Source organism: Rosa chinensis, chromosome 3 (assembly GCF_002994745.2).
Source record: "Rosa chinensis cultivar Old Blush chromosome 3, RchiOBHm-V2, whole genome shotgun sequence".
NCBI lineage: Eukaryota > Viridiplantae > Streptophyta > Magnoliopsida > Rosales > Rosaceae > Rosa > Rosa chinensis.
Window position 1 is genome coordinate 11,730,080 of NC_037090.1, and position 120,261 is coordinate 11,850,340.

At 38.5% G+C, this 120,261-nt stretch overlaps 8 protein-coding genes, 3 long non-coding RNA genes, 1 other non-coding gene and 1 pseudogene across 23 annotated transcripts in view; 6 read left to right on the forward strand and 7 right to left on the reverse strand.

Moving 5' to 3' along the window:
• The window catches only part of LOC112193696, a 3,061-nt gene extending 664 nt beyond the window's left edge, over window positions 1-2,397 (reverse strand). The window contains exons 1-6 of one of the 3 annotated variants that reach the window (XR_002933970.2): window positions 1,960-2,397; window positions 1,496-1,565; window positions 1,291-1,332; window positions 813-887; window positions 240-369; window positions 103-145 (exon numbers count right to left, since the gene is read on the reverse strand). This is a non-coding gene — a long non-coding RNA (uncharacterized LOC112193696). Of the gene's footprint in view, window positions 1-102; window positions 146-239; window positions 370-812; window positions 888-1,290; window positions 1,333-1,495; window positions 1,570-1,959 lie in introns of all 3 variants that reach the window. The other 2 variants (XR_002933969.2, XR_002933971.2) reach the window with 2 other exon arrangements.
• Window positions 2,398-6,199: 3,802 nt separating this feature from the next.
• TRNAG-GCC lies at window positions 6,200-6,270 on the reverse strand. Its single transcript has one exon. It is a non-coding gene; the product is annotated as a tRNA-Gly (tRNA).
• A 342-nt stretch (window positions 6,271-6,612) lies between these two features.
• Window positions 6,613-8,025, forward strand: LOC112192772 (putative DEAD-box ATP-dependent RNA helicase 33). The gene has a single exon (XM_024332640.2). It carries the CDS (start codon window positions 6,717-6,719, stop codon window positions 7,332-7,334), a length of 618 nt encoding a protein of 205 aa, XP_024188408.1. The 5' UTR covers window positions 6,613-6,716; the 3' UTR covers window positions 7,335-8,025.
• Window positions 8,026-18,825: 10,800 nt separating this feature from the next.
• On the forward strand, window positions 18,826-26,282 carry LOC112193467 (protein NRT1/ PTR FAMILY 5.6). 8 transcript variants are annotated; one of them, XM_040516782.1, is made up of 7 exons: window positions 19,594-20,439; window positions 20,919-20,989; window positions 21,343-21,454; window positions 21,593-21,699; window positions 23,573-23,790; window positions 24,102-24,646; window positions 25,282-26,255. In XM_040516782.1, the coding sequence occupies exons 5-7, from the start codon at window positions 23,704-23,706 to the stop codon at window positions 26,144-26,146; spliced, it is 1,497 nt and encodes a 498-aa protein (XP_040372716.1). In that variant the 5' UTR covers window positions 19,594-20,439; window positions 20,919-20,989; window positions 21,343-21,454; window positions 21,593-21,699; window positions 23,573-23,703; the 3' UTR covers window positions 26,147-26,255. The 8 variants fall into 8 exon arrangements, 7 of the variants coding, with proteins under 7 accessions (XP_024189388.1, XP_024189392.1, XP_024189390.1 ...); XM_024333624.2 differs by lacking the exons at window positions 21,343-21,454; window positions 21,593-21,699 and having other exon boundaries at window positions 19,590-19,815; window positions 20,338-20,414; XM_024333622.2 differs by lacking the exons at window positions 21,343-21,454; window positions 21,593-21,699 and having other exon boundaries at window positions 19,591-19,815; window positions 20,338-20,439.
• A 726-nt stretch (window positions 26,283-27,008) lies between these two features.
• Window positions 27,009-28,931, reverse strand: LOC112195120 (aldehyde oxidase GLOX). The gene has a single exon (XM_024335478.2). It carries the CDS (start codon window positions 28,733-28,735, stop codon window positions 27,134-27,136), a length of 1,602 nt encoding a protein of 533 aa, XP_024191246.1. The 5' UTR covers window positions 28,736-28,931; the 3' UTR covers window positions 27,009-27,133.
• A 3,079-nt stretch (window positions 28,932-32,010) lies between these two features.
• On the forward strand, window positions 32,011-57,258 carry LOC112191911. The gene is made up of 4 exons (XR_002933229.2): window positions 32,011-32,151; window positions 55,972-56,097; window positions 56,652-56,698; window positions 56,985-57,258. It is a non-coding gene; the product is annotated as an uncharacterized LOC112191911 (long non-coding RNA).
• LOC112191910 lies at window positions 32,162-55,134 on the forward strand. The gene is made up of 6 exons (XR_005808171.1): window positions 32,162-32,928; window positions 34,429-34,506; window positions 53,635-53,742; window positions 54,389-54,467; window positions 54,572-54,739; window positions 55,000-55,134. It is a non-coding gene; the product is annotated as an uncharacterized LOC112191910 (long non-coding RNA).
• A 22,357-nt stretch (window positions 57,259-79,615) lies between the features above and the next one.
• Window positions 79,616-83,334, forward strand: LOC112195033 (BEL1-like homeodomain protein 9). Its single transcript, XM_024335344.2, has 4 exons — window positions 79,616-80,852; window positions 81,804-82,189; window positions 82,294-82,354; window positions 82,467-83,334. The coding sequence occupies exons 1-4, from the start codon at window positions 80,037-80,039 to the stop codon at window positions 83,028-83,030; spliced, it is 1,827 nt and encodes a 608-aa protein (XP_024191112.1). The 5' UTR covers window positions 79,616-80,036; the 3' UTR covers window positions 83,031-83,334.
• A 2,109-nt stretch (window positions 83,335-85,443) lies between these two features.
• On the forward strand, window positions 85,444-88,808 carry LOC112193844 (mitochondrial substrate carrier family protein B). Its single transcript, XM_024334085.2, has 7 exons — window positions 85,444-85,922; window positions 86,676-86,852; window positions 86,959-87,105; window positions 87,276-87,377; window positions 87,460-87,530; window positions 87,648-87,715; window positions 88,101-88,808. Exons 1-7 carry the CDS (start codon window positions 85,731-85,733, stop codon window positions 88,340-88,342), a joined length of 999 nt encoding a protein of 332 aa, XP_024189853.1. The 5' UTR covers window positions 85,444-85,730; the 3' UTR covers window positions 88,343-88,808.
• Window positions 88,809-92,247: 3,439 nt separating this feature from the next.
• Window positions 92,248-93,899, reverse strand: LOC112193816 (dynein light chain LC6, flagellar outer arm). Its single transcript, XM_024334064.2, has 2 exons — window positions 93,653-93,899; window positions 92,248-92,767 (listed from the first exon to the last, which is right to left on the reverse strand). Exons 1-2 carry the CDS (start codon window positions 93,788-93,790, stop codon window positions 92,567-92,569), a joined length of 339 nt encoding a protein of 112 aa, XP_024189832.1. The 5' UTR covers window positions 93,791-93,899; the 3' UTR covers window positions 92,248-92,566.
• A 544-nt stretch (window positions 93,900-94,443) lies between these two features.
• Window positions 94,444-95,700, reverse strand: LOC112191354 (annotated as a pseudogene).
• A 17,269-nt stretch (window positions 95,701-112,969) lies between these two features.
• On the reverse strand, window positions 112,970-115,515 carry LOC112195150 (protein NRT1/ PTR FAMILY 2.8). Of its 2 annotated transcripts, none has more exons than XM_024335504.2 (4): window positions 115,381-115,515; window positions 115,015-115,218; window positions 114,653-114,870; window positions 112,970-114,566 (listed from the first exon to the last, which is right to left on the reverse strand). In XM_024335504.2, exons 2-4 carry the CDS (start codon window positions 115,124-115,126, stop codon window positions 113,169-113,171), a joined length of 1,728 nt encoding a protein of 575 aa, XP_024191272.1. In that variant the 5' UTR covers window positions 115,127-115,218; window positions 115,381-115,515; the 3' UTR covers window positions 112,970-113,168. The 2 variants fall into 2 exon arrangements, with proteins under 2 accessions (XP_024191272.1, XP_024191271.1); XM_024335503.2 differs by having other exon boundaries at window positions 115,356-115,466.
• An 11-nt stretch (window positions 115,516-115,526) lies between these two features.
• LOC112195151 (protein RETICULATA, chloroplastic) lies at window positions 115,527-118,694 on the reverse strand. 2 transcript variants are annotated; one of them, XM_040517123.1, is made up of 8 exons: window positions 118,443-118,694; window positions 117,522-118,281; window positions 117,327-117,425; window positions 116,667-116,887; window positions 116,452-116,521; window positions 116,289-116,368; window positions 116,106-116,170; window positions 115,527-115,973 (listed from the first exon to the last, which is right to left on the reverse strand). In XM_040517123.1, the coding sequence occupies exons 2-8, from the start codon at window positions 118,140-118,142 to the stop codon at window positions 115,780-115,782; spliced, it is 1,350 nt and encodes a 449-aa protein (XP_040373057.1). In that variant the 5' UTR covers window positions 118,143-118,281; window positions 118,443-118,694; the 3' UTR covers window positions 115,527-115,779. The 2 variants fall into 2 exon arrangements, with proteins under 2 accessions (XP_040373057.1, XP_024191275.1); XM_024335507.2 differs by having other exon boundaries at window positions 117,522-118,231; window positions 118,443-118,693.
• Between the last annotated feature and the right edge of the window lie 1,567 nt (window positions 118,695-120,261).

Here is a 120,261-nt window from a genome sequence, read left to right on the forward strand (position 1 = left end):
CAATTTCTCTGAATCATTCTTTTTATATATAAAATTGAACATTCAAAACCAATTCCTAAGAAACACTAAACATTAGTACAAGCGAATAACTCTAAGACTCACACTTTGCATATGGGCAGTTCATCATTCCCTTCTCCAAATCCAACTGCAGAAAGTGAACAAAAACAATTATATATCCAATACAGAAAATTTGAACAAGGTGTAGCTTATACATGAAGCAATGAGCACTAAACACTCACCTTATTCTAGATAGAGAAATTGATAAAGTTGGTATCTACCGAAACCTGGTAAGGTGGCCCCAAAGCATTGTTCAGAGAACAACCCCATAGAAACATCTGGCCTAAATACAATTTTTGTATTCATATTTTCCTAAACATCAGAAACATGGTCGTTAGCTATATATGCTCCAGAAAAACCATCATTCACATGGAAATACAATTTCAAGCATTTTTTAGATATTAATCAACCCAATTCATTAGACAAAACTTACCAGTGATAAAAACGGTAACTAAACCAACCCAACACATCACAGACAAAAATTCATAAAACACATTGAAATAGAAAGGCAGTTTAATAAGACATATGATTCTTACTTTGAGCTTTCTGTTATTTTTAGTCTCAGTGTACATTTGAATCTCAATTGCATAAACTTTCAAATGTTGACTTCCTTTCTTTTGATCATCTGTACCATTTTCTTTTTGACAAGACTTACGGAGTTTCTTAAGAATCTAATAGTGCAACACAGGTTACTCTCAGCTTTTCAAGATTACAAATTCACAACCATCATAGGTAATAAGATAAACAAATATTACCTAACTCATTCTCCCATATTCGCCCATATCAAACCAAATTTTGTAAAGCTTAAATTTTGTCTTCAACCAAAACCTCTGCACAACAAGACGAAAAGAAACAAGGAAATTAGATGATTTGGCCCAGTGGTACTGATTCTTCTTATTAACCTAAAATTCATAGCCTCAAGGCGATTGTGATGCATTAGAAACCAGAACCAGAAGAATACATGACAAATCAATCTTCTTATATCACCAAACAATTGACAAAACCAGAGATTCCATTGATCTAACAACTATTTGTTCCCCATATCTATTGTTTAATGGCATTAGTAATAAACTGAAAGCTGAAGCATGTGTACCAAGCATATCATAAACTCATAAGCCTTTTCAGAGCACAGATTAAACTCAATTTTCCAATACAAATTGGCATCAAACAGAACAGAGTAAGCATCAAAACAAAAGTCAACATCAGGAGCTCAATTGCAACAGCAACACTCACCAGCTGAATCACAACCTATTTCACGCGTCTGAATATTCATACCTACAACAACAAAAAGATCAATAATTTAAGCACCTCCATGAAAGAACAAAATACTGTGCAACTAAAAAAGCCTCGTCTCTCTAGGAAAGAACAAAATACTGCAAGTTGAGCAACTAAAAAAACCGCCATTCTCTGCAAAAGAACAAAATGGTGGGACTACTACCTTCAAAAGAAGGCAATTGCTTATCTTCTCTTTGATTGTTTTCTCCATTAGTTGCAGCATGGTGGGACTACTACCTTCAAAAGAAGCTAAGTATTATCTTCTCTTTTATTGTTTTCTAGAGTAGTTGCAGCAGAAGCAAATTATTACAACCACTGAGCTCCAATATCCAAAAGAGAGACATTTTATATTTGACAAGTTGGGAAAACAAAGTGACTTTCAAGTTTGGCCCTTAAATTCACCACTTTAGATAATGTATATGCTGATGCTATAGTGATATTCATGACATGGGGTCAACAGAGTAAATTAGATAGCATGAGATATGCATAAGCATAAATTAATCAAACATGCATAAATCGTTCCTGGATCCATACACATATTTGAGCATTGATAAATGAGATTTGTGGAGAAATTTGAAGAAGCTAGAAGAATTTTTAAAAAAATAAAAATTAAGGTGAAATTCTCACAGTCTTGAGATGAGTGCTCGTTTAAGGCGGCGCGTCCTGCGCAGTCCAACATGAAGAAGTCAGAGGAGGGTGTCGAATGCACCGAATCGAAGCCCCAACAGCATCTGATAGTTGATCGATGTCGAAACCCCCGGCAGAGCGTATCAGATCTCGAATTCCTTGATCTCCTCCTTGAAGGCTACATATAGATATAGAGGAGAAGATGAAGCAATCCCAGGTGAGCGAAGGTTACAGAGGCCAAACACGGACGACGTCTCTGAGAAGATTCACCCTTCCATCTCGTTTCGAGAGAGCTAGGTCATATATAAATTTTGGTCAAGTGATCGAGAGAACAAAGAATGCACTGTTGGTGTGTGGGTTAGAGAGAGAGAGAGAGAGAGAGAGAGAGATGGATCTAGATGAGCTTGAGAGAGTGAGAGATCTAGGGTTAAACTAGAAAGTGCGAGGCTAGAAGAACTAAAGAAAAAGATCTGACGGGGAGAGAGGGAGCTTTTTGATCTGACGGTTACCATTGAATATCAAAAAGGGAGAAACCCCCAATTTGATGGACACCAGTATTCATAAAATATCACAAAAATTCAGCCCAATTCAAATTTCTTCATCCGTCAGCTCCGCAAATAGTTTGACAGTGGAAAGAGGAGCCCACTTGCATGCACTTTTGGACTATTTGGCCTACCTAATACGCACTGATAACGGATGCTCCCCAATAAAATATTTATATAGGTGATTTACCCAACTTAATACACACTGATAACGGTGGAAGGTAAAAAAGTCCCACTGATATTTTAAATCAGTGTGATACTGTTCTCTTTTCACACTGATGATTTTTAGTGGCTAAAAAAGAGGTGCTATTGGGGAAATTTCTAGTAGTGTGTCCACCTACAAATTAAGCAGAAGATGCCTCATGTCTATGAATATGTGACAAAACATGCATCTCAAAGATTTTGAGAGACACTGCATGTGTTGTGAATGGTTGCATAGAACATAACCACATGCTAAAAATGTGGTTGCTGTGTTTAAACATTCGCCTATGGAGCTCCGAAATCTGAATTCTGAAACTACGAAGGTAACAAAATGACAAGGTTAGATCATATATATGCGCGCGAGTTTGCATATATATCATGATCCTCGAATATATATATATATATATATATATATATATATATATATAGTAGCTAGTTGACATATCATCTTATATGGGATCTTTCCAGGGAATTGGCCATGACCATTGAGTCATTGACAACAACCTGGAATCTATAACCTATGCATTAGGGGAGTGTTTGGGAAATCAGAGACATGGGCCACATGGCACAGCTTCACCATATTTTAAGCTAACTAGCAACTACTTCTGCACCTATTACTGTGTAGCTTCTGCTGCAATCTTTTATTTTCTAGTGAAATAGAATAGAGGGAGATATAGGGAGAGATGCCGATCATGCAGGAAACAATAATAGGTAGTTTTGGACACTTCGAGAGAGAAGAGACTAGAGCATTAGCACGGTGTCAATTACTGTCTTTATATGCATATCATGTATGTATGGGTTTGTGATTGCATTCAATGGGTTGCTGCTTTAATTTTTTTATAAGCAGGAATTGTTTACAAGAATCGGCTGGAGATACTGTGCCAGCAAATCGATCGATAGTTAAACCCAGTAGGGAAGAATAGATTAGCAGATTGCACATGCGCAGAGGCTCTTTCCTCACTGTCAAGAACACCCTCCCAACCTCCCAGCGGTGAACCGGTCTAAAATTTCTTAGTCTCACGATTATATCTCCTGACCCTAAGCCAGACACTGTTGTATGTCTTAGTTAGCTGCTGCTTCTTCTGCCACAAGCTACTTCTGGTTCAACTTTCTGTTTGAATCTGCAGCCTCTTGGTTTCTATAAAGCACTGAACTTTTACTGTAGATACTAGATGTCTATATATATACAATTCCTAGCTTGTACTTTTAGCTAAAAAGAGTGAACTACTGTTTCAATTTGTGGTGTTGAGAGAGAATGATTTAAAGTTCATCAAATGTAGTGGTGGTGATCATTGAAACATCATGAAATCTATAACCTATAACTTATGGTAGTGTTTGGGAAATCAGAGACATGGGGCACCTGGCACAGTGTTCAGCATATTTAAGCTCACAGTCTAATACCTACGTCTATGCTTTTATCTGTTGAGTTTGAACACTGAAACTGTGCATGTAAACAAAATGGCAGATTACATAAAGGAAGCTACATAACGCGTAATTTATGTTTTTGACTTTTTCATAGAGCTAAAGTAAAAGTTAATTTGGATTTCATATCAATCAATGAGTCACGCATGTATGGATGACGGCTTATCCAAAAGACGTACAATCGCTGTACAAGTTTTGTATGCATTGTTACTGATGCACATTAATAAATATATCCTTCTGAAGCAAGTTTCGTATGCATAGGTATCACATGAAACTCTCAAGATTCTTGGTATGAAAACTATAGAGGGGGTTATCTGACATAAATTATGGGAATTTATTATTGGCAATGGGAATAGATCGAATTAGTTTACTCCAAACAAAAAAAGGGAATAGAATTAGTGGAGTATGATAATCTTCCATTATAAATTGTTTTTGAGATGTTGGAGAAAACTAAAGGCATAAGGATAATTAATATGTTGCATGGTACTAGTAAGAACCAATTAATCATAGTCCTAAACAAATAATAAATAAACTAACAAAAGTAGCTAGTAAAAAATATCAAAGCTAATTAACTATAAGAAGTGGAATTGGAAATCACTTTGTTGAATTGTTGTTGTTTGATCTAGGTTTTGTAACACAGATTTGAAGGTGATCGAATCTCTATGAAAGAATAGAAAATGTATTGTAAAGTGAATTGTAAATAAGTGATTTGTTCTTATTTGATACGGATTTTGTACTTAAACGTGAACTTAAATTTTTAATTTGATTTGTCCGCTCTATTAAAAATAAGGGAGAGAAGTTGTATTTCGGATAATATCATCAAATCCCTATATTAAGGTTGAATAGTTTCTTATATCCCAAGAGGTTAAACGCCAAAGCTCCACTTCGATCATAGTTACTGTAAAAAATCAACTCTAATTACACTTTTTTTTAACACTAATTACACTGTGGGACTTAAATTGTGCTTTCAATATGAATAACAACAATAATATATTTCTGATAAGATGTTTCATTAAGAAAGTATGCACAGGGTAGCAAAACTAGTTTGAGATGTAACAACCATTTGATTTATTTGTATTAGTCCAGTTTGCAAAATTTGATCGAAATTCATCCTTCCTCACACAAGTTATTAGTCTATCAAACAATCAAATGATTTATATTTGGAATGTTCTCCTAAATTGTTGTCTGTGTCAATCAACTGACCGGCCAATAATATCAGATTTTAAAAAATGGCTTGTGTTCATGATCATTTCAGAAAACAACTCAAAAATCTAACTAAAACTTTGTTAAGATCGAACACTTCCATGTATAGAGCATAAACGACTTGGATCATATATAGGAATTTACATATCATGATCCTAGAATATGTGTATGTGAGTATGTCTGAACGTATATAGCCCAGTTTGATATGTAAAAGGTATATCGATCCTTCCATGGAGTATAACCCATATCTTATGGTACTGTTTTGGAAATCAGAGACAAGGGTCACATGGCAGAGGGCCGGGTTCATATTTTAGGCTAATTAACAAGGAACTCCTCCTGCATGCATTACTGTATCTTTCATTTCTTCTTTCGAATACAGAGCAATTGTTTAGTGGAATAGAATAGATGAAAATATAGAGAAGCCCTATTATGTAGCTAGGAGAGAATAGGTGTTTTGGAGTCGTAGAGAAAGAAGAAATCGACAGAGCACGAGCAGGGTGTCTCATTTGGATTACAAATTAAGGTTTCTCTGTCAGTTACTGTCTCTAGGCATTTACATCATACATGGGTTTGGGATTTCATTCATTGGGTTGCTGCTTCATTTTATAAGCAGGGATTGTTAATTTAGAAGAATTAGCTGGAGATACTGTGCCAGCAAATTGGTTAATAGTCAAACCCAGCGAGGAAAATAGATTAGCAGTATGCACGTACGTGCGGCGCCGAGGCTCCTCGCTTACTGTAAGTAACACCCCAGCAAGCACGAGACCAGACCAGCGCCAGCCAGCAGTGGCAGATCTAAAATTTTGGCTATATCAGAAGTCCAAAATCAAGCAGTGTGTGAAGAAAAAAACAGAAGGAAAAAAAAAATGGAATGCACCAGCCGGGAATCGAACCCGGGTCTGTACCGTGGCAGGGTACTATTCTACCACTAGACCACTGGTGCTTGTTGATGTAGTATTTAAGATTTTTCTTATTAGTAATCTTAGTAGTAAGTACTATGTTTTTTTTTTTTTATAATCGAGATCACACAATTTCTAAAAGTCTTGTTATTAATCCGTGCGGCGATCATGTTAAAACGTTTCCTTCTCTCATGTTAAGATTTAACTTCAATCAGCGTTTCGGAGCTGTTTCGGACATGAGATATCGGAAACGTTTCCTCCTCTCATGTTAAACGAATCCGAATATAAAAATTTTACATCTGGAGACTCTTACCAATTGGTGACAGGTAAAACTGTAAAACTAAATTAAACCCCATCTAAGCTAAGAAGCTAACAGCCACAAAACTCAGAAAATCCAGACCTCTGGGCCTTAAACCCCAATTCGCTTCTGTTCAGTTGTTCAAGATTTCTGAGTCACATTGAAGGCTTGAACTGAATCTTCCTTTAAAAAATGTCAATCCTCCACACCTCTCTCACACACCAATCCCTCTCCTTCTCCAAATCCCTGACCTCCCCAACCCCTCTCTTCCTCCACACAAACCTCTCCCTTAAACCCTTAACCCCAAAGCCCACATTCATCCGAATGGGCGGCGGGCCCAGGACCTTCCCCGGCGGCGTATCCAAGTGGCAGTGGAAGCGCATGCAGGCCAAGAAAGCCAAGCAGCTCCTCAAGGCCCGCCTCTGCCGCGAGCGCCAAATCTACGAGATGCGAAAGCGGGCGGAGCTCAAGGCCGCCGTGTCGGAGCTCGAGCGCCCCTGGGAGACCGTCGAGAAGCCTCCCAATTTGTTCTCCGTCAGCGCCGATGAGCAGGTGAAGGTCTTGGCCGATCGGTTCCAGAGGCCGGGAGGGTTTGACCTGTGGACCGAGAGGGATGGGCCGGAGCTGTTCCGGACCATGGAGGACCTGCCGTCGGCAAGGTTTTTTCCCAAGGGGGTAGTGCATAGTGTGAGGCCGTACAGGAGGATTGGGGCTGAGGAATTGGGGGAGGAGGAAGATGAGGGTTTTGGAGGAGTCAAGGGATTGGTTGAGGGCTTAAGGGTGCAGAGAGGTCAAATGGGGAGGGTTTGAATTCGAAAAGTTGTTCGGAGTCGGTGAATTTTCGAAATGGGAGGATGTATAATGGTAAACTGAGGAGGAAGGGGAAGGGGAAAGGGAATAGGGGAAATGCTGAAGCTTCAAGTGATGTTGATAGGAAACAGAGAGGACAGAGTCCTGTAATGCGCAGTGGCGAAAATGGGAATTCTAGGAGAAGTGGTGGATTGAAGTTGAATGGTCATGGTGTTGATAGGAGGTCTTCGCGTGGGTATAATTCGAGAGAAGGTGGTGTTGATAGGAGACAGAGAGGACAGGGTCACATAATCCACAGTGGGGAAGATACGCGTGATACAAGGAAAGGTGCATTGAAATCGAAAGGTTCAGAGTCTGAAGTTTTTGATATGAGGTTGCGACAAGATGGGAGCTATGAATTTCATTAGTTCAGTGGCGAGATCCTAAGAACTAGGATAATGGCATGCTCAATGAACAATGAAAATGCCAGGTGGATGATCCTGAGAACGCAGGATGACAATGAAGAGCCAATCGTTGTAATGCTCAGCTCAGAACAATTAGCCACATGACTCGGGAAAAGGTCAGGCAAAGAGCTAGCATTCTCCCAAATTGTATGTAAATATTTATATTTTGTGGTTATTATATGCTGAAATAGTTGAATGAAAAATATTACTCCAATCAAAGTATATCTAACAATAATTTTATGGACTAATTGATGATTCTGTGATATACATCTGTCGCATGAATATTGCTGCATGTTCTGCGTGTGCTACATTTGAGTACTGATATGCAAAACACTTGACTTCAAACCCCAAAACAAAATCGGACACTTATTCCAGAATCACTCTATCCTACAGGACACCACAGTAGAGATGAAAGATGATGTTTAATATGAACTTCATGACTTGATGTGGGTACTCCATTCACATACTTGGCAAATCCACCAACCGCACACGTGCACACGCATATACGTACCAACTATAGAAGCTAAATGAGCAGCTTACTCAAAACTGCAGTTCAAATATCAGATTTTAACAAAAATTAACCATTTTGCTGTGCTGTTTAGAAAAGCAAAATTAGTAACAATTTAAGTATGAGGTTTCATAAACCACAGATGCAATAGATGTTAGCAGTTCCTTTTCTTGCTTTTTATCGAATCTGTAGCAAGCATACATCTTCACCATAGATTGAAACATTTACACAACACACACACAAAGTGAAAGGGAAGAAGTGTACACCAAAATGGAGTATAACCCTGAACCAGTCAATTTCAATCCACCATTTAGCTAAATAGAGTATCACTTTTGCAGTTGCTACCCATTTTTTAAGTAGCTAAAGTTAGTGCAAGAGCAAAAGTGAAGTGCCAGAACTAGTCCCCTAAACTAAACCTTAACTCACTTGTATCTTATACAATGAATTTCTAATCAGAGAAGATAGATTATGTTTAACATCTACTTTAAGGGTTGGTGTGGTACTCCATTTACATACTTGGCAAATGTATTAACTACACACCCACACGCGTATACTTAAACTCACTGTGCGGCTTAATTGTAACTACAGTTCAAATGTTAGATTTTTAGTATATTAAACCTTTGATGTGCTCATGAGGAAAAAAGTTAAAAGCTCGAGTGGATGACGATTGATGAGCCATAGAATCTGTAGATATTAGCAGTTCCCTTTCTTGCTTTTCATGGTCTGAAGCAACCCAGCTTGGATCATTTACATTACCAAAAAAAAAATTAAAATAAAAAATCTGCATCAGTTCAACCAAAATGAAAATGTTATCTGTTGGTATGCAATACCATGTATTGCACACTAAGGTGTTTCAATAAGCACTGACACCTTGATGATCTTACTGTAAAGTATTCTTTTTGAGCTGCATTGCTGGAAAGTAGTGATTTTATGCGCACCTGTTCACTTCAGTCGGGGGCAGGAAAAGATTTCAGATGGATTTTAATAGGCGTCTCATGCTTTAGGGCCATCTCATTTCCTTTTGCCTAATGTTGTTTGTTTACCGACTGACTTTGAGAAATGTAGTGGATAAATGTTGATTTGATCAATTACTTTAGATGATAGACTTTGAGAAATGTAGTGGATAAATGTTGATTTGATCAATTACTTTAGATGATAGAGCCATTTTGGAATTGATTATCTGCAGGGAGCTGATGTTGGTTCTTTAGTGGAACTGAGTTGGTCCTGGTGGGTAGTACAGGTAGGTATTTCATAAATGATGTAGAAATTGCTGACTCACTCTTTTTTTCCATTTGAGTTCATGTATTTCATCTACCTTTCAGCTCATAAAGCCTGAAACACTTTGCATATTAGCCACCTTATGACTGGATTTATTTGAGGTCTTATGTGATATATATGGTAGTTGACTAAACTATTTGTCCTTTTTAGCCAAATTGATCTGTATGTAAATGTAGTTGTAATGTTGTATAGATGCATAGATCCTGTTCTTGGCTGAACTGCACACCTCATCTGTTGCACCTCATACTTCAATTATTAGGAAGACCATCCTTATCCATCTTGATCTCTACATTCTACATCTGTTGCACCTCATACTTCAATTATTAGGAAGATCATCCTTATCCATCTTGATCTCTACATTCTACATCTGTTGCAAGGCCTATTTTTGTGGAATTTTAGGCTTTTCTCCACTCTAAATCTGATGCTTTCTTATCTCTTCTGTGCGGTTTTGAAGATTTGAGATCTTTTTTTATCATCCAGGCCCCCAATCATGTCCGGAAGCACTATAAGCTCTTTAGGACAGTCCCACTATTAGTCTATCAGTTTGACTGTCAAAGTTTGTAAAGTTGATCACCTCCACATAATTGTAAATTGTAAAGGACAATATTAGGTTTAGTGGGGTGTTGCAGTCATTCTTCTTACCACTCAAATCAAATCAATTTTAGTGGATTCTATCTTTAGTTCTGAATTTTCTCTAATGAATTGAGGGCTAGCTCGCTGACTTTTGATGTGTAGTTTGTACTTTTAGTAGATAAGACGTTGATTTGACTGAGATTAAGTACTGATTACGTGTGCTCTTGTCCCTTGACCACAACTTTCCACCAGACATTTTGTTCCGATGAATTTCAAACGAAATTGACATTATCCAACATGAACTATTGAAATGCTTGTTTTACCATTGGAATATGAGCAAAGCGCCATTGATTGATGATTGTTTAGGGCTTTTTTCCAGCATTTCCCATATGTTTGGTATCAGATTATAATAATACATGAAATGGTATCGCACATCAGATAGTGTGGATTGGATGGTCAGGTTTTTCTGGTTTAAAAATTCCCAACTAAGATGGTTCTGTAAATTTCACTTCACTGTTGGATAGTTGGTGCTGTTGGAAGTTTAATGAGGATTAAGAAGTGAGAAAAGGTGTGAAAAAGTTCTTGTTATCGACACGCCATTGGTGTATCGAAACATTATGCTTGAAGCATTCCCAGAAATTTGAATTGGAAGGCGATTATGACTGATTGACCAATTGCTTTACGAATCTACAGGCACGTTTAGATTAAACGATACTAAATTTGGGTGATTATAGCCAAATGCAGAACTAGAAGAAGCATTCACATATCTTATAGTACTGGCCTGCTAAAATATGCCGATGGTGCTACTAATATTTTTAGCTTTGTCCGTTTTCATCGTGCCTCAACTAAACTATACTTTTAGTTTTAGCTTAGATGCTCTTGGGTTTCAATTGTTTTATGACATTCCCCCTCACAGTTGCAGATGTCTACTAATTTTCGCCTTTTGGGGGGTGCAAGTGGTAGAATACATGGCAAAGTGGGGGTGCCAAAAATCCAACATCATCACTTTGTACATTATAATCATTGGTGGACTTGAGTTGGAGAAAAAAGTATGTGGAGAAGACCTCGAGATAAAGTAGATGTGGATCACGGCAAGGTAGCAAGTTGAAAGACGATAATACAGCTCCAGTTGAACAAAAAAGTCGGAAATACTTGACGATATGAGGAAAACTGGAAAGCGGTGACCGTAAAAAGGCATCGGAGCTAAATGCTTTAGTTAATGAAGCAAAATAAAAATAAAAATAAAAAGAAAACTATTGAAAGTTCCGAAGGCGGCCAGGTTTTTATCCCCTAATTAAATGCTTTGCACTTGTAAAGGAGAACTACATGGCCATTGATGGTCACAGACTCACAGTTCCTCACCTGAAGGGACTTTCAGAAAGAAATGCATCCACTATTCGACTTTGGTCATTTCGATCACAAAAATTTGATTCATAGAGGTATACTATTTAAACTTTAAATCACGTTTTACATTTACCAAATTTTGGTTCTTGTATCCTAGCCTGAACGTGTTCTAGTTTCTGTAGCTCCAATGGTAAATTTACTCAAGAATCCTACTTGTACTCGAAGACTCGTCTCTATCATTCTTCAGGACATCAAATGTGAACGTGTAAATGTGCTTAAGTCACATAGCACCTGATAATCCATTTAAAATGTGTGGTACAGTTCACAGAGGGAGCATAATCACCTGTACATCAGTTGGGAAAAGAACGGGGAACCTCACAAACAAATCTAACAATAAGTTTCAAGACAATATAGTGCATATGATTCATGTGCTAACATTTTTATTTTGTAAGGACCATCGAATATTCGAATATATCCCTGGAAAGTTTACACATTACTTAAATTCCTCAAGTCCCTTTAGTAGAAACATGTAAAACAAGCAAAAACAATGACGGCATCTTAAAACAACGGCTCCGACTAAATGATGATCATCTCTTCGTTGAAATATTTTCGGCTGAATGAATGTCTGATGGAGAGTAGTGGAGGGATAAAGGCCTTATACGAAGGCAGCTAAATGAGCCAAATTCTCAGAAGCCTCAAATTTACCCACTTTTTTTGGTAACGTACATGAAAGGTCCAGGAGGAATATATTTTTAGGGTTCATCTCAAGCTCCGGAAATCTCAAATACTGCCGCACTGACAAATTGAGCAATGTTCATTTGACAGCTGCGGAAAAAAGAAATTAAAGATACGGAGTACAAAAACAAATAATGAAACACATGGTGCATTGATTTTTTTTTTTTTTTATCAAATATTTCATACGGAGCAAATTAAAAGCGGTATGAATACTACGATCAAGGTCACCAACTGACCACTTATAACAAGGTCAAATCAGAAGGCTTAAACACCACTTCCAAATGGAGCTACTAGATCTCCGGTAAATCATGAGGCAAGGAAAATGGTCATATCGACCAAAGAGACTCAAAATCCGATGAAGTGCACATCGTTGGTAGTGAAGTGTCGACATACCAACTCGGTAGTGGCTCTAAATCTATGAAGAAATAACAAATGCTCGAGTCAACTGCGCCTCCTGACTAGTGAATACTCGTGATAAATGCAGATGAACAACATCATCACTCGATATGGTGCGTTGCACTTGAAACAAAGTATTACTTACCATCATGAAAGTTCTTAATGCAAGTAATTGTCTCCCACTAATATGCACAAAGATAAATATTACTATATACCATTGCTGCATTGGTTTGTGCCAAAATGAACCTACATATTAAAACTATACATTCATAATATAAACTAGGTTTATTGTTTAATTCTGGTGTGTAAAACAATAATGAAATGGAAGCTGGCAACCATTTGAGTTTTGAATTAATCCCATCTGATTACTAGAATAATGTACTAATTGCCGTTGACTTCAACCACAAACGAATTAAATCGCTTTACTTAATCACATTGTGGTTTGAGTCTGATTAAAGATTTAATGATTGTTTGAATGCTAAACATCGACCACTCCTTTCAAATCAGTAGAACGTGGGAAGGCAAGTTTCACACCACAATTTCATTAGTCAGTACTTCACACCTTCAGTTTCTTTTTATTACATTTCATGAGTGAGAAAAAATGTGATTAATTATTAGTATGACATGTTTTGCATATGATATACTAATTCGATGATCTACCAAATCTTTCAAAAAGTAATCTTCTTCTTTACTTTTCTTTTTCCAAAGAGATGATTTCATTTTATGAAGGTAGGTTAAGACTTCCAAGCGCAAAACCTTACACAAGGAAACTAAGGAAAATCAGCAGTAACCGGATCTGGGCTTCTGGCAGCCAACCAGAAAAGTAAGTAATTGAGATATCTTTAGTATAGATTAATGATGTTTTCCATTAATTCCACGTATACACATAAGATATTTCTTTCTGATCTGGATAAGAAGGCTCAGTTATGTAGATGGATTCTTATACCAATTGGACAGATTAGAAAAATTCGAATATTTCTGTTAACCAATTACTGGAGCATTTCCAGAAATAAATTTACTCTTGCTGTATAGTATGTCGAAATCAATAAATTCTTTCATTGACAATAATGTCAACCTAACTGAGAAGATCATAGATGCCAGTTGTGTGATGAATATTGATGGTCAATTTTATTATGTGATGAATATTTAAAGCTAGAAAATTCGAATTCAAAACATCGTTCAACCATACATTATTTAGTACAAACTCACTATTTAAGTAGATGTGGTTTAGCTTAATCCGGAAATGCTACCCCTTCTACACTATGCGAGCATTTCACTTTCACAAAAAAGATTCTTACTGGATAGTCACTACTTGATACTTACATCAGGTACAATGAAGGGGCCAAATTAAATTGAGTTCATGTATTATGCTTGAGACTTTCCAAAAGTTGTGATGTGAAGAGGTTCAAAGTCACGCAGCAATATATCGATGACCACATGTCATTTCTCCCTCAAGGTGGCATAAGCTGTCTATCCACCTATATGATCGATCAATATTGAATCGTATTGCCACGAATACATATACATACATGCGGGTCTTTATTACTACTATATATGTTATACTATTTTAATCTTATTCTCATCCACATATAGTTACATGCTCGAATTTAATCTATTTCCTCACTGATGCATATTCAACTCTTTTTGGTTATCCACATATCAGTTTTCAGAATTTTGTTTCATAAGTAATATAAACCATATTAGACCTCCTTCTGACAAATAAAAATTAAATTTCTAGGCTCTCTTAGTTCAAATGAGCTCAGAGATGCGCCAGTAAAAATTGTGTGGTAAGGTCAGAGTGAGCCTTGAAAAATTCAAGAATTTAAGATGAAATAATGCATAGTGCTCCAAACCTTCTAGTACATTGAGAAACTCAATCGTAGAAAATCCAAATTCACAAGATACATTAAACACTAAATCATGTAGGAATAAACTTTAAAGTTCAATGTTAATTAAGAAAGAAGAGAAAAGAATTGAAGAAGTCGTTTGATTTCAACCATCACACTACGAGTAGGCGTGTGTGCTGCTTTGTTGGGTAAGTTTAAGTATATATGCAAATACCAGAGTACTGTTCATACAGTCATCTATGGCTTTTGTGGTGACATGCCCTTAAATTTAATATCAACAGTTACGATTAAAAAAAATGAATTTTAAGTGTTTTAATTTTAATCATAAAAATTAAATCTAAGGGTCGTGACCACTTACCAAATTTGAGTCTAAAAATTATCTACTTGCTCTATTAAGAGTTTTTTTTTAATCTTATTCACTCAATTTAAACATCAATAACAGTTTTGCCCTCATTTTAATTAACAAACTACTCCCCTCAAACTCCTCTCAGAGTGACTCTCTCTCTCTCTCTCTCTCTCTCTCTCTCTCTCTCTCTCTCTCTCTCTCTCTCTCATCACCGCGCCTCACCTCCACCACCACGGCGTCCACCAATCTTTGGCGACTCAAAACCGGCCTTTATCACGTACGGCGACGCCCCGGAAGCAGATTCACGCACTGACAAGCTTGACGTTCTGGGTTCATGTTTGAAGAGAGAGAAACAAGATCTCAGTTTTTCTCTCTCCTTGGTCTAGAGACTTCGATCACTTTTTATGAATCACCACTGCCTTAATCGTGCTCACACTCCTCAAACAAGCAAAACTCATTCTCCATATCGTCCGGCAATGGCCAGAAATAAAATCACGCGCCAACGCGTCGTCGCTGGCGCCATTTGATTAGTTCCAGTGACAATCACCAGCACCATCCCTTCGATTTGATAATTTGAGATAAATACCCACCATTAATTTGGGCACCCGAGTCCTCCCTTGATACCCATGCCTCACTTCCCTGGTAACCATTTCTTGGCACCATTCTTCCTCTCGGCAACTTCTCACCATTAACCTCATCATCTCTGGCAGCTGCATCCCAGCAGCTCTCTCTCTCTCTCTCTCTCTCTCTCTCTCATTTGAAGAGCCCACACACATGGATTGATCTGGGCACCCATTCCCATCTCTCGGTAGCGACAGCGACAGGCACTAGGTCTCGGTGTTGGAGTATTGCAACTCTCCCGGTATCGCAACAATCTCCATCAAAAGAGCCAGAGAGTGAGACTTGTCACTAATTATTAAAACAAGTAACTTGATCATGCACTTATAACATTTTTAATCTGAAAGTGAGAGAGCCAGATTTGTCACTCACTGAGAAAAATGACATTTTCCCTTCTTTTTTTTATAATTTGGTTGGCACTAATAAGATTATTGGGAGGCAATAATAATATTACTGAGGGGCAATAAATGTTTATTATGGCAATAATAAAATTATTTATTTGGATAAACCTACTAAAACATTCAAAATTAAAAACATCTTCATTTTTCATTAATTATTGATCCCCAATGAACTTATTATTGGGGGCAATAATATGGTTACTGGGTATTATTATGGGGCAATAAATTCAGACGCCGGAATCCAGTCACTTGTCCGGTAGCCGGATTCCGGATTATGGTGATCGGTCGCCGGAGTCCCCGGCCGGCCACTGGTCACCGGAGTCGAGCAATGTCTCCAATGACTTCTTTCTCTAAGTGACAAAGAAGGAGAGAGCAAAATTGTCCAAAAAATAAATAAATAAAAACTTAATTGGATAATAGGGAAATGATCTCTTAGAGTGTTTGGGTAAGTGGGGTTAATTAACCCTAAAATTGAGTAAATAATCATTTTCCCTTAAATCTAAGAGTGAATGATCACAAAATTTTTGATCATCTAGTGACCGTGTAATCATCTCCTATCAAAGACCATTGCCCAATTCTTTTTTGTTTTCTTTTAACAATTAGATTACGAGTAGTTCTATATACACAACCCTTTTTTCTAAATACACATCCCTATGTCTCTCAATTTTTTTTGAAAAATTAAATTCCTTTAAGACCCTTACAATAACTGGAAAAAAAAAAATGATGTTGTGTTGACGATGACGGAGGAACCCTGGCCAACAAGGATGCATATTTTCTTTTTCCACTAAACCCTATCTTAGATATTTAGATTATTTTGTTAAACTTCTGTCATTATTCTAGGTCTTCTTCCTTACCCACCTTAAACGTTAAGGCTTCTTTATCAAATACATACATTGTTAGTTCTGTTATACATATATAAGAACAACCCAACCCAGTCGTGAACAAAAACCACTGCATGTTGATTTCGGTTCCAGGTGGTAGAAATTTGCAAGCATCCAATATAATCTATAGATAAGACAGAAGACACATATACAGAGAGCCCATTCTTGATAAGCCATTAAACCCTTGGAACCTGGAAGATTGATCCATTCAATCTATTGCAATTTCATCACATTTCACATTATTCAATCTGAGGCAGAGATCTAGGATGACCTTGCCTTCGCTCCAATGGATGCATCTCTTTTCAGCAAGGCAGTTTAGGCTTGTTTATCAATATTGTACCTTAATTTCTTATTATTGGATTTGGTAGTTTGTGACTAAATTTTTCTTTTCCTGAGGTGGGATTTGTCACCGACAATTAGTGGCTATTCAAGTATAGTGGTGATGAAGTGTGGTGGTAATGGTGGAGCGATGATAGAAATAGATGAAGGTCGTTGGTATGGAGATGTATAGTTAACAGGGGTAAAAGAGGAAGTTTGTGGCACAATAATAATAATAAATTATTGGGGGTGTGTATTAAGTACATAGGGCTGTGTATATAAAATTTCTCTTAGATTACTAATACCATTATCCTTGATCCCTGGATGGCTTGTAGGTAAGACAAATTAAGATACTTAGCTACAATAACTTATTAAGCTGTTTTCACGATAAGCAAATTCAATGAATGGGGATTGAAATCCAGCAACTCCTCTATTTGTTTTAAAAGGTTTAATCACGAGGCTAATTCCAATTGGTTCAGTAATAGGGTATGTTTAGACTAGTTAAATAACGGAAAGTGGTCCATTAATCCTTCTCTTATCATGATTTCAGCTTTCTGATGAAATCCATTAGCTTTGAATAATGACTTGATTAAATTAACAATGTGGATCAATATTTATAGTCGATCCCCTTAAACTATATCCTGTGCTTACCCTAGCTAGTCGTAGCCCATATAATGTGGAAATGACCTCATCATGACGTTATATTCAGAATGGGTTACAAACCATGTTTTCAGAATGGGTTACCTCATATGCATGCATGTTAGAAACCATCTTAATCTAAAAATATTTTATCCTCTTCAAAAATGACCAATTTGGACAATAATTTTTAGAAAAGTACAATAGTGAAATAGGGAAAAGCCTTCAATAAAGTTTATAATTGATATTCCCAATTTCACTTCATCAAAAGTTTGGTACAAGTGAACAAGGCAGACTAGTGCAATTTCTGTAACATTATCCTATTCCGATAACTAGATTTTTATTCTTCTTCTTCTAACTGCAGCTCTTGTTGATCCAGCCAGGGTTTATTATATTTTTAGGGCCATTATATTTTAATGTTTATTTAATCTCCTACATACTATTCTTATTTTTAACATATTACAACAAACTGCTTCAAAATTTTAACAATTTGTATTTCCATGACTCCTACAGTTTGGCTTTCCGAAACCAATAGGCATGAAATTTGTACTCACAAAAAATTGCATGAGCACATTCTAGGTCGTTGTAGACTCGGAAAGAAAAGATATTATAGGTGGCTAAAGTAACTTTGATTTCACAATGTAGATAATAAAATTATATATTAAATTTTATCACAATTATAATTATTGAAATGGACATCCGCAACAAGAACTAACTAACCTTACTCTTAAAATTAGTATAGATAACAAGTAATAATAAGAACAAAAAAAAAACTTGAATGCTATCTGTCAACAATTTTTTGGTCGGTAAATAAATGAAGTTTTGTAATTAGTAAGCAACATATGCGGTATGCTAAAAGACCACTTTTTTGACTATGGAACTTTGGTCCCATAATTCATGTAGATGCCATTCCTATATATGGGACTAATAAACGTAGCGATCAAGTCCTATTTGGAATGGATTGGATGAACATTTTTCTCTTTCAAAATTTGGATCGCTAAAATGTTTTTTCTTTCTTTCACAGTGTGGTTCGTAGAGGCTGACACTTCTCTAGATCTCGGCCCTACCTTGGAAGGTTTCAACAGCGAATCTGAAAAAAGTGACCTGCAAATTTGAACATCCTCCAATATATCCTCTCTATATAAAGACCACCAAAGTAAAAGCTTTTCTCACCTCCAAGTCTCCAACCCACTTCTCTGATATATTCTGTCTTACAGGAAAATCACTAGCTGGCAAAGCTTTTCTCACCCTGCAATATCCGTCCACTTTTGTGATCAATATTCTCTCTCACTAGCATTGCTTCCGAGTGATCGATCGAAAATGGAAGAGAGAAAGGGATCAGCAAAATCGAACAAGGTGGCAGCTGAAAATCAGGAGAAATGGGTTTATGATTCTTCTGTGGATCATAAAGGAAATGTTCCTCTCCGAGCTTCAACTGGTGTTTGGAAAGCCTCTCTCTTTATTGTTGGTAAGGAGTAAAAACAACCTGGTTATGTCCTCGTGCTCCTTTTGGTTGCTGAGAAACACTACTAGCAAAACGGGCAACTCACACAGATTTTAATCACACAGATATTCTATAGCTACGGATATCCGTGTGAAAGATAATTACATACAGATATCCGTGTGAAATTAGTTGAGTTGGACCCGCATGAGTTTCTATCATACCAATAGCAACAGACATCCGTGTGAAATAACAATTCACACAGATATCGGTGTGAAAGCTAAGATACTTTCACACGGTTGTCCGTGGGGAAATCAGTTCACACAGATTTCAGTGTGAATCAGGTATTTCATTATTTAAACATGAATTTTTTATATTCTTATATGTATTATACAACGACGGTCTTCAGTAACTAATACAATTTCATACAGATGTCCGTGTGAAATGAGCATCACACATATATCAGTGTATAATGAACATACTGATATCCGTGTGAGAATATAATTTTCATACGGACTTACGTGTGAAAATTAGAATGACAATATTCAAACCCTAGCTAATTGATAAACTCCCACATTAAGTTCTTTTAACCGCCTCCTTCGCGTTCCCGACCTCAGCTTGTTCTCCAGCCTGACCCGCGCCCTCGACCTCAGCTCGGAGAGCCGCCTGGAGCTCATTCTCCGACCTAACCACGAGCTTTTTCTCTGACCGCCGTCAGCGTATGTCCTCTCTCTCTCTCTCTCTCTCTCCTCTGCAACAACCCTTTCACCTGACCAGCACCCGACCTCCTCTTCCTTCTTCGCCTCCGATAGGCAGCCGCCTCCTTCTCCGGCCGGCACTTGACCGCACCAGTGTTTGATTTTCTGTCCGCCATACCCTAAAACCTAACCCGTTCACGCTCTTATATTAATACCAAAACCCAGTCAGGTGCCTCCAAAAGCTTGTTTCTAGGTCTCAGCGGCACAGGAAGAAGAAGAAAACAGAGATCTAGATTCAACCATGGTGGCTGTGAAGAAAACCAAGAAGACCCATGAGTCTATCAACAACAGGCTCGCTCTTGTCATGAAGAGTGGCAAGTACACTCTGGGTTACAAGATCGTCATCGACACTCTTCGTAGCTCCAAAGATAGCATCTCTCTCTGATTCTTTGACCCAAATTTTCAATCTTTGTCATTTATGTGATTTGGGTTTTGAATCTTCGATGTGGGATTTGATTTTTTTTTTTTGCGGGTGAATTGCAGGGAAGCTGATTATAATCTCGAACAATGGCCCTCCTCTGAGAAAGTCGGGGATCGAGTACTACGCGATGCTTGCCAAGGTTAGAGTTCACCACTATAATGGAAGTAAGTGTTTTTATTACTTGAATATTCTGGGTCCGCAAGTTTGTATTTTTTGTTTTGGTTTGATTGCATTTTAATTTGATGAAGTGAGATGTGTGGATGTATAGAATACCAGTTTGTTTTTCCAAGTTATGGTGATTTAGAATGGTGTATTTTAGTTGAATCTGAATGGTGAATTATCCACAAGGTTAGTGACTTGATTTCTGCTGCATCTGTTAGAAATTTCTAGTGCATTTGTTATGAACCAGAGTTTCGATCACTTTCTTCACCGAGTGAGGATTGAACTATTTGATTCCGTATTAGGTTCTCCCACCTATATATGTATGCAACAATCTGCCTCCTTCATTTTTTATTTTTTATTTTAACCTTGGTCTGAATCAAATTGAATCGATTTACATGAAACCATTTTTAGTGAAAGATGAGTAAATTAATGTGATTCTTTACCGTTTATCTTGTTAAGTTCTCATGGCTTTGCTGTGCAGGGATGTTGGAAGCTTTATTCAGCCAGAGCGTATCAGGCAAATGTGGATCAGACCCTTTTCTTCTGAGACTGGTGTGCTACTTCTCCCTTGTGTTTAACTGACTTATAGTCATAGTTGTTTGTATGTACTTGGGCACTTTTTTGGGGCATTTTTTGTGTTTAAAGTTGTAGCACTAGAGTTGATGCGGTTGTCATTAAGATTTTCTTTTCATTTTTCTTGAATATATAGTCAGATTTGTTAATCAAGCAATCTTTGATAGTTTAAGTTCATGATAAGTGTGCACCTAAAATAGCAATTTTGCCCTTCTACTCTATTTTTCATATAAAGACTATGCTCTGACATAAACCAGTAGTCTTTTGCGAGTGTAGATTGTGAGAAATTTCTATAGATGTCTTATTCTTAATTTTCTGTTGAACTGTGAAAGTGCAAGATTTCAAACATAAAATCGCTCAAACACAGAGACATAGACACACACGTGCGTGGGTGTGCACACACACATAGTTTAACTTTGGTGAGCTTATTGAAGAGAGAAACTGGTATGTCATTTTGTAGTTCATGGCACGGTTTTGTTTTTATTATTGAAATAGTTGTAGACTTGTTAATTTGGTGTCTTGGAAGTTTTATTGTTGTTGCTCAAGAAATTAATGTATTAATCTCACAAGTTGTGTTCCTAGATGACAACTTACTCATGCGTGATGAGTGACACTCTTGAGACATTATGGAGGTAGTAGACCCGTGATCCCAACCCCAGCCATCACTGATAGTGTATATCGCAGCAGAAGTAAGCTAGTTAGTTTTACCTTATGTAGATGTTATTTCCTGACTTTGATGGTTTTGTTTTTGTCTACTTTGAGTTAATCCTCAAAGCTCCATCAAAACTATATTCTTGGCCAAGGATTTTGTTGTTAAAAGGGGGGAAATCTTAGTCATGTTCCCCCTTGAACAACACTGTATTCTAGAAAACATCCTTGTTTTTTGTACGCCAAGAATTTGTTTAAGGTATGAAGTATATGTCCTTTTTGTATGCCAAGAAATGTAAAAACAAGATCTTGCTGGCATGGCTAGTTTGTATATATTGGTCACTTTCTCAATGATATATAGCTTAAAACAATGATGACCGGTTGGGAATGTAAAGTTTACTTTATTGTGAGTTACTGTGGATGAGTTTATTTTTGTGGGGAAAAATTAAATGCAATTGTATATATTTGTATTTGTTAATTAACAGTTTTTTTTTTAAATGGTATTCATATTTTCACACAGATATCTGTGTGAGTTAAGAAGCTATTTCACACAGATATCTGTGTGTTAAGAAGGTATTTCACACTGAACAAGATATTAAAATATTATTTTTATCTCACACGGATTACATAAAATTCTACTATGCATGCTGGAAGACAAGTGGGACCCACTTAAAATTTCACACGGACTTCCAAAACCGTGTGAATAGAGCATTAGCGCCCCCTCCGAAGGCAACCGAAAATAATTCCGTGCTTGCACGGTAGGTAAAGCCTTTTACACACTGACATCCGTGTGAAATGGTAGTATCTCACACAGATTTAAATCTGTGTGAGTTGCCCGTTTTGCTAGTAGTGAAAGCTAGCTAAATAATTTCATGCTGCTCTTCTTGAGCCTATATAGTCATGCAGTTGAAGCATACATATTATTGGAGGGTGGAGTTGTTCATCATGTTCATGCAGCATTCATTTCCTCATCAACTATACCTCGTGGATTAGATGAACTCTAACTATATGCATGCAAGCTCTTATCATCTTTCTCAGTATGTATGCATGAGATTGATATATAGTTCTAAATAGTACATATCATGGGAAAAGAATCAGTGGCTCCTCTGTAAGCAGGTTCACATGGGAGGGTCCTCTCCAGCACTAATTAGCATATGAGATGTTGCTTTATGTCGATCAATGCTATATTCTGGCCACCCCAAACCCCATTAACAGAACCAACAAAGCTCACTCTACCTAGTGCTATATATTGTTCATGCTAGCTATAATTTGTGTGTGTGTGTGTGTTGGAAAATATTCAATTATTCATTGTTCTTAGGACTGTCGATCCAATACTTGTAAAATGATAACATAATATGTCAAATTATTTGAATAAAGTTAAGTGCCCCACCGCCATTTTAGGTGGATAAGAGGCATTTACTGTTGTATCAAACGGAAGAAAGAATGCTTGGGTCAACTAAAGGGACTTGAGCTGTGTTTTTATTTTCTTCTTTTCTGGTAACCATGCATGTATGAAATTTGGTGGGGGAAGCAGATCAGACAGGACGATTGTTGAAGGGCCATGATTTAGACCAAGCGAGCTAGGTCATATAATTGATTCCTAATTTTGTAATGGCTAGTTCTGTGACATCAGTTTTCATAGTTGTACTTTATGGTATGCGATTCCGAAGTAATTATAATCGTTGCAGTACAAAACATGATAGTGATCGATCATATATTATGTACAACTATCACAGGTAAAGCACAATTAATATGCACTATCTTTCTTCATTTCCAGCTGTGTTTCATTGGTTGGATTTATGCAGCCGAAAAGATTGAATGACATGCCCACCTGGTTTTGCCTTTTAAATTATATAGTACTGATCTTCAACAGTTTTTAACCTTAACTGATCTTTGATCTTATAATTTGTGCAGCAATTGAGTTCAGTGAGAGGCTGAGTTACTTTGGAATAGCAACCAGTTTAATTATTTACCTGACCAAAGTAATTCATGAAGACCTCAAGAGTGCAGCAAAGAGTGTCAACTATTGGTCTGGTGTTACCACAATGATTCCATTCTTTGGAGGCTTCATAGCTGATGCTTATTTGGGTCGCTTCTCAACTGTTCTGGTCTCATCCATCATTTACCTTCTGGTAATAACTAAATTCATTTTCCATTTTAAGACAAATGAACATGCATCTAGGGCATTACTTATTTCACGAAGATAATTACAATCTCAAGCTGGGAAATTTATGGAATTATATGTGCGAACTTTATACAAAGCATCTTTCTAGTGTTCCGCACTATTCACTTCATATACAATTGTTTCTATAAAGAACAAAGCGAGATAAGAATTTGAAGTTATCAACTTGAGCTCAAACAAAATATGTTAACACTTGTAAGGATTCAATAAATACTAGAATATCATTATTATGATCGGTTATTGATCTCTTATGAAATACAGGGTTTGATTCTTCTATCCATGTCCTGGTTTGTACCAACCCTAAGGCCTTGTGACACACATCCATGTCTTGAACCAAGAAAAATCCATGAAGTGGTGTTCTTCCTAGCCATATACATGATCTCCATAGGAACTGGAGGCCATAAACCCTCTTTGGAGAGCTTTGGAGCTGACCAATTTGATGATGATCACACTGAAGAAAGAAAGCAAAAGATGTCCTACTTCAATTGGTGGAACTTTGGGCTTTGCTGTGGTCTTTTGCTTGGGGTGACTGTGGTTGTCTACGTACAAGACCATGTAAGTTGGGGTGTCGCAGATATAGTTCTCATGGCAGTCATGGGTACCTCGCTGGTTATCTTCATTGTTGGGAGGCCGTTTTACCGCTATCGAAGACCTACAGGAAGCCCCCTGACACCAATGCTGCAGGTTCTTGTAGCGGCCATTGCGAAGAGAAAGCTGCCATATCCTTCTGATCCTGCTCAATTGTATGAAATTTCCCAGTCGGAGAAGGTCCGTGGGAGGCTTTTGTGCCACACCAACAAGCTCAAGTAAGTGAAATCTCTTTCTTACAAGGTTGTTCCCCCTAAATCACAACCTATTACTTATCTCAGCTATAAGATACTCTAAAAAAATCTGAATATTGAACTTTTATCAAATATTTTTGTTGTACGGATAAATTACTTGGTAAGCATCTTTTCATATAAGTTAAGCTGTGTCAAATTGACTGTAAATAAAAAAAGATTTTTTACAGCCTAATAACCATCGTCTGGTTTTAAAAATGAATGACTATTTTTTTTAATCAAGGCAGAAGCCAATATATTAATCACAAACCAGAATAACAATTACATACCCCTCTTGCTACCAATTAGGGGTAGGCAAGAAGTTGTGCTAGTACCCATAATGGTACGTAGAAACTATAGCACTCATTTGACATTAAAGATGAATGGCTATATTGAATACCAATAGTGTTTTAATATAAATGCAAGTGAAAGCTGTTTCTAAGAAAGTTCTTTGTAACTTCTAAATTGGGTCTTATTTTACATTGAATCCGCAACTCTAATTCGATTCATAGAAATAATAGCTTGACACATATTTTCATATTATTCGGTGAGAGAACTTTCATATATATATATATAACGAGAGTAGTTTGATTATTAACTTTCTCTAATGTTATGTGAATTAGATTTCTTGACAAGGCAGCCATCATAAGCACAGAAAATTCAGCTGAGAAGCAAAATCCTTGGACTCTTGCAACAGTAACAAAGGTCGAGGAGATGAAACTAGTCCTCAACATTATCCCCATTTGGCTAGCCACCCTACCATTTGGAATGTGTGTAGCACAAACCTCTACGTTCTTCATCAAACAAGGTGTCTCCATGAACCGAAGCATCGCCAACGGTTTCGAGATCCCCCCTGCCTCAATCTACTCTCTCGCAGCCATCGGAATGATCATATCCGTCACGTTCTACGAGAAAATCCTAGTCCCCGTCATGCGAAGAACAACTGGAAACGAAAGGGGAATCAACATCCTCCAGAGAATCGGAATTGGAATGCTCTTCTTAATCGGCACAATGGTAGCAGCTGCCTTGGTGGAGAAGAAAAGACTAGGGATTGTTGAGAAAGACCCTTTAAAGAGTTCACATTCCATGAGTGTGTTCTGGTTAGCACCCCAATTTGTGATAATTGGATTTGGAGATGGGTTTACTCTTGTAGGTCTACAGGAGTATTTCTACGACCAAGTTCCGGACTCCATGAGGAGCTTGGGAATTGCGTTTTACCTTGGTGTAATTGGAGCTGGAAATTTTCTCAGTAGCCTCTTGATCACGGCCATTGATCACATCACAGAGCAAAGGGGGAAAAGTTGGTTTGGTAAGGATTTGAATAGTAGTCGTTTGGACAAGTTTTACTGGCTATTGGCTTGTATGGCTGCAGCAAATTTGTGTGTTTATGTGTTTTTGGCTCGGCGTTACTCTTACAAGAATGTGCAGAAGGTAGCTGTGGTCGACTGCTATGAAGGTGAAGAGGAAAAGGGCGGTTCATTGGCATAATTAGTTATAAACTTATAATGTAGGTATGATATATGTAATGTGTCTAAACTCTAAAGAATAATGCAACTGTTCAATTTGAGTTGAGAATAATCCAGTTTCTTAAAGAATGCAATATATAATGCACCTTACTGACCTATAACAGTTTCAAATATCGAAATCGTTACACAATCTAAACTTCTTCTTGATATTTTATTTTTTTCAACTCTTTTTACATAAATAAATTGTATTTGACAGTTTCATTAATCAAGACTTGAGGGCAGCCGCACCAGCCATTTATTCAAACAAATAAATAAATTTTATATAGATCCCACAAATACTATTACATGATCAATTGTATCGAGTTGGTTGATTCTAAAGTCATTTACCTTGATTTTAGTTTTAGTTTATATAACACAGTTATACTCCCATGGGACTTCCCAAATTGATTATAGTCCGATAGTGATACCTTCTTTTGTTTTGTCTTCTTACTATTTCATGAAGGGTCCGATACCAAGTTGTTAATTAGGTAAATTCTAAAGTGACAACATCATGATACTGTTGATACAACAAGTCCATAAATGATGTATAGCATTAGAGTGACAAAATTTGATGCCTTCTTTACAACGATTGAATATAGAACTCGATGCTCTCTCTACGAGAGCAACAAATGAATTTGAAAGCACTATAAAAAGTGTTCTTCCCCACTTTCTCTTTGAATTCTATATTGATTAAACTCATTCAAGAATAAATCGACCAAAACAAATCTTGATGTTCGAATTGGTCCATTTCCTCATTCTCTCTTTCAAAAGTTACATTCTATGATAAAGTCTGCGTTCTGTTTAGACTTGATGTCTTGATTGTTGCTACTTAGACATGAAATGAGTGCAACAAACGCACCAAACAATTATCATCTATCACCACCATTTCAATTTCATATTCCATATCCACAAATTCTTTTCTAAATTTTCAAAGAAATTAGTGAATATACATACAACATATACAAATTCCTCATGACACCAAATGTATCCAACGAGCCACACTTGGCACACCTTGATTGACCGCAAATGCCATGTAATAGCCCGGCGGAGCCACCATTCCATTCGGCGGCGCCACACAACTAATTCTGTATCGGGTGCCGCCGTCCGGGACTGAAGGTGTAACGGCCAATTTGACCAGACGTTGACCCTGCGAAAACGAATGCGTGGCAAAAGGTGCACTGCCCAAATTAACCTCCACAATTCCCACCACAGATAGAGGCACCGACACCAGTACCTCAAAACGCTCGCCGTAACGCACCGTTTCCGGAACTCCCTCGATCACGGGTCGGAGATTGGCCCGGTCCGGACCCAAATACTCGGGCGAAAACGCTTCGATTCGCAACTCGGTGGGAAATTCAGCCTTGAATTTGTAGAAGAAATGCGGATTACTTCCCGCAACCAACACCCGCCCGTCCGGTAACAAGTTCGCGGTGGAGTGGTACAATCTCGGCACTGTTCCCGGGTTCAACGTCATGAACCGCAACCCGACTGGCTGCTCGGGTCGGTAAAGAAGCGGGTACAAACACGGGTTTGAAGCCAGTTCAAACCCCTGCGTCCCAGCTTGAGCTCCATTGATCACCAAAACCTCGCCGGTCGGAAGCATGACCATGTCCCCCATGATCCGCCCGAACGGCATGTCCTCCATTTCCCAAACCGGGTCGGGCGAAGTCGCCACGATCCGGCCGCAGCTGCCGTGCGCGGGAGTGTCCGTGCTCTTCTGGATAAACGCGCCGTACTGGGCCCCACCGCAGACGACGATGACGGCGGTGGAGTAGTCACCTTCGAGTGCCAGCATTGCGGACGACCCGGCTGAGGGGTAGTTACGCGGCCCGCCATCCAACGGTGGATATTCTCTGGCGACTTTGTTGGTCTGGTGATCGTACAGCACCGCCCTGTTGTTAGCGAAGATGAAGAGGTGGCCGTCAGGGAGGAGATGCAGGTAAGGGTACAAGTTGTCCATCTGAGTATCCTTCACATCAGCGAGAAACTTCAGCTCGACGGCGCCGTTTCGCGGCGGGTAATACTCCACCGTGTTGGCGGCGCTGCCTCCGACTATAATCACCGACCCGTCGGGGAGAATCTGGTTGGTGGCGTACCACCTGCCGTCGGCCAACTCCACGTCATCAAGCTCGACCCAGTCGCACGACCCGGCGGCCTCGCACGGTTCGAACTTGCGGATTTTTCTGTGGCCGTCAAGGTCGCCGCCGGTTTGGAGCAGAGTGCCGTCCGGGAGGAACTGGCCGGACGAGCACCACGTGTCGGTGAGGATCATGAGGGGGCGGATTTGGTTGGTCTGGGGGTCGAATTGGACGGAGTGAGCGTAGCAGTCGCGCTTCAGAACGGCGTCGCTGGGGTCGTTCCGGCAGTGGCCCCTGGGGAGCATTTTGCGGGAGGGGCCGATGTTGGTGCGGTCGAGGAGGACGACGGTGTTGAAGCGGGTGACGGCGGTGTGCATGGAGGAGATGCCGGCGTTGGCGACGAGGAGCTCCCACGTACCGGGGAGGTCGGCACGCGTAAAGATAGCTGCACAGTTGAGTAGAGCGAGTGTGAGAATGGCGCATACGCAGGCCATCGTGGAGGACAGTGAGGAAGTGAGAGTGTTAAGCTAGTTACTGTGGGAGAGTGAGGTCGAAGCTTCTACTTAAAGCAATTGAAGGAGGGATCATTTACTAGAGGTAACCAAAAACTCCAGAAGAAGACGAGTTAACAAGTCCGGTAATGTGATCATTTTGATCCGGGTTCCGACTTGTAGCGGGTCCTCCGAAACTAGTAAGAGCTAGTTTATATCAACCACTCCTATTATAAAAGTTTTAATTTCATTAGCCTGATGGGGGTTTTGTTTTGGCATCGATCCTAAATGTTATGTCATGTAAATACATATTTAAATTATCTTCTCAAATTATAATTTTACAACACCAATTTTATCTTTTTATATATATTTTTTTTAATTTTAGAGGGTGAATCAATAACATTGTGTAAGGATGATTAGTTGTTTTCCATTAATTTTATTAAATTATTTACAAATAAATTTTTGCACCACAACACTAACTATATATATAATATAGACGAAATGTCTATATATATAGTTAGTGTGTGTCTGTGTGCCTGTGAATATGAATATGAATGTATATTTTTCATATTATATTTTCATAATTTACAAAAATCCAACAAACTTCAAATTCATATACATGTGTTATATAAATTTATTAATCAAATGTATGTGCAAGTCTATTGATTGACTTACATGGAATATTGTTTATTCTTGATTGAAGAAAAAAAAAGTGTTGTTTAAATCTCAGCATGGTGTATAGAAAAGAAAACCAAAATAATTTAGAGTCATTAGATTTTATAAGAATAAGAGTGTCTTTTTATTTAGATATTACATGACATGATTTAACAAATAAGTGATGTGTGTAGATGACTTGATATGACACTAAAAAATGAAGCCACAAATCTTAAGTCTCATTGAAACCAACAGTCATTTTCCTAATTAATATTCGAGAACACTGTAGAATACGTCGGTTGCTCCGAAACAAAGCTTGTAAATATTAATTTTGTACTAATCAATCAGAAACATTGAAACTTACTCGGAACTTGTAAGTTAATTACTAATTGTAATGTGACTAGGGATGGCAATGGGGCGGGTTGGGGATGGGGATCACAATACCATCCCCATCCCCGGGGTAATTCTCCACCCCCATCCCCGCCCCAATCTCCAATAAAAATATATTGGGGATTCCCCATCTCCATCCCCAGTGGGGATGAAGCCTCCATACCCACCCCAAATCCCCTATAAGAATTTAAAAAATAAAATAAATCTTTTCTCATATTGCCTTTTTTAAAATCAAAATTTATAACAAGTAAAATTAAAACATGATTTAATTCATAAATCATAATTCAGTGAGTGCAAAAGTCAAACACTATTAAAGTAAAAGTGGAGTCATTAAAGTAAAGTAGTAAATGTATATATTTGTGATTTATATTATAATATATATATATATATATATAAATTAAATATATGTAAATATCATTTGGGCGGGTTTGGGGATGGAGATCATAATATCATCCCCGCCCTATCCGCGATCTTAGATAGCGGGGATTGGGGATTCCCATCACCATTCCCCATTTGTCCCTGAATTCTCCCCCCATTAGGGGCGGGTATCCAATGGAGCTCCGCCCCGCTGGAGATTTTTGTCATCCCTAAATGTGACTCATGCAATAAACTAATTTAACGATTGTCGACTCGTTGAAATAATACTCGAGAATACGACACGTAAGCAATTAACAACACGCTCGGGGTGATGAAAGAACAATTTCTAGATGGCCCCTGCAGGGACCACCACGTGGCAAGCGTTTTGCCTTAATCTGCCTGCTTTTGTTTCTAGTCGTTTAAGTTGTTTGCATCTTCTGTTGTCGTGTGACGATGACCCTTTGTGATGTTAACAGGGAATATAAGAATAGTAATTAGCAAACGCGATTAAGCAGTAAACACACTGTTATTAATTTCATATTTCGTTCCATTTGGATTTGCAGTGCCAAAGACGCAATTATTAACTGATGCATAATGTTTTAACTTTTAATGGAGAGGGACCTATCAGCAGACGGATGGATGAGCTTTGCTGGGCATAGAACTATACATATCTTGGTGGACCGATCGACACATGAATTATGATGTGTTTGGCATAGGGTAGTTAATTTACATAAGTTTGCACAGATTAAGACAATTTGAGGGGTCATATAAATTGAGGTATCCGATTGATTTGTTTTTAAAACTTTAGGTATCATTTTGATCACTTTTGAAAATTTGGTGTCAAGTTGATTTGTTTTTAAAAATTTAGGTATCATTTTGATCACTTTTAAAAATTTAGGTGTCATTTTAATCACTTTTGAAACTTAGGTATCATTTTGTCCGGTGCAAGAAAGTTTTGACCCTAATGGTGAGTTTTACTCTATATATTTCTATAATTAGCTAGATGATCGAAAATGTCATGTATTATCCATTTCTCCGGTGAGAGGATGGGAATTGCTTAAGACTTAGGTGATAAGATCCTTAGGCGCCATATAACAATTGCATCCAAGTCCCACCAAATTTTGATAAATCCTACTCATTTATGTGCAGTTGAAAGTATGCATGTTTTAGGATGTCATTTTCAGTATATTAATATAACAATGCATATTCCAGTGTAATAGTATACTAATTTTTTAGAGTAATAGAATACTAATTTCGTCTACCATTATCGTAGGCTCGTCTACCACACAATAATCTAATTTACTATTGATGTACCAATGTTTTTTTTTTTTTTGGTTCAAATATACCAATACATTTACTGTATTGAAGACTGTTCTCATGTTTTTTTTTTTTATCAGATAAATAACTCAAATGCTACAATTAGTCTTTCGTGAGTCGAACTCACAACCTCTCACTTACGAAAGGGAGACTATGCTACTAAACCAAAATGGTATTGGGTGACTGTTCTCATGTTTTAGTTATATTTTTGTGTATTCTTTTTTGTTTAAAAAAGATGGACAAAGTCAAAATCTCTCTGGTAATATCTGTACGGATTAATATATTCTACAACATTTTTTGTAACAAATCTACTTGAAGGAAAGTAATCGAGATTGTTTTAACTCTAGTCAAATGATATAAGATACGATGTGTATTATATAAAAGGGAGTGAAATTTGCACTCCCCAAATTGCAAACCACACTCCCCTATATTATTTTAATAATATTTCATCTCACATTTCTTTACACTGCCTAAAATACCCCAAGTCATATTTCTTTTCTTTTTTTTAGTCTTTTTCTTTTCTCTCTCTTTCTCCTCTTTTCTCTCTCTCTCTCTCTCTCTCTCTCTCTCTCTCTCTCTCTCCTCCAAACCACGACAGATTCTATTTTCTCTCTTTCTCCTCCAAACGACATACTCTCTCTGTCCCTTCCATTGAAGCTTTCTGGTTCCACAAATATCAACCCAGACGAAGTCCAAACCAGGTCAAAGTCCCAAATCCTCTCATTATTATCTCACATATCTACTCTAATTTCATGTCCAATTTTGCTTTTCTCTTCTGTAATTCAATTTTGTTGTTATTGTTCCTTATCTTTTGGCAAAAACCCTAAATTGCACAAGTTTCTTTCTTTATGATTTGTGGGTACACTACTAGAAATTTCCCCAATAGCACCTGCTTAGCCACTGTTTGTTGGCCACCAAAAATCATCAGTGGGTGTTTGGAATAGTATCACACCATTGCAATTTATCAGTGGGATATTTTTGTTGTCTCACTGTTAACGGTGGCTGTGAAGCACAATACATATCTCTTTTGTATATTTAATTCATTAAACCTACTGAAACAGTGTGAATATTAATATTAAATAATAAACTCATGGGTCCCGTTTTGATATAGTATTATTATCGATCATAATAAAATCAGTGTTTTTTATTTTATTTTTCCATTAAAAATGATACTATATATGTTCCTCACTTACTCGTCGGGGTGGTTAGGGGGAGAGAGAGAAAGAGAGAGAGAGAGAGAGAGAGGCGTATTACAGAAACGAAGAGAAAAAAGAAAAGAAAAGAGAAGAGGCGATCTGATAGATCCAGAGCCTATCCCGCAGATCCATAAACTAGCAGCTCTAAGCAGACAAGATCGGTGGAGATCAGCTGAGAGCTCGTCGTTTATGGATCGGTGGAGATGGCGGTGGCAGTGCGGAAAGATGATTGGTCGAAAGCAAATCTGTTCAAGTCCTGCACAGGCTCTTCGTCTTCCACTGGTATGCAAATTAGTTAGGGTTTAGCTTATGTTTTTAAAGCTTCAGTCTTTAAGCTTGCATGTTCCAGATCTTGAATTTTTAACTCTGATGAAATTTTATTTATGCATTTTTGAGAAACCTGGGTGTTGTATGATCTGGGAATAGGGCAAATTGAAGTTTTGATTTACTTGATTTTGGAGGAGAAAGCAGCATCGATCGGATTGTAATGTTTGCTTCTATTTTCTTTTAAGTAGTGTTTTTCCAAACCAATTATTGTTTCTAGACCACTCGTACTGCTAGTTTGGTCTTTTGGGAGGACTCTATTTGGTCTCAGGTCATCAAGTTTTGTGTTGTGTTTGTATGTTGCTCATCCTTACTAATGGGTACAAAGTGAAATATTACTTCATTTGATTTATTGGATTTCTCTGCTAGTGCAAAGAATGCACTTGTAGCTCGTGTGAATATCACCCTCCCATGTTGATCATGTCATTTAAACATAATTAGAGATGATATTTTTGGTTAATTTTACTTCTTTTTCTTATAGTTGGAGTTTTGTTAGAAAAGACTAAAGAGGGGAGGGCAAGGAAGACTGTAATTTGAAATTCAGTTATGAAGGGGTGCATGATAGCATATCAGAAACATCTACATGCAAACCATTTCATGGGTAGACATATGGCACAATTCCAATGTTGGAGAGAGTCAAAATATATTCAATATTGTTGGTGTCGAAAAATTCCGTTAAGGAGTTTGACTCACCAATTAATTTGGACTGGAGCGGGAGCTGACCGGGAACAATCGAGAATCTTCCTTCGAGCGTTGACCTGAAGTTTGACCGTCGGCTCGAGGAAAAGGGGGGGGGGGTACCTGCAGAAAACTCTCTGATGCCAAAGTCAGTGCGTTTCTCAGTAGAGGAGTAGAGAGAGTCGGAATCAGATGCATTACCTGGATGTCAAGCCTCCTTTATATAGGCGATGACTTACTTCGGGAACAAGCCACCATTATTTCTGCTTTGATTGCTGCATTTATTTACACACTTATAATGATAGTTATTGCTGCACTAATAACAGTTAATCATTGCGTACTTACGACTATCATTCATTGCGTATTTATGATAGTCATTCATTGCGCACTTATAATCATAATCATTGTGCGTAGTTATTGTCGTAATAATCGCCGCATTCATGACTAAAATTTAACGTCATACTAACTGCGGAGTTAATCGTCTTAATTGCAGGCCCAGCCGAATTTGCTCACTCCCACAAATATCAAATTATAGACTAAATTATCTTTGCACTTTCTGTAAATAACTGTAAATTTCCATGCTCTTTCCAGGAAAGTGACAACCATCAAATGCTAAAGAAGTAGGTTTGGTTGGGGGGACTCTCTATTTCAGCCTTAATTTTTCCACACTGTGTCAGAATTAATTACATACTTAAAAAATAATGTAGAGCAGCAAGTCACAACCACATAATGATTTATCTTGGGAAACCTTGACTCACAAAGTCTTCTCTTCCTATGCAGCACCAGTATTGGTCATTTGGTCTTGGCCTTAATCTTTGGGGTAGCCTTGATTGCTTAAAACCAGTTTGCTTCAAGAGGGTAATCACTCAAACTCAATCCTTTCTAGTATCTATTCTTATTTTTTTTCTATGTTTGGCAAGATAGAGAAGCAAATTTCCATGATTACAATATATCTGTTTTCTTGTTTTTAAGTAAACTAAAACTTTCCTAAGCTGATCAAAATCATTTTCTGGCTCAGCCTCTGAGCTAGGAATGTTGGCAAATCAAAGCTAATTTGACCATTTCTCAAAAATTTACCAGGCATTTTGGTCATCCCACTATAATTGTTCTTTTCTTTTTCTATATTTGTTAAACTTCTTTCTGTTGTAGTAAATAGGTAAAATGTCTATATCATGGAGTATGCACTTAAGAAGTGGAGAATGTGTGGTTTGTATGGAATGCACATTGAGAGGTAGAGAAATTGTGTAGCAAATATACTAATGTATGTAGGGCAAATTTACACTACTTTGTAACCCTATATAAACCCCCTCAATATGAGAAGAAGACTCACCAATTCACTCTTCAGTTTCTCTGAAACACGTTATCAGCACGAAATCGCTCTAGAATTAGAATCGAAATCGATTAGAGTAGTGAAAGTTCTTGATCCGAACTAGGTCATTTTACCAACCTTACAAGAAACCCCCAAATCCTATCACATATCAAAGCCCTTGATCCCAGAAGCTCAGAACCGGTTTCAGAACCCCCAGAACCGGCCGGAAACCTGCCGAACCGGCTGCCGGAAGTTCTGAACCGCTGTCAGTGTGCTGCCGAGCCCCTGCCGAGTGCTGCCGAGTGACGCGCTTTTGGGAAGCGCATAATTTAACCCTGAAATATCGTTAGTAGTATAAGCAAATAGGGATCGTTCTATCCGGGGATTGAGGGTACACTTGTAATTGTGAAACAAATAAAGAAAAGTATTATTTACAAAAATAAAATAAAGAATATAAATATATACAATTGTATAAACAAATAAAGAATTAAAATAATAAAGTATTATTTACAAAAATAAAATAAAGAATAAATATATACAAGTAAACACAAATAAGGGGGGGATTAGGATTCTTAAAATTAAAATTAAAATAAATAAAATAAAGAAAATGTAAAAACATATATACAAGGGTGGAACGCAAGGAACAAAGATCAAAACCACATCCATATGCAAGAAATCCAATTACAATTCCTATAGTTGATTTTAAATGTCATGAGAGAGGAGTTGATCATGTGAAACATTCGAAAGCAAATGATTTCCCATATTTTACTTTTCAATGCTAATTAACCTAAGCGAAAGCACTTAGATTAATCCTATCAAACATGCAATCAAGCCCTAGAAAGCTAGTCAATCATGACATGTTCAACGCATTAGACATAGAGAAAGGCTATCAACTCAAGTGTACAACTTAGTATGGAAAAGTCCACCTAATTGCAATCATCTTTAATTAAATTCGGTCTTTGCACAAAACCTTTACTACTTTGATTCAAGTTTACACAAAACGAAAAGTCGATTTCATGTTCTTAAACCTAGCACCAATTATATCAAAACCCTAAGTGTTTGCAACCACATAAGATTAAAATACAAAAGTTTTCTATCATGCAAATTTAATTAAACAAACCCACATAAGCAACATAAAAATCAACATATAGAAATCACAACTTTATCTCAAAACATATAAACGGGCTTTAAACTTTGCCCTTAACATTATTTGTTAACTAGAATTCATAGTTTTACAAAATCAAACAAAGAAAACAAGAGAAAGGATATAATACACCTTGAAAGATGAATGATAGAGCCTTGAGACGAAGAACTTGAAGATCCTTGAAAGCAAGCAATCTTCTAGGGACGACACAAGGGTGGATGGCGGTTAGGAAATTGATGTATTGCATGGCTTCTCTTTCTCTTGGCTTGAAAATGAAGAACAAGAAAACTAGAGAATGGAAAAGAAATATGGAGAGGAAATGGAGAGACAAGGAGATGGAATGGATGAAGGAATTGGTTTGGGAAAATGGAAAGGAAATGGAGAGACAAAGAAGATGAGATGGATGAAGGAATCTGTTAACTAAGGAAAATGGAGAGGAAATGGTGAGACAAGAAGATGAAATGGATGAAGGAATTGGTTTTTAAGAGTGAGAGGAGAAGTGTATTTATAGCCCAAAAAATGATGAATGGAGGGTGGAGATGAACATAAATGAAGGGCTAGATATGTTAGACAAATTTGTAAAAAATATCTTCCCATTTGTTTATCACTTGTTCAACTTGAATTGATTTTCCTCCTCAAGATTTTCCACTTGGTTGCAACTTTGATTTTCCTCCTCAAGATTTTCCACTTGCTTGCAACTTTGATTTTCCTCCTCAAGATTTTCCACTCGGTTGCAACTTTGATTTTCCTCCTCAAGATTTTCCACTTTGTTGCAACTTTGATTCTCCTCCTCAAGATTTTCCACTTGGTTGCAACTTTGATTTTCCTCCTCTAGATTTCCACTTGGTTGCAACTTTGATTTTCCTCCTCAAGATTTTCCACTTGCTTGGAGGTCCTAAAAATAGAAACTAATAAAAAAAATAGAAACTTTCCTAAAATGAAAAATGGCAACTTACTAAAAATGATAAATAGAAACTACAAAAATATAAACTTTCTACAAATAGGAACTTTCCCAATCAAAGAATGGAAACTTTCCTAAACAGGGTTTTAATAAGGAAATAACGTAAGAAATGTAGGGAAATGCAGTTAAAACGTCGCATTAAAATGCTCCTATCAAATTCCCCCACACTTATCTTTTGCTAGTCCCTTAGCAAAATCACACTAAGACACACACTAACACTCAACAAAAATTAAAGACTCTACAAAAACAATGACTCTATTGCCCTTCAACTTTTTGTCTCAGAAATCTCCTACTTTCACAACATCAAGATTAGCACTCAACCAAGAATCAATATGTAGATATTCAAGAGTTAATTAAAACATATAATCCACACATACACAAGTAGGACTTGGTTGTGACAATGGTGATGGTTTCTGTTAAGCATGCTTCGAACAAGTATGATTCATATCCTCACAAGGTATATCCACTCTTTCTTCTCTCAGAATTCAAGACAATGCTTAAAAGCTTATAATCACTCAATTATATGTGAGAGAAAATATTTTGAGGCAATCAAATAGCTCACATATATAAGAAACGAAAAGCACTTTGTGAATATAATTTTTTTTTTTGAAAAGATCTCATGAAGGATATCAATTACTTGCACGGATGGACCCAAGCCATAGGTTCAACTCTTGTAACTCATCTCCACAAATCAAAGGCTGTCCCATCTTAAGGATCAAGAAGGTCTTATTTAGGTTGTAATGGGGCCAAGGCTCAAGGTTTTAAGAAACAAAAGGTAAGGAATTTCACAAAGTGTCCTAAAAACCTAGCAGAGCTCATGTAGATGTAGAGACTTCTAGAAATCCACCAAGATATATCAAAACGTCACATCCCATAGAGGTTTTATGAAAGGGCCAAATGTCTTCATGTTAGGCCCAATCTTCACTCTAAACTTCCCTCGAACTAGTGAATTGGACAAAGACGAAATTTTCCAATAGTGGGTCTTCAATTCAAAACAAACTCCAAACTCACCAAGTATGGAGGACTAAAATCCATATACATTTTTTCTTTTCTTTCTTTTAATTTTCTAGCCGTACACATTTTTTTTTTCTTTTTCATTTCTTTTTCACGGCTTTCACATATTTTTTTCTTTATGGACAAGTCTACCCCCACACTTGAACTTTCACCTCTTCTCAGTTTTCATCCTTAGCACCAAACCCACGTAGTATGTCTTAAAAGATAGCTCCACTAAGTTCTTAGAACAACGGGTAGGGTTGTAACTATACTAAGCTTCATGGTTAAGGGTTTTAAGGGTGATGAATGAAAAGGCATAATGTAGGCTCAAAGGGGCTTATCTAGGGGGGTCCCACGACGGGCACAAATAGGGACACATGCTTATTTGGCAATGGTGGTAATTCCTAGGTTGCCTCTATCCCTTCCAGAATCAGGGCCATGTATTGACAAAAGTCTCAACAAGCATAAGAGCGAATTCTAGCATTCTCTAGTCCATCAAACTTAATCTATGGCAAGCAATCAATCAAATGAAAGAATAATGAGATCATCAAAACATCGCCAAGAAATTAAGAATATATTTTTCAATTATCACTCCAAGAAAAAGGGACATGGCTCAAATATCTCACATGGGCTTTTATGAATCAAAACTTATCCTAACATGCTCATATTCTGTACCAAGGTTACGAAATCCATATCCACTACACATGCATGCATTTTTCATATATCTCAATTAACCAAAGAATACCATTTTAAAAATCATCTCAATTTTATGATCCTCTTTTAATCATGATTTCAGAGATATAGAATCATCCTAGACAGTTGAAAGGGCATTCTAAGACTCAAAAACAAAAACAAAAGTAACCAAATTTTTTTTTTTTTTTTCAACAATTTAATTTAATTTCAACACTTAGGTACGGGAACAGGGAGTCTCGATGTGCAATGGGACTGAAACAGCTACCCTTTTTCAAGACTATGTTTAATCCAATATACCTTAGTGTATCACAACATCAATTAAAAACACAAAAAACACAATCCAACATCAACTATTTTTTTTTTCTTTATATACTAACTACTAAAAACACAATAAAGCAATAACCCTTCCCCCATACTTAATTCATGCATTGTCCTCAATGTATAAACAAATATAAATCATGCAAAGCATAAATCAAGCATAGAAGAGAAAATTAACACAACGAAACCTAAAACAACTTAAAATTCATGAAAATAAAATAGAAGGAAGAGTTTAAGAAAGCAAATCTGCGTTTGATGGCTCCTCCACAGATACGGTTGAAATGGGTTGCCTCCCATGCAGCGCTTAATGTTTAAAGTCTTTCAGCCTAGACTTGTACCTCCATTTACTCCTTTGGAGGAGCGGTATGCTGGCGAGTGGCAGCCCTTTTGCTGGTTTCAGCCTCCGGAGGAGAGTTCTCATGTTGTGATGCAGTAGCGTCCTTGCGAGGAAACCCAGGAGGATAACTCTGCAAGTTATTGACTTCCTGAGCAAGCTTGTTTATTGCAGTGTGACACCGGATCAAAGAGCAGTTCATCTCAGAGATGTAATCGATCATGCAATTGACTCTCCAATCTGTCACCATAATACCATCGCGGAGAGAGGAGCGCAAATCATCAATCGAATCCGACAAGCTTTCCAGGGTGGCCATAGGCCGAGGAGCACGAGTAGCTGGTGAGGAAGAAGACTCTCCGGGATGCAGTCTGGGAGAGCGACGAGGCAGAGGAGGGGGACTGCGGGTACGCTCACGGATAGGACGATGGTCCCATGGACGAGTAAGCCCAGCTCTAGTGGCCGCTTGACGACCTTCTTCTTCCAAAGAGAGAACACGGAGTTGATTGACGCCCCTGCGAGGGGTAACCTTGGTTCGAGCCATGAGGAAGTAGAAAGAATTTGAAACTGCACGCTTAGACAAACCTTAGTAAAATCTGGAGGAGACAAAAAAGGATGTATATGTAAAGCACAAAATAGGGTAGAAATCTCAACAAGCACAGGGTTTTAACAAAGCTTCTCCGGGAAGGAGAAGAGTTATGACAGTTCACGGCCCAAGAAACTCCCCCACGTGTAAATATTCCTTTCTTTTCCTGGATTTATGGCATGCTTTCGGCTATAGCTTGTCTGTCACGGATCCTCGAGATTCGTTTGATTCCCCCACGCGTCCTTTCTTTTCCTTGATTCACGGCAATTAAACCTGCTTTCTGCTGTAGCTTATCTATCACAGCTCCTCGAGATTCGTTTGGTTCCCCCACGTGTCTTCCACGCACCAACAGCTTTTCCGTGTTTTCGGGTGACTTTAATCCAACGCGTAGATTTAATCTCAGAGATCGTCCATCCAACGGTGGAGATCCGCTCACTCGTTCTATAAATAGGTGCATTCTGAGGGAGCGACTATTCACTCCAAAAGAAAATTCTTCCGAGTTCCAGCCTTTCTCTCTCAACCCTTCAGCCTTTCTTTCGAAACTCAAATCCTTTCTTCATCAACATGGAACCACGAACTCTGCAACTAATGGAGTTACAAACCCAGCAACAAATGGAATTACAAGCCCAGCAACCAACCGAGGAGGGAGGAAGCATCCAAGCAGCCGGGAGTAGTAACCGGTGGGCTCCCACACCGCCTCAACTAAGAATCCTCAAGGGCCTTTACTATGATAAGGGTTTTAAGTACCCAACTCCAGAGCAGATTCAAGAGATCTGCCTCCATCTGAAACAGTATGGGCAGATCGAGGACAAAAACGTCTTCTTTTGGTTCCAGAACCTCAAGGCTCGTGAGAGGCAGAAGTTGAAGGAATTTCGGAACGTTCCGGTTGGTGGCTCTCTCGATCTCAATTTTGGATCCACTAGTTCTGCTGATGATGGTAGGTCCATTGATCTAAACTTTGGGTCAAGTGTCGGCTATGGTGCTGATGGATCGATCATGGAACAACGAGGAGAATATCACCAGGAGATTGAAACCCTTCCACTATTCCCCATGCATGGTGAGGACATCTTGGGCAACATGAAGACTACTTCGAAGGGAGGTGGCGGTTATGGCGGTGGCTCTCACATTTCCCTTGAGCTCAGTCTCAACTCCTACAGAGATGCAGACATGGCTTAATATTATTATTATTATTATTATTATTATTATATATATATATTTTTTTTAATTTTTTTTTTTGTTGTAAATAGCTGAATTTAATAAGACTGAATGAATGCAAATTTTTTTATTTTATTTTATTTTTTATTTTTTTTATTTTTTTTATATAAAGGACTCAAAAATAAAAGACAAATATAAATATATATTGGACTCAAAATGAAAGACAAAAATATAAATCTCTTCCCCCACACTTAAATATTGCATTATCTTCAATGTAATCAATTAAAAGCATGCAATGTAATAAGTAAGCATAGATAGAAGACATTTACGAAAACAAATCCTAAAATAAAAACTAAAGAGAAAAATTGAAAAATAAAAAGAAATAGGGAAAGAGAAAGCAAATCTGATTTGCATGGGTTGCCTCCCAAGTAGCGCTTGTATTTTACGTCTTGCAGCCAGACGGTACCTACATTAAATAAAGTTAGTAACTATAATTAACAAAGAAATACAAAATAAAAACAAGTATAACTATTAATTACAAACTACAAGTATAATTAACAAGTATATTGTACATAAGACACAAGTTAAGTATACAAGTGAGTATAAAACGTGAAAAATATTTTTACAAGTTTAAAGTGTGAAACAACAAAATAATTTACACGTATAGAGTATTCACAAGTATTTCTTTTATTATAAACATTATTGATATCGAATCAAATTCCAAGCGGTAAATCAAGTGGACGTGCGGCCCAAGTATAGTCGCCTAGACACAAACTCCCTTTCAAATCGTTTGGGCAACCTTACTGAAATGGCCAGGTGGGGGAGGGCGAACACGAGAGGAAAAATCCATTTTGGCATGAGCTACTCCCACATAGTGGTTTATGCCCATTTGCAAGCACTTCTGGATTCAAAAACCCGTCATGAACGTTGTCCCCTTCCTAGACACCATTCCACATAGGCTATACTTACTAAGATGAAAAAGTTCATAAGTGTGAAGACAGTTCAACAAGTGTTAATAAAGGCCGCCCTCAACCTTAAGGGACCTGAGCTAGGTACCAATAAGGGGTTTAGGCCAATATTAACAAAAGAGACTTCACCTATTCCTCTCAATTTACAACCTACAATTAAAATTCGTGTTCAATAATATAAATAATATTTAAACTAAGTTTGAAACAATTTATATACAACAAATATATACAATAAATGACACAATTTAGCAAGTGATTTTTCAATCCCCGGCAACGGCGCCAAAAATTGACGCGCTTTTGGGAAGCGCATAATTTAACCCTGAAATATCGTTAGTAGTATAAGCAAATAGGGATCGTTCTATCCGGGGATTGAGGGTACACTTGTAATTGTGAAACAAATAAAGAAAAGTATTATTTACAAAAATAAAATAAAGAATATAAATATATACAATTGTATAAACAAATAAAGAATTAAAATAATAAAGTATTATTTACAAAAATAAAATAAAGAATAAATATATACAAGTAAACACAAATAAGGGGGGGATTAGGATTCTTAAAATTAAAATTAAAATAAATAAAATAAAGAAAATGTAAAAACATATATACAAGGGTGGAACGCAAGGAACAAAGATCAAAACCACATCCATATGCAAGAAATCCAATTACAATTCCTATAGTTGATTTTAAATGTCATGAGAGAGGAGTTGATCATGTGAAACATTCGAAAGCAAATGATTTCCCATATTTTACTTTTCAATGCTAATTAACCTAAGCGAAAGCACTTAGATTAATCCTATCAAACATGCAATCAAGCCCTAGAAAGCTAGTCAATCATGACATGTTCAACGCATTAGACATAGAGAAAGGCTATCAACTCAAGTGTACAACTTAGTATGGAAAAGTCCACCTAATTGCAATCATCTTTAATTAAATTCGGTCTTTGCACAAAACCTTTACTACTTTGATTCAAGTTTACACAAAACGAAAAGTCGATTTCATGTTCTTAAACCTAGCACCAATTATATCAAAACCCTAAGTGTTTGCAACCACATAAGATTAAAATACAAAAGTTTTCTATCATGCAAATTTAATTAAACAAACCCACATAAGCAACATAAAAATCAACATATAGAAATCACAACTTTATCTCAAAACATATAAACGGGCTTTAAACTTTGCCCTTAACATTATTTGTTAACTAGAATTCATAGTTTTACAAAATCAAACAAAGAAAACAAGAGAAAGGATATAATACACCTTGAAAGATGAATGATAGAGCCTTGAGACGAAGAACTTGAAGATCCTTGAAAGCAAGCAATCTTCTAGGGACGACACAAGGGTGGATGGCGGTTAGGAAATTGATGTATTGCATGGCTTCTCTTTCTCTTGGCTTGAAAATGAAGAACAAGAAAACTAGAGAATGGAAAAGAAATATGGAGAGGAAATGGAGAGACAAGGAGATGGAATGGATGAAGGAATTGGTTTGGGAAAATGGAAAGGAAATGGAGAGACAAAGAAGATGAGATGGATGAAGGAATCTGTTAACTAAGGAAAATGGAGAGGAAATGGTGAGACAAGAAGATGAAATGGATGAAGGAATTGGTTTTTAAGAGTGAGAGGAGAAGTGTATTTATAGCCCAAAAAATGATGAATGGAGGGTGGAGATGAACATAAATGAAGGGCTAGATATGTTAGACAAATTTGTAAAAAAATATCTTCCCATTTGTTTATCACTTGTTCAACTTGAATTGATTTTCCTCCTCAAGATTTTCCACTCGGTTGCAACTTTGATTTTCCTCCTCAAGATTTTCCACTTTGTTGCAACTTTGATTCTCCTCCTCAAGATTTTCCACTTGGTTGCAACTTTGATTTTCCTCCTCTAGATTTCCACTTGGTTGCAACTTTGATTTTCCTCCTCAAGATTTTCCACTTGCTTGGAGGTCCTAAAAATAGAAACTAATAAAAAAAATAGAAACTTTCCTAAAATGAAAAATGGCAACTTACTAAAAATGATAAATAGAAACTACAAAAATATAAACTTTCTACAAATAGGAACTTTCCCAATCAAAGAATGGAAACTTTCCTAAACAGGGTTTTAATAAGGAAATAACGTAAGAAATGTAGGGAAATGCAGTTAAAACGTCGCATTAAAATGCTCCTATCACCGAGCCCCTGCCGAAGTGCTGCCGAGCCCCTGCCGAAGTGCTGCCGACAGCCCCTGCCTACCCCCTGCAGACCCCCTGCGCAGCAGCTGCCGAGCCCCTGCCTACCCCCTGCCTACCCCCTGCACAGCAGCTGCCGAGCATCTGCCGAGGCCCTGCGCAGCAGCTGCCGAGCACCTGCCAAGCCATCTGCCGAGCACCTGCCGAGCAGCCTGCCTAGCACCTGCGCAGCAGCTGCCGAGCTGCTGCCGAGCAGCTGTCGACACATCTGTCGAGCGACTTTCCGACAACTTTCCGGCGACTTTTCCGGCGACTTCCGGACACTTTTCCGGCGACTTTCCGGACACTTTTCCGGCGACTTTCCGGACACTTTTCCGGCGACTTTCCGGACACTTTTCCGGCGACTTTCCGGACACTTTTCCGGCGACTTTTCGGACACTTTTCCGGCGACTTTCGGGACACTTTTCCGGCGACTTTCCGGACACTTTTCCGGCGACTTTCGGACACTTTTCCGGCGACTTTCCGGACACTTTTTCCGGTCAATTCTTAAGGTAAACTTTTCTAAAAGTTCCCGTTTTTGAAGTTTTTATTACTTTTCTCTTCTTTTCACGGGGACTTCCAACATCCCTTATTCTACCCCCCTTTCTTCTTCATAGGGGAGACCAAAAAGGCCGAACTGTGGGGGTTCGTGCTCACTCCAAGCTTGGAGCTTGTAGAGTCCTCCAAACTTAGAATTTGTTGAGAAGAAAACAATCGACCACATACATCATTGTTTCGATTTAATCCAAAACCCCTCTTGGAATCAAGATTTTCTTGGAAGCGACTACGCTCAGAAAATCCCTAATTTCTTGAAAGCGATTACGCTCAGAAAGTTTATAGTTTTTCGTGGTAGCCTTTTTCGCTCCGAAACTAACCCTATTTTCTTGTTGTTCTTCAGGATGAGTAACCTGAACAAGTTGAGCTTCAACCCACTAGGGACAACAGGCGCAGGATACCACAGGTGGATCCGTGATATGCGCCAGCATCTTAAGGCTGATGGGATCCTGAGTACGATCCAAGAGCCAAGTCAGGACGTGCTTACTCCTCAACAAGCTCTTGCTTTTGAAGCAAATAGAGCAAAGAGAGAGGCTAATGAAGCAAAAGCCATCATTCTCATGACAAGGCACATGAATGACGCGCTCCAAAATGAGTACCTCAATGAGGAAGACCCAAGAAAGCTATGGGTAGAACTCGAGCAGCGTTTTGGCAACGTCCGTGATTCCCTGCTTCCCGACTTAGAAGAGAGATGGCAAAGCCTCCGCTTCTGTGATTTCAAGACAGTTCTTGACTACAATTCGGAAGCACTTCGTATCAAGTCTATGATGGAATTCTGTGGACATCAAATCACTGATACGATGTTGATCGAGAAAACTCTCTCTACCTTCCCTGTCTCTGCATTAATGATAGCTAAAAACTATCGAATTGATATTAATGCTAGACGCATCACAAGATTTCATGAGCTAATTGGTGTCATGAACGTAGCTGAAAAGCACGACAACATACTTGTGAAGAACTATAACTCTAGACCCGTGGGAACCAAGTCAATTCCGGAGTCTAATTATAGTCGCACCTCCAAGGGAGGACGCAAGGAGCGAAACCCTAAAAGAAGGGATAATTATGGACGTTCAGGTCCATATTCTCGCCCTAAAGAGGAAGGAAACCGCCAAGATAGGCGTGCACGGAACCGTGGTGGTAAACGTGTGAAGAGAGAGCGAGGCCAAGCCTCCGGTTATGGTGGTAACACCACCAATGGAAACAACCGTTTTCAAAGTGCTCCTAAAGCACCTCGATCAAGGGAACCTGACCATAATGATGCTTGTCTCCGATGTGGACTACCTGGACATTGGGCAAGGGCATGTAAAGCATCCCAGAATGTTGCAAACGCGTACAAAATGTATCGTGAAGCAAGGGAGGCAAATTACATGGAACAAGAAGATCAAGATGGCAATCTCGATCTAAGGGTGGAAGACGAAAAAAATCAAAACCCAGAAACTGGCGATTTTGATTAAGTCTTTTCATTTTCCAAGAGATGTAGGCAATCGCCACATTATCCTATAGTAGATGCCAATGGGATTAATCTTTCTTCAAAAGTAGGCGTACTCAATGTAATTGTGATGTCTAGGAAGGTTTTGAGATAATTGGTACTTAAGCGAGCCTTTGCTCCACCAACATCTCTCTACTCACCTGGTCACTTTTGCATTGGAATTACCGAAAGAAGTTAGACGACTACCATTGCTTTGCATTAACTAAGTTTATTGGATTACGCTTTCTTTGATGAAATAAATGATGATGTAATTCCGTTTGGCTTATTAATAAAAGTTGAGTTCTTTCCTTTATGACTCCTTTTTAATTACGAGCTTTTCTCTTAAGGAATGGATGAACTACAATGTCTCGCTGATAGTGCGACTACGCACACCATTCTACGACATAGGCAATTATTCTTGGAGATGTTGCCTACATATTCCACTATGACTACGATGGCTGGGCCATCAGGTTTAGTTCAAGGACATGGAATGGCCCAATTCCTATTGCCAAATGGCACCTTGATTAAAGTCACTGAAGCTCTCTATGCTCCTAAGGCAAATCGAACCTTATTGAGCTTTAAAGATTTAAGAGCCAACGGATTCCATGCGGAAACGCATACTGAGAACGGAAAAGAGTTCCTTTGCATTACCTCTAATGATTGCGGACGAAAGCGCATCTTAGAGAAACTTATGTGTCAATCTAGTGGACTTTATGTCACTACAATTCGACCAATTGAATCTAATAATGTCATAAGAGAAGATCTCTTGGATTCTGACACATATTGGCTTTGGCATGACCGACTAGGGCACCCTGGTCGTGATATGATGCTCCGTATACTAAAGACTTCACACGGACATCCATTCTTCAGAGTGAGAAGAAGCAAGAATCGAGAATTGATTCCTGGACTTAACAAGACCGCAACAATTGCAGCATCTGGTGCTGCAGCCGTCTTGGGGCGCCATAAGGCTGCCCAAGTCCCATGTAATGACACCAACCATGAGCATAACGCCATGATTGTTCCTCCCAATGGCTACAATGCCATAGAAGGAGATGTAGTCACACATTTTGCTTCTAATAGCGCTACAGACGCTCAGGCCCAACCAAAATCCTCATTGGTTGCTTCTAAGGCCCCTCGCTCATTTTGCAAAGCCTGTTCCTTCGGGAAATTAGGACCGAGACCGTCCTACGCAAAGGATCCTAAAATACTCATTCCGTTCTTACAGAGAATCCAAGGGGATATCTGTGGACCAATTCAACCATCATGCGGACCTTTCAAATACTTTATGGTATTGGTTGATGCGTCGACACGCTGGTCACATGTCGCGCTATTGTCCACTCGAAATGCTGCTTATGCTAAACTCCTCGCCCAGATTATCCGTCTACGGGCTCACTACCCTGACCATCCAATTAAGTCAATTCGACTTGATAATGCTGGGGAGTTTACATCGAAAACATTCGATGACTATTGCATGTCACTGGGGATTGATGTAGAACATCCAGTTCCCCATGTTCATACCCAAAATGGTCTCGCAGAAGCTGCTATCAAAAGACTACAAATGATAGCACGGACATTAGTAATGCACACTAATCTTCCTGTTTCTGCTTGGGGATATGCAATATTACATGCAGCGACGCTAATTCGTCTACGACCCACTGCAACCCAATCTTACTCTGCGTTACAGCTAGTGACTGGGTACGAGCCTAATATCTCGCACTTACGCATTTTTGGGTGTACTATTTATGTGCCTATTACGCCGCCACAGCGTACTAAGATGGGTCCACAACGACGAATGAGCATTTATGTTGGATATGAATCTCCAACTATCGTCCGCTACCTTGAACCCTTGACAGGCGATCTCTTTACCGCTAGATTTGCGGATTGTCACTTTGATGAGACAGACTTCCCATCATTAGGGGGAGATAAGAACACAAATGTTCAACAGGAACGACAGGAATTGTCGTGGTCTGTCCCCACTATGTCTCATCTCGATCCCCATACCGCACAGTCCGAACTTGAAGTGCGAAGAATAATCGAGCTCCAGAACGTAGCAGACACTCTGCCTGATGCGTTTTCTGATGTTGCTAAAGTGACGAGATCACACATACCTGCTGCAAACGTGCCTGCAAGGATTGATGTCCCGAATAATGGACATAACGCCACTCCTATAACGCCAGGAGATGGCACCATTGCTCAACATGGCAATAATGTGGCATCTATGGCTGCAGGTCCCGCAAGGAAGCGCGGTAGACCGATTGGTTCGAAGGATACTCGCCCTAGAAAAAGAGCGAATGAGGCACAAATAAATCCTTTGATCATCGATACTCAAAATCCGTCCCATGAGAATGTTCCGGATTATGGTTATGTCCAAGAGACATCATTGGGGGACGCCTCAGTGTCAGAACCTATCCATGAGAACATAGAGATCTCTGTAAATTACACTAGTGTACATGGGACGTGGGAAAGAAACTCCATCATCATTGATGATGTATTCGCGTATTCAGTGGCGCGTGAGATTATTGAGACCGATGACATCGAACCACGCTCCGTTGATGAATGTCAACGTAGAGCTGATTGGCCAAAATGGAAAGATGCGATCCAGGCAGAACTTGATTCTCTAACGAAAAGAAAGGTATTTGGCAAAATTGTACCAATACCACCCAACACCAAACCAGTTGGTCACAAATGGGTATTCGTTAGAAAGCGTAATGAGAAAAACGAGATTGTAAGATACAAAGCTCGTCTTGTGGCGCAAGGCTTCTCACAACGCCCTGGAATCGACTACGAGGAGACATACTCTCCCGTAATGGACGTTATTACGTTCCGCTACCTTGTCAGTTTGGTAGTTTCCGAAAAACTGAACATGCAGCTTATGGATGTGGTTACTGCATATCTATATGGGGATCTAGATACAGAGATATACATGAATATTCCAGATGGAATTCAACTACCCAAATCAAGTGGCTCTAATCCACGGAGCACGTTTGCAATTAGATTGAAACGCTCACTATATGGATTAAAACAATCCGGACGGATGTGGTATAACCGTCTAAGTGACTACTTGATTGGTAAGGGATATGTCAATAACGAACTATGCCCATGTGTGTTCATAAAAAGGACAAGTTCCGGATTTTCAATAGTAGCGGTTTATGTCGATGACATGAACATAATTGGCACCCTTAAAGAGTTAAGGGAAACCGCTGAACACTTGAAATCCGAGTTTGAGATGAAAGATCTTGGGAAAACACGGTTTTGTCTCGGTTTAGAACTTGAACACCGTAGAGATGGTATCCTGATTCATCAATCAGCTTATACCCAAAAGATGCTTAGGCGTTTCAACACTGACAAAATCAAGCCTTCAAGCACCCCAATGGTCGTCCGTAGTCTTGATCCAAAGAAGGATCCATTTCGTCCAAAAGATGACGATGAAGAAGTGCTAGAGGCAGAAGTGCCCTACCTAAGTGCAATAGGTGCATTATTGTACTTAGCACAATGCACGAGACCAGACATCTCATTCGCTGTGAACTTGCTAGCTAGATATAGCTCTGCGCCAACACGACGCCATTGGACTGGTGTTAAAGATATCTTTCGATACCTAAGTAGTACGATCGATATGGGCTTGTTCTATCCCTACAGAAAGAAGATGGATTCGGACCCATCAAGTGTCAGGAACGCCACACATGGTGGATTGCGTTCCCTCTCCCCATCCCAAAACGATATAAGTGTTTTGGAAGGTTTTGCTGATGCTGGGTACCTCTCTGACCCACACAAAGGTCGCTCCCAAACTGGTTATGTTTTCACCATGGGAAAAACCGCGATATCTTGGAGGTCTACAAAGCAGACCCTAGTCGCTACCTCTTCAAATCATGCAGAGATTATTGCTCTTCACGAAGCAGTTCGTGAATGTATATGGCTTCGATCCATAGTTACGCATGTTCGAAGCAATTGTGGTTTGAAGTCTACCACAGATGAGCCTACGAGCATTTATGAAGATAATGCTGCTTGCATTGAACAAATGAAGCAAGGTTACATCAAAGGCGACAACACCAAACACATATCGCCCAAATTCTTCTACAATCAGCAACAACAGAAGCTCCTCAAGATCAAGGTGAACCAGGTTCGATCTGAGGACAATGTGGCAGACTTGTTCACTAAGTCATTGCCCAAATCCACGTTCGAGAAACATGTGGCAAGAATTGGCTTGCGGAAATTATCTGAACTCCCATGATCGTTGTCATCAGGGGGAGGCACAGACATCAGGGGGAGATGTCTACATGTTCGTCTCAAAAGCGTGAAGGGTGTGTTGTGCTCTTTTTCCCTTTCGACCGAGGTTATTTTTATCCCACTGGGTTTTTGTTACTCGGCAAGGTTTTTAATGAGGCAACAAGAGAAGCACCATGTTATCCAGAAACAAACTCCACACTCAACGCGCGTTGTGCTCTTTTTCTCCTTCGACCAAGGTTGTTTTTCCCACAGGGTTTTATTACTTGGCAAGGTTTTTAACGAGGCAAATTAGAAGCGCACCTCCAAGACAATACTACTGACATGATATATCCAAGGGGAGTGTTGTAGTAAATAGGTAAAATGTCTATATCATGGAGTATGCACTTAAGAAGTGGAGAATGTGTGGTTTGTATGGAATGCACATTGAGAGGTAGAGAAATTGTGTAGCAAATATACTAATGTATGTAGGGCAAATTTACACTACTTTGTAACCCTATATAAACCCCCTCAATATGAGAAGAAGACTCACCAATTCACTCTTCAGTTTCTCTGAAACACTTTCTTGTTTGTTGGTTGTTTCTGAATTGTTTCAAAACAACTATTTGCTGTCAACTTATTTCGATTTAGCAGAACTTTTGATGGTTGCTGGGTGGGTAGGTCCTACTGATATCCATTGTATGGTGGTTTCCTTTTCGACTTTAAAGTGATCTGTAGTTCTGTACAAGAGCTTTGAATGGGGCGAGTCTTACTGATAGGAGCATTTTAATGTGATATTTTAATAGTTAATTCCTCACATTTTGCTTAGTTAATTCCTTAACTGAATTGATTTTTAATTCAATTTCTATTTTTAGGTACATTGGAGTAAATAAAGGTGAAATGAGCGTTAGGTCCATAATTACCTGGAAATGATGGAGAAAAATGGAAATGTACTAAAAGATCAATTTTACACATATTCCTACTCCGGCTAGGAGAAACCAAGCCAAGCAAAGAAGAAGGAGCGGACGCCTGACCAAATGAACTTCAAATGAGCTGAAACCTTCCAGATCCATTCTAGACACCCAAAGGATCATTTCTTATGAAGAATACCAGAGAAAAATATGAGTGGAAGGCCTTCAAACAATCAGCCCAATTTTCTACAGAAGCAAAACCGGAAAACTGGACCTGTAAGAGGTCCAGCAGCATTTCCGGCCCAACCACATGGCAAAAAATTCTGAAATTTTACCACAGTAATCTACACTCATGGTGGATAATTTCATATGAAGAAGTCGAAGGCATATAATGAAGTCTTGTGGGAGAAATAATTGAAGGAATAAAGGGGCAGAAAATGACTTGAAAACAGCTCAACACCACATATTCATGTTTCCCACCCACATGAAGAAAACATTTCTTTTTCCTTGGATACATTTTTTCTACTCTAAAAGATCATCATCACTTCCACATTTCTTCACCTTCATGCTTTGCTTTCATCATTACCTCATCTTTTACATATTTTACAAACCACTCTCATACTCCACTTTCATTATTTTTCTTCATCTCATCATTTCACTCTTCTTTTTCTTCCCTATTTAAACACCTTCTCCTCTCACTCTCAATCACATTCCTTCATCCATTCCATCTTCTTTGTCTCTCCATTTCCTTTCCATTTTCCCACACAAAATTCCTTCATCCATTCCATCTTCTTTGTCTCTCCATTTCCTTTCCATTTTCCTTTTCCATTCTCTAGTTCTTAGTTTTGCATTTTCAAGTAAAGAGAAGAAGAAGAAGCCGTGAGGACATAGCCTCCATCGTCCACCTTGAAGACTTGCTTCCAAGATTCAAGAGTCCAACGTTCAAGCTCTCCATCTCCATCTCCCCTCACGGTGTAATTCATTCTTTTTCCTTGTAATGATTTTTTGGTTTCCTTGTTCTATTTCGTATGAACTTGTTTCTAGTTAACAATAATGTTTAGGGTAAAGTTTAAACCCAACTTCTATGTTTAAATAAAGTTTTCGAATTCCATAATTGTGATTCTAAGTTGCTTATGTGAGTTTGTTCGATTGAATTTGCTTGATAGAAAACTTTTATATGTTTATCTTATTTGGGTCGACACTTATAGGATTTGCATGTAATTGGTACTAGGTTTAAGAACATGAAATTGACTTTTCGTTTTGTGTAACTTGAATCAAAAGTAGTAAAGGTTCTGGACAAGAATCGAATTTAATTGAAGAGGATTGCAATTAGGTGGACTTTTCCATAACTAAGTTGTACACTTGAGTTGATAGCCTTTCTCTATGTCTAATGCGTTGAACATGTCATGATTGACTAGCTTTCTAGGGCTTGATTGCATGTTTGATAGGATTAATCTAGGTGCTTTCGCTTAGGTTAATTAGCATTGAAAAGTAAAATATGGGAAATCATTTGCTTTCGAATGTTTCACATGATCAACTCCTCTCTCATGACTTGGAAGAACAATTATAGGGTTTGAATCGAATTTGATTACATAGAATTGGTTTTGATCTTTGTTCCTTGCGTTCCACCCTTGTATATATGTTTTTACGTTTTCTTTATTTTATTTATTTTAATTTTAATTTTAAGAATCCTAATCCCCCCCTTATTTGTGTTTTCTTGTATATATTTATTCTTTACTACCCTTTTGTAAATAATACTTTATTATTTTAATTCTTTATTTGTTTATACAATTGTATATATTTTTATTCTTTATTTTATTTTTGTAAATAATACTTTTCTTTATTTGTTTCACAATTACAAGTGTACCCTCAATCCCCGGAATAGAACGATCCCTACTTCCTTATATTACTAACGACATTTTCAGGGTTAAATTGTGCGCTTGCTTTGAGCGCATCACTTACTTGGCTATTTTAATCTCTTTTCATTTTCATCATATGAATTATGCATTTGTAGGCTTACCCTGAATAAAATTTGTCATTGGCAATTAGCATGTTGGTTGGTGCTTTGTTTTTCTTCTTTGTGCCTATATACATTACATATATGAAGGTGTGTATGAGTAAGAGTGAGCTAATATCTTGAACTTTCAACTTGCTCTAGATATTGTGTTTTTCGTTGTTATTTGATAACAGACATTCAACTGGACTGAAACTAATCCTTACTGAATCCGTTTCTTTCTCTGATTGGAGCTGGTCTAATGCTAAACATCAATCTCATAAACTACACAAGCCTTAGGACAGGTAGGTTTCTGGTTCATTGCTCCAAGGTCAACAAGACTATAACTTCCACCATTGCGGATTTGGAAATTCACTTCTCTACTCTAAAGAGAGATGAGAAGGTGTCAAAACAATCATGATTGTATAGGGAGGAGCTTGGAAGCTCCAACTTCATGACTTTGACTATTACTAACAACTTGCTTCTCTCTGTTCTAGAGAGGAGCTACAAAAGGATAGTCAATTAGTAAGGTAGTTTCTAATGTGGGTACGGTGAGTTTGTAGAATTGAAAACTCTGGTTACCCAAACAATTTAGGTGCTTCCTCCCCCAACATTTTTGGGGTGTACTGTTTGATCATAGCCTTTGACGCACTTGGATTCTCCACAAGGATTATCTTAGAGCATTACCCTTCTGGAAGCAGTTAAAGAGATCGGTAGAGAAAAGATTGCAAAGTTGGAGATGGTTTTCCTCTCACGGGGCAGTCAATTGACTTTGATTCAAGCTGTATGGAGAGTCTACCAACCTACTGGTCTTTGTTTAAGAACCAAAAAGGGATGATGACTAAATTGGATTTATTACCTTGAACTATGACTTGCTTTAAGTTTATTATTGATCAAAATGACTTTTTCAAAGTGGTAAAACTGATGCTTGGTTTTCTTTTTTTCTCACAGGTAGATGCTAAATGATCTGTAGGAGATCAATCAAATAAGGCAAGAATTTGAAGTAGGGAATATGCTTTACTGGCTCAAGGTTAGATTTTATAGGCAGTGTTAGTCCTCCTCCTCTTTAATATGCCAGTGTATTTTAATGCTTTCATTAAAATGTATATCTGAATCTATTCTTTCTTATTTCAGCAGGTTCTACACTTCATCCCCCAAGTTCCTGATGCCATTTCTCTATAGGACTGTGTTCCTCCCATGTTTCTCAATTACGACGTCTCTGCCTTCAGTGGCTATTAGTGGCAATATCAAGCATGACCAAGAATTCTAAAACCACTCCACAAATTTTATTCTTCCAAAAAGGTATTATTAGTCTAGGATTTCTTTCATTTCACTTATGTCAATTAATTTTGCTTTGTATTATTTTACATATCTTATTAAAGACAATATCTTCAGTTTGTTGCATCGAATTTAAATATGGGTACTTCTTTATAGTAAAATCAGTGCAGTATTTGCTATTTTCAAAGCATGAAATTAGTATTTGACAGTAAAGTAGAAGAGACCTTTCAATTTCAGTACTAACATCCAGGATATTAAATTAGAATCAAATTTTTGTATCTCAGGGTGCGATTGCAACGTACTCTTTCTAAGTTACGAGATTGACTATGAAAACTTGTTGGAGGTGGCAGATGCAGCCACGGAGAGGGACAAGAAGATATCTAAGTTTTTTTTATGTTGTATTTTATTTGAGATAGTATATGAATGAACTAAATTCTGCTTACTACCCTGTACTTTCAAGGGTTCATCAGTTCAGTCCCTGCACTTCTAATTTAATCAGAAAAGTCCTTGCGCTCTCCAATTTCATCAAATCAATCCAATCCGTCACCACTTTGTCAATTTTCGGAGAAAATTTCCAAACTACCCATCTGCATTCACAACACTAACACGTCGGCGGGCTGCCTAGCGATGGGTAGTTTGAAAATTTTTCCTATGAGAAGGTCCCACGTCAGCATTTTAACAACAAAAATTGACGGAATAGTGATGGATTGGATTGATTTGATGAAATTGGAGAGTGCAAGGACTTTTCTGATTAAATTAGAAATGTATGGACTGAACTGATGAACCCTTGAAAGTACAAGGTAGTATGCAGAATTTAATCATATATGAATTGTACAATACATTTTAGAAATACATGGTTGTAGCTAGACCAAATTGTTATTTTTTTTTATGTATACTCCCAATTTTGCCACTGATATTGGTGGCATTGAGAATACACACTGATTCAGTAACAGTGGGAAGAAAAAGGTATCTTGCTGCATTGGGTTTTGGGATGCCACTGATGTTTTATCAGTGTAGATTGCCCCAATAGCACCTGCAATAGAGGGGACTGATCCCTCATTAGTGGCTGATACCTTTAGCCACTGTTATCAGTGTGTATTGGGACAAGGGGATTAATTTTTATTAGTGTGGAATGGGGAAATTTCTAGTAGTGGTAATATGTTTTCTGATAAATTGAGAAATTTGTACTTTATGCTTTTCGAAATCTTTTCAAGCAGCTTATATTGAAAAAAGTTCACCTTTATGCCCAAAATCAGCTGCTGAGGAGGTCAGTACAATGGAAGAAAAGCCTCTAGATACTGGGTTGCAAATTTCTATGTCTTCAGATGATATGGAAGAAGACTTACAATCTAATCGCCCGTTTGAAGGCTCCATTGTCAATGGTAAGTATTATGTGCTATCACTTTTATTATGTTTAGAGCTTTTAATTATTTTGTTTTTCTTTGACTTACTCTAATCCTCTATGATTGATGTTTCTGATGAATTCCTCTCATTATCGACTGAAACTTTTGAAAATCGAGAAGACCTTTTTCTTTGATTTACTTGAAGGCCCCTCTATGGTTAGTTGGAATTTTTTGTTTACTTTCTTTCTTTTTTTTGGTTGATGCATTCTGAGGAATTGTTTTGGTAGTCATACTTTGTTATGCATATTTATAAGTGATTTAAGTATGCTGAATGTTTTTTTTTTTTATCATATCTATCCGTAGCAATGTACTCTGCAAAAGGACACTAGTACAGAGCTGAATGTCATCCAATTTCTATTTCTATTTGTTCTGAATTCTTTTAGTTTGTAGTCTTCGATCTTTTTGTTGTTTATAAGTGTGAAGTCATATCATGGAATGCAGCCGTTTTTTATTTTTCTCAACGTTAGGTTGATGCTTAGGTACTTTAGGTTTTTAACTGATGAGTAAGATAAGTGATTATTTTTCATGCTCAGGTTTATTTGATGAACAGAATCCATCAAGAAATGATTACTTGGTTGAGGTAAGCAATGCAGTAGCTTGTAGAATGCATATTTTATACATAATCAGGGTTCTGAAAAGCCTTGAGGAAGTATAATCTGCCTAAACTTGGTTGTTATTACGGCTCCAGGTCCAATTTAGGATTGTTAACCTCCTGCTACAAGTGACCGATTCTAGTAATTAATACTACTTCAAATGCTTGGACCATGTTTGTTTGAAATGTAATATTGAGTAGGTGTGCTAGATACGTATTGTCTAATGTGTTTTTCTCATTAAACTGAAATCTGGGCTTTTATTGATGTTTGCAGGAAGTTAGCAGTGCATGAGAGGCTTTTGTGCAGCATGGCCAGGACTATGGTCTTTTTTTTATCTCTCACAGCATAGGAGAGTTTTGTAGATGACATATTATTAGGGGATATGAGTTATCTATTTGGTAGAACAAGTTTAGGATTTGAACTATGTATCATTTTGAAGTCAATGGATGTTGCTTCAGTAGTGCAACTTTTCATACATATTGGATTTGATTGAAGAGTTGTATTGAAATTATGAATTTGAATTTTTTTTCATTGGCATACGAAACTGGATTTTAGAAGATGAAATTCCTATACGAATTTTGATTCCAGTGACCATCCTTATCTGGCCAAATTTTTTTTTTGGGTCAATCTGACTAAAATTTCAAAAGGAGAGGAAGAAGACAAAAAAAGTTTTACTGAATTTCAGAAAAAAAAAAAGAGAGAGAGAGAAGAAAAAGACCAAAAAAAGAAAAGGAATCTGACTTGAGGTATTTTAGGAAGTGGAAAGAGAGATGAGATGAAATATTATTAAAAAAATAGAAGAGAGTGTGGTTTGTAATTTGGGGAGTGCAAATTTCACTCCCCTATATAAAATGCGGACGTACTGTATTATCAATATTTCTTCTCTAATTGATTTGGATGATTAAATACATATATTTATTAAGGGTGATTCTAGTTTGATCTCCAAATTTGATATTTGGACCTCCAATTTTTTTCAATTATTAATAAACTTTGTCAAGTTATATGAAAAGACAAATAAGGACAAAGAGAGAAAAATGAAAAAATGAAAAAATAAATAAATATTTTTCTTACCTCCTCCAATCAAATATAACATTCAATTAAATTATTATTTTTTCTTTTCAAAATGTCTTTATATTGCCTATGTAGTTTTACAATTTACCTAAAATAATTAAGTTAAAATAATAATTTCTATACATGACCCATCATTTAATACAAAAATAAATTCAAAACAATTTGATTTGGAATTTTTTTTAACTAAATTAATTGAATATTATGATATAGTTATTACTTGTTCTTCTAACCCAAAAACCCTTGAAATCCTTCTTTTAGCAAATTCAAAGAGATTCCAACAACATATCAAAATCGAGAACCAACCATTTGATTAATTTTTGTAGAGGAGAGACTTACTCATAAGAGAGCAATATAATGTGATTTTGATTCATTTTTCTTCTCGTGGTTGAAGAGATATAAAAAATAGAGTAACAGATTGTTATATCTCATGTTGAATGACGTTTTGGTAAAAATAAGGAGGTCTACTTAGTTTTTCAAGTATTCTAAAAAGTAAATTAGAGGTGTACTGAGTATTGGAGGTCCAAATAACAAATTTGGAGGTCCAATTAAAACCACCAATTTATTAATGATTAATCTGAATATACAATTAAATAAGTACAGCCTATGAAGATGTGATTATTGCTATGAAAGAGGCTTTATTTAGTGGTCACTGACTCACTGGTAAGGATGCTTTTGATAATGACAGACTAGCTACCTAGGTCATCCTCCATTTGAATTCGTAAGGAGCCAATTGCTAAGTATGTAATTAAAAGGGGATGTTCTTTTTCCCTAAACTGCATGATCGATTATATTATTCCTTACATGAACTATAGGTACGAAACTGAGGCGCAAAATCATCATATATGCTGCTGGCACTAGTTGCAATCGTCGAATCAAAGAAAGTTAATGAGTAAGAGAAAGAATGCTTTCTATTATCGCTTTGCCAGTAAGCTTTGCACTAAGTTGGTTTGTGGATGGAATCATATTCTATTTGGTAAACTGGAGCAGCTTCTGTCTGAAGTTTTCAATCTAATAATCTCTGCCGAAAGGCCCCGAAGAGGCTAAGACATAGAATACTATTAATATAACCCGTCTGTTAGGTGAAATAATATCACAAATTAGAGTACTAAGCGAACGATTTAAAACTTACTGTTTCTGTTCCGGTGCGGCCTCGATCACCAGTCAAATGTAAAGCTATTGTCTTAGCAAAATCATAGAACACGGCCACAATAATGAAGATATGAACAGCAAGAAGATCGAATCGGCAGAAAATACTGACCTACAGCGAGAGAAAACCCTAGGAGAGGACACATTAAAGTAAAATATTATCTGCTTCTGGATCTCTTGGCACAGCACATTGTTGGCAGATATTCGAGATCGGGGGGGATTGATATGGAGGCTTCAGTTGGGACCAATCACCATGCTAGTGCTGTCCTTTTCATCCCACTCTGTCACTCTGATATGCATGCGTTGAAATTGAGCATCCATGAATTTTATGGGCCTGCTGTAATAATTTACAAAAAAAAAGACTAGTCTTTTGGAATAGCCCGATCAAGCAAAGCCATCCACAAATGGAAACACAAGCCCAAAATACTAGAAAGAGGCTTTTATGTAAAGAGTGTTGGACTGGTTTTTCTTGTCCTAATTTCATGTGTTTTGGAAAAACTTATTTAGATCAAAGTGCCCTCACCCTCAAGGGTTCTTCTTCAAATTTGAAAGCAAGGTCTTCAAATTTGATGCGTACATTAGCTAAAAGTAGGGTGGCACAGTAAGCGGAAGATTTTGAATCGGACCGGATTGGCTAGTTTGGTTTGGTTTTTTACTACTACAAACTTTCACACCAGAACATTGCATTCCCATAAGGCCAGTACTAACCCTACTTGAAACAAACTGATTTCATCGCTCTTTCTCATGGATTTTCATTGACCTAGAGGGCCTGTTGCTCATAATTATGACTCTAACAGATGCAAAGTGTTGAGACATAAAAGAGAACAAATTATTATCATTATATTGTTTTTATCTCTATAATAGAATTGTTTAGAGTAAAACGTGCTTCTCTTGGATAACAATTCGTCGTTCCTATATTATTGTATTCTCACAATGTAATTGTTGGAATTTTAGGTGATATTTCAAAATACACAACTATATGCTGGAAAGTATTTGCCTTATTTTCTAAATGCGTCAATTTAAGTTTTAGAGTAGAAAATAATTTGGAGTTGAATTCGGTTCAAAGTTTACATCTGTTGGACCAAATAGGAGGCCTCCAAGCAGTACGGAGCGACCTCGAGAGTGCGAAACCTAAGGTTTCGTGTGGCGGCAGCGACCGTGCGGTGTCCAGACCAGGGCGACGGCGAGAATACGGAGCAGATCCTTTCTTGGCGACGTCGGATTCTGGCATGGGGATTGTTTCGAAGGCCCATTTCAAGGCGGTGCGGGTCCGATTCGAGGTGGATTTCTGCTTAAGCTTTCGAGGGCGAGGTGTGTTTCGATCCAGTGGTGACGGGCTCCATTCGCTGCGGCTTAAGGTTGTGGAGGTGAGGGTGGATCAAGGCTTCGGGTTCGATTTTCTTCTCTGATCCGTGGTGGTGCTGGGCTTATTCTCGGAGGTTCACTGATTTCCGCCAGAGGCTCGACACCACTTGTTGCTTTCAGATCGGAGGTCGAGGTCTCGGCTTTTAGGCGGAGCAGGTGCCTCTGTTGATCGCTCTTTGCTTTTGGGTTAAACTCAAGGAGGACCCAGCAATGGTGGAGGAGCGATGGAGGCCGCCAGAATGGTGAAAGGCGCGGCTGCCTTCCGAGAAGGTTGGGATGGCCTAGGCGGTGTGAGAAAGTTGGATTTTGGCAGTGGGCTTGGGCCTCCACCTTGCTGGGTTGTGTTGTGCAGCCTAGTGAACTAGGTCTAGTTTTGGGCCCAGCTCTCCTTTTTTTTTTCACCTAGTTTGGGCTGGTCTGGGCTTTTAAGGAGGTAGTCTTTTGGGTAGTCTAACCCTATTTTGTCTCTTGGATGTTACCGTGTGACTATGTTGATTGGTTGCGACGTACACCATATGGGTCTTAGGCGTCAACATGCTCAAGACAGTGGTTCCATCTTCGGGATAGGGTGGGGTTAGGGATTTATTTTCTTGTTTTATTTTCTGCAGTTCCTTTAGGTTTTAGTTTTGTTGGCTAGTAATAATTTGGCTGCTTTGGGCAGTTTGTATTCTGCTTTGTGCAGACCTGATCATTGATTTGTATTATGAGAGTTTTTCGAATCCCTCTAGATTGACGCTGTGACGTCGTTGAAATATATGGAGCTTGACTCCGTTTCCCTAAAAAAAAAAAAGTTTTAGAGTTGTAAATTTCCGTTTTGCTTTTAGAGAATTTATTGGGGATTATAAATTAAGAATTGACTCATATTAATATATAGGGGAAATGATCATTTACCCGATTTTAGGCTAAAAATTGCCCACATGCTCCACCAACTGTTTTTTAACCCCATTTACCCAAAACATTCTTTTTTATTTTTTTTGAGACTTTTTTGCCCTCTCCTTCTTTTTCACTTAGAGGGAGAAGTCATCCTCCACCTTGCAGGCCTCCGGTGACCAGTGGCAGTGCGCCGGCGACCGAAATCAGGTGACTGTGACCTGAATCCGGCGACCGGTCCCTAATAATATCCAGTAACCATATTATTGCCCCCAGTAATCATATTATTGCCCCCCAATAATCATATTATGGCCTCCCAAAAATCATATTATTGTCGTCCAGTGAATTGTATGAACTCCCAAAACCAAAATGAATACACTACAGGCACAATTGATCAATTTATAATCATATTATTGGCTCCCAATAATCATATTATTGCCTTCCAATAATCATATTATTGCCCCCCAATACAAAGTCCAATGTCTCTACTGCCTCCCAATAGACCACCAAAAATGCACTTTTTTGTAGGATTCACAGATAATTTGACTTTAATACACAGAAAACAACATGTAACTTATCAAAACACCACACTATAGTGATCCATGTCCCTCGTATCAAAGTCTACTGGGGGCCAATAATGTGTCTACTGCCCCCCAGTAGACCATCAAACAAACCCCACAGTTACATTGCAATGTCAGATTACTTACATTGTTGAACAGATAGTAGATCATTGGCCTCCAATCCAATAGACAATAAGAAAAAAAAATGTTATTCCTTGCCAAAAAAAAGAACTGAACAACAATACTTAAAAAAAAAAAAAAACGCAGCAGCCGGAGTAATCCATGTCACTCCTCCGGCGACACCAGCAGCGCCGTCGCTCGGCCGCCTGGGATATGCAAAGAGAGGTGCAATGTCTCTGCGGCCGAGCACAAGAACCGAGGTGAGGAAGAATTCTTACAAGTCGGGGGTGGGCGCCGACGTTCCTATCCGACCCAAATTCCCACATCGGGACCAGCGCCTCCTGGAGCTTCCAGCACGAGCAGCAGCGACTGGGACGATGGGCTTTGACGGTGGGCTCGAGGTTGGCGAAGATTACGCCTGGGACATGCTTGCAGGCACCGATCTCGGAGAATAAGATGGTGGGCTTTGACGGTGGGCTTGAGGTCGGCGAAGATTACGCCTGGGATATGCTTGCCGGCACCGATCTCGGAGAATAAGATGGTGGGCTCAAGTTCGGCGAAGATTACGCCTGGGACATGCTTGCCTGCACCGATCTTGGTGAAGATGGTGCTGAAGGCGTCGTGGCTCGGCATCTGGCCGTCCGGCTGGGGGGGAAGGGGGAGAGAGAGAGAGAGAGAAATCGGTGAAGGGGAGAGAGAGAGAGATTAAAATGAGGGTAATTATGTCAGTTGAAGTTAGATTGGGTAAATGGGGTCAAAAAACTCTTAGTGGAGCAAGTGGGCAATTTTTAGGTTAAAATTGGGTAAGTGGTCACGGCCCCAAATATATATTTATCATGATCATAACCTATCTTATATATAATTGTTTCATACATGGGGTTATATTGTTTACCAATTTTGTATCCCCCTCTATTATCATTCATTCTCTTTATGATTTGTATAATTATACTAGCTAGCAACTCCTTTATAAGCCAAAACACCACTTGCTCCACTGCGACGCATATTCTTTATCTTTCATCATCTCTTTCAAAATCAATCTCTCTCTCTCTTTACTGAATTATTTTCTTGTCGTAAAGTTTTGAGAGTTTTACTATTTTACGTCTTGTCAAAGGAAAGAATCAAGCAGTTCTACGATCCAAGTTTGCGAGTGTACGCTTACAAGGATTAACGGTTGTTGTACCCTAGAGGGTAGGGCGCTACAAACCTGCTACACCGAGACATTGTCTCCGAGGAGCGAAATCTACTCTTAAGGGCAGTGATTACACGCCTCAATCTTAAACTCTTTTCGAGTAATGTGTCATTCAGAAGAGATGAGTTCTATAATCCTTGTTATTTAATCTATCACGACAATAATATTATGATTATTATTTGTTATTAATATATTGTATTTTTTAGATCTTGTAGGAGGTGCAATCTGGTAATGGAAGTAGCATCCATCGACCAAATTTTCCAACAATCTTAAGAGTAGATTTCCGTTGCTGGATGTTTCCTTGTGGAATGCTTAAACATGAAGATAAATCTTTTATGGGCTAAATACTGGTTACTACCTTGTGGTTTAGGTCCAAGATCAATTCAGTTCCTGGACTTCTAATTTCATCAAAAACACCCATGCACTTTTAATTTTGATCTAATAGGTCCAATTCGTTAATATTTGTTATGGGTTCAAGTTATAGTTGGATTATTTGTTGAAAAACTACATATTTTTAACAGTAGGACTCACTCATAAATTGACTAGAGGTGGTCTGCAGACACTACATCATAAAACATATGCCATATATGAGCCACATTAACAAGTTAAATAACTCAATTATCATAAAACTAACAAATTGGACTTATTAGATCAAAATTAAAAGTGCAAAGGTGTTTTTGATGAAATTAGAAGTACAGGGACTGAATTGATTTTGGACCCAAACTATAGGGTAGTAATATGTATTTAGCCCATCTTTTATTCATTGAGTGAACATAATTCTATGTCATTAAATATACTACTTTTAGTTCCGAGAATTGAAAAGAACTACTGAAATTTTCATTTGAGAATGGAGGATCACTATATCTTGAATTATATTTATGAATTAGTTGTTTCTTTTTGCAATAGGAACCGTTTGATTTGGAATTATATGTGATTAGTGGGCTTTTTATTGAAGTACTGATTGCACTTTTTTTTTTTTAGGGGAAAGACGACAAACTATATTAAGTGAAATTGAAAAGTACATGGATTGATGCAAAAACATCGAAAGAAAAACAATAAAGCATAACAAGATGCACAAACGCATCTATAAAGTAGGAAAATAATAAAGGATAGCAAGACGCGCAGGCGCATCTAAAATTAAAGGTAACCATGTGACTTGATGTCGAACGACATCGCTGCACTGCATATGTCACGAGAGCAGTGTAAATATAGGAGTAACCGTAACCGTAACCGGTGATATGATCACCTAGAAGAGGTGATTCGCTCACCGGGAGTTCGAAAGTAACCGAGGGTGTCAAAAATTCGAAAATTAGCAAACGAACTCCCAAGAACAAGAACAAATACCAGATCAATCTGAGCAGCTGTCTCGGATCCAAGATCCGGATTTGAATACTACCTGGATCCCAAATGCAAATCCAAATTCGGCCCGAATCCAAAATCAAGTCTGACGGGTCAAACTTGACAAAGGCCTAAACCCAACTTAATCTGATCTGGGCACCCAAGCATTTGGGCACCCTGGCTTCATCCCGTCGACCAACCGCCCTTCCAGATCTGCCACGCCAAGCGCCATCACCCAGGCCACCAGTCGTACAGCCCCATCTGAGATCTTTCCACCCTTGGAGCCCCAAGCTGGCACCTGACTGCCTCACCGCTGTCCCACTCCTGAGCCGGAACATCACACCACCATCACCCACGGACTGCTGCACAGTCGTCGGTCTCTGGCTTGAAATCTCCTGCCATGAACTCCCTCTTATCCGATCTGGGAGCCAAAAACCAGAAAAGAAATCCGACTCCCATCCACCTGAAGGCTGAGGTGAAAGCCTTCCTATCTCGATCCCCTCCCACAGCCCTACTACCAGAGATTCCAAGAAGTGACGGCCAAGATTCCAAGAAGTCGTCAAAGTCCCTGGATCCCAGATCCGGATCCGACCCAAAACCTCAGATTTCCCATTGGAATGTTGCCAACCACCTACCCAGATCGAACGCAGCCTGGGATGCCAAGATGTAGAGATCTGAGAGAGAGGGAGCACATCGCAATCCGCCGCCTCAGCAGTAGTCAAAGACCACGCCTTTGAAACGAAAAAACTGGAAGAAAAGAATAGACGGTTTGCCCCGCACTCGAGGTATACGACACCAAAGGAGGAGCCGACATTGATCGCCATCGGAGATGGAGAAAGTTGCAGAAACGTCCCCCCATCAGGGTGGCGTTCTCTCAAACCCTAGAGAGGTCCACGGTATCATTCAACAACAAAGTGCTATATAGTACTGATTGCACTTTAATCATGCATTAAGTTTCAGTTATATTTTATTTGCTTATGGCTTATGATCGTTAAGTTTCTGCCTATAGATTTAAATTACTCAATTGCATTCATTCCTTTCTTTGAGGTCCTGGTTGTCCGTTGAAAAACAAAACCGTTTTACAGTCGTACAATTATTGTTTTGCTCAAGATGATTTTTTCTTTTAATACTACTCATGTTGCACAGTTATAGTTACATACTTGATCTTGTTATAATTTAACATCTTTTTTTTTTTTTGAAAGGAACATCTTTTAATATATGTTATAATGTTAAAGTATATATTTTAATTGTCAATGGGTTTTCAGTTTGCATTTGAATGTTGATCCTATAATGTGCATTTTTCAGTTAGTAATGCATGGTGTAATAATGATTTAAGTTGTGTGCTACTATTAATTTTAGTTTAATTTGCATTCACTTCATTGTTCATTGCATTATGCTGTAGCTTGAAAACTAACCGTTTTGCACATTTAGTTTTCTATGTCAATAGCTATATATAATATCATTTTACTATTTTCGTACCATTTATTGTGCATCATTGTTATCAATCTTATGATTTAGCAAGCGTTTTTAATTCTCTGTTATATGATTTGAACCATAATGATTTTCTATGCATTAAAATATTTTTTTTACTGTTATAACTCAAAAAGTTGTTCTTTAATTTGTTGTTGCCTTTGGAATACGTCACTTCAAAATATTTTCCTCAAAGAAAAAAAAATTGTAATGTTGCATTTGGATTATTGTTTCTTTGGAAATAATAAAGTTGTTGCCTCTCAATATTTCCATTGCCTCTTGATTCAGATGATGCCTCGGTTGCCTAAAAAAAAAAAGTGTTATCGTGAATAATTCATTGAGAAATTATTTGTCAGTTTTACATTGACGGTTGCCTTTGGTAATTTAAAGCCATGGGATATTAATCGGAAAAACGTTGCCTTATAATTTAGCTACAAGCTAGTAGGGGTTGCCTCGATATTCAAATGGTAATGAACATGGTTGCCTCGAGAATTTGGTAAATAGTTGCTTGATTATATATTATCAGTGCTTCCAGATTACTGGATATAATGTAGTCAACAAGTCTCTAAACATGGTTGCCTAGCCATGGAAGGAGTCAATATTATTACCACAATTATATATTGCTGCTTACTACGATATTTTCTTGGATGATTAGCTTAGTATGTTGCCTTAAAGGTTTTGGGTTGCCTTTCGAATTTTTGTTGCCTTTTGGTCAATGTTGCTTCAAAACAAATAAATATATGCACTTTACATTTGTTGACACCTCGATATTGTCCGTTACACTGATGCCCTAAAAAAATGTCTCATTGATTACTGTCTTCGGTTTATGCTTTGAGAAAATGGACATTTGATGTACCTCCATGATCAAATTTAATTTTGATCAAGAATAAAGAGACATTTGATGGCTCCAAATGTGGGGGTGACTAAGGTATCCGAAGTCACGAAATCGGTAAATAATGTTGCCTATTAAATTCTCAAGTCCTTGACATGCGAAGATTCGTTGCCTAAATATATCTAGCTTGATATTATCTTGCCTATATGTATGAGCTAGATAGACTAAAAAATGTGGGGGTCAAGAAAAAACAAGAAAAATAGGCTCTTATATTTAAATGAGATTGGATAACTAAAAATCCAATGAAGATTACTTATTGTTGAGATTATTCAATAAGTTTTGTAGGTCAGAGTTGATTTTGGCCAATACTCTGATAAAATCACTAGACTAAAGGCCTAAGTTAGTGGTTAATACATCGAGGGGAATAAGATTATGCCTATAACAAAGGTCAAGAGTGATGGTAACCTAACCTATGTGAATGGCGATCCCAGGAAGTAGGTTCATGTGGGTAATAACAAGTCACTTGTTGATCAATGACGCACTATCAAATTAAAACTTTGAGTCGATCCCTATGATGCATAGATAGTGCTTTAACTGGAACGTATAAGGATGAACTTTATTTTTAATGAGTACCATAGCTAGCCCTTAAACTTGGGTGGCGTGCTAGATTCCAGGACACTCTTGATAGACTCACCTATATGAGTGTGGAAGTGGGGCCGTTTCCTATGAAACTTGGGCAAGTTTTCTAGAGCACTCATAAATATCCAGGTAGGGCGCATGGCCTACTCATGCTCACCCGCAGAACAAGCTTGATAGAGATTCAATGTGGATAGTAGCTCTCTGATTCACATTAAGAAATTATGGTTTATAGAAAATTTTATTTTCACCAAATTTCTGTGAGTCATGGCTAACTTATCCTATGGCTAGTTCATAGTCCAAAAGACACTAGTTCAAATGCATTGAATTCTCACTTTCTTTTGGCATATCCATTTTTTCAGATTCATCTAGTATATTTTCATTTTCACTTTGACGCATCCCGTTATTCTTATGTCGGTAAACTTTCTTGTATTTTGAATATGTGGGGGATTGTTGGAATTTTAGTTGATATTTCCAAATACACAACTATATGGTGGACAGTATTTGCGTTATTTTCTAAATGCGTCAATTTAAGTTTTAGAGTTGTGAATTTCCGTTTTGCTTTTAGAGCATTTATTGGGGATTATAAATTAAGAATTGACTCATATTAATATATATTTATCATGATCATAACCTATCTTATATATAATTGTTTCATACATGGGTTATATTGTTTACCAATTTTGTAACCCCCTCTATTATCATTCAATCTCTTTATGATTTGTATAATTATACTAGCTAGCAACTCCTTTATAAGCCAAAACACCACTTGCTCCACCGCGACGCATATTCTTTATCTTTCATCATCTCTTTCAAAATCAGTCTCTCTCTCTCTCTACTGAATTATTTTGTTGTTGTAAAGTTTAGAGAGTTTTACTATTTTACATTTTGTCAAAGGAAAGAATCAAGCAGTTCTAGGATCCAAGTTTGCGAGTGTACGCTTACAAGGATTAAATGTTGTTGTACCCTGGAGGGTAGGGTGCCACAAACCTGCTATACCGAGACATTGTCTCCGAGAGGCGAAATATACTCTTAAGGGCAGTGATTACACTCTTCTATGTTAAACTTTTCAAGTAATATGTCATTCTATAAATCCAAGAGATGAGTTCTATAATCCTTGTTATTTAATCTATTATGACAACAATATTATGATTATTATTTGTTATTAATATATTGTATTTTTTAGATCTTGTAGGAGGTGAAATCTGGTGACAGAAGTAGCATCCATCGACTAAATTTTCCAACAGTAATTATATTATCAATATAATAATATCTTTCATACCAAATTTTAATAGGTTACCAGATCCGAATTTGGCTCTTACCACGCATCCTTCAACAAACCCTAGCCCCATTCACAAGCTTGAAATCTTATCTTGATTCAAGCAAGTTTTCAACCATATATCAAATTACCCCATCGTGGTGGTGATATCAAAGCCACTTTTAGAGATAACTACGAGACTTGGAGATCACTCAAGTTCCTACTACACCCAAACAACAAGTTGTTGCCAGCATAAATCAGGATTGATACAAATGTTTCAATTATGGGTTGCGACATATACGATTGATTTGTTTGATGATGGGGATAGAGCTCTGCTAAAGAACAACATGGGTGCTGCATTTCACGAATTCATGGACAAGGCTACTTGTCCCTTGATTGTGGATACACGTGGTATGAGAGATAATTTTTGCGTTGATCTGTTTCCAACTGTTTCGGAACCCCTTACCCATCTTATTGTCATGAAATTGGAAGATATGACACTCAAAGTTGTAAAGATGGTCGTCTTTCACAATTGAAGCAGCAGGTCGGGCTACAACCAAACAATTCCTTCGTGTTACGAGCCAAAGAAATTGTAAGATATGCGTAAGAGCTTTCCAGATCTCTCTATTACCGGGAAACCAACAAAAGTAAGAATAGGAAGAGGAAAAGGATATCTTATGGGTTGGATTGCTCGTTTGTCTACAGCATTTGAAATGGATTGTTGAAGGATCTCGAACTCTTGAAGGTGGTTGAAGATACATTTCTTATTCTCTCTTGGGGGGTTGCTCGATCGACAACGTATGTGTGGCAATGAAAACTGTTGTTGTTTTGCTCGAGATGTAATGGAGGGGTTGGGTGGTCTTCGCAGTGCTCTTGGTGGTGTTGCATTGGATGGCTGTTATGGGCTACAAGCCTACAAGCATGCTTGGGCACGGCGATTTTGGTGGTGCTGTTTTGTGAGGAATTATTCTTTGGTCTCGGAGTATCACGTGACACTAACATATGGTGGTCATAACTAATAATAGCACTCGATTGTGGTGGGGACCATGCAGGGAGATTAAAAAAAGAAAAGAAAATTTAATTTAAGAGACCAATGAGAAATCACTACGAGTCATATGAGCCAATAATATCCACCCGGACCACCACGTGTAGTATAGTTTGCGACCATGTTATAATTTCCCCTGTTTCGTCAGTGCTGGAGACAAGCTTTCTTGGGCCTATTGGGCTGGCGTGCTCTATTTGGGGGTGGGATGGGGTCTTTGGGCTTCATAAGGAATGGGTCAGCTAGGTAGGGTTCGGTTGTGGATCCTCACTTGGCCCGCGGATCAATGGGCTGATGGTGGGCCACTCGTCTTGACGGAAAAAATCCTGGTCCATCTCGCATCTAGGCTTCTGAAAGCCAGGCCCGTATGTGTTGAAGGTCATGCTCGGTTTAGGGCTTTGAAGCCCATGGCCAGCCAGCCAAAGACTCGAAGAAGCTCGTTCGGCCTGGCCTGTAAGCCCGCAAATTAGTCTATGTGTAGTTAATTACACACACACAGATATATGTATATATATTCGACAATTCATGCACACACACACATACATATAGTTCTTCCCCGAAATGAAATACACACACATACATAATTAACTTACTTAAGTAAAAAGTTAAATGTAGATTTAATTGTTTGAAACTAGTAAATATAGGCCCGGTTAAACGAGGACTACTCGACGAGTCCGGTTTATAGGGACGGGATTGGATTTTGAAATTTATAATGAAGTCTGGCCTGACCCAGGCCGTCATTATGTAAAAATGATGTAAGGACCGACCCGTTGATGCCCCATAAGCTCGGTCTTAGCTATAATTAAGGCTTTGTTAGCCTCTCTTGCTTACATACTATATACTGAATTGAGGAGATTTTTATACCACCACTATTGAGCTCATTAGAGGAACAAAATCTCACCTAAAGTTTGATTTAGTTTCTGAATATTTGCATGGTTTGTGAGCTTACTGAAATAATTAAGCTTTAATGTCGAATGAGTGGTACTGTATAGCTATAATGAGTTTTTTACTTGCATACAAATTATTAGTAATGGAAAAGTGCAATTTTGCTTGAGTTTGAATGAATGATATGAATCTTTACTCATAAAAAAAAAAATTTTAATAAATAAATTAACTTTTCTAACTATTGTAATGGTTATTAATTTTTGACTGTTCTCACAATTTACTTTTCCTCCTATTAATTGAATAATAGATTTCTATATTTTTTTTCTTGTTTAAATGAACAGTCACTTGCACAGAAAAAAAAAACAAAAAACAACAACAACAACAACATTGTTTCAACAAAAAGATACACATTTTTTTTTTAAGAAAATAAATCATCTATTAATAACCAAACATGTTACATATCATCGGATCCAACGAGAGGGACAAACATGAGCTAAAAAAGCTCAACCCCAACCCAATTTAACCTATAACCAAACCTATGTATAAAGATACAACCCCGTCACCAGCATTTAGATGAACTGTTTCCACCAGTTCGGACACCGCGTCCCAAAACAACTAAACCACGTGTAAGGATTCACCATCACGCTGATAACCAGAAAGCACTAACAAATGCCCAGAAACACTAAACAAAGACAATGCCACTATCTAGAAACACCCAAACCCTCGCTCACAAGATGAGGGACTTATTTAAACAGTACAACAAAAAACCAAATAAGGAAAAACTAAGTAAACCGAGAGCAAAAGACCACCAGAGAGACCCAAGAACAAAAGCCCAAAAGGGTCACCAAAGAGATCATTCAGGCCCATCTTCTTGGTTTGGACCAGTCCACCACTCCTCCCAGACCCATCATGCACCACAGTATGACCACGTTTCGGCCAACCACATCTCCGCGTCGCCACGATCTACACTGCTGCACCATCTCCGCGATCCAAACCGCCGAGCCACGCTGGCGCAACCTACATCACCAAAGAAACGCCATCCCCGAGCCAGGCCTCGCAATCCCTATCGCCTTTGAGCAAGACCCATGGCGTCGTCGATCGAAGAAGCCATCTGCGGAGATCAGTAAATCAACCTATGCCGCACGACCATCGCCCTCGCCACCATCCCAGCCAAACCATCTAACGAACCGAAGAGAATCCCTTAGACGAAATCCTTGGGCAGTAGATCTCCCGTCCGGCAGCAACCCCAATACGACAGCGAGGTCGGAGGCCAGGCCGGACATCCTAGCGCCGCCGGACGAGAACAATAATTGCAAGCGGAGAGACCGGCCTAGGATTTCTCAGAGAGAGAGAGAGAACATCGGGTGCTTTTTTTTTTAGTACTGATTTATAGAAAAATGTGAAAAATACACATTGATAGTACTGATATAAAAAAATATGAACCTCATATTTTTAGTTCGCATAAAACACCTAAAATCACAAGGCCGACCCTACTTACGCGGTTACGCCACCATTGATTTCCTTCGGTTCCAAGTTTCTCACTCTCAACGATCCACATGCTCCTCTGTCGGTTATAGAGTTACTAAGCATGTTAGATTTATTAGATTTTTGTGAATTAAAACTCGGAAAGGGAGGTCTGTTGTGCTATTGAAGAGAGGGTATGCGGATGAGGTTTGTTGTACGTTCTATATATTGGCCGAAGCACCTAGAAATAAGAGTCCCATATACCCTCAACTTACGAACGTAAGTCACTTGAGTTTTAAGATTTGATGATGGCTCACGTGACTTGTTTCTATGTGCTTGGAGCAATATATAATAAATACATTCGATGCCAATTCATGTATGTCTACAGTAAATATACCCTGTATTTTGTATATATGGGCAGTTGCTTTCTCATTGGCTTAGTAAAACAAAGTCGTGCATGTCTATGCACGGCACGTCTCTAAAGACTAAACCCTAAAGATCTTGCAACTTTTCTTACGTCTATGTCTTCTCTCCATGGATTCTCACACTATATTGGCAGAGATTTCTCTGTGGATTATAGGGGTAACTTAAGACATGCCATTGGCTCGCGTTTAGTACTTGGCCTTTGTCCTGTTGTTGTAAGCAAGAATATTCAACTGAAAAACGAAATACTATTGACATAGTGATTCTTTCACCAAAAATAGCACACCAAATATGCATCATGAAACCATCCAAATTATTACCTCTGCTCTGTATTGTCATGTCTATTTAAATTATTACAGTTCACAGAAAGCTTTTTTGAATTGACAAGAAACATTTACTAAAAGGCATATATAATTATACAATGAATTAAATGATGAAACTAGCTAGTTTTTTCTTTCTTTGATGATTAAATCATCTTCGGTCAGCTAATGGTTAGAAGCCCAGCTCCTGCGAAAATCAAGTATTGTTGAAGGATTTTCAACAAACATCTTTAAGTGTTTAGGGTTCTTGCTATTGGCCAATCCCTACGGACGGCCCATGTGTGATCATTCAAACGCAAAGGAACATAAATTTCAAAGGAACCAGTTGACAGCGTCTAAGAACTTTCGGCCATTAATGAAACACGAGTATGATGACTTGCCTTTATAAATAACCGTAGTATGATATGATTGATGTCTGGCATTGAACAGCTGGTATGCATGTACATGTGAAAAGATACACGACCACGTACTCTTTTACCAAATAAAACAAGAGTTTTCCTATTTGGAAGGCGATACTGGTAATTGATATTCGGTTATACTGGACGTTTTAATCTTTCTATTAACTCGTAATCGAACAATTCTGAATTGATCACATTATACTAGATTTTATATATAAAAAATTTAATTAAAACTTTTAGATTCATGAACTTTGATTATGTGACGAGAGTGTTGTTGGTTTACAATAATTTTCAAAAGTAAATAAAAATGGGAGAAAAAACTCACTTTAATTTCTTATATTATAAATTGAAGTGTTAAAATCAAATTATTTATTGAAAAAGTAACTCAACACTTATAAGATTATCTCGGCTCTTAGTATTTATATTTAATTTTTTTTTAATAAATAAAAAATTTATTTAATAGAATACAGCCTTCTATTCATGTTGATATAAGTGCACTTCAGCGTTCTGAATCATGCCTGTCATTTATTTAGTTATGTATGGATGGTTACTGTATCTTTAACATTGGTGATGGAGCCACATTTGGGCATAACTTTGTTAAAAATGTACTACACCATGATTTATTAACAAAAATATAAAAAATTTCAACGGAATAGGTATATGGACGTATGGAAGAACTAGGGATGACAATGAGGCGGGCTGGAGATGTATTGCCCCATTCTCGAGGTCATTCTTCACTCTCATCCCCGCTCCAATCCCCAATAAAAATATATTGAGGATTTCCCATCCCCATCCCCACTGAGGACTAAGCCTCCATACCCGCCCTAAATCCCCAATAAGAGTTTAATGAATACAATAACTTTTTTCTCATATTGTCTTTTTAAAAATCAAAATCTACAATAAATAAAATTAAAACATGATTAAATTCATAAATCATAATTCAGCGAGTGCAAAAGTCAAAATACCATTAAAGTAAAAATATAGTCATTAAAGTAAAGTAGTAAATGTATATATTTTTGATTTATATTATAAAAAATAAATTTATATATTTATATAAATTAAATATATGTATATATTATTGTGGCGGATTTGGAGATGAGGATCACAATACCATCTCTGCCCTATCCTTAATCTTAGATAGTGGGGATTAGGGATCCCCATCCCTATTCCCTATTTATCCCCAAATTCTCTCTCCATTAAGGCGGATATCCAATGAAGCTCGGGCTCGCTGGAGATTTTTGTCATCCCTAAGTTGAACTACAGAACTTCTGCATTCAGATAGAACCAACAATAAAGAGTGCATGAATTTGGCCTAATTAATACTCCAGTTATTGGAGCAGCTTTGCATTCTCAAATCTCAACATCTACGCTACATAGCTTATAAGCTACCTACGTGGTAATTGATGTGCCTATTTCCCAGCAGTGCACACATCATCTTCCTATAATCTAGCAGTAATCCTAGCTATTAGGTACTGCAACTTGAAAGATCTATGCATCTAGGTGTTCAGTTCAATTAAGATTAGGTCTTGCAGACACTCCGCGCGCAAGGTCTCCAACACTAATTCTAAGTTAAGCTGGATCAAGCTCATAGAAGCATGACTACTAAAATCGAGGAACATCGGACGGTCCTATATATATAATATAGGTGCGTAATCGTTAGCCTAGAGAGAAGCATACAGCAGGGGGTTAGGGTTACTCAGTAGCTTTCTTTCTTAGCGCGGTGACAGTACAGTAGTGCAGTTGCTATATACGAGATCCCTCGCTTCACGCAATCTGCTGATGCCATTTACAGTCCTTTCTTTCATCACTTCTTCTTCCTCGTGAACATAAACAATTACAAAAACTGATGAACCCGATGAAAACTTGTACTCTCAACTTAGTTTAGAATATAAAATTTGGATCCATTTGAGCTCTCTGCCTAGCTCTGAGCAAGAAAATAAATGCTATAACTGAAAGTACTACTGGGGAGCTAGCCCTAGCTACTTGTAGTAGTAGTCCTAGTAGCAGTAGTAGTAAAAGGTTCACTGTGCGTACGGAGGGAGTTTGTAAAACTATTCATGCTGCAAGTTATTGAACTCCGTTCCGTCGAGGCTGATTTAAGTAGGACGACTACTGGTGCAGACTGAGACTCCGGCGATCTCGTCTGGGAGACGTGTCTGTATCTCTCAGATTGCTTGCTCGTCCAAGCAAAAGATTTGGTTTTGTAGTGTCGATCTGCAGTGAGCGAACGTTAGCATGACGATGTCACCTGGACGTCTCCCTATCCAATCTTTCTTAACAGTTCATGTCAGTTGTGTGTATCAGCCCACGTGGATCGATCTACTCGAACTACTTCCCTGTTATCATTATTTCATATCGTGATGATTGTGATGGAGTTGTGGGTTAAAACTCACAGGGATCGACTTTGAGAAGGGACTGTAAAGGACCCTTTGCCAATCAATTTCAAACCAAATGCATCTGTTCCCAACAGAGATTCCTATTCTCTCTTTGGAGTACTGCTAGGGCTTTCATGTGTATGTACTATTCCTATTTACAATCCAAGGCTTCCAAGTTCCAATCATCTTTGTTTATGTATTCAAAAATTGTTTGTGTAAAAGGGTCTAATTATACGGCGTGTTTTATGTCCAAGGATTCTTATTGTTACCAAGCTGAATAGTGGGAATCTAAATTTTTCATCCTAATGGAAACAATGGAGTAACTTTTTCACGAATTTCACTCCGCGAATGAAACGAAGCCACCTGGACAACTTAGTTCGTAAGATACGTAACTTACCAACTTAGATACACGGTGAGTTTACGTACCGCTGAATAGTTGGAGGATAGTTGGCAACATTATGTGGAGTTGGGCCTATCGATCCGGACAGATACAAGCATAGTAAAGTTGTGTACATGAAATCATTTCGTTAGTCCACATTAAATTCACTCTTATAAAGGATGTGATCTTTGAACATCCCTAACAATTGAGGGAACATAACGTTTGTTGGTGCGATAGGACATGTGAATCAATGAATGGCGCATACACACATATGCTAATTATTCAACAGTATTTTTCCCTAAACAAAAGCTCGATATATAGGAGATGTCAATCAGAATAAGACATTTTCTAAAAATAAAAAAAAAGACATATTTTCTAGACAAATGTATGCATGGTTTAATAATTTCTATTTATTTTTGGCCAAAACTTTTTCTTAATTAATTATAATGTCTGCTGAGCTTTAATAAAGTTGTTTTCCACCTAAAAGAAAAATTCAAGAAAAAGTCTATTAACTAGAAATAAATCACCTGACCAACGCTCTCTGCTCCCACCGGCCAACCATCAATTATATGTAGTACAATATCATCATTAACCTAGCTATACTGGTGATTATGGGACCTCTTAGTGTGGAGCCTAATCTGTTTTACCAAACCATTATGGGGCCTCCAATATGCCTAACATATAGATCCTTGCTACATAATAAAAAGGGGTCAAAGGGTTCGGCCTTCAAAACTATAAAAAGAACATTTCAATCTCCGAGATGAGGAAGTTGGCTCCTGATTCTTTGTTTTCCTAAACGGCACACCATGCCCTAATTAGTAAGGTAACTCATATGGGGTTACGAACGTGTAATATAACTTTAATCAACATGCAACTTTAATTAATTGCCTACCTCTTTTTGGCTTATGCTTTAGAATCCCTAGTTACACTTTTTTCCTTTAAACTCAAGTACGTAACTTATTATATAGTTTATTTACCTTTTGATTGCCTATCTGAATTCCAAAAAGTGTGTCAAAAGGAGCGTGTTTTTGTTTCAAAATTAGCGTCCACATCATTTAGAGAGAAAAAGTTACGACCATTATAGTTGGTGGGTAATTCTGCGAATCATTTACCAATTCAAATCAGCAATAACCTGTGATACTTTTACTTAATTATTTGAAACAGAAAAATAAAAAATGAGAGTAAACGGAAGTTTGAAGATTCGATTACCTATCGGGGAGTCGGTTGTTGAGGTTAAAAATAAAAGTGGGCTCCAATTTGAGTTTGGTGGACATCTAATAATATTTATAGATGAAATGTCTATATTATTTGTAGCTCCGTTTTTGCCAATACTTCTATAACGTAATTGAATTCATGAAGAAATATGAGTACTTGCTTACTTCTTTATGTGAGATCTAATTGCATTATGATTCTCTTTGTGTGTTAATAAATATAGATGGAGTCATATATAAAGTTTTTCCCTTTATTTTTAAACTTGATCAATTCAAATAAGTAATCGAGCAATTATCGTTATACCTTAAAGATAGATAATGATCAAATAATCGCTTATAGACGATTATGAGAGTCAATAAGAGGACATCTGACTTATGAATGAAATATTTATGCCAAAAAAACTAAATGATCGTGGATAATCACCATTATTTTTATATTTATTTATTTATTTTATATTTTATTTAAAAGAAAACGGTATTATTTCAATACCATGACAAATTAATAGTATTCCACAATTGGTTCTTGAAATTTAGGTTTCAACTTGCGGCGACGCTTTCCTCTAGGCAAGGCGGCGATTGTGGATGGCGACAACGCAGGAAAGGTTCTATGCGGCGATCGTGGGTGCGACGAGGGGTTTCCTGGTCTGGAGGCTTCTCAGATCGTGATGGCGGGTCTCGATCCAGGCAGTGACAGGCTCTAATCACGGCGAGGGCAGTGGCAGTTGACGATGTTGATTGCTCCAGGTGTGCTAGGCTCCGATCGCTGTTAAGGGTGTTGGGTTGAGACAGTGTTTGGATTTAGGTTCGTGTTGCAGATTTCGATTTCTCCAGCCAAGGTTGATTGTCTCAACGACGAGGAGGCGGTGGCTTGTGCAGTATCCAGGTCGGAGTACAAGTCGTGTGGATCCAGGTCGGGGTCCAGACTTGACCATGGCAATGGTGGAGGTCCACGACCGGCCGCCTGATCGGTGAATGAAGGTTATTCACTTGAACGCTGATGCGGGCGGGTCTAGGAAGGTGAGGGGTAGGAGATGGGCCTGGGCTAGTAGGCCTCTGCCTACGTGGGCCGCTTTTAATGGTTTGGCTGGGCAAGCCCATTCTCTTATTCCCTTTCTTTGATTGGATCAGGCCTGTTGTGGGCTTTTGGGGAAGTGGTAGCTTTTCAATTTTTATTGCTTTGAATAATTGAGTTTGGCTCGGCTCACATCCTATTCTGACCTTGATTGTTACTGTGTGCTGATTTGATGAGTGGCGATGTACACCATGAAGATCTTAGGCGTCAATGCTTGTCATGTCAATTGTTTTGATTTAGGGTTGGATAGGTGTAGGGTTTATTTGCTTGTTGTATTTTCATTTTCTAGTTTGTTTATTTTTTTTGCTTTTGTTAGCCTTGCTCTTTGTAGGCTAAGTTGTGCATTGAAATGTAATATGAGGAATTTTTGAATTCCTCTAACTTGACTGAGAGAGTTGTTATTTTAATAGAACCTGATTCCGTCCCCTAAAAAAAAAAAAGGATAGTATTCCATAAGAAACTCATCACTATAACTTCCAAGTACAAGTATATCTTTTTTCTTATCACAATGAAACAATTTCGTTCAAATAAAAGGAAAAGTTATAAGTAAGATTGTAGTACAACACATGAGCCATAGAAGAAGCCTACTTCTAACTTAAAGTCAAATTTGGGATGGGAGAGCACTTTGCTCTTCCCGGCTCGTTTTAATAATTTTTTTTAATTTAAATTAATTAACATGTCTGAACAGCTTCATAAAATTAGAAATGCATATAATGTAGCTAAATATCTATAATACACCATGAGGCAACAATAAAAGTCACTAAACTTTCTACGAGTCCTAAAATAGTGGAAGCGAAACACCAACATACCAACTAATAAAGAAAATTAGTAAACTTTAGCTTCACCTCACCTCACCTCTTGACTAATGAATACACTGGAAATTATTCTATGCACCGACGGTGCAAGTGACAAAACCCTTATAAAATAATCTCAACCCTTGATATTTATTATCACCTTTATTTTTAATAAACAAAAAATATATTTAATGCAATCTAACCATTTATTTGTGTTGGTGCAAGTGCACGGTGGTGCTCTGAATACTCCCTGATGAATACACGTGATCAAATATGTTTCAAACTCACCACTGTACTAGTGGCCGGGTTACCAAGTATTGAAGTATATATATGGATCATGGATTCACGGGTAATGCTCTTATTATAAATTAGATAAGTAACTAATAATTGTAAAATTATAAACTGAAGAAAACCTGCTTTGCTAAGAAAAATGAAGACAGCCTCGTGAAGTGAGAACTGAGAAAAGCGAGGGAGAGAGTTTGGGCGGATGAGTGTGGAGAAGTGCAAAAAATCTTCAGCCTTTCATTCATAACACTCTGTAAAACTCTGTTCCCGCGTTCTCACGTGCGTCATCACCGCCCAATGACGGAATAAATACAAAATCATTATTAAAACCACCAACATTTTTTTCTTTCTTTTCGATCGGAATAATAAGCAAACCAAATAAAAACCCACAGAAACAAATAAATCATCATAAAACGACAACTCCCAAAACCTGTCAGAAATATCTCTGCGCACAGCGAGTAGTGACTTCAATTATTACCGGAAATAGCCGGTCGTCGTTCTGTTCCTCGAAACCCTATGCACTCTCTCCCCTCTCTCCCCTCTCCTACCAGAAAGAAAGCAAGCGACTGTAACTAGATTTTGTTTGCGTCCAAAATCTGTGCGTGAGCGAGAGATTTCCATACATAAAAGAAGAGCTTGTGTCTTCATCCTGACATGAGAAATTCCATACCCACAATTCTCAGTCAATTCACGTATCAGAAATCTCTCTCTGCCATACTAGCCTCTCATTTCTTTCATTTCACTGTTCATTATCTCCTTTATTACCCAACTAACTAGTCTTCAATCCATTCCCTTTTCCTTTCTACTTAAGATTTCTCATCCATGGCTGAGGGTTTTGAGCCCTACCATGTCCCTCAACAAAGCAGAAGAGATAAGCTCCGGTTCTTGCCGGGTCAACCCCACCCGGTTTGTGAAGAACCCGGACCTCACCACCTTCACGGTTGTGCTGCTGCTGCTTTCTATGATCCGACCTCAATCTCACTCATCTCCTCATCAGATTTGCTCACGTGCGCCGGCAGCTCCGTCAAAGGAGAGGGCCACGTGAATCTGATGGGTTACATGAACACTTCTACAGCTTCCTCGTCTTTAAACAATTTTCGCCATCCCTACTTGGATCCTCAACCTTCGAATTTCGCACCGAATCCCAACTCTGTCCATGATATTAACGGTCTCAACAACATGTTTCTTTATCCGAGCCAACAGAATCATCATCATCTGAGAGACTTCCACGATGAAGCAGCTGTACTGTTCAAACCGGAACCATTGTCCTTGTCACTATCTTCACAACCCGTTGAGGTCCATAATCTGCAGAGGTACGGCTATTCGGGCATTAACGACGGTGGTCACGGGTCTAGAAGTCCGGGCCCAACTCCGCTGGGGCCGTTTACCGGCTACGCTTCGATTTTGAAGGGATCGAGGTTCTTGAAGCCAGCTCAGCAGTTGCTAGAGGAGTTCTGTGATGTGGGTAGTTCTAGTCGTGAAATTTATGCTGCTGTTAGCAGAATTATGACAGACGAGTCCTCATCCTTTTTGGACGATCCTCCTATTGAGAGCTTGGACGATCCGGTCAGTGTTGGCGGCGGTGACGGAAGTGAGAGTCGGAGAAAGAAGTCGAGGCTGATTTCCATGCTAGACGAGGTATGTAGGGCTCTAATTTTGATTAATTTTCTAATTCAGATTAGTTTGATTATGTTCTTTTGGTTTATATTAATTTCGTGTTTATGGGTTTTAATTGTTGTTGCATTAGATTCTTGCATTAAAGGGTTGATGCATGTGTTTGAGAAATCAGGTCTTTTTGGAAAAGGTGATCAGAGGGAATATATGCACCGAGATTGTTGCTTAATGCTTATAAAGCATCTGACAACTCTATAGAATGAGTTCCTTAATAGTTGACAATTTCAAAATAGTGGAGGGAATCCATGGAAAAGCATGGAAAGCATAATGGTTTCCCAAATTTGAAGATGGGGTAGATTAATGAGTTCTGTACTAGTGACATGTGATAATTCCTCCATGTGCATTGTAGATGCAATTAAATTTTGAAATGTGTACGCATAGGCCATTAACCTGCTTAGTTGGACAATGTAAAAACGTGAAATTTACTATGCCTATGAAGGTTTATAGGTTTAAGTTCACTTGCACATGTAACCAGGTTCAAAGTTTTGCATACATCTTAGATTACTGCAGATGCTATACATTTTGAATGAGAGGAAATTGACTGTATGCTCTAAAGTCTAAACTAAGAGAGAACAGATTATAATTTGGGTTTTTGGCTTGTGACCAAAGAAGAAAAATCAAAGAAGCATTCATTTTAACTATGGGTTGAAATCTTGGTTATGGGGATTCAAAACTCGATCTTTATATCTTGAGGGCTGATGGTACTAGCTTTGAAGTTGTATATAATAAAATCTTGTGCTTATTTCCGACATCTCAAAGCAATCAAGAGGATAAAATGAAAACTTTCATTGTTATGCAATCTCCCAAAATATATATTGTCTTTGCATTGGCAGATTTATCTAGACAATTTTTAAATGCTTCTATTTATTGAGTACTATTAATTATTTGCCCTTTTTTTTTGTCCTTTTGTCCTAGGTTTACAGGAGGTACAAGCAATACTATCACCAGATGACAGCAGTAGTGAACTCATTTGAGTATGTTGCTGGGCTTGGAAATGCAGCTCCCTATGCAAACTTGGCAATAAAGGCCATGAGTAGACACTTTACGTGTTTGAAGAATGCGATCACTGATCAGCTTCAATATTCAAGATCAAGTAGGGATGCTACAACTTTTGTAAGCCGGGACAAAGATGAAGCTATTCCAATGCTCCGTAATACTACTCGAGGCATGTATACCCAGCACAGATCTTTCCAAAGCACGGAGTTTGGCGAGCACCAACCTGTTTGGCGACCTCAAAGGGGCCTTCCTGAGCGTGCAGTTACCGTTCTTAGGTCCTGGTTGTTCGAACACTTCTTGCATCCGTAAGTATAAAATTACTTGGGACAGAACTACATTTACTGTAGCGTGTTATCTGGTTACAATTGTCTGATTATAATGGTGTCAATCTTGTCTGTTTATACTGCAGTTACCCTACCGATACAGATAAAATAATGCTGGCTAAACAAACTGGCCTATCACGAAGCCAGGTGTGTGCCTATATTATATGATTAGTTTCTAACATGATTTAAATGTTCATATCAGTAGAATTCAATGTTGATCAATCAAGCAATTGTTTTGATAAGTGTGATTGTAAATTAGGTTTCAAATTGGTTCATTAATGCAAGAGTAAGGCTGTGGAAACCAATGGTGGAAGAGATACACATGCTAGAAACCCGGCAAGCTCATATTGCTTCACAGAAGTCAGGGGATCAAAATGCAGATAGGTCAGATGATCATGATCATTTACCATCCGCAAACTCGGTTGCATCTGAGAATCCTTCAACATCCACTTATAGAGCTCAAGACACAGCATCTAAGCGCCCAAGAAATGAATTTCCGGATGTCACAGTTGCGCGTACGCATGAAGAGTTGAACATGTCTTACAATAACTTGCCAAGCCATCTGCATCATGTTGGTCATGTTGGTGCGAGTATGGCAGGAGGAAGTACTAATGGTGTGTCACTAACGCTTGGACTTCATCACCAAAATAATGGTATTGGTATGGCGGAGCCACCCTATGCTATCATTAACACAGCTCAACGTTTCGGACTTGGCCTCGAGGGAAATAGCGATGGTTACACAATGGGTGGCTTTGATGCACAAAATCGGCATTTTGGAAGGGACGTCATGGGGGGGCAACTTTTGCATGATTTTGTGGGATGACTTGTAAGGAATGTGAGAATCTGGACATCATGGAATTGGATATTGTTATATTAGACTAACAAAGTTGCAATCATAAGTCATTTGTCAAAAACCAGGATTCAAATGGTGAAACAAGCTTAGAGTGATTGATTTGCCTATTCATGTTGGTGTTTTAGAGGTATGGTTAAATTCACCTATCACACCCCCTTGTGTAAATTACGGATAATATTCCGAGAATGTGAATGTTTGGGTGTTAAAATTCTTGTGTAAACAGAGGTCTATATTGAGTATATTCAAACTAGGGATTAGACATGGCCTTTGATCAGGATATTGTGCTTGAATCCGACATGAATGATTTGCCCTAATTTTGTAGGGTTTGCCTTCATCTCATGATTATATGTTGCAGACGTAAAAGCCACAAATTCTGTTCGTCTTTAACTAGTCCAATGTCCAAATACAGAACTAAAGTTTTGTACTTTGTAGACTGACCCAGAAAAGAGAGGCAAAAGCTAGCTGCTCGGATGTAAATAGGTGATAACGATTGTGGTCAATCTGGTGAGGATAAGACTGGTCCCTTCTTCTTGCTTGGCTAAGTTTGGTAACTACCAACTAGGTATTGAAGTGTACATTGGAAAATGAGTGGGAGTGGTCCTCGTATTAATTTAACTTGCATCTTAAACTTTACGTACTCGGTAATTGCTGGCCATGCAACTATTCAAGCCTATCTAGCTGAGTATACTATATAGTGTTCATGCTTACACGCAGAAATTCCAGGCCAGAGGAGAGTATACCAACCTCCAATAAAAATGGGTAAGGCAAGTTCCATTTTGAAGGGTTTGACCATATTTACTGCGCGCACTGCACTGCGGTAAAAATGACTATCAGGGAAAAAAAAAAGAAAAAAAATAGAGCTGCCTTGCTGGTTAAATGAGAACTAACGAGGAACTGTTTTCCATTCTTGCTAATTCATTAATGTAATGTCATTTCCTTGATGCTTCTACTTGGTTTGAGCTTAATTATTCGTTAAAGTTGAGCATGTGATTGTAAAATCCATTTATTTTTCTATCTCATTTTATAAATGAGCTGAGCTGAGGTTAAGTTTAAGAAAAAAAGGGTCGGAGCTCAACTTCGCTGCCTCGATACAAAATGTACGTTCAATTCGATAGCTTGAGCATCTCACAATTTGATTTGGCTAGGTTCATTTACATCCTATAATGTCGCATATAGAAAAACCCGAAATGCATTTGCGATCGATCTATTATATTCATACCAGATAAGAGTCACCAACTAGTATCCAAGATACTTGCAACCAACCAACCAACTAGTAGCATGACACAGAAAAATCACTACCATATCATTCAAGTATTTAATTACACTTGAGTATTACATGAAACCCGACACTGTCCCCTTAGTGACGAAGCCCAACAGCAAAGGAGTAAGCATTGCAATCATAACCACCACTTGGTCCGCCAACCATCAAAGTATACAAAAGCAAAGACGCATCGGTTGAAAGATACCATCAATTGTTAGGGAGTTCGATTCACATATTGGATTATTGGGTAACAAGTTCAGTTAGCTTGGGCTTCTTCTCCGCTGACGATAAAAATTGGCCGGCTCTGGGGCTTTATTCCAATCCCTTGCCCAAGAAGTCTTTTGTTTACCAAATAATCATCGTGCAACAAACGTCGATACTTTTCTTCTCATACCAGCAGAAACAAATATCTAGTGGCGGTCACTAGCTAACAGAGCAGAGAAAATTAGATTATGACTTGATAAACGTTTTAGACGAGTTCCACGGGGCCAGAAACAAATTTCCAGGTACCTACAACGTGTTTGAAAACGGAAATGACTGTTTCAGGGAAGAAAAAAAACCTCAAGACTGGGTCCGAGCAATTATTCGTGTACACTTGCATCTTAATCAGCTAACCATTTCCTATAGCAAAGTGGAATATGTAAGTTGTTCTAAAGTTCCAACATAATTCTCTTGCGCTTCTTGCCTCTTGTCTAACTAAAAGTAAAAATTCAACAAGTTTCATATTCAAAAAAAAATTCAATATATTTATGGTGAAGTTGTCCTGCGGTCATGCCACTGAATTTTATAATTTTCCAATGTTAAATAATATTCCACATCCCTGAGAAAGTGCCACATAAATACAATCATTATAATTGTTAATATATATAGGCTTGCTCTGCTAAGAGATTCGTTCCTTAGCTAAAAAACAGATTTTCATATTTTGACCACTTTTCAATTACATATTCATATTTTAACCGTTCAGATTTTAAGTCATAATGTATACATCATCTCTATAAATTTTCAGTCAAATTAATATTCGTAAAAGTTATTATAAGTGATCTCTATATTAGTTACGTCTCAAAGACGCTTTTGATAAAACCCATCGTACTTATAAGAAAAAAAAAAAAAAACTAAAGAAGTAAATAAAGAGAAAAAGTGAGAAGCGCTTCACTTGGAAAGTAGTCATCATCGTCCAAAAGCACGCAGAAAATTGTTCCACATGTGAAGCGTGTCCACACTCGGCAAAACCAGTCTAAACGCTTGCTTAGGGTTTTCGTCTCTCTTTCCCTACTCCTTGTCCCCCAGTTTCCCCCAATTCAAGCTCCTATAAGATTCTTCTACCCATGAACTCCAAACCCATATGAGATCATCAACAACCAAGCTCGCCCAGACTGAAAAGATTGAAACTTTCATACAGGGCCAGGAGTATGGAAGCTCGGGTTGGCGTTGTAGAAGGAGGCCAGAGAGCCCTGAACTCAGCTCTGAATCAGCAACCCAAGCAGTCCCTGAATCCCCAATCCCAGATAGGCGCCGTGAATCAGCTCTTGGCCGGTGGAATTGCCGGTGCGTTTAGCAAAACCTGTACCGCACCACTTGCTCGCCTCACCATCCTCTTTCAGGTTCAATCTTTTTTTTTTTTTTTTTTTTTTCCATTTCGTATTCGTAATCGTTTAGTTGGTATTGTAATCTGAGTTGGGTTTTTGCTGTTAAGCATTATTGACGTATCTGCCTTGCTTAATTTAATATGAATGAGTGGTGTTGGAGCCTGCAGTTATTGCTGTCTTTGTTAAAACATGGTTAAGTGCAGAATGATTGCTCTATAGTTGTTCATTGGCTTTTGTGTTTTGCAACGATGTTCATGTTTGGTGGGTGAGGTGATGTAGCATTAGTACGGACTCTTAGATATACAGAAAGATAATTTGAAGAGTATATAAGAAGGGGGAAATGGATTAGAGAGAATAGGAAAGATAGACAGATAGAATTAGGAAGAGTGGGCAGAGAGAAACAGAGATTTATCTTTGATGAGAGACAAACTTTTATTAACACAAAGAAAGAGAATAACAAATAGGGGAAAAAACAGTAGAGTGATACAAAAAACCATAAAACACAATAAACTAAAGCAGAAGAGCTTTCCAGTTCAAAATTATAGCATGAAATAAACTCTTAGTGAGAGTGATGAGTGAAAAGCTATCTAGTGTTGATGTATTAAACTTTATGCTGGCTACCATCCTTAGGTTGGAATGATAAATGAGTAAATGACCCAAAGGGGAATCATATCATATTCTTCCTGTATGGAATTTCATTGCAATTATCTCTTTTGCTTACTGTTTCTTCTAAATGGTAGTTGGCTGACAATCATTTACTTCTATTAGGTGCAAGGAATGCATTCTGATGTTTCAGCATTGAGTAAGGCGAGCATATGGCGAGAGGCTTCACGTATTGCCAATGAGGAAGGTTTTAGAGCATTCTGGAGAGGCAATCTCGTGACTATTGCTCATCGTCTTCCATATTCTTCAGTCAGCTTCTATGCTTATGAACGCTACAAGAAAGTCAGTAAACAAATGCTTTGGTCCAATTTTAAGCTGTTAAACTAGACTGATAACTTGGCTCTGCAGCTTGCTTTTGATTTCATCTGACCCCATTTTCATATTGCAGTTGTTGCATTCAATTATTGGTGAAGATCTTAGGGGTAATGCAACTGCCAATATGTGTGTACACTTTCTTGGTGGTGGGATGGCAGGTATTACAGCTGCCTCAGCTACGTATCCACTAGATCTTGTGAGGACACGTCTAGCAGCTCAGGTAAATTTGGCATATGTCTTAGTGAGTTAAAAATAGGGAAAACATCTCTCTGTTCTCAATTTTCATGTAATTGTTGATTACTTTAGGTCTAGAATTTGATTTTTAACCGCCTCCCCCCCCCCCACAATAACATTTTTAGTTTGATCATTATCAGTAATCAAATTTTGTAGAGAAATGCACTATACTACAGAGGCATCGGGCATGCATTTCATACAATTTGCAGAGAAGAAGGATTTTTGGGATTGTATAAAGGACTTGGAGCAACTCTGTTGGTATGCTTTATCTGTATCTGAGCATTCTTTTCTACCTTTTTTCTTTTCTGATACTAAATGTCATCTTTTACTTGTGGCATAGGGTGTTGGACCCAGCATAGCAATCAGTTTCTCAGTTTATGAGGCTTTGAGGTCTTTTTGGCAGTCTGAAAGGTGAAGATTCTTGATTGGACAATGCGTTAAATTGATGCTGAATTTTTTGCAGTCTTGTCTAATTTTCCTCTGCTGCGGTTTGAATTGTAATTTTACTTTTAATTCCTTTGATATCAGGCCCAACGATTCTACAGTCATGGTGAGTCTTGCTTGCGGCAGTCTTTCAGGCATTGCCTCATCAACAGGTAATTGATCTGTGACTACCTGGTGCGAGTTTTCAATTTTATAATTAAAGTTTACGAGTTCCAAGACATTCTTGAAATAATTTTCCTATTATAATATTCCATCTATTTATGGTCAACTTAAATCTCTAAGCAGTTGCAGTTGATTTAACTTGTGTTTAAATGCTCCTATATCCTTAACCTGTGTTTAAATGCTCCTATGTATAAAAAAAAAAGAAGAGAAAAAGCTCTCATATATGTCGCATGGTGCACTCTGCACAGTAGACAATCTGTTTTGATGAACTATACTCTGTATGGTTTGGTCTTTCAACAGATATTTTTAGGGTATAGTGGAAATGAATCAGATTTATTCTTCTGCTTGGTTACCTTTTGCTCTTCGTTGTTTCAGCAACATTCCCTCTAGATCTGGTGAGGCGAAGGATGCAATTGGAAGGGGCTGGCGGTTGTGCCCGTGTCTATAACACTGGCTTATTAGGAACTTTTAGGCAGATAATCCAGAACGAAGGCCTGCGGGGCTTGTATAGAGGAATTCTGCCAGAATATTACAAGGTTGTTCCCAGTGTAGGCATTGTGTTCATGACGTACGAGACATTGAAAATGCTTCTGTCACGCATGCAGACAAGTGACTAGTTGCCTCTAAACCTTTTGTTATCCACCATCTGTTGTGCCATGGAATGAGTTTAGTTTTCTGGTAGTAAGTTGAAGACACATGATAGATAGAAGACTGGGGTTTTTTGGTAGTTGAGAAATTTGATGGTGGTAAATTTTGCGGTTTCTGCCATAAGACCATATTTTCCTTGTATAGGTAGTCAGCTGCTTGAGTCGTATCATGTTTCCCCTTTTAGGTAGTAACCTTTATAAGTATTCGCAGGTGAGATCATACCATCATAACAATTTTGTTGTTGCAGGTCCTTTGTTATCTTCTAGTTTTTACTTCTAATTTATTTTGTTTGTAGACATCAACTTATTGTTTGCGGAATGACATAACTATAAGATTTGATGAGCGTCATATTGATGCTATTTTGGAAAAGCGATGTAAAAAAACAAAGAGAAGTTTATATATTTATACCTGGAATTGCCAGGGATTTCCTCCTCATACTATGTCAATTTCCAATCTTTGGATTGCCTACGTCTTCTTGTTGCCATTACCTATTCCGAAGCTATAAGAAGTATAAACCTAAATAGTCTGCTTCAGTTTTGACATTTCTCCTTATATCATATCTGCAAAACTACGGCTTCTTTCACTTAACCAGATTTTGGTACAGACTTACGGTTGGATCTTGTTTATATTAGTATTCAGAGAGAACTTGTAGGAAATCAAAAAGGTTGAACAGTATTTCCATGCTCGATTATCATATTGAACTTTTTTGTTGTTGTCGTTTTCTGTAATCATTTCTGCAAAGAACCAGCATTTTCGATTAAACTATAAGTTAATTTTAATCAGACAGTTATTGGTGGTGGAGATCTTACTAGTATATTATTATTGGAAATTTGGAATCATGGAATGCATATCTCATATCGAAGATATGCCATTACAGAAACTCAATTATGTTCATATAGTGTTTAACCAAGAGCTGAGAGAGAAAAGCCTTGGAACAGAGAAAGATGCTATTAGCAAAAAGAGTCTTTTTGGATTTAATTCTCCTCTGCTTTACCTTGAGGTCCCTCTGCCATTGCTCATCATGCTTATGTACAATTACTCGGAAGAATTCTCATCATTTTTTCTTTATTGTTCTATATATTCTATGGATCTGCAATTCAAATTGGAATATGAATACTTCAGTTTTATTAAGTGTTCGATTTCGATGTCATTTTCATGGTCCTAGAGTACTAGAGTAGATGGTGATGCTGGGAATATGTTAGTACCGTAAAGTTGCATCGACAGCAATATTGCATATATGCAATTCATAATTTCATTTATAAAACTAGTCCATACATCTCAGCAAGAGTTCCATAGAAGCTGCTAATATAAGTTACTTGTGAAAAAGTAACCAAATTGGTATCTATTCCCATGTCGGAAGAGAGATGCGATTTAGGCAATCAAAATCTCGAGGTACCATCATGACTAGTTCCCGTTTTAGCCATACACGTCCCAGAAAATATCTCAATCCTTGCAAATTGTTTTGAGCAATCTGGGACAGAACACCATCTCCTCGGTCCTGCCAACCAATGATAGCAAATGCTAATACCAACATCGCCACTCTTGGTCAAGGAAAATCTTACTGACACTATTCCTTATATACGGTCGTGTGTTAGCTTGATATACATTGTCTAACATGACCGAGCTAACTTTCTTAATTTGAGATCTTGAATCCCCAACTTGCACTTTTTAATTGGTTGGTGTGTATCATGCTGGTGGGTTGGCGCCTCTACTTTTCTGTTTCTGTCAAAGATTTTCGTCTCCAGTGCAAGATGTGGTTGTGCACAATTGCACAAACAACTTTAAAGTTATAGGATTAATGGCCAGTTTGGCCCTACTATGATCAATAAAGCTGCTTCCAGATGGCTTAACCAGCAGCACAAGAGGTTTGATAAACTTAACATCAAAGTTCACTAAACACCCTTACAATTGCGCTGTTCACGGATTAAAATCGCCACTGATGATGCCCACAACAGTGAAAATCACTTCAATCCCGAACTGGTCCTCGGTTGTTTTGCATACTGTGGCGCCAGTAATAATGAAGATGTTAATATTATGTTTTCTATAAATATGGGATTTAGTTGCATTAGCTTAATAGAGTACCTAATAACCTTAGTAATCGACTACTCAAGATCTAGAAGATAAGTGCCTCTAGATCATTGTTACAAGTCACTGCAACTTAACAAGCTGCTTCTCCTCTCTGAGCTGGGGAATAATAAAACACTTCATTGAATAGCCAAGGGAATAAAATGCTGCTACTTAAAAGCTGATTGAGACTATGAAAATCTGTTGGAACATGTAAATGTGGCACTGCTTTCCTTTTCAGTTCATCATCTTTGAAAGAGAGCTAGGTAGAACTAGAGAATCCTGATCATCATGATGAGTAGGTGTATGGAAAAAGCCTTCCTCAATTAGAATAGTAATCTTCAACTCTACTAATCCCTTAGTTTGTTGAGAATCTTTCATTACGGCCAAGGCAAGATCTCTTAACATCCTGAAAACTTAAAAGCAGTCAAGGCAGTGACTGGTGTCTTTGAAAGTTAAATTGTCCCTACAATATCATTGATTCATTGGTCAATCGAGAACAGAATCGATCATGTTGATTCTGGGCACCTTATCATTCTGCTTTATCCACCCTCCATTGCATTTTTTAATCATCTTCACTTTAAGAACACTATAAATACTGAATGCTCTCATAAGATTAGGCTCACTCACTCCTTGCAAAGAACCTGAGAACCTTCTCTCCACACTTATCAACACTAATCTGTTCTTCATTAGGTTGATATTATTGCGTAAGGATCGGGTAATCTGCATCCTGAGGTTTAGATCTACTCATATGTTATTATGTTTGTTGTATCTAGCCCTTGGGATGCGGATTACCTCGTCCTCACTGGCAATGCAAGACTTGTTAGATCTCATGAAGCTAAACTACTTGATGCACCTTTTTGATTGTCTTGTGCTCTTTATTATCTGTTTGTGCATTTTCAGGTCATCATTTCCTTACAATTATAACAGTAGAGGAGGGACTCTAGCATGCTGATCAACCGATCAACTTTTCGGTTTGTAAACTCAGGTAATCAATCCAACAGTAGTTTCTCTATCATGTGACGTAACCAGCCTCTGGACTACAATCACAACATATATCACCACATGAAGAAATTGGTTATAATTTAGGGATATCTTCACAAATAGTGTATGAAGTTTAGGCATTTCTACACTTTAGTGTACCCACTTTCATAACTATTAGAATGGTGTATTAAGTTTGCTCCAATCTTTCATTTTGGTGTACGTCGTTAAAATTTCAGTTATCTTTACAAAAAAAAAAAAAAAACTAACAAAGCTTAAGGAAAGATAACTTTCCGTTATCTTTACAAAAAAAAAAAAAAACTAACAAAGCTAAATGAAAGATAACGGAAATATTTTTTTTTTTTTGCAAAGATAACTGAAAATTTAACGGTGTACACCAAAATGAAAGATTGGAGCAAACTTGATACACCATTTTGATAGTTATGAAAGTTGGTACACTAAAGTGTAGAAATGCCTAAAGTTCATACACCATTTGTGATGTTTTCCCTATAATTTATTTTGGCTACTTTGAAATCCAATCTGAGGCCATCTCGGATTTTTCTCTTGGTTCCTTGTGTGATTACAGATCGAATCAAAGTTGGACAATGATCCTGAAGCTCTACAAGGCTACAAGCAACATTCTATTTCAGGAATGGGGAATGGCATGTCCTCTATTGTTGTTGTTTTCCATAAATAGAAAAAGGAATACCTGCTTTTTCATTGCTTATACAATGAGCAAGTCTTTTTGATTGTGAAGGTCACTATCAAGGGCATATTTGACATTCATGACAAGCAAACATGCTTGGTGGATGGACATATCTACTGTACCTTGATGAAAAGGAATCGCAGTATGAGAACAATTTTACAAACAAGGTTTCTGTTGGAAAGGACACTCACTCCACGATGTTCAAGCTAAGGTAGCAGGATGTGATAGGATGATATTCCTGATTCTTTTCTTATGAGTGGATACACACACGTTGTACAATATAATCTCTTGAAGTTTATCATCGAAAACTTAGCTTCTGTCATATTGTGTTCGTTCCTGTATGTAACATTTCTGATCGACATAAAAGAAAGAGAACTAACACTAAGGCATGATCAATGCAGATACTAAACATAGAGAATGCTAATTCGATATGTAAAGTACACTAATCCGATAAGCTTCCATTTTGCAGAACCCCAATTGCCTCTTCCCTGCTTTCACTAGACTCTCTGCCATCCTTGAATATGAGAAACTCCATCATCTCCACATGGAAGAAAATGAAACTTCCGCAGAAATGCGTGATGCAAGATCCAAAGTCTTTGCCCACAACACAGTGCCAGGCAGGACCATAAGCTTCATCAAATTTCTGCTCAAGACAATTGAAAGCTTGGTAATCATTCCTTCGAAATCTTTAGGGAAACCATGCAACCACTTTTTATCTAATCGATTAAGCATGTGATCAAGGTAAAGATATTAAATGGTCTTTTAGTTTCATCAGTAGTTGTCTAGTTGCTTGAATCATTGATCATATATGATTTAAAGTGAAAGATATACAATAGTTAAAGCCTTCTGCATTGCCCCTTATAGCTGATGAACAGAACCCATTTCTTCTTTGAGAAGGTGTTTTTCCAGACAAAAAGTAAGAGAATATCTACTTTTTCCAGACAGAAGCACAGGAGAGATTCAATTCTAAAGCTCAAGCTAATACTAGTCCCTGATCTTCCCTATACAAACCAAGAACTAATTATAAAAATAGCACACTAAACCCTTTTGATTAGTTTAATTACGCAGCTTTCTTGAACTAAAAGATTTAAACTTTTGTCCTAACATAAAGGAACTTGTACCACTTTAAAGTTTAAAGACTAATTTAAGCCTAAAGTGATAGCTGAAATCTGCTACTTGGGGGAGATTATCCAATTTTTTTGATATTAAATTGGTTTATTACTTTATTAGTTCCTTCCAGAATAAATGCTACCATGCCTTGCTGCAAAGTTAGCGTTTGGATCCTTGTCCCTGCATTTCTTTTCAGAAAGGAGACCCTTTTCTAATCTTGCCTTAATCCACATATTTTACCCTTTTGATCAAACTCTATCGTTTTGTGACGTTTTTATAAAATTCAGCCGACAAAAGATATGATGACAATCACAAACCAACTTTCTAATCCTTATTTTTCTCCTGTTCAGAGGAGGTGCATTCATATATACAAAGCCAACTGAAGAGTATTTAATTTCAAGGGTATAATTAAACAAACCTGCTTGATATAGTGAGCAATGGATCGACAATCAGAAACTTCATGTAGATCAAGAGCCTTGTAAGCCAATTCCATGGCATGACTCTGCATGAGAGTTGGCATATCTGTTTCACGCACCACAGCTTTTCCTTCCAGCATTTTAGTGACAAATACGTGAAGGATGTTCTTACAGAAGTTAAGGTGCTGCAGAAAATTCTAATTAGCCAAACTATGAAGAATTTAGGTGGTGGAGGTTTAATGTTGTACTATGATGTCATTTTTGAGTCTCAAAAAATCTTCTTTGGGTTTAATGTGAAAGTCTGTTTGCATTAGGAAGTGTTAAAATCATAACAGTTGTATCGAAAATATCTTATGCCGGTAAAACTTGTAGAAGAGTGCAACCACAAGTGTTCATTCTTTCTTTGAAGTTTTGAAGTGGTCCTAAAATGTACTATGTTCATACACATGACCAAACTTTTCAAACAACTAAAAAACCCTTGAACAAAAGATTCATAATCTCAAGCATTAGTGGAGCACAGTGCGCTTCAGAACCCACATCAAGAAGCATCACAGCCAGTGATTACAAGCCATTACAATAAAGTTGTGAAATTCAAAACATTAAAAGATGACCAATGATTGCAAAATTGTTCTTTACCCATGCGCTCAATTGGTATATGGTTAGTTATATACAAAAAGCCAGAAGCAAAGACAAGTGACATTAAAATTTCATGAATCCATGAATTCCATTGTTCTGTTGTATCACCTTTTTAGTGATACCAAAATTTGTACATTGATCTTCTTCTTCTTCTTCTTCTTCTTCTTCAGAACTAGCCCTACCCCTAATTTTGTTACAATCTACATTGCCAACCCTAGGAAAGAAACAGAATTTCTCTTAAATCCTAGAGAAAATCCAAAACCGGACCCCAATCAGGGTTTGTTTCTTTCCCAGAAAACAACTAGTTTTCCACCTTTCCAATGTTACCCCTCTGACATTGAGAAAATCACGAAAAGACCCCATAGTAATAAATTAAAACCAGACTCTACGAGTTTCTGGACCTGAGCAAGAAGACACTGAGTTCTTGACCCGGGAACTGATCCGGGTTGATCAGATGAAACGACTCCGAGTCGGCGCTCCCAACCACGTGCTCGTAATTCGACCTCATGTACATAACCGGGCCCTCCGAGTCCGACGACCCGGACCCGAACCCGAACCCGGCTGGCAAGGCCCCGGCTCCGACGGTCGTTGACTCCATGGCCTTCAGCATCAGGCGGACTTTGTCGCCGGCTTTCCTCCGGGCGGCGAACCCGAGCTTGCGGCCGTTGCAGTGCAGCGCCCAGACGGGGACGGACCGGAGAGGACACGTGGCGAGATCGGAGGAGCGGTCGTCGCACTCGAGGGTGATCCGGACCAACCCGAACCGCATTTCCTTGACGAGCTGGTGGGTCAAGATGGAGAGCTCCAGGAGGAGCGCGGGTCGGGTCGAGAGGCGGTCGTGCTGGACGCAGAACCAGACGTGGCCGCGGCGGTGCCCGAAGATGGTGCCGATCACCATCGACTTCGACTGCCGGGGCTGGGCGGAGGAGGGCGCTGACGTGGAGGAGGCGGTGGGGGAGGAAGGGTCGGAGTCTTGGGCGGGTTCTTGGTCGTCGACGATGTCGTCGCGGAGGGAGGTGCTGAGGCGTTTCTTGGTGGCGGTGGCGGCGGCGGGGGAGGAGGGGCGAAGCAGGGGAGGAGGAATCGACGGAGGGAATCGATCTTGGTCATTTTTCTTTTGTGGGTTTGGGGGGGAATTGAATTGGGGTTGGTTTCTTGGGATTTGAAAAAGGGGTTTTAGGGTTTAAGAGGGAAGGGAATGGGATTCGAGAGAGAGAGAGAGAGAGAGAGAGAGAGAGGGAGAGGGGAGGGGGTCCGGTAAGTACGATCTGAGGGGATTTATATATAACCTGACGAACCAGAGACAGAGCGCGGGAAAAGTGAGACAGCCGTTGCAGTTAATTTTCTTCTTTTAGCAGAGAAGCATAGCCAAATTGCGACACGTGTTTTTCCAGTCTACCCAAAATGTTCTATTACATACTATATATTATATATATATATATATATATATATATATATATCTACCATATTAGTGCAACGCTTGCGTACATAAATTGGGGTAAGAAAAATTTAATGAAAATTTACAACACATCAAATAATTTCTATGATCTTAATAGGTGAATTAATGTGTTAGCGAGGTAATGGTTGTATTTTGTGGACACAATGTTAAGGTGATATAATAAGTGTCCATACGAAATACATCTAATTTTATTACTGTAGAATTTATCATTCAGTGTCAAGTGGTTTGGTATTTCGGCCAATGGAAGCATCTTATTAGCCAAAGGTTTTCACTCAACTTTTGTGTCTAAATTTGTGCTTGTGTTTTTCTTTTTATTGTATGTTAGCATATAATTTCTTTATCCTTTTCTGGTTGCATTTATACTATTACATAGAAAGTTCCTAAAATTACTTATTTTATAAGGATTTTCTTCATTATTGGCTTCAGAGTGAGTAAGTAATTTTTGTTTAATAAACGAATGATATACGTGTTTTTTATTTATTTTAAATATTGATGAATTTTGTATTTTTAAAAGAAACTTGTTAATGTTTAAGGATATCTCTATTTTTGTTTGATCCAAACTCTAGGTTACTTGACCTAGTAGTAATAGGGTTCAAATAGAAGAATCTACAGATTATCTTTCCTTGTATGATTCTGACTCTATGCATTGTAATCCTCTATATATATAGGCCCTATTATCAATGAGAATACATAGCAAATTCCTCTCAAATTCAGTTTCTCTACAACACGTTATCAACACGAAGCCCTAACCAGCTGAGACCCTAAAATCCCAGAAACCTCTGCCGCCCTCCTTGAAGCCACAGACTCCAGGAACTCGGAACCGGCGGCGCCACCCCCAGAATTGGCCGGAATCCACCTGAATCGGCCTTCGAAAGTGACTGAACTGGCCCCAAGAAGAATCCTTTGGTTCCCTGCCTGGTTCACATCCTTTCAGTCTACTTTTAACAGCCATCCTCTGTCAGAAGTTGCAGCGCCACCCCAGTTTTCGGGAACCGGAAAAATCCTTCCCGGAACCTGCCGGAAAGTACCCGAACCGCCCACCGAATACCACTGCACCGTGAACCGTGATGCGCTTTGAGCAAGCGCTCGATTTAACCCTGAAATGTCGTTAGTAGTATAAGTAAGTAGGGATCGTTCTATTCCGGGGATTGAGGGTACACCTGTAATTGTGTAACAAATAAAGAAAAGAATTATTTACATAAATAAAATAAAGAATAAATATATACAAGTGAACAAAAATAAGGGGGGGGGGGGTTTTAAGAATTAAAGAATTGAAAATTAAAATAAAGAAAATATAAAAACACATATACAAGAATGAAACATAAGAAACAAAGATTAAACCCAAGTTTATCATTGAATTCGAATTAACCCTACATTGTTCTTCCAAGTCATGTGAAAGGAGTTGATCATGTGAAACATTCGAAAGCAAATGATTTCCCATATTTTACTTTTCAATGCTAATTAACCTAAGCGAAAGCACCTAGATTAATCCTATCAAACATGCAATCAAGCCCTAGAAAGCTAGTCAATCATGACATATTCAACGCATTAGACATAGAGAAAGGCTATCAACTCAAGTGTACAACTTAGTATGGAAAAGTCCACCTAATTGCAATCCTCTTTAATTAAATTCGGTCTTTGCACAAAACCTTTACTACTTTGATTCAAGTTTACACAAAACGAAAAGTCGATTTCATGTTCTTAAACCTAGCACCAATTATATCAAAACCCTAAGTGTTTGCAACCACATAAGATTAAAATACAAAAGTTTTCTATCATGCAAATTTAATTAAACAAACCCACATAAGCAACATAAAAATCAACATATAGAAATCACAACTTTATCTCAAAACATATAAACGGGCTTTAAACTTTGCCCTTAACATTATTTGTTAACTAGAATTCATAGTTCTACAAATCCAAACAAAGAAAACCAAAAGAAATTACAAGGAAAAAGATAGAATTACACCGTGAGGGGAGATGGAGATGGAGAGCTTGAACGTTGGAATCTTGAATCTTGGAAGCAAGTCTTCAAGGTGGACGATGGAGGCTATGTCCTCACGGCTTCTTCTTCTTCTCTTTACTTGAAAATGCAAAACTAAGAACTAGAGAATGAAGAGAAAAATGGAAAGGAAATGGAGAGACAAAGAAGATGAGATGGATGAAGGAATTGGTGATTGAGAGTGAGAGGAGAATGTGTTTAAATAGGGAAGAAAAAGAAGAGTGAAATGATGAGATGAAGAAAAATAATGAAAGTGGAGTATGAAAGTGGTTTGTAAAATATGTAAAAGATGAGGTAATGATGAAAGCAAAGCATGAAGGTGAAGAAATGTGGAAGTGATGATGATGTTTTAGAGTAGAAAATATGTATCCAAGGAAAAAGAAATGCTTTCTTCATATGGGTGGGAAACATGAATATGTGGTGTTGAGCTGTTTTAAGGTCAGTTTCTTCCCCTTTATTCCTTCAATTATTTCTCCATCAAAACTTCAGAATGAGCCTTCGACTTCTTCATAAAAAATGTTTCACTATGAGTGTAGATCATCCTGACAAATTTTCAGAGCTTTATTCCATGTGGTTGGGCCGGAAATGCTGCTGGACCTCTTACAGGTCCAGTTTTCCAGTTTTGCTTCTGTAGAAAATTGGGCTGATTGTTTGAAGGCCTTCCACTCATATTTTTCTCTGGCACTCTTCATAAGAAATGATCCTTTGGGTGTCTAGAATGGATCTGGAAGGTTTCAGCTCATTTGAAGTTCATTTGGTCAGGCGGCCGCTCCTTCTTCCTTGCTTGGCTCTGATTCTCCTAGCCGGAGTAAGAAAATATTCAAGGTTGACTTTTTAGTGCATTTTCATTCTTCTCCATCATTTCTAGGTAATTATGGACCTAACGCTCATTTCACCTTCATTTACTCCAATGTACCTAAAAATAGAAATTGAATTAAAATCGATTCAGTTAAGGAATTAACTAAGCAAAATGTGAGGAATTAACTATTAAAATATCACATTAAAATGCTCCTATCAAATTCCCCCACACTTAGATTTTGCTAGTCCCTTAGCAAAACAAAACAAAAAAAAATCCAAAACAGAACAAAGACTTGACAAAAGGCAAGTAAATGACTCTATTGCTCCTAACTGTTGTCTCAGAGACTCCAAACTCATGGCTTTCATGTTAAACACTTAATCAAAATCACAAAGATAATTCCATGGTTAATAAACCTGTGACATTCATATGACTAAGCAAGATATGGAGAACTTAAGTTATACAGTGAATGATAGCATGTTTCGAACAAGTCCAATCCAAACTTACAGGGCATACTCTCGATTTTTCTCTCAGAAATGGCTATGCTTAAAAGCTTCACACTCAAGTATATGCAAGAGAACAAATTGTAAGGCAACAAACAGCTTGCATATTTCATCAATAAACACATTTTGTGAAGAATTTTTAAAGACCTCATGAAATGACTAAGTGCACAAATGGACCTAAACCATAAGCTCGACTGCGTAACTGACTCCACTAACCAAAGACTGCCCATCTCAAGGATCAAGTCAGCACTTAAAACAGGTTGTAATGGGGCTAAGCTAGGGTTTTCGAAATGAAGATTAAGGATACAAAAAAAATCCTAAGGACTTAGCAGAGCATATAAGGACCACCTTATGTCATCATTTTTGTAGACCAAATATCATTGTTTTGGGCCAAACCTTCACTCTAACCAACATGGGAATGGACAAAGGCATAATTTTCAACTTTGAGCCTTCTACAAATTTGCAAGTCCAAAACCACACTTCAACATTTTCCCAAGAGTTTTCTTTTCAATTTTTCTTCTCTTTTGCCGCTTTTCTTTCTTTCTTTCTTTCTTTTTTTTTTTTCAAGGCAAAATTTTTTTTTTCTTGGATTTTTCCCACCCCATACTTGTCTTTCATCGTCACCCCTACATACTATGTCATGCTCTACTAAGTCCTTAAGACAAGGGTAGAGATATCCTGTACTAAGCTCATGGTAGGGTAGTGAGGTGATGAAATAAAGGTTTTCAATGTAGGCTCAAGGGGGTTCATTCTAAGGAGTCCCACGACGGGCACAATTGGGGACACATGCTTGTTTGGCTTTGGTGGTTACCCTAATGCCTTCTATCCTATCCAGGATCAGTGCATATTATGGCATACAAGTTTTGACAGTCACAACAGTCGAGTTCTAGTATTCTCTAGTCCATTAAAATCTATGGCACATGATCATTGGATTTCCAAAGAATGATGAGGTTTTGCAAATACAGCCACGAAATTCTAGAATTATCAATAAGCACTCGAAAAGAAAGTATTTTAGCACAAAAACTCACTTGGGTCAAATGAATCAGACTTAATCCTAGCATGCTTAATGAACCAAGTTACAATCCTATCTCAAATCTTCATACAAGCATCACAATGTCGATTAACCACAGAATTCAATTAAGTCCTATTTTGATTGTGAAAACCTTCAGCCATGAATTCGGAGACATGTTCATCCTAGACGTTAGGAGCATCCTAAGACTCAAACACACAAACAAAAACACTCTAAAACCAACAATTTTTTTTTTTTTTTTTTTTTTTTTTTACAATTTAATTTAATTTCAACACTTAGGTACGGGAACAGGGAGTCTCGATGTGCAATGGGACTGAAACAGCTACCCTTTTTCAAGACTATGTTTAATCCAATATACCTTAGTGTATCACAACATCAACTAAAAACACAATAAAAACACAATCCAACATCAACTATTTTTCATTTTTTTTTTATATACTAACTACTAAAAACACAATAAAGCAATAACCCTTCCCCCATACTTAATTCATGCATTGTCCTCAATGTACAAACAAATATAAATCATGCAAAGCATAAATCAAGCATAGAAGAGAAAGTTAACACAACGAAACCTAAAACAACTTAAAATTCATGAAAATAAAATAGAAGGAAGAGTTCAAGAAAGCAAATCTGCGTTTGATGTCTCCTCTACAGCTACGGTTGAAATGGGTTGCCTCCCATGCAGCGCTTAATGTTTAAAGTCTTTCAGCCTAGACTTGTACCTCCATTTACTCCTTTGGAGGAGCGGTATGCGGGCGAGTGGCAGCCCTTTTGCTGGTTTCAGCCTCCGGAGGAGAGTTCTCATGTTGTGATGCAGTAGCGTCCTTGCGAGGAAACCCAGGAGGATAACTCTGCAAGTTATTGACTTCCTGAGCAAGCTTGTTTATTGCAGTGTGACAGCGGATCAAAGAGCAGTTCATCTCAGAGATGTAATCGATCATGCAATTGACTCTCCAATCTGTCACCATAATACCATCGCGGAGAGAGGAGCGCAAATCATCAATCAAATCCGACAAGCTTTCCAGGGTGGCCATAGGGCGAGGAGCACGAGCAGCTGGTGAGGAAGAAGACTCTCCGGGATGCAGTCTGGGAGAGCGACGAGGCAGAGGAGGGGGACTGCGGGTACGCTCACGAATAGGACGATGGTCCCATGGACGAGTAAGCCCAGCTCTAGTGGCCGCTTGACGACCTTCTTCTTCCAAAGAGAGAACACGGCGTTGATTGACGCCCCTGCGAGGGGTAACCTTGGTTCGAGCCATGAGGAAGTAGAAGGAATTTGAAACTGCACGCTTAGACAAACCTTAGTAAAATTTGGAGGAGACAAAAAAGGATGTATATGTAAAGCACAAAATAGGGTAGAAATCTCAACAGGCACACGGTTTTAACAAAGCTTCTCCGGGAAGGAGAAGAGTTATGATAGTTCACGGCCCAAGAAACTCCCCCACGTGTAAATATTCCTTTCTTTTCTTGGATTTATGGCATGCTTTCGGCTATAGCTTGTCTGTCACGGATCCTCGAGATTTGTTTGATTCCCCCACGCGTCCTTTCTTTTCCTTGATTCACGGCAATTAAACCTGCTTTCTGCTGTAGCTTGTCTGTCACAGCTCCTCGAGATTCGTTTGGTTCCCCCACGTGTCCTCCACGCGCCAACAGCTTTTCCGTGTTTTCGGGTGACTTTAATCCAACGCGTAGATTTAGTCTCAGAGATCGTCGATCCAACGGTGGAGATCTGCTCACTCGTTCTATAAATAGGTGCATTCTGAGCGACTGTTCACTCCAAAAGAAAATTCTTCCGAGTTCCAGCCTTTCTCTCTCAACCCTTCAGCCTTTCCTTCGAAACTCAAATCCTTTCTTCATCAACATGGAACCACGAACTCTGCAACTAATGGAGTTACAAACCCAGCAACAAATGGAATTACAAGCCCAGCAACCAACCGAGGAGGGAGGAAGCATCCAAGCAGCCGGGAGTAGTAACCGGTGGGCTCCCACACCGCCTCAACTAAGAATCCTCAAGGGCCTTTACTATGATAAGGGTTTTAAGTACCCAACTCCAGAGCAGATTCAAGAGATCTGCCTTCATCTGAAACAGTATGGGCAGATCGAGGACAAAAACGTCTTCTTTTGGTTCCAGAACCTCAAGGCTCGTGAGAGGCAGAAGTTGAAGGAATTTCGGAACGTTCCGGTTGGTGGATCTCTCGATCTCAATTTTGGATCCACTGGTTCTACTAGTACTGACAGATCCATTGATCTAAACTTTGGGTCACGTGTCGTCTATGGTGCTGATGGATCGATCATGGAACAACGAGGAGAATATCACCAGGAGATTGAAACCCTTCTACTATTCCCCATGCATGGTGAGGACATCTTTGGCAACATGAAGACTACTTCCGAGGGAGGTAGCGGTTATGGCGGTGGCTCTCGTATTTCCCTTGAGCTCAGCCTCAACTCCTACAGAGATGCAGACATGGCTTAGTATAGAATATTATTATTATTATTATTATTATTATTATTTTATATAGGACTCAAAAATAAAAGACAAAAAAAAAAAATATATATATATATATAGGACTCAAAATGAAAGACAAAAATATAAATCCCTTCCCCCACACTTAAATATTGCATTATCCTCAATGTAATCAATTAAAAGCATGCAATAAAATAAGTAAGCATAGATAGAAGACATTTACGAAAACAAATCCTAAAATAAAAACTAAAGAGAAAAATTGAAAAATAAAAAGAAATAGGGAAAGAGAAAGCAAATCTGAATATATTCTGAATTGGGTTGCCTCCCAAGTAGCGCTTGTATTTTACGTCTTGCAGCCAGACGGTACCTACATTAAATAAAGTTAGTAACTATAATTAACAAAGAAATACAAAATAAAAACAAGTATAACTATTAATTACAAACTACAAGTAAAATTAACAAGTATATTGTACATAAGACACAAGTTAAGTACACAAGTGAGTAAAAAAACGTGAGAAGTATTTTTACAAGTTTAAAGTGTGAAACAACAAAATAATTTACACGTATAGAGTATTCACAAGTATTTCTTTTGTTATAAACATTATTGATATCGAATTAAATTCCAAGCAGTAAATCAAGTGGACGTGCGGCCCAAGTATAGTCGCCTAGACACAAACTCCCTTTCAAATCGTTTGGGCAACCTTACTGAAATGGCCAGGTGGGGGAGGACGAACACGAGAGGAAAAATCCATTTTGGCATGAGCTACTCCCACATAGTGGTTTAGGCCCATTTGCAAGCACTTCTGGATTCAAAAACCCGTCATGAACGTTGTCCCCTTCCTAGACACCATTTCACATAGGCTTTCTTACTAAGATGAGAAAGTTCATAAGTGTGAAGACAGTTCAACAAGTATTAATAAAGGCCGCCCTCAACCTTAAGGGACCTGAGCTAGGTACCAATAAGGGGTTTAGGCCAATATTAACAAAAGAGACTTCACCTATTCCTCTCAATTTACAACCTACAATTAAAATTCGTGTTCAATAATATAAATAATATTTAAACTAAGTTTTAAACAATTTATATACAACAAATATATACAATAAATGACACAATTTAGCAAGTGATTTTTCAATCCCCGGCAACGGCGCCAAAAATTGATGTCGCTTTTGGGAAGCGCATAATTTAACCCTGAAATGTCGTTAGTAGTATAAGTAAGTAGGGATCGTTCTATTCCGGGGATTGAGGGTACACCTGTAATTGTGTAACAAATAAAGAAAAGAATTATTTACATAAATAAAATAAAGAATAAATATATACAAGTGAACAAAAATAAGGGGGGGGGTTTTAAGAATTAAAGAATTGAAAATTAAAATAAAGAAAATATAAAAACACATATACAAGAATGAAACATAAGAAACAAAGATTAAACCCAAGTTTATCATTGAATTCGAATTAACCCTACATTGTTCTTCCAAGTCATGTGAAAGGAGTTGATCATGTGAAACATTCGAAAGCAAATGATTTCCCATATTTTACTTTTCAATGCTAATTAACCTAAGCGAAAGCACCTAGATTAATCCTATCAAACATGCAATCAAGCCCTAGAAAGCTAGTCAATCATGACATATTCAACGCATTAGACATAGAGAAAGGCTATCAACTCAAGTGTACAACTTAGTATGGAAAAGTCCACCTAATTGCAATCCTCTTTAATTAAATTCGGTCTTTGCACAAAACCTTTACTACTTTGATTCAAGTTTACACAAAACGAAAAGTCGATTTCATGTTCTTAAACCTAGCACCAATTATATCAAAACCCTAAGTGTTTGCAACCACATAAGATTAAAATACAAAAGTTTTCTATCATGCAAATTTAATTAAACAAACCCACATAAGCAACATAAAAATCAACATATAGAAATCACAACTTTATCTCAAAACATATAAACGGGCTTTAAACTTTGCCCTTAACATTATTTGTTAACTAGAATTCATAGTTCTACAAATCCAAACAAAGAAAACCAAAAGAAATTACAAGGAAAAAGATAGAATTACACCGTGAGGGGAGATGGAGATGGAGAGCTTGAACGTTGGAATCTTGAATCTTGGAAGCAAGTCTTCAAGGTGGACGATGGAGGCTATGTCCTCACGGCTTCTTCTTCTTCTCTTTACTTGAAAATGCAAAACTAAGAACTAGAGAATGAAGAGAAAAATGGAAAGGAAATGGAGAGACAAAGAAGATGAGATGGATGAAGGAATTGGTGATTGAGAGTGAGAGGAGAATGTGTTTAAATAGGGAAGAAAAAGAAGAGTGAAATGATGAGATGAAGAAAAATAATGAAAGTGGAGTATGAAAGTGGTTTGTAAAATATGTAAAAGATGAGGTAATGATGAAAGCAAAGCATGAAGGTGAAGAAATGTGGAAGTGATGATGATGTTTTAGAGTAGAAAATATGTATCCAAGGAAAAAGAAATGCTTTCTTCATATGGGTGGGAAACATGAATATGTGGTGTTGAGCTGTTTTAAGGTCAGTTTCTTCCCCTTTATTCCTTCAATTATTTCTCCATCAAAACTTCAGAATGAGCCTTCGACTTCTTCATAAAAAATGTTTCACTATGAGTGTAGATCATCCTGACAAATTTTCAGAGCTTTATTCCATGTGGTTGGGCCGGAAATGCTGCTGGACCTCTTACAGGTCCAGTTTTCCAGTTTTGCTTCTGTAGAAAATTGGGCTGATTGTTTGAAGGCCTTCCACTCATATTTTTCTCTGGCACTCTTCATAAGAAATGATCCTTTGGGTGTCTAGAATGGATCTGGAAGGTTTCAGCTCATTTGAAGTTCATTTGGTCAGGCGGCCGCTCCTTCTTCCTTGCTTGGCTCTGATTCTCCTAGCCGGAGTAAGAAAATATTCAAGGTTGACTTTTTAGTGCATTTTCATTCTTCTCCATCATTTCTAGGTAATTATGGACCTAACGCTCATTTCACCTTCATTTACTCCAATGTACCTAAAAATAGAAATTGAATTAAAATCGATTCAGTTAAGGAATTAACTAAGCAAAATGTGAGGAATTAACTATTAAAATATCACATTAAAATGCTCCTATCAAACCGCTGCCTGCAAATTCCATCTGCAAGTTCTCTCTGTCCCAAGAAGCCCAGCCCAGAAGTATACAGCCCAGAAGTAGAAGAGAAGCCTCAGCTCAGCCCAGAATCAACATATCAGCCTTCGGCCCAGAAATAGAAAGGATAGGTCTGAAGCCCAGTAACGAAGCCCACTGACACCAGCCCAAGGTCAGCGTCCACGTCAGCATCCTGTCTGCTTGCCGCATCAGCTCCAGACAGTGCCACGTCAGCACGGACCCACTGCCACGTCAGCACCAGTCAACGTTGGTCAACCCCCGGTCAACGATTTTCCGGCGACTTTTCCTGCCATCTACAGTAACTTTTCCGGTCAAGAATTTCCGACCACTTTTCAAGGTAAATCTTTTCTAAAAGTTCCCGTTTTTGAAGTTTTACTTTCAATATCTTTTCTTTTTCTCGGGGACTTCCAACATCCCTTCTTCTACCCCCCTTTCTTCTTCATAGGGGAGACCAAAAAGCCGAACTGTGGGGGTTCGTGCTCACTCCAATCTTGGAGCTTGTAGAGTCCTCCAAACTTAGAGTTTGTTGAGAAGAAAAACGATCGACCACATACATCGTTGTTTCGATATAATCCAAAACCCCTCTTCGAATCGGATTTTCTTGGAAGCGACTACGCTCAGAAAATCCCTAATTTCTTGGAAGCGACTACGCTCAGAAATTTAATAGTTTTTCGTGGTAGCCTTTTTCGCTCCAAAACTAACCCTAATCTTGTGTTGTTTTTCGGGATGAGTTACCTGAACAAGTTGAACTTTGTTCCACTAGAGAAAACTGGCGCGGGATACCATAGGTGGGTCCGAGATGTGCGCCAACATCTTAAGGCTGATGGACTTCTGGAAGCCATCCAAGAGCCTAGTCAGAACGTGCTCTCCATTGAGCAAGCTACTGCTTTTGAAGCAAATCAAGCTAAAGCCATCATTGTCATGACAAGGCATATGAATGACGCGCTCCAAAGTGAATACCTCAATGAGGAAGACCCAAGAAAGCTATGGGTAGAACTTGAGCAGCGATTTGGCAACATTCGTGACTCCCTGCTTCCTAATTTAGAAGTGCGATGACATAGCCTCCGCTTTTGTGATTTCAAGTCTGTGCTTGATTATAACTCGGAAGCCCTTCGTATCAAGTCTCTGATGGAGTTTTGTGGCCAAGCCATAACTGATACGATGTTGATCGAGAAGACTCTCTCTACCTTCCCCGTCTCTGCCCTGATGATTTCAAAGAATTATCGGATTGATGTGAAAGCAGGACGTATGACAAGGTTTCATGAGCTTATTGGCGCCATGAACGTAGCTGAAAATCACGACAACATACTTGTGAAGAACTATAACGCTAGACCCGTGGGAACTAAGTCTATTCCAGAGTCTAACTATAGTCGCGCCCCCAAGGGAGGACGCAAGGAGCGAAACCCTAAGAGTAGGGACAATTCTGGACGTTCTGGTCCATATTCTCGCCCTAAAGAGGAAGAAAATCGCCAAGAGAGGCTTGCACGGAACTGTGGAGGTCAACGTGTAAAGAGAGAGAGAGGCAGTGCCTCCGGTTATGGTGGTGAAGCCAGCAAGAGTAATAGTCGTCCAAATCATGCACCAAAAGCATCTCGATCAAGGGAGCCTGACCAAAAAGATGTTTGTCTTCGATGTGGATCAAGTGGACATTGGGCAAGGAAGTGTACTGCATCCCAGAATGTTGCAAACGCATACAAGACGTATCGTGAAGCAAGGGAAGCAAATTACATGGAACAAGAAGATCAAGATGGCGATCTCGATCTAAGGGTGGAAGACTGCAAGGATCAAGACCCAGAAACTGGCGATTTTGATTAAGTCTTTTTTTATTTTCCAAGAGATGTAGGCAATTGCCATATTACTTTTGTAGTAGATGCCAATGATATTAGCCTTTCTTCAAAGTCGGCGTACTCAATGTAAGTGTGATGTCTAGAAAAGTTTTGAGATAAGTGGTACTTAAGCGAGCTTTGCTCCACTGACATCTCTCTACTCACCTGGTCACATTTACATTGGAATTACCGAAAGGAGTTAGACGACTACCATTGTTTTGCATTAACTAGTTTATTGGATTCGATTTTCTTTGGTTAAAGAAACAATGATGTAATTTCATTTGGCTTATTAATAAAAGTTGAGTTCTTTTCTTTATGACTCCTTTTTTTTAATTATGAGCTTTTCTTTTAGGAATGGATGAACTTCAATATTTTGCGGATAGTGCTACTACGCACACCATTCTACGACATAGGCAATTATTCTTGGAGATGTTGCCTACATATTCCTCTGTGACTATGATGGCTGGGCCATCAAGTTTAGTTCAAGGACATGGAATGGCCCAATTCCTTTTACCCAATGGCACCTTGATTAAAGTCACTGGAGCTCTCTACGCTCCTAAGGCAAATTTAACCTTATTAAGCTTTAAAGATATAGGAGCCAACGGATTCCATGCGGAAACGCATAGTGAGAACGGAATAGAATTCCTTTGCATTACCTCTAATGATTGCGGACGGAAGCGCATCTTAGAGAAGCTTATGTGTCAATCTAGTGGATTTTATGTCACTACAATTCGACTAATTGAATCCAATAATATCATCAGAGAAGATCTCTTGGATTCCGACACATATTGGCTTTGGCATGACCGACTAGGACATCCTGGTCGTGACATGATGCTCCGTATACTTAAGACTTCACACGGCATCCTTTCTTCAGAGTGAGAAGAAGCAAGAATCAAAAATTGATTCCAGGACTTAGCAAGACCGCAAAAATTGTAGCTTCTGGCGCTACTGCTGTCTTGGGCCGCGAAAAGGCCGCCCCTGTCCCTAGTGATGACGCCATAAATGGCGCCAACCATGAGCATGACGCCATGGTTGCTCCTCCTAGTGGCCATGACGCCACACAAACCTATTTCCATGGCTCTAACGCCATAATGGGAGATGTAGTCACACACTTTGCTTCTAATAGCGCTACAGACACTTCGGCCCAACCCAAATCCTCATTGGTTGCTTCTAAGGCCCCTCGCTCATTTTGCAAAGCCTGTTCCTTCGGGAAATTAGGACCGAGATCGTCCTATGCAAAGGATCCTAAAATACTCATTCCGTTCTTACAGAGAATCCAAGGAGATATATGTGGACCAATTCAACCATCATGCGGACCTTTTAAATACTTTATGGTATTGGTTGATGCGTCGACACGCTGGTCACATGTCGCGATGTTGTCCACTCGAAATGCTGCTTATGCTAAACTCCTCGCCCAAATTATCCATCTACGGGCTCACTACCCTGACCATCCTATTAAGTCCATTCGACTTGATAATGCTGGAGAGTTTACATCGAAATTGTTCAATAACTATTGCATGTCACTGGGGATTGATGTAGAGCATCCAGTTCCCCATGTTCATACCCAAAATGGTCTCGCAGAAGCCGCTGTCAAACGACTACAGATGATAGCACGGACATTGGTTATGCGCACCAATCTCCCTGTTTCTGCTTGGGGATATGCAATAGTGCATGCATCGACTCTAATTCGTTTACGACCCACTGCAACCCAATCTTACTCTGCGTTACAGCTAGTGACTGGGTACGACTGTACGAGGCTGATATCTCTCATTTACGCATTTTTGGGTGTGCCATCTATGTGCCTATTACGCCGCCACAGCGTACTAAGATGGGTCTACAACGACGAATGGGCATATACGTTGGATATGAATCTCCAACCATTGTCCGCTACCTTGAACCCTTGACAGGCGATCTCTTTACCGCTACATTTGCGGATTGTCACTTTGATGAGACAGTCTTCCCATCGTTAGGGGGAGATAAGAACACAGATGTTCAACAGGAACGACAGGAATTGTCGTGGTCTGTCCCCACTATGTCTCATCTCGATCCCCGTATCGCACAGTCCGAACTTGAAGTGCGAAGAATAATCGAGCTCCAGAACGTAGCAGACACTCTGCTTGATGCGTTTTCTGATGTTGCCAAAGTGACGAGATCACACATTCCTGCTGCAAACGTGCCTGCAAAGATCGATGTCCCAAATACTGGACATCACGCCACTCCTGTGACATCAGGAGATGGCGCCATTGCCCAGCATGGCAATGATGTGGCATCTATGGCCACAGGTCCCGCAAGGAAGCGCGGTAGACCAATTGGTTCGAAGGATACTCGCCCTAGAAAGAAAGCGAATGAGGCACAAACAAATCCTTTGATCATCGATACTCAAAATACGTCCCATGAGAATGTTCCGGATTACGGTTATGTCCAAGAGACATCATTGGGGGACGCCTCAATGTCAGAACCTATCCATGAGAACATAGAGATCTCTGTAAATTATACTAGCGTACATGGGACGTGGGAAAGAAACTCCATCATCATTGATGATGTATTCGTGTATTCAGTGGCGGGTGAGATTATTGAGACCGATGACATCGAACCACGCTCCGTTGATGAATACCAACGTAGAGCTGATTGGCCAAAATGGAAAGATGCGATCCAGGCAGAACTTGATTCTCTAGCGAAAAGAAAGGTATTTGGTAAAGTTGTACCAATACCGCCCAACACCAAACCAGTTGGTCACAAATGGGTATTCGTTAGAAAGCATAATGAGAAAAACGAGATTGTAAGATACAAAGCTCGCCTTGTGGCGCAAGGCTTATCACAACGCCCTGGAATCGACTACGAGGAGACCTATTCTCCCGTAATGGACGTCATTACGTTCCGCTACCTTATCAGTTTGGTAGTTTCCGAAAACCTGAACATGCAACTTATGGATATGGTTACTGCGTATCTATATGGGGATCTAGATATGGAAATATACATGAAGATTCCCGATGGAATTCAGTTACCCAAATCAAGTGGCTCTAAACCACGGAGCGCGTTTGCGATTAGATTGAAACGCTCACTATATGGATTGAAACAATCCGGACGGATGTGGTATAACCATCTAAGTGACTACTTGATTGGAAAGGGATATGTCAACAATGAACTATGCCCATGTGTGTTCATAAAAAGGACAAGTTCTGGATTTGCAATAGTAGCGGTTTATGTTGATGACATGAACATAATTGGCACCCTTAAAGAGTTAAGGGAAACCGCTGAACACTTGAAATCCGAGTTTGAGATGAAAGATCTTGGGAAAACACGGTTTTGGCTCTGTTTAGAACTTAAGCACCGTAGAGATGGTATCCTGATTCATCAGTCGGCTTATACCCAAAAGATGCTTAGGCGTTTCAACACTGACATGATTAAGCCTTCAAGCACCCCAATGGTCGTCCGTAGTCTTGATCCAAAGAAGGATCCATTCCGTCCAAAAGATGACGACGAAGAAGTGCTAGAGGCAGAAGTGCCATATCTAAGTGCAATAGGCGCATTATTGTACTTAGCACAATGCACAAGACCAGATATCTCATTCTCTGTGAACTTGCTAGCTAGATATAGCTCTGCGCCAACACGACGCCATTGGACTGGTGTTAAAGATATCTTTCGATACCTAAGTGGTACGATCGATATGAGCTTGTTCTATGCCTACAGAGAGAAGATGGATTTGGACCCATCTAGTGTCAGGGACGCCACATATGGTGAACCGCGTTCCCTCTCCCCACCCCAAAACGATGTAAGTGTTTTGGAAGGTTTTGCTGATGCTGGGTACCTCTCTGACCCACACAAAGGTCACTCCCAAACTGGTTATGTTTTCACCATGGGAAAGACCGCGATATCTTAGAGGTCTACAAAGCAGACCTTAGTCGCTACCTCTTCGAATCATGCATAGATTATTGCTCTTCATGAAGCAGTTCGTGAATGTATATGGCTTCGATCCATAGTTACGCATGTTCGAAGCAATTGTGGTTTGAAGTCTACCACAGATAAGCCAACGAGCATTTATGAGGATAATGCTGCTTGCATTGAACAAATGAAGCAAGGCTACATCAAAGGCGACAACACCAAGCACATATCACCCAAATTCTTCTATAATTAGCAACAACAGAAGCTCCTCAAGATCAAAGTGAACCAGGTTCGATATGAGGACAATGAGGCAGACTTGTTTACTAAGTCATTGCCCAAATCCACGTTCGAGAAACATGTGGCAAGAATTGGCTTGCGAAAATTATCTGAACTTCCATGATCGTAGACATCAGGGGGAGACATAGACATCAGGGGGAGATGTCTACATGTTCGTCTCGAAACGTGAGGGGTGTGTTGTGCTCTTTTTCCCCTTCGATCGTGGTTATTTTTTGTCCCACTGAGTTTTTGTTACTCGGCAAGGTTTTTAACGAGGCAACGAGAGAAGCACCGCGTTTGGACAACACAAGGGGGAGTGTTTAAGGATATCTCTATTTGTGTTTGATCCAAACTCTAGGTTACTTGACCTAGTGGTAATAGGGTTCAATTAGAAGAATCTAGAGATTATCTTTCCTTGTATGATTCTGACTCTATGCATTGTAATCCTCTATATATAGAGGCCCCTATTATCAATGAGAATACACAGCAAATTCCTCTCATATTCAGTTTCTCTACAACAGTTAAATGAATATAAATGAATATTTTAGAATTCAAAAAATAATTAACTAATTATTAGATGAAATTTTGACTTTCACGTGTACATACTTAATTGTTCTATTTATACACATATCGTATTTATACACATATCGTATTCGATCTATGGACTATTAATTGTTTAAGTATGCATTGTAAAGTTGGTCGAGCGGACTAGCATGAAACTTTTATGTCTAGCCTTCGAGTCCCAACTCCCACCAATTTGTGCCCAGCAGGTCTTGGGGGCTTTCGGGTTCGTGCGCCTACTATGGGGGATTAGTTTAGTTTTACTGGGATACCCTCGTGGACCTCGATTTGAATACTGATTGGGTGAGTGTATTATACTCACTCGCAAACGTAACCAAGATGACTTACTAGTTACTACCTCACTCAAATAAAAAAAAAGTAATAAATTAGAAAATTAGAGCCTGATGTTAAATAATACTAGCATTTTTCCACACATGCAGAGCATGTGTAAGTTACTAATTTTTTTTTCTTCAGAAAATAAAAAAGAAAAAAGTTGGTTATTGCAGAGAAAATAAAGTGGGAGAGAGAAAAGTGGGTTGTGGATATTTTTTTTCAAATTTTTTAAAGAAAAATACATTTTGTAAATGTCTTAATTATCCTTGTGATTTAATTAATTCTCAAAGTTTATTAATATTTTAGGGTCAATTCTGTCAAAATTTTAGATTTTGGCTAACAAACCCTCTTCTCTTAATAATAGTATAGATGACATGGTCAACAACATGGAGCATTGAACATCAGATGCACCGTAGTTTTTTATTTTTAATTTTAATTTTTTTAAATTTACGTCTCCGTCACTTGTTACGATGTTCCTTTATTTTGATTGTTCTTGGCATTCGTTTGGAGAATCAATAAGATCATAAGCAATCCTAGTTCCTAGTCGCTTGGGCAAGAATATCAGCCACCCATTTTCAGTGTCTTTTCATTGTTTTTCTTCATCACAACTAGATGGGGATTCTAGAACGGTCATGACCATCGGCATCGGACAGAAAATGGCGTGCAATGAATTGGAAATACAACAAGTTCAAGACCCCGAGACCAGCAATGGTGTAATAGTAGTAATCAAGCCTGTTCTTGTTTAGGTCATTACCACCCAGCCATGATGTATTGCCATTCAAACTAGTCACTTTCTTGACAATGCTAACAAGAATGGAGGTGAAGTAGCTTGCAATGGATAAGCTGAGAAAGAAGACCGCCCCGGCAAAAGTCCTCATGCTCTTTGGCCACTGTGTTGTAAGCAACTCCATTAAGGCAATGGCTGCAAATGCCTCGATCAAACCTGACAAGGCAAATTGTGGCACAAGCAATGCAACAGTTATAGGTGACTCGAAAGATCCGTTTTCCAAAGCAGAGTTTCTGCGCTTCATTTCGGTGAGTCCAGCCACCACCATGCACAGAATTGACATCACAATGCCAACCTTGAATCTCGTCTCCATTGTCAATCTTCCAGATTCATCATTGTTCCTTTTCTGAATCCACGGGATGTAAATGCATTCGTAGATGATGATCCATATTGAAAGTGCAATCATTTGTGTGAGAAACATCCAGGCTGGTGGGATTTCAAAATTGTTTCCAATCTTTTTGTTTGTTTGAATAGCTTGAAAGGTCCCAAATGATGGCATTTGCTGCATTCCTATGAAACAACCAATTCCACTTATACAAACAGGTAACAAAGCTATGACGCATTTGAGTCGCTCAACTTGTTGCACACTGCATAGTCTCCAACCGCTTTTAGGGTTGCCATTGCTATCCAATTCATTTGGATCTACAATTACAGCAGCCTTATCAAGAAACTCGAACCTCTCTGTGTGAGCAAGTATTTGCTCCAACTCTTGTCCAATTGAAGGAGCATCATAAAGGGACTGCCCTGAAGTCTTTGTTCTAAACTTACGAAAAGCAGCTACAATTACCCTCATTATGTCCCCAAAGGTGCTTCCTTGAGGCTTAACACGAATGTACAATTTTCGGCCGAGCAAGAAAATCAGTATGGAGAGGGCAAAGCATCCAGCTGGTATAGCAAAACCCAAAACCCAGCTGATATGAGTTTGTATGTAGACCACTCCGGTCAGAGCTACAATGAGAGCAATGGTGAACAAAAAGTACCACCAATTGCAAAAGCTATCTAGCTGTGCTCTTCCCTTCTCTGTTGTGGTGTCGAATTGATCAGCTCCAAAGGCAATGTTGCATGGTCTGAGGCCTCCAGATCCAATAACGAGCAGTCCCAGACCCGAAAAGAGGACAAACTTCTGCCACGCATTGGGTTGTTCGCATTGCGCTTGTCCATTGCAGGCAGGAGGAGTTAGCTCATGTAAACTTGCAGTTAATGTCAAGGACACCATACCCTGTCAGATTGAAAGAAGTGTTCAATCCTTATGGAATTTATGTCACAAATTTGGACCCTAAATCATAATAAAGAGAAGACTCTTACCATGAGGGATGCTATTGAGCTATAAAGAAGAGTAGAGTACTTTCCCAAAAGAGTATCAGCAAGGTAGGCACCAATTAAGGGTGCAACATTGCATGAACCAGACCAGATATTGTATACATTAGCTGAAACTACATTATCCAAGTTATACTTGGTATGCAGATACAGCACTAGATTTGCCACCAAACTCATGGAAGCCAATTTCTCAAAGGTCTCATTCCCTTTAAAAACACAAAGGAAAGACTACATTTATTAGGAAACACGAATGCAAGAGAAGGGGTTCAATTCCCCATATAAAAAATCATACAGAGAACAGTAAAGAAGCATGAACAAAATTGCAAAAAATTTCCATGAATAAGACTCACCAAGGATGTATCTGACGGCTTTCCACCCTCCGACTAGTTGTTTGGGAGGGGATGAAGAATGCATTGTTGCATGCTCCCTAGCGTTCTCTCCTCTCCCCCAACCTTCTTCCATCTACCTCTTTTAAATGTTCTCTGTATTTGTTGGACTGAGAACTTGGAACTTTTCCCTATATTCGCTTGCCTTTCCAGGTGGCAAAGACTTTCCTATTTATATAGGAGAGAGACGGTTTTCCAAATTCAGAACTTGTTATAACAGTTTGCTCATCAAATCAGGCAAAACGCATCTAAGCTATTCAGTTACGGCTACACAAATTTATGTTCCCAAAATCAGGGGAGTTAACCTGAACTACTGAAGATCACACGTACCGAGAATCCTTCAACTCCAGACTGGCGTTATCTGTCAACCAAGAAGTTTAAACAAGCCACTGAAGCCAACTCTTGGACATGCGATGGTTTAAATGACCACAAAATAACAGCACTAGCAACAGGTGCCAGTTTGTACCATTCACATTTGCACGGGACAAATCCATGGAACTAAAGTTTCGTTCTCTGCATAATCTATAAATGCAGCCATTCTAATAGGAAAATAATGTCAGGCGTTTTCTGCTGAACATTTTCCAGAATACATAAAAGCATTGAAACAAATCTTATTCCAAGGGGGAACGCGTTTTTTAAGAGTGGGACTGAATTCCTAATTGAGGATTGTATGCTTTCACCATCTAGACATCAAATAAAAGATATCCTCTCCCATTAAAACTGATCTAGTTATTGCACCCCACTCCATCTAGCCCAGTCTACGAACTGCATTCCGCCATACACATTGTTGGCGAATCGTACACCAACAGTGAAAGCCAATGCCACAGGCGGGATCTGCTTTGCCAAAGGCGATGTCTCTACCAAGCGTTCAAGTCCATTGATTATCTGATAGCGGGTGTTTGAAGACACGGCAAGGAAAACACCTGGTAGTTTGGGGACAAATGCACAACCAATTATTGAAATGGAAAATATTCATGACTAACTCACTGTAGAAAACATGTTAACCAGAACCATATGATATTGAACAGGATAAGGAGTGATAAAGTAATGCATACCCCAAAGAGCTGCACTCTTAATTAGAGGTGGCACAGGTATGTCTTCTTCTGATTTCTTTATGCTCCTGACATTTAGAAAATAACTTGGTGAGGAATGATGCAGATGTAGAAAACTACTGAAATTGCAATTAGTATGTCTTGCACAACAGAATCACTCTGAGTATGTGGTGGATAAAAGCGTACCGCTTAGCAGTCATGATTAAGTTTGCAATTCCTTGGCCAATAATACCACATCCAAAGCCTACTGCTCCATATAAGATCCCCTGAAAAATAGGAAGATTGGATCAACAATTATGATGAACCAAGACATACAAGATCGTATTTTCAAGACACATGTAACTCTTACCTTAAAAAAGTACGTGGCAATTCTCTGTTTTACAGAATATCTACATCCTGACCTTTCAGCTTCAAACACGCTGCATAAGATGGCCACTTTAGAAACAGAAAAAATAACACTATTTTCTATATCTGCAAACCAAATGCGACACTAGAAAGGACAATAAACAAATTATGTGATCAGTGATGTACACGTTGATCATTGATTTTGCATGAGCTATTAACCTGCTAGGAAGAGCTCCGTAAGCATGTTGCATATGTCCAAGGAACCCTTTTGATAGTGATGGTTGCCCAATACGAGCATAGGGTGCCAACATCCCAACCAAAGCAACATTAACCACTACCCCAACCAAAAGATCTGCAACATACAACTCAAATTCGGCCCAAAAATCTTTTCCCCTCTTTTGAACTTCAGCAAATGTAGCGCAACAAGAATCAATAACAATCTGTACAGCATTCAGTGAATGATGATTACCATATATACTGGATAATGTGGCAATCGCAATACAGTGTTTATAGAGACTCAAATACATAGCGATCTATGATGAAAACGACAACTGGAGATCCAAAATACCATATAAGCATTCACTATGCATGTGACCACATCTGGGATAGCTCATCACAGAGAGTGAGACGTGTATTCGAATCAGAAGTAGCTTATAATTCATGGGATCTAAGATAGAACTAATCATCTATTAGACTTGATTATACTTTTCCCTTTACTCATAGATGAAAAAATACAGTTTTTTTTTTTTTTCATAATTAGATAGAAAACCATCTTATGTCCACCATGCCACCATGGAACTGGAATGATGTGTAACATTATATCAAAAAGGCTTAACCTACAAGAATGATGTAAAAGTATAACAAATAATCTCAACAAACCTCTGTTCCAATTTTGAAAAGAAAGGATGGGTCAGCTAGCATACGATCTCGAAGCATAGAGCATGACTTCATTGCAAAGCCAAGAGGCCAGGCTGACCCCTGCAATTTAAACAGTAAACCATATGAGGAGAAAGAAACACTAGTTCACAAAAAATTCATACAGTATTCAGGCATAGAAAAGCAGCATAGTTATACCTGCAAATCCAGATATCTATGTAGAAGAACTTTGCGAATTCCCACATTCTTGGCAGCCTCTAACATATCAAGGGGAAGACTAGCTCCTCGTGCCTCTGTCTCTTTCATAACTTCTTCAAATTTCAGAATTGGCCCAAACTCTTCTTCTTCTCCGTCTTCCCCATCATCATTACCACCACCACCACCACCACCTCCTCCTCCGCCTCCTTTTCCATTAGGATACTTCCCATTACCACCACTACCATCAAGCACAACCCCGTCATTACCATCATTATCAATTTTTGAACCACCTTCATTCTCCAAAATCCTAGTATCCTTTCCTACAGCAGCACCACCTCCCTCATTTGAAACCGTTACTGCACCTAAGCTGAATTGCCTTTCACGCCGAGGCTGTAACACACTCATGACCACAAAGTTCCACTCTTTCTTCACCGAAAACGAATTCAGCCCATTTCCAAAGCTACTATTCCCACAAAACATTGGCAAAGCTACCTCCATTGCAATACCCCTAAACCTAACGCTATCGAAAACTAAACTCTGACTCCACATCTTCCTCAAAACCACCTCGTTCGACCTGGTAACAACATTCGATACTCCAAAGCTTGAAGAACAACCCGCCATTTTTCTTTCAATATCTTAAAAACTTCTCAAATAGATAACACAAACTCAGAAAATTCGACGAATTAGGTGATTGCCACCAACACCAGGAGCTATGCAATCAAAACAAACAGAAACAAATTCATACTTCTACACAAACCAACTGATTATAACCACAAATTAGTCAGTCATACATACATATGCAGAAACATACAAAAAAGCAAAAGCCTAACTATGTGTAAACAGCTCAATTGCAGAATATACCAAAATGATGATCTGACAGTAAAAAATGGAAATTACTAAAGACCCTCGTAAAGTTCGTACCTTTGCAAACAAAGCTTGGTTGAAGACTACAGTGAGTGGAAAATGAGGGAAAGTATGAAGCTTTGTTTGGTTGGAGATGAAGATTGAGGTAAAGTGTGGGGCTTTTCAGTATTGGATTCTGAAAATTGAAATGAGTGTGCTCAAGTTTTTGGTGGGTAGTGAGTGAGTGAAGGAGTAAGGGGGGGACGTTGATTCCTTTTTTTTTTTTTCTCTCTCTTTCGGTTTCAGTTGGTGGAGGACTGGAGGCTGGTTCAGTTCACTGGGTTATTCGCACGTGGGGAATGAACAGTTTGTGTAACTAGGGTTTTGCTAATTTTGTTTTGTTTTCTACGTTTGTGAACAGGGCCTCTCTCTAATGGAGTGAACGTTTTGGAAAGATGGAGGGGCTTGACATGAGAGAGAGTTTGTCCTCTTGGGGCATCAAACCACCTCATCGTGTCAAGGTGGTTGACTATATCATGATAAAATTCCTCTTAATATTGAAAGATGACGAGTAATTCACTACAATCCCCAAAACTTCAATCGCAACTTATACAACGGGATAAACAAAGATGTTATTATAATTCTAATCATTAGAAATTTAAATGATATATTCAAATTTTAATAAATTATTTTAACAAGCATATTGCATACTTCCAACATTATAATTCCAAATATTATAAATGTCTCTTCTTTCTGACACATGTAAGGATGGGGTGGGCTAAAAGTTTTTTTTTTTTTTTTATAATTTTTTTTAAAGCATATTGCATACTTCTGATTTTTTTGTTCTTCTAAGTACTTATTGATCGTTGTGCAATTTATACAAAAGAGAAGTTATCATCAAAGATTGGGGTTATAAACAACTTAAAAACTCTTGGGCCTCATTTGGTTGTTGGAAAGGAAATTGGTTCCTTGGTCTTTCCCATGAGCATGGGAAAGTAAATTTCCCACTCCCTACCAATGTTTGGAAACACCGGGAAAGTAATCGAAAAATGTAATTTACTTTCCTTTCCAATGTTTGGTTTGTGCATGAATAGAAAAGTAGGTAACATCAATTTTCCAGTAATATCCTTATTATCAAAACATAAACAATTTAAGATTCAAAAGTTTCTTGTATAATTTTGGTAATAACAACCATTAAAATAATCTTTAGAGTAAGTAATTAATATGTAATTAATGCAAGGAAAATATGAGGGAAAATGAATTCCATGGGGTGTGGGAGGATCATTTCCTCTGTTATAAACAATTTTCTTTTCCTGTTAGAATTTGGTTTGATTTTCTTCGTTGATTATGATTTAGTATTCCCCGTTCGATCAAGAAGCCCTATTTTCCCTTCATGTAGGAAAGTTGTTTATAACAGAGGAAATGATCAACTTTTCTTTTCCAAAGTTTCCATTCCGCGAACCAAATGAGGTCTTAGAACTTGTTTTATATTTTTGCATCTATGTAAATGACATCGGAATTCTAAATTACATAATTGTAGTTGAGACTCTTATTATTATCTCGAGACTTTATATTCACATTTATTGTAATTTGGCATCCTTCTGTTGCATTATACAATCGATGTGTGAGGGGGCGACTTTCTTTTTCACAAAAAAAAAAAAAAAGAGAAAAAGGAAAGACATATAAACCAAGTGAATTTTTTTGTAGTTTTGGTCTAACATATATAGACGGCCTTGGCTTTGACCCTTTTGACATTCTGCAATCAATTTTGCTTTACGGCGCGGCAGTCGTGGTGGACCTAAAGCTGCGCAACCGTGCCTCATTCATGAGCATTGAGCACTTGGGTCTCCATCAGAACAACCCAGGTGATCATTCATGGTCCTCTCAAGCTTTTGCA

Coding starts and splice junctions, on each gene's coding strand:
- LOC112195120 (XM_024335478.2), bottom strand. CDS start 28,735: ATGGCCTGCGTATGCGCCATTCTCACACTCGCTCTACTCAACTGTGCA.
- LOC112193467 (XM_024333620.2), top strand. CDS start 18,976: ATGGAAGAGAGAAAGGGATCAGCAAAATCGAACAAGGTGGCAGCTGAA. Junction 23,791..24,101: donor CATCCATCATTTACCTTCTG/GTAATAACTAAA, acceptor TATGAAATACAG/GGTTTGATTCTTCTATCCAT. Junction 24,647..25,281: donor TGCCACACCAACAAGCTCAA/GTAAGTGAAATC, acceptor TATGTGAATTAG/ATTTCTTGACAAGGCAGCCA.
- LOC112193816 (XM_024334064.2), bottom strand. CDS start 93,790: ATGCTGGAAGGAAAAGCTGTGGTGCGTGAAACAGATATGCCAACTCTC. Junction 92,768..93,652: donor TTGCTCACTATATCAAGCAG/GTTTGTTTAATT, acceptor TGTCTTGAGCAG/AAATTTGATGAAGCTTATGG.
- LOC112195151 (XM_040517123.1), bottom strand. CDS start 118,142: ATGGCGGGTTGTTCTTCAAGCTTTGGAGTATCGAATGTTGTTACCAGG. Junction 116,369..116,451: donor TTGCCACGTACTTTTTTAAG/GTAAGAGTTACA, acceptor CCTATTTTTCAG/GGGATCTTATATGGAGCAGT. Junction 115,974..116,105: donor TAAGAGTGCAGCTCTTTGGG/GTATGCATTACT, acceptor CCAAACTACCAG/GTGTTTTCCTTGCCGTGTCT.
- LOC112195150 (XM_024335504.2), bottom strand. CDS start 115,126: ATGGAAGAAGGTTGGGGGAGAGGAGAGAACGCTAGGGAGCATGCAACA. Junction 114,871..115,014: donor AGCCGTCAGATACATCCTTG/GTGAGTCTTATT, acceptor GTGTTTTTAAAG/GGAATGAGACCTTTGAGAAA. Junction 114,567..114,652: donor GCTCAATAGCATCCCTCATG/GTAAGAGTCTTC, acceptor TCAATCTGACAG/GGTATGGTGTCCTTGACATT.
- LOC112193844 (XM_024334085.2), top strand. CDS start 85,731: ATGGAAGCTCGGGTTGGCGTTGTAGAAGGAGGCCAGAGAGCCCTGAAC. Junction 85,923..86,675: donor GCCTCACCATCCTCTTTCAG/GTTCAATCTTTT, acceptor TACTTCTATTAG/GTGCAAGGAATGCATTCTGA. Junction 87,531..87,647: donor TCTTTTTGGCAGTCTGAAAG/GTGAAGATTCTT, acceptor CTTTGATATCAG/GCCCAACGATTCTACAGTCA.
- LOC112192772 (XM_024332640.2), top strand. CDS start 6,717: ATGTCAATCCTCCACACCTCTCTCACACACCAATCCCTCTCCTTCTCC.
- LOC112195033 (XM_024335344.2), top strand. CDS start 80,037: ATGGCTGAGGGTTTTGAGCCCTACCATGTCCCTCAACAAAGCAGAAGA. Junction 80,853..81,803: donor TGATTTCCATGCTAGACGAG/GTATGTAGGGCT, acceptor CTTTTGTCCTAG/GTTTACAGGAGGTACAAGCA. Junction 82,355..82,466: donor CTGGCCTATCACGAAGCCAG/GTGTGTGCCTAT, acceptor ATTGTAAATTAG/GTTTCAAATTGGTTCATTAA.